At 35.4% G+C, this 144,179-nt stretch overlaps 1 protein-coding gene and 2 long non-coding RNA genes across 6 annotated transcripts; 1 reads left to right on the forward strand and 2 right to left on the reverse strand.

The window, feature by feature from the left end:
- Positions 1–42,702: 42,702 nt before the first annotated feature.
- LOC127870880 (prestin-like) lies at positions 42,703–78,772 on the reverse strand. Of its 2 annotated transcripts, XM_052413468.1 has the most exons (18): positions 78,706–78,772; positions 78,273–78,514; positions 77,311–77,421; positions 71,467–71,669; positions 68,179–68,343; positions 65,986–66,141; positions 62,331–62,413; positions 61,715–61,862; positions 61,465–61,578; positions 61,082–61,159; positions 60,444–60,539; positions 59,941–60,047; positions 59,648–59,717; positions 59,110–59,274; positions 46,149–46,346; positions 45,378–45,432; positions 44,016–44,173; positions 42,703–43,291 (listed from the first exon to the last, which is right to left on the reverse strand). In XM_052413468.1, exons 2-18 carry the CDS (start codon positions 78,511–78,513, stop codon positions 43,271–43,273), a joined length of 2,169 nt encoding a protein of 722 aa, XP_052269428.1. In that variant the 5' UTR covers position 78,514; positions 78,706–78,772; the 3' UTR covers positions 42,703–43,270. The 2 variants fall into 2 exon arrangements, with proteins under 2 accessions (XP_052269428.1, XP_052269419.1); XM_052413459.1 differs by having other exon boundaries at positions 78,273–78,753.
- LOC127870898 (uncharacterized) lies at positions 47,080–52,616 on the forward strand. 3 transcript variants are annotated; one of them, XR_008044973.1, is made up of 4 exons: positions 47,080–47,231; positions 47,947–48,058; positions 50,703–50,783; positions 52,329–52,616. It is a non-coding gene; the product is annotated as an uncharacterized LOC127870898 (long non-coding RNA). The 3 variants fall into 3 exon arrangements; XR_008044990.1 differs by lacking the exon at positions 47,080–47,231 and adding an exon at positions 47,237–47,358; XR_008044982.1 differs by lacking the exon at positions 47,080–47,231 and adding an exon at positions 47,243–47,368.
- LOC127870892 (uncharacterized) lies at positions 64,630–65,845 on the reverse strand. Its single transcript, XR_008044967.1, has 3 exons — positions 65,700–65,845; positions 65,388–65,543; positions 64,630–65,231 (listed from the first exon to the last, which is right to left on the reverse strand). It is a non-coding gene; the product is annotated as an uncharacterized LOC127870892 (long non-coding RNA).
- Positions 78,773–144,179: the final 65,407 nt, after the last annotated feature.

Below are 144,179 nucleotides of genomic sequence, written 5' to 3' on the forward strand. Positions count from 1 at the left end.
AAACTACGACAGAAAAAAGAAAATTCGAGAAAAAGATTATTGAAACTAGTGAATAGAATGGAATGGATTACAGTCTAGGTTAGACAATGGTTCGCCAGACATGTCCTGGGTTATAACGTTCTGCTGATAAACGAACTCAAGAAAAATACGCAAAAGACGTCTTTAATAGCATGCTAATGGGCTTTCAGATATACCAAGAGATCCTGTTACGTAGTGGGGAAAGAATCCAGTTGAAGGAAAAAAAACTGTAGAAAGCATCTTGAAGCTGGCATTAAGTTTGCAAAAACATTGAGGTATCTAACATCGAGGACAGTAACCACTGCCTTATGTATTGCGTTCAGGTCGCACAAAGAGTCGAAGATCATCATTCAGGCCAACGATGCGATCCTTGTGGAATTTGTGGATGAACCAAACCCTGTCCTGAAACGCCCGATGTTTAGAAGAGAATCGCCGAGCAGTTCCGCGACCTATAGCAGTTGCAGAACTGTGTGGTTGCATTGGACTGGAAGCACATCGCCGTACATCGTCCTCGGTTTTGTAGCTCCTTGTACTACAACTATTACCATTCCATAATCATCACGACCTTGGGCGACGCCGACTATAAATTCATGTGGGTGGAATAAGGCAGCATTTTTCTTTGTTTTCAAAAAAAGTGTTCTCATTGAGTCGTTGACCTCCTTTTTCTCTGAAAGGACAAGTGACGTCTTCTTTTTTTCTTGGCGTCAGTTTCTGTGTGTGATGCGGATGGTTGTAGATCTACTTTTAATGTAATGGCAATCTTGATCTGGACCTCGAGCTTGTTTCTGCTCGTTGCTACTGTTATTCATCTGTAGCGGATTCTGCTCGTGACGATCTTTTGGGAACTGGCAGGCCAATTTTCAATACTTTTCATTTAACCCATTTATGCCTATTGGACTCTCCCATCCTTCTAAATTGGATCAATTAATTTCTAAAATTAGGAATGTATAGTATATTTATTTCTATATTTAGAATATTTCTTACAGAAATTCCTTTAAGCAAACAGCGCAGACCATGATGAGACGCCGCATTATGCGGCGTCTCATCTGGGTCTTCGCTGTTTGCCTAGGCCTTTTTCTAGACGCTAGGCATAAATGGGTTAAGGTGGCATTTTTGGAAGTTTCAGCTATGTATACGAGGTTACATCTTCTTTGATTGAAGAAGGATGGAATCACCGAAAATCAACCGTCGTATATACAAGTTATGATCGGTCCGCGGCAGATTGTGTTTGGTCCGTATCGCTGCCGTGTTTGTCCCTTTCGTTGTTGTTTAGTTCTGGAATGGTCCTTGTAGATGCCGTGTTGTCATCGGGGTGATGGTCTTTGAAAGACCTGCGACCGTAAAAAATCCCAAAAGGCCACGGATCGCCCCGGATCTCCCGATTCAAGATCCTGGACTGTCGTATCTATCCGTACTTATATGGGACTGGTGCTTCAGTCAAATGAAGAATGTTGACTACCCAAAATTCCGATTGTTCCGAGTTGTTGAATACGGATAACAAAACGTCAGACACCTGCTAAAGAGGACACGGGATAAGGTGCGAAAATGACTCGGTCATTCAGAAGCCGCCAAATGGCCAATTTAAAGTCGTTGTATCACAATGTTATGTCATGCTTTGAAACAAGTAATTGTAAAATGAATAAACTCAGAGTTTTCATGTTTAAACGTACATCAAACGGGGTTTTGAACCGAAGATAATAAACAAAAAATCGTATTATTGTGTGTAACCGTCGATTCTCATGGTACCAAAATTTAAAACACGTGATAAACTGTGTCTATGGTTCATCAATAATGCCAGTCATTGATATAAATTATAACCAATACAATTACCATAAAAAGGGAGCCAGTAAATCTTCGATTTAATACATTTCTATTGGTTATTTGGTAATGAAAAAGGTAATCTGCATCATTTTTTGTAATTAAACTCAGCCTCAGTTGGGTCTAGTTTTTTAATGTAACATGTATTGTACGAGAACGAGACGCGTGTCATCTTATATCGATAGTCTTAACTTCACATGTGCAGACACGAGGTGTTACAGGCAAACCAACTACCGCCTTTAATCCACGCTATGGCGAGCGGTTCGACGCATAATCCCAAGAAACTAGGTTTCTCATGAGAACCTAGGTTCTCACAATGAGAACCTAGGTTCTCATGAGAACCTAGGTTTTCAAATGAGAACCTTGATTCTCATGAGAACCTAGGTTTTCAAATGAGAACCTAGGTTCTTGTGAAAACCTAGGATACCAAACGAGAACTTAAGTTCTCAGAATGAGAACCTAGGTTCTCATGAGAACCTAGGTTCTCATGAGAACCTAAGTTCTATGTGTCTATGAGAACCTAGGTTCTCATGAGAAACCTGGTTTCTTGAGATTTCATAAACCTTGGTTCTCATGAGAACCTAGGTTCTCATGAGAACCTAGGTTCTCGTGAGAAACCTGGTTTCTTGGGATTTCATAAACCTAGGTTCTCATGAGAACCTAGGTTCTCATGGGAGACCTAGTTTCTTGGTATTATGCGTCGAACCGCTTGCCATAATTAACCTCCAGTTGTCTCCCATTGCTTGGTACACGCTGGCGGCATATGTGTAAAATGAATAGAAATAGGCGTGAAACCGTGAATGTTTCTCCCCAAGAGCATTTTCTGAACAATGTCAGACAATGCTCAGTAATATTCTACGAAACTTATCTGTTGAATATTTGTGACAACAGGCATTAGCCGTCGGTGACCGCTTCTTGTTCATGTTTCCGTGCATGGGTGTTCTTGAGGAATGAAATTAGTAAAGTAATCGGTCGACATTGGTCTGAACACGTTAATAAAAAATTGAACTGTTTATGAAATACATCTTTAATTGTTAATATTATTTTGAGAATAAAAATTCAGATCAATCGTTACATAATACATTGTTACAGCATTGAATGAGTTTCAAATATTCAGTTCCCTTGTTCGGGCCTCAAACGACTGTACGGTACAGTTTTCTATTTTAAGTATGTCTGTGACCTACATGTAGGAAGCAATCATTATGGTATAAAGTTTTATCTCTATTGATTATGTGTAATAATGTATTATTCAATCGTAAGATATCGGCAACATTGCAAGAAAAACTTATGCGCTAAAGACTTTGCAAACATATTTCAATAACTTGAGATATCTGCAAAAATAAAGTTCTTAACGGCGTGTTTTCATTCTGTCCAGCCCGTGTGTAATTATATGTGAACCCCATTGATCCTGCGCCCTGAATAATGTGTCCCGTATTCCAAACGAGAAAGTTTACGCCGTCCGACGCGTAATTCTGAAAACCTAGGGATCTGAAAACCTAGGTTCTCAGAGAACCTAGGTTCTCATGGAACCTAGGTTCTCTGAGAACCTAGGTTTTCAGAGAACCTAGGTTTTCAGAGAACCTAGGTTCTCAGAGAACCTAGGTTTTCAAAGAACCTAGGTTCTCATGAGAACCTAGGTTCTATCAGAACCTTGGTTCTCATAATGAGAACCTAGGTTCTCAAGAGAACCTAGGTTCTCTGAAAACCTAGGTTCTCAGAGAACCTATGGTTCCCAAATGAAAACCACGGATATGGCAAGCAGTTAGACGCATAATCCCAAGAAACTAGGTTTCTCATTAGAACCTAGGTTCTCATTCTGAGAACCTAGGTTCTCATGAAAACCTAGGTTTTCAAATGAGAACCTAGGTTCTCATAAGAACCTAGGTTTTCAAATAAGAACCGAGGTTCTCATGAAAACCTAGGTTCTCATTTGAAAACTTGGGTTCTTGACGCCATGTGCAATCTTCAAGCGAGAACCTAGGTTCTCATTCTGAGAACCTAGGTTCTCATTGTGAGAACCTAGGTTCTCATGAGAAACCTAGTTTCTTGGGATTATGCGTCGAACCGCTTGCCATATAGGTTCTCATTCTGAGAACCTAGGTTCTCATGAAAACCTAGGTTTTCAAATGAGAACCTAGGTTCTCATGAGAACCTAGGTGTTCAAATAAGAACCTAGGTTCTCATGAAAACCTAGGTTCTCATTTGAAAACTTGGGTTCTTGACGCCATGTGCAATCTTCAAGCGAGAACCTAGGTTCTCATTCTGAGAACCTAGGTTCTCATTTTGAGAACCTAGGTTCTCATGAGAAACCTAGTTTCTTGGGATTATGCGTCGAACCGCTTGCCATACCTTCGTAACGACAGATAACGGAGGGCCGTGATATAAGACGAGATCTTACATTGGTGCTTACAATCGGAGTTGATGATATTTCTTTCTTACGTAAAACAAAACGTAATTTTTAGTGAATACAATCGGTACCATTGTATCTTATTTACTGATACTGAATTCAGTACTTGACCTTTGCGTGAAATCTAGATCAGAAGTGAATTAAGACAGCTACACTGAAAACTATGGAACGCCAATGCCGCCTTCTGATGGCACTGGTCTTTATGTTCTGTGCATTTACTAAGTTGCTTTGTGTAAACTACATTTTGTCCTGTAGAAACATCATTTTGTTATGTATATTTTTCATTATGCTATGTGCATTTGCAATATCGTTTTGTACTAACGACATTTTGTAAGGTGCATACATCATTTTGTTCTGTGCATTTGTCATTATGTTGTGTGCATTTACCAACCCGTTTTGTACTAACGACATTTTGTTAGGTGCATACATCATTTCGTTCTGTGCATTTGTAATTATGTTATGTGCATTTACTAACTCGTTCTGTATTAACGACATTTCATTTAGTGCATACATCATTTCGTTCTGTGCACTTGTCATTATGTTGTGTGCATTTGTCAGTCATTATGTTGAGTGCATTTGTCATTATGTTGTGTGCATTTGTCATTATGTTGTGTGCATTTGTCATTATGTTGTGTGCATTTGTCATTATGCTGTGTGCATTTGTCATTATGTTGTGTGCATTTGTCATTTTGTTATGTGCATTTACTAACTCGTTCTGTATAAACGACATTTCATTTAATGCATACATCATTTCGTTCTGTGCACTTGTCATTATGTTGTGTGCATTTGTCAGTCATTATGTTGAGTACATTTGTCATTATGTTGTGTGCATTTGTCATTATGTTGTGTGCATTGTCATTATGTTGTGTGCATTTGTCATTATGTTGTGTGCATTTGTCATTGTGTGGTGTGCAGTTGTCATTATGTTGTGTGCATTTGTCATTATGCTGTGTGCATTTGTCATTATGTTGTGTGCATTTGTCATTATGTTGTGTGCATTTGTCATTATGCTGTGTGCATTTGTCATTATGTCGTGTGCATTTGTCATTATGTTGTGTGCATCTGTCATTATGTTGTGTGCATTTGTTATTATGTTATGTGAATTTGTCATTATGCTGTGTAAATTTGTCATTATGTTGTGTGCTTTTTTCATTATGTTGTGTGCATTTGTTATTATGTTGTGTGTGTCGTAGGGTGTAAATATAATTGTATTAGATCGATAGTACAGAAGTAGTAAAAGAAATTAAGGTTATTTAGTGTAGGGTATATGTGGGTTTTTAGTTGAATCTAACATAGTTGAATGTAACCTATCTTCCCACTTTTTCTGCACGAGCACGGCAGAACTCACACAGCATTGAACAAGGCTGATCGATGTTTATTGCACATTGAATACTATCCATATTTGTAGGCTTTAATTTATAACCTACAGGTAAATACAATACTTTACATATGTCATTGCTATGTTATCTGGATTTAACGTTTTTATCGTATTTTAGATATTTGTTATTTGGTATTTGAGTATTTGTGAAATGTCGCGCTCATCATACCGCCACTTCAATTGATTGTATTTCGTGTATTATTATTGTTATTATTCTAATTATTCTTCTTCTTCTTCTTCTTATTATTAATATATATATATATATATATATATATATATATATATATATATATATATATATATATATATATATATATATATATATATATATATATATATATATATATATATTATCATTATTATTATTATTATTATTATTATTATTATTATTATTATTAATATTATTATTATTATTATTTACATATTTGTTACAGGGATTTATTCCTATCCAAATCTATCAGACAAAAGATCCACGACTTGTTGTCTATTTATCCGAGAGCGCATAGGCGTAGCTAGGTCGGACGACAATGGCGCCCAACGTGTTCTGATGTTTGGCCAAATGGAATGCAGTGCAGATTGGTAGACCGGTTCTTCTAGACGGTACCATTGATATTCGGGAACCCGCGGGTACGAAACGTTTAAAAGGCCTCCTCCTTCTTCTTGACAGTTACATCACAAGACCAGAGAATTCTACGCTGGAGTTTTGACATTAAGTGTATTTGTGACAGTGTGTGAACATTGTGTTTCGTTGTTGACGATTCATTTATACGGTGGTGTGGTGAGCGTTTTAATTTTCGTTGTACTTTTGATAATAATTGTTGACACCATTTTTTATATTTCATTTTTTTTAAACAATACATTTAGGAATCACAACACTAACATTTAAGTTGCATGCAATCTAACCTAAGCCCCTGCATTTGAGCAAAACACTTCTATACATTGACAACTAATCCTTTAAACAATAGATTGCTATGTAGATTTGTCAGTTATAAAAACACATTACTGTATTTAGAGCTAGTAAAAGCCAGTTTGTATTTTTAGTCACTAGCAGTATTAGTTAACCCCCCAATCTGTACTTATTTTTTAACAGTTAGCTCGATATACCCGTGCTTTTTATGATTGCAGCGGTATATGGTGAACGTGACCGTTTTGTTGAAAGTTATTTTTCAATGAAATTAGTATAAACCAATTTCATTGCAAAATAAAGAAGGTGAATAAAGAAAATCCTTGCAAGGTAGCGTGATTCGAATCGTTCGCGGTCGTGCGTTAATTTAATTCGGAATATTGTAAAGGTTTACAGTATAAACCTGTAAATTTTACATATATTGCGGATAGAAGAGTTTATCGAGTTTATCGATATCGGTTCGTTGCTGCTAGCGTTAAGAGCGCACGCTTAAGTTTATGATTGGATAATTATTGACTAGTACTGATAGTTATTATAAATTTCGCGTCAGCGCAGCAGTTAAACTTTAAACTGGAACCGGATATCGATGTAACGGAAGTCGATTTACCGGAAATAAATTGCGCACTGTGACGTATTACAACTGTTAGTGTGTTAAAGTAGCTTTATCAAATTGTATTTGTGTTTTGTATTTGTTTTAATTTTAGGAACACACTTTTGTTTGTGTTTATTGTACAATAACTACACTTATAATTTGAATTAATTAATTAATTATTAATTATTATTTAAAATTTAAATACCATTTATTTATTTTGTTGAAAATAAAAATAAAATAATGAATTGCTTATTCAAATTGAAATTTAGCATTCGAATGAATAAGTATTATGGCTTTAATCATTTAATTAAATGATATTATACTTTTAAATAACTCGAATAATTACAACAGTTTTGCATAGTGTAATAACATCTAGTTTAATTGAAAGAATACTTACGTGAAGCGTGTTCACACGTTAATACAATTAATGTACATTGTGATGTTGTTGTTACTGTTTTTTTTAAGTGAATTGTGAATTTTAATGTTGTTTAGAGCGTGAACAATGAGATATTTTATATGATATAGTGATAGTTTAATCGCTGATTATTGACAGTTGTGTGACTCTCATTTGAAGTGAAATACATATTTGAATATATTTGCAATCATTGTGCTGTTCATTTATGAATTGTCATTCTCCAAACATGGAAGGTGATATAACAGATAGGGAAAAGAGACCTCGAAGGAGAGGAGTGCTGAGAGATGAAGTTAATAGGATTGCAAATGAAAGAGAACTTGAAAGGATTAAACAGAGGGATAGACATATTGAAATGAAACAGCTTAGTGAATTAGAGAGACAGAGAATTAAACAAATTGAAATACGAAGAAAGGCTAGACATGACAAGGATGAAGTAAATAGACTTAAAGAAGAGGAAAAACTTAGGCAGAAACAAGATGATGATCAAATAAGAGAACTAAAGGAACGAAGGAAAGCGTTAGAATTAGAGGTACATAGAATGAGAGAAACTGGCATTGGTATTGAATTTGAAAATGATGATGAACAGGGAGCTTGTGGATATGAATACAGAAGTGGCAAGAGGATAACCGAATACCAGAGAGCTTTTGACATATACGAGCGGAATACAGATAGAGGACACACACTTATAACAGTTGATGAATACGACAAATTAGATAAATTAAGTAACAGATTTGAAGGATTGAGTATGTGGTCAAACGCAAGCGAAGATACTGTAGACAAAGAACTTAAGTGGTTAGACGATAAGGCGTTGCAAGAAAATTGTCTGAATAAGGTTAATTCTGGGGACATAATTAAAACCGAGAGAGAGAAAGTAAGAGAACATGATGATTATGGTACTCGGGACAAGGATCAGTGTGATGATGAACTTGAAGATATAACAAATTTAGAAGAGCAGATTGAAATGATGAAATTGAGAGAGATGGAAATGGTCAAAACTATTCAGATGAAGACTCAATTAAAAGAAATGAAGGAAAACGAAAGATTGAGAGAAGAAAGAAAGAGAATACAAACTCTAAGAAAACAGAGATCAGAATTAGAACAAAGTTTGTTTGACAAAGAGACCATAATAAGTCAATTTGATAATGAAGAGAGATTGAGAGAAGAAAGGAAGAGAATACAGACTCTAATGAAACAGAGATCAGAATTAGAACAAAGTTTGTTTGACAAAGAGACCATCATAAGTCAATTTGATAATCAACCTACTAGAAAGCAATACCACCACGTCAATAAAGAGGAAGCAAAGGATTCAGTAGACAATAATCACAAAACGTTTATGATCAAACCGAATATTCCAAAATTTTCTGACCCAAACCAATTTAACGAGTGGAAAGTTGAAATTGAAAGTATCCTCGAGTCGAACATTTATCATAAGGAAATATTAAGACAAGCGATACGAAATGCCATAAGTGGAAAACCTAGAAAAGTATTGACAACACTTAGACCCACAGCAACTAGCGAAGAAATCTTACAAACCTAAGAAAGCAATTATGGAGATATTAAAAGTGGAGAAAAGCTAATGGAAGAATATTACAACGCACAGCAGGAAAAAGACGAAGACATTTCGGCATGGGGCATCCGACTTGAAGAAATAATTCAGAAAGCCATAAACAGAGGGGAAATCCCGACATGCAGAAAAGAAAGAATGTTGAAAACACGATTCTGGAAACATCTCAGAAATGTTGAATTGAAAAATGCGACGCGATTGTTTTTTAAATCATCAATAACATTTGAAAAACTGAAAAGAAAAGTGAGAAGAAAGAGAAGAACTAGAGATGAAGGTGAACAAAGAACCAGAAATCAAGAAACAAATACATGTTCAACAATTCGACCCTCATATAAAATTGTTGGATGAATTAAAAGAGCGAATTAAGTCAATGGAAGAAAAATTAAACAGCTTGTCAGAAGAACGACAAAGGCCACCCATGGTAGCAGAAACCGGAAATAGATGTTACAACAGGGGTCAGTCATATAGAGGCTTTAGGAACAATTCAACATTTAGGGGCCGAGGTGGATACCGCCCACGAAACAATAGATTTTTCCGTGGGAATCAAACCTATGAACAGAGAAGTAGTAACCCAGAGACAGGTTGCCAAAATAATGACAAACACAAGACACATTTAAACTAGATGAAGCTCTTATCGCAGGGTTAAATGAGAGTGGAAACGAGAAAAGAACAATAAACCCTGAAACATGGACAAATAAAGAAATATTACAGCGCATGATTGGTGATGCCAACTTAGATCAAATCAAATTGAACGGAATACATACTACAGCACTGATTGATAGCGGGTCACAAGTAAGCACCATCACTGAAGTATATTATGAAGGCATGTCACCAAAGCCAGAATTGTACACTTTGGAGGACTTTGGACTTGAATTAAAATGTGCAAATGGCAGTACAATTCCATACCCTGGATATATATTTGCAGATATTGAAACGGAGTTTACTGATAAGCCAATTCAAACTATTTTGCTTATAGTTCCAGTGAAAGAATACCATGGTACTGCTCATGTTTTGCTCGGCAAAAATGTATTGAGAGAATTAAAATGTAATGCTGACACTTCCACAATAAATGATGTATGGGCAGCTGGATTAATGTCTGTTAATGCAGATATTGGAATAGTTACCGCTACTAAGCCTATAACATTACATCCTGGTGAAAGCAGAACCGTGACCGGCTTTTACAGAAAACAAGGCATTCTGAATGAAGCTGTAACCGAGCCAATAGAAGACATACAATGCTACAGCGCCATCATATGCCCAAGAGTTGTACGTATCGACACAATTGGAAAGACAGCTCGGATACCTGTACGCATATGCAACGTGACAGCTAGACCGATTAAAATAAAAGCCAAACAGACTTTATGTCAGTTGAATGAGGTAAAAGTACTGCGTGAAGCACCTATATTCCAACCGCTGAATGCACCTATAAATCATGTCGAAGCATCTGAAAAAGAAAACAAAAGAACAAATGAACATTTAGAACAGAAATATAAAGTAGACCTTGATGACTCCGAATTAACAGAAGAACAAAAGACCAAAGTTTACAACTTGTTTGAAAAATGGGATGCTATATTTCCGAAATCCAGTTTAGATATGGGTCACACTCAAGCCGTTAAACATAAGATACAACTTCTCAATGAAGAACCATTCAAGGAGCCGTACAGAAGAATCCCACCAGCACTCTTTAATGAAGTTAGAGAACATCTGAAAGATATGTTAGAAGCCGGTGCCATTAGTGAGTCAACATCTCCGTGGTCTTCAAACTGTGTGATAGTGAGGAAGAAAGATGGCAGCATACGATTTTGCATAGACTTTCGGCGTCTTAATCAACGAACAAAGAAAGATAGTTACGCTTTACCGAGGGTCGAAGACACATTACACCTTTTATCCGGATCGAAGTATTTCTCTAAATTAGATTTAAAATCCGGGTATTGGCAAGTAGAGTTAGAAGAGTCGGACAAAGAGAAGACAGCATTTCAGTGTGGCGGGCTAGGATTTTTTCAATGCAACAGGCTTCCATTCGGGTTGTGTAATGCCCCTGCAACATTTCAACGCCTTATGGAGCGATGTATGGGTGATTTGAATCTTCGTGATTGCCTAATATATTTAGATGACATCATCATTTTTTCTTCCGATATCAGTTCCCATATCAATAGACTAGACCAGTGTTTTTCAAGATTAGCTTCATACAACCTTAAAATTAACCCTTCGAAGTGCCAATTCTTCCAGACTAAGATAACTTATCTTGGTCACGTGGTCTCCGCAGATGGGATTCAAGCAGACCCAAAGAAAGTCGAAGCCATCGCCAACTGGCCAGTTCCTTCTACGGTCAAAGAAGTCAGACAGTTTTTGGGCTTCGTTGGTTACTATAGACGTTTTATTAAAGGATTTGCACAACTAGCTCGACCACTGAACAATTTACTTGTTGGTCAGCCCACGAAGAATAAGAAAACTGACAAAAGTACAAAGAAACCAAAATTTAAATGGGAAGCTGCACAACAGGAAGCGTTCGAAGCTTTGGTTGAGACATTGGTAAATCCACCAATATTGGCATATGCAAACTATGAATTGCCATTTAGCTTACACACAGATGCATCAGGGTCAGGTTTGGGTGCTGTTCTTTACCAGCATCAAGATGGAAAGGACCGAGTCATCGCATATGCCAGTAGATCTCTTAAACCATCGGAGAAAAATTATCCAGCGCACAAACTCGAATTTCTAGCACTGAAATAGGCAGTCGTTGAGAAATTTCATGACTATTTATATGGTGCAAATTTTGAAGTGATCACGGATAATAACCCGCTTACTTACGTTACCACCACTGCAAAACTCGATGCCACAGGTCAACGTTGGATGGCAGCTTTAGCGAATTACAACTTCACTGCTCGCTATCGTCCCGGAAAGAGCAACGCGGATGCTGATGGTTTAAGTCGCATGCAGATTGACCCACAGACCATACAAGCCTTGACGACGTCAGTCACAGCTACAGTCGAAACATTGCCATTAGTTGTCAGCACCGTTGCTCCAGACAGTATTTTAGACGTGGAGGCTGAAGCGAGTACAACAGTTCCTAATGATGTTTTGTTAGCATACGCACTGAGTTCCAAGGACTGGAGACAAGCTCAGGTGAAAGATCCCGTAATATCCATACTTATTGACCACGTTCGGAAAGGCACCAGGCCGTCAGCTACGCGGGCTTCGGGCAACATATCTGAGGTAGATAAGTATCGGCGCGATTGGGATAAGCTGGAACTTAGGGATGGCGTGTTGTACCGTAACGGTGTGCTTTGTGGACAGCAATACCATCAACTTGTTTTGCCTTCTACGTTAAGAAACGAGGTATTTCAAGCTTTGCATGATGATCTTGGACACCAAGGAAGGGATCGAACAACGTCTCTATTCAAACAGAGGTTTTATTGGCCGGGAATGGACACATTTGTTCGCGATAAGGTGGCTGTTTGTCCCAGGTGTATCCGACGCAAGGCAGCACCACAGTCTGCGTCTCTTGTGAACATATCCTCGTCTGCCCCGCTAGAGATGATTTGTATAGACTACCTTAGTCTTGAAAGGTCGAAAGGTGGTTTCGCACATATACTAGTTGTAACTGACCACTTTACAAGATATGCCCAAGCATACCCAACTACAAATCAAACTGCGAGGACAACTGCTCGAGTTTTGTTTGAAAAGTTCATTGTAAATTACGGTTTTCCGGAGCGAATTCATAGCGACAAGGGAGCAAATTTTATGTCCACCTTGATAACGGAACTATGTCGTCTCGGAGGTGTCAACCAGTCCCGTACTACCCCATATCATGCTATGGGTAATGGCATGGTAGAACGGTTCAACCAAACCCTGTTGAAGATGCTAGGGACAATGGACGAAGATAAAAAGAGCAACTGGAAAGATCACGTTGGACCAATGGTTCATGCATATAATGCAACAATACATGACAGTACTGGTTATTCACCGTACTATCTAATGTTTGGTCGCCACCCTCGACTGGCAATAGATGCTCTACTTGGTTTGAACACCGACGACATCCATGCGAAGTTTACAAACGAGTATGCACGAAAACTTCGTGAACGCCTTATAGACGCCTACAAGAAAGCCAAGGAGACAGCTACTAAGACAGCAGAGGTTAACAAACGTCTGTACGACCAAAAGCCACACGCAGCGAAAATTGTACCAGGTGATCTTGTATTCGTACGAAACGTCACCGTGCGCGGAAAACACAAGATCTGTGACAAATGGGAAAACGAACCGTACCTTGTTGTGGATCAACCTAACCCGGACATTCCTGTCTATGACGTCCGGAGAGATGATCCACGAGCAAGACGTGTTCGTAGGCTCCATCGCAACCTCCTGTTACCACTAGGACTGCCAAACGACAAATCAACAAAGTCGGTTGGGGAGGATATCGTACCAAAGAACAAGAAGTATGTTATTCCTCAACGACGTGGAATGGGAAGTCGAATCGACGGTGTTGTTCCATCGGACATACATCCGGGACCACGAAGGTCGGCGAGAAATAGACGTGTGCCGATGTGGCAAACAAGCGGACAATACGAAATGTGAAGAGTAGTAAACGTACAGTGTAAAAATGCACGAGGACACAACATATGTGTTAAAAATGGGTACAGTCTATCGCTTTTGTGTATTAAGGTGCATTAGTTTTATTTTATGTATTGTTTCTGGTTATGTGAATTTAAATTCAGTGTAAATTTCTTACTTCATGTACTTTTGTTACTTAAATGTACTGTATCTGGTAATGTGCAATTTTTATAGTTAAAATGTACATTATAATAGAAATATGTTTATATTTCGTTTATACGCCTATGTAATCATACATGCGTTTGCGACATGTCATTGAGTATATGACATTAACTTTGTTGCGCATAATTTATTAATTCACCGTTTTGTTCTTTTAAACGCGCGTACACATTCGCGTATGTCGCGCGCGTTCGTCTTACAATTGTTGTAAAATGTCGGGACGTCATTTTTTAAAGAGGGGGGAATATGTCGTAGGGTGTAAATATAATTGTATTAGATCGATAGTACAGAAGTAGTAAAAGAAATTAAGGTTATTTAGTGTAGGGTATATGTGGGTTTTTAGTTGAATCTAACATAGTTGAATGTAACCTATCTTCCCGCTTTTTCTGCACGAGCACGGCAGAACTCACACAGCATTGAACAAGGCTGATCGATGTTTATTGCACATTGAATACTATCCATATTTGTAGGCTTTAATTTATAACCTACAGGTAAATACAATACTTTACATATGTCATTGTTATGTTATCTGGATTTAACGTTTTTATCGTATTTTAGATATTTGTTATTTGGTATTTGAGTATTTGTGAAATGTCGCGCTCATCATACCGCCACTTCAATTGATTGTATTTCGTGTATTATTATTGTTATTATTCTAATTATTCTTCTTCTTATTATTATTATTATTAATTATTATTATTATATTATTAATATTATCATTATCATTATTATTATTATTATTATTATTATTATTATTATTATTATTATTTACATATTTGTTACAGGGATTTATTCCTATCCAAATCTATCAGACAAAAGATCCACGACTTCTTGTCTATTTATCCGAGAGCGCATAGGCGTAGCTAGGTCGGACGACATGTGCATTGGTCATTATGTTGTGTGCATTTGTCATTATGTTGTGTGCATTTGTCAGTATGTTGTGTACATTTGTCATTATGTTGTGTGCATTTGTCATTATGTTGTGTGCATTTTTCATTATGTTGTGTGCATTTGTCAATATGTTGAGTGCATTTGTCATTATGTTGTGTGCATTTGTCATTATGTTGTGTGCCAACGTCGTAATCATGTTCGGATACAGTACACTGTGAAATAAAAGAGATAACACCGATGCGAAAAAAGGTTAAATTCCACAAAGAAACGGCCGAAAAAAAGTTGCAAAAACAGTCGATTTTGATTCGTGTCAAGTTCTTTCTTGGTTTGAACATTACATATATTTTTTATTGCATTAATCGATTCCGCTAAGAATGGCCTTTAAGAAAAGTATGGTTATGGGGGTCTCTATGTGCAAAATGTTGCATTTATTTTCGCTTAAAGTTGTCACTTTTACATTGTATTATATAGGGAAACTATTTAGTATATTAAGACCTGGAAGGCGCTTTCGCAGCTGTTGGCCTTAGCGGCATTTAACCGAGATTGATAAGCGAAAAGATTGATTTCAAGATAATGAAAGAAATGTCTGATCGTGAATTTAGAAGAATCGGAGTGGAGGCCATTGGGGATCGCTTAAAGGGGCCGTCCAAATGATTGGTATATTGACAAAATTAAAAAAAGTTGTTTCAGATTCGCAAATTTTCGTTTGTGTTATGATATTTTTTAGGAAATAGTAATACTGATCATTTACCATGCTCTGAAATATCCATTTTATGCATCTTTTGATGATTTGAAAACCTGTAAATTATAAAGCGACGTGCGACGCGAAACGATTGAATAATTTGGAAAGTTCTGTTGTTGTATTTATATTTTGGGAAACTACGAGGATTGCTTATAAAGTTAAAAAAATACACCCGCTCTAAGCATGAGCATGGATGGTCGAGTGGTCTAGGCGGGAGACTTTTTACTCCAGGACTCCAGGGGTCAGTGGTTCGGGCCCTGTTGAAGGTTAATTTTTTTTCTTTTTTAAAATTGTATTCTCTTTATTTTACTGGAGATTTTGGGGTCAAATGTTTAAATTTATCAATATAAAGCATTTAATGACATGCTTCAATACATGCCAAAATCTGTTTGAAGGCCCCTTTAAGGTTGCGACAAATAGCAACTGACGGTAGTGATACAGCATACAAGCCACAGTTGCACGTCAGAACCACCAGCAACAGGCAATCGTAATAAAGATAATTTTAAGAAGAAAATTTAAATTTGATTTTAAGAAGTTTTTTTTTTAAATAATTATAATATATAAAAGTTACATCCCTTGTTTGCGTCTAATACTGCCATAATTTGTTACATCGTTTTGTTCTAGTCATTCTCAAGGGCGTAAAAATGTGGTGTGTACACCTAAATACAGTAATGTATACATTTCTACGTAATGTGGCGAAATGAGGCGTGATGCTGTATGAAGAATGCGGGGAATTAGTGAAAGGAATGTATCTGTCAGTTACTGGCCGAGAAACGAAACTTCTGTCAGTTACTGGCCGAGAAACGAAACTAAAGTGATTTCCAACAAATTAATTCAAAATTAACGTGTTCATTTCGGTCTCAGATTTTACAACTCATTCTTATATTAAAGAGCATAGAGCTACTAGATCTACGTAATGTACAAGAGAAAATAACGGATGACAATAATTAATTGTTATAAGTTTGGGTTTATTTATTCAAAATTTTAATAGTCAAAATAGATTCATACCTAAATGTTTTTCAATTCATTTTAATTTAGTTTTTTTCTTTCAAATTTAGATAAGTCCGAGGATAATTATAGTTATAGCTACAGCTCCCGCGAGAGCTATCTAAATATATTCATAGAAATATAAAATATATATCACTTGTCAGTAAAAATCTAGTAATTCCCTATTAGTATTACACATTTATCGCATCGTAATATATTTTACTATTTCTACTTTTTCTTGATGAATTGCTTTCACTTTAATTACCTCGATTATAGGCACAGATGATCAAAATAGACTGTTTTGCAACTTTTTTTTCGGCCGTTTTTTAGTGGAATGTAACCTTTTTTTGCACCGGTGTTATCTCTTTTATTGCCCAGTGTAATGTATCCGAACATGATAACGACGTTGGCACACAACATAATGACAAATGCACGCAACATAATGACAAATGCACACAACATAATGACAAATGCACACAACATAATGAAAAATTCACACAACATAATAACAAATGCACACAACATAATGACAAATGCTTACAACGCAATGACAAATGCACACAACATAATGACAAATGCACACAACATAATGACAAATGCACACACCATTATGACAAATGCACTAAATGAAATGTCGTTAATACAGAACGAGTTAGTAAATGCACACAACATAATGACAAATGCACCTAACAAAATGTCGTTAGTAAAAAACGATATTGCAAATGCACATAGCATAATGAAAAATGTACAAAACAAAATGATGTTTCTACAGGACAAAACGTAGTCTACGCAAAACAACTAAGTAAATGCACAGAACATAAAGACCAGTGCCATCAGAAGGCAGCATTGGCGTTCCATAGAAAACCTTACAAAATAATTGCTATCTTCTCCTGTCGTCGCATCCGTGACAGCCATGTTTTAACTGCGTTAGAGTGTATGAACTTCGTCACGAATATTCGGGACAGTCCATGACACTTTTAATAATAACATCTTTAATTCTTACTTACGATGACCCTTAAAGGGGCCTTTTCGCAGATTTTGGCATGTATTGAAGCTTGTCATTAAATGCTTTATATTGATAATTTAAACATTGGACCTAAAAATCTCCAGTAAAATAAAACAAGAATACAATTTTAAAAAGGAAAAAAGTAGCCCTCAACTGGGCTCGAACCACTGACCCCTGGAGTCCTGGAGTAAAAAGTATCCCGCTTACACCACTCGACCATCCATGCTCATGCTCTGAGCGGATGTATCTTTTAGTAATATAAGCAATCCTCGTAGTTTCCCAAAATATAACGACAACAACAGAACTTTCCAAATTATTCAAGCGTTTCGCGTTGCAACGCTTTATAATTTTCAGGTTTTCAAATCGTTAAAAGATGCATATAACGGATATTTTATAGCATTGTAAATGTTCAGTATTACTTTTTTCTCACAAATATCATAACTAAAACGAAAATTTGCGAATCTGGATTTTTTTTTATTGTGTTCAATTTACCAAAAGTGAAAAGGCCCCTTTAAACATACACTGAAACTTATGTGTCACCTTAGTGAACATAACGTTTACCGAAATTCTAAAAGGCTTAATACGTAACTTGAAAATGACTTTTGTTACATAGCATTTCAACTAAATATTATGCATATGCGACCTTTCTGTTGCTTCATACACCATGAACACTTGCATCTTCAACCGTTTTAAGACAACGCACCAACAAAAGGATGGTCCTTGTTGTTTTCAGAGCAACCAATCGTGACTTAAAAAACACGTGGTTTTAAGCAATGACGCGTATATACTATTTTTATATCAACATTTTATGTCCGCAATCATCGCTTAAACAAATCCATGACAAAAACTTGAAATATTATATAAACTTAATAAGCTATATTTTATTTAACTATACATCAAATGGTGTTTTAATTAAATGTGTATTGTTCTGAGAAATTTGGGCTTAATGCATGTGCGTAAAGTGTCGTCCCGGATTAGCCTGTGCAGTCCGCACAGGCTAATCAGGGACGACACTTTCCGCTTTTATGGCATTTTTAGTTTCAAGGAATTCCCTCCATACCGAAAATCAAGTTGAGGCGGAAAGTGTCGTCCCTGATTAGCCTGTGCGGACTGCACAGGCTAATCTGGGACGACACTTTACGCACATGCATTATGCCCAGTTTTCTCAGAACATGACTCGAATGCATCTTCAACAAGTTAACGCCGACACCAACACGTTAACCAATTTTTTTGTGACTGTACTGTTTGAACAAATGTGACGGACGTCTGGAGATTGCTCAACAGTGTGCATGTCTTTTGAACATGACAGAGTTTTCTACTGTAAATCTGAAATTATTTGCATCTGTGTAAAACTCTTTATTAGCCCACATTCTGGTACACCTTCATTTGTACTTTTATTCTAAGTCGTTAGTATACCTTTTTTATCAGTGTTAATTGCTAAGATCGTAATACCGTAAATACACGGTACTCGCTTGAGGATAAGTTGCGTTCAACCGAGGATATCTAATAAGATCGAACTCATTAACATATTTTACATTTAAGTGACACGCTTCAAATACGACATCAGCGTCAAAATCTTTCTGAAAACATTGCATTAATGCGTTTACTTAAATACATATCATCATTGAACCCCTAGTTTATCGTGCTTGCGTCCTATCAAATGTATTTTGCATAAGGAATACATGTACATAGGTACACTCATCTTTAAATATTTAATATGCTATTTATTTCATGATAAAATTCAGAAAAAAAGAAGAAACTGGAGATAATTATTTTTGTTATCTTCGTCTTTGATTTAATAAGATGTTCTATTTAGTTAATATCGCGCACAATATCGTGTGCCGTGCGTCGACCAAATTACAGTAAAAAAGAAAGCAATTATCGCGAGGTATCAAAGGGACGCCGCGGAGTAAATATTTGAAGCGAATAGTTAAGTTTTAGTTTACAAATAACTATTCAAGCAGATTTAACAAATGTATAGTTTAAATTTAAACAAAGTACCTAAACCTGGGTGCAGAATCAACAAGGTTTTTTGGGGTTTACACACGGGCTGGACAAAATGTAAACACACCGTTAAGATGTTTATTTTTCAATATCTCAAGTTATTGAAATACTTTTATAAAAATCTTAAGTGCATAAAAGAATGTTTTCTTGCCGGTATCTTAAGGTATAAAAATAAATTCTTAAATACGTCTGAAATCGGTGCCAATCTTTCACGTTGCGTGAAGCATAACCGTGCAGTACATAAGGAATTTTAAACAAGAACACAGGCTTATTAAATAAAGCAATTCTGATGTATTTCACATTGCCATAAGCAGCACACAATTATGTAGTGTATGCACTAGCTGAAATTCTTAAGAAACATTGTTTTAAACGTTATTTAAAAAAAGCACCGGTGCGTTTACATCAATTAACGTTTAATTGGGTATGGCAAGCGGTTCGACGCATAATCCCAAGAAACTAGGTTTCTCATGAGAACCTAGGTTCTCAGAATGAGAACCTAGGTTCTCGCTTGAAGATTGCACATGGCTTCAAGAACCCAAGTTTTCAAATGAGAACCTAGGTTTTTATGAGGACCTAGGTTCTCATTTGAAAACCTAGGTTCTTATGAGAACCTAGGTTCTCAGAATGAGAACCTAGGTTCTCATGAAAAACCTAGTTACTTGGGATTATGCGTCGAACTGCTTGCCATATCCGTGGTTTTATTTGGGAACCATAGGTTTTCATTAGAACCTAGGTTTCAAGAATTACGCGTCTTTAATACTTAATCCGTGGTTTTCTTTTGAGAACCATAGGTTCTCATGAGAACCTAGGTTCTCATGAGAACCTAGGTTTCCCGAATTACGCGTCGGACGGCGTAAACTTGCTTGTTTGGAATACGGGACACATATTTTTCCGGGCGCAGGATCAATGGGGTTCATATATGATTACACACGGGCTGGACAGAATGAAAACACGCCGTTAAGGACTTTATTTTTGCAGATATCTCAAGTTATTGAAATATGTTTTCAAAGTCTTTAGTGCATAAGTTTTTCTTGCAGTGTGGGCCGATATCTTACGATTGAATAAGGCATTATTACAAATTATCAATAGAGATTAAGCTTCTATTTATACCATAATGATTGCTTACTATATCACAGACATACTTTAAATAGAAAACTGTACCGTACAGTCGTTTGAGGCCCGAACAAGGGAACTGAATATCTGAAACTCATTTATTGTTGTAACAATGAATTAATTATGTAACGATTGATCTGAATTTGTTTCAATTGTTAGTCTCAAAATAATATTTATAATTAAAGATGTATTTCATAAACAGTTAAAATTTTTATTAACGTGTTCAGACCAATGTCGACCGATTACTTTATTAATTTCATTCCTCAAAAAGTTTACTCTAAGTTTCGTTGAATTATACTTAGCATTGTCTGAACACTGTTCAAAAATGTTCTTGGGGAGTAACATTCACTGTTTCACGTCTATTTCTTATCATTCTACACATATGCCGCCAGCGTGTACCAAGCAATGGGAGACAACTGGATGTCAATTATGGCTCGCGGTTCGACGCATAATCCCAAGAAACTAGGTTTCTCATGAGAACCTAGGTTCTCATGAGAACCTAGGTTTTCATGAGAACCTAGGTTTTCATGAGAAACTAGGTTTATGAAACCCCAAGAAACCAGGTTTTTCATGGGAACCTAGGTTCTCATAAAAACCTAGGTTTTCATGAGAACCTAGGTTCTCATGAGAAACTAGGTTTATGAAATCCCACGAAACCAGGTTCTCATGAGAACCTAGGTTCTCATGAGAACCTAGGTTTTTATGAGAACCTAGGTTCTCATAAGAAACTAGGTTTATGAAATCCCAAGAAACCAGGTTTTTCATGAGAACCTAGGTTTTCATGAAAAACTAGGTTTATGAATTCCCAAGAAACCAGGTTTCTCATGAGAACCTAGGTTCTCATGAGAACCTAGGTTCTCATTTGAAAACCTTGGTTTACGCTAGAGAACCTAGGTTCTCATGAGAAACTAGGTTTTCATGAGTACCTAGGTTCTCATAGACACATGGAACTTAGGTTCTCATGAGAAACTAGGTTTTCATGAGAACCTAGGTTCTCATTCTTAGAACTTAAGTTCTCGTTTGATATCCAAGGTTTTCACAAGAACCTAGGTTCTCGACAGCTTTTCGCGTCGTTCTCTCTGATAACCTAGGTTCTCATGAGAACCCAGGATTTCATTTGGGAACCATAGTTCTCATGAGAACCTAGGTTCTCATTCTGAGAACCTAGGTTCTCATGAGAAACCTAGTTTCTTGGGATTATGCGTCGAACCGCTTGTCATAATTCGGAACCCACAAAGTCACATGATCCTGCAACCATAACATGTGTATACAAATTATACGAGTTTAATTTGTGACATGTTTGACTTGCTTCCATATATTAGTTGTGTGGTTTCCGAGGATGGGTTTCTTTACTCAGATTACTGTTACGAGCGATGTACTATTTACAATACAATCGGAAGCAACAGTTTTAATAAGTTGCAGTTCTGCAAAAGAAACCATGCGCGAAGAAAACAACGGCATGTGCATTAAATTATTAAATAACAACCCCGTCAACTAATAGACGATCAGAAAAACGCTTCAATTACAGCCTTTAGTGAATACAATTTTTACGACAACACATATATTATATTGCTCTTGTTTATAAAAAAAATAATTGTACGGATATATTATATATTCTGATATTGATAGAGAAATCTTTGGTTTGCACACACAGCCTCATCACTACATAACATGGAAATTTAAAGTGCTTCTTTTCGAACTAGGAGGATAACAGTTATTGGCATCAAATGTCTCACTAAGTGCCATGTTTTATAATTGGGTCGCGCTCTGTGAAAAGGGGGTTTAATGCATTTGCGTAGTGTCGTTTCACATTAGCCTGTGAAGTCCCTACAGGCTAATCAGGGATGACACTTTCCACCTAAACTGGACTTTTGCTAAGAAGAAACTTTCCAGACACAAAAATATCATAGCCTTTGCGGACCTGGGTTGACACTTAAAACACATGCATTAAACCCCTATTTACAGTGCGCGACCTAATTATATTTTGTATTCATCAATCAACAGTTTAGTAAATTGCCTTCAATATGCATAAAAATATAGTTGATTTTCATTGTTTACTGATGGATGTCTTTGATGGTTTGTGTGCGATTGCTGTTTGTTATCATAACAAATGTACATACCACATTTGAGCAAAAACAAGATATTCAGAACTAAAGAAACCCTAATCGAGATCATTTGGTCCTATGAACTGATTTCCTTTGTATCAGATATACTATTCGGACAATTAATGCGATATAAGTATTGTGTACCTATTTGAATCTCTTACAAAACACGTGTTAAATGTGTTTTGTAGTACATGCAGTTCGATAAAAACTGCCATCAAGTTTCATAAGGGTATGCTTAATAATTGACAAAACCTAACAGAGCCATACTTGAAAACTGAAATGTAATCTTCTGATTTAATCGTTAAAAACTCATGATGTTTATGATACTGAGCCCTACCAATATACTTTGGAAATCAGACACTTAAATCACACAACACTTTATCTGTTTATCGTACACGCTACCAACTTAATATTAAAATGTTAAAATAGGCAATTACATCTTAAAGATCGCCTGTCTCGTTCTCTATTTGTTTTATAAATGGAGGAAGCTCGTATAGAACTCGATGTCGGAAATGCACATACACCGGTACATGTACATTCGATGAACGATATCTGGCTCAATAAATGCTCGGTGAAATGTCGTGTGTCGTTTAAAATGTCACGCGTCGCTGTGAATATCGGTTTTCGTGCTCCATATGTTAAATCGACAGCCAACAATTATAAGATATTATATAACTATTAATGTATTATGTTGTATGCAGATTGTCGTTTGAAATGTTGCGTTTAGTAACGTATCTTCGAATTTCGCCAATTGGCGGCTACGCACGATAAGCATAGCGACGATACGACAGGCGCCAGTAAACAACTATATACATCATTTTTTTACGACAAGTAAATTTCGATGCAGCTTTTCCATAGGCGAGTCCAAGGGGGGAGGGGGTGGACGCGGCGTACGCTCCCCCCCCCCCCTTAAATCGCCAAAGTAAAGTCAATTCATTTGATGTTTCAAACTTAACTAGATCTAAATCAAATATGTAAACTAACTGTTCTTCTTTTTTGTACACAACAATTCCCACTAATCACAGACAATCGCGAAATGTTTTAACTTTAGACTCTCTGTCGCCCGGTTTTTCAAGTAGAACTTTGCGATCCTGATGTATCCCCCTTTTTTGCATTATAAGAACGTACTTTGATGAAAGGCGTGACATGCTTGAGAAGTGGTTGTCACAGCCGCCTTTAAAATCACTAAAATCGTGGAGCTTCGCTCCCCCCGCTAGCAGGGGCCCTAGCGGCCTACTGAACCCCAGCAAATCGTTCAATATCCCGCCCCCCGCCCCCCAACCAGAAATCCTGGAACCGCCCCTGGCTTTTCTTTGCTTATATTAACACCGTGTACGATGCGACAAATAAATGTTTCCATGTCGTGTGTCGTCTTTACTTGACGATTGCCGTTTGAATTTGTCGAGTATCGTGATTGTTATGCGTCTATTTGAAAGGTCGACAAACGCCATTCAATTTAGCGCTTACCGATTGCACCTCTTTGCGAATAATTGTACAGGTTACCAACTACTTCTCAGATATTTTCTCAGATATTTTCTGTGAGTACTTCTTGTACACGCACGTCAGACAAGACTCTGATATGAGATCTATGACAACTTAACCGAAAACGATACAGATTATCAAAGTTCCACTCATTTAACATATCTGAGCAGTATTTTGTTGAACTACATACATAGTAAATGAACACGAGAACTAAAGATTGAATAAATGAATGAGTGTATCTCTCTTAAATGTAAAGTTAATAATGTTATTCGTGTATCTAACAAAGTTCTGTTGTTCAATTTGCAAGAATTTCATAAACAAATAAGAAGATAACACTTTTAAAGTTGTAGCGAAAAGCAGACAGTGGCTGCAAACTGATTGAGGGGTGTCGCATTTGTTGTTCATGGACAGATCGCTAATTTCTAAGTTAATCGCCAGTTTGGCCTATATAATATTTTTTGCATCCATTGCATACTAATACATAAATCACATTTTGTATATCACATGACATTTTAGTTTTTATTTCGAACACTTTGCCATTAGAATAAAAGAATTCCCTTCAATAATATAACCACAAAGGGCGCATCTAGGGTCATTACATTTGCATACTCTTGGTTCTTGAGATGAAAAGTAAGATTTGGATAACAGACGTTTTAAATTAGGTGGCTGTTTACATTGTATTATATTCTGATCTGAAATTATTTTATTCATGGGTTTTGGGTGGGTGGGTGGGTGGATGGATGGATGGATGGATGGATGGATGGATGGATGGATGGATGGATGGATGGATGGAGGATGGATGATGGAATGGATGGATAGAAAAAGATAGATAGAAACGATAGATGAAAGATAGCTCGCATAGCATAGCATATATAGATAAGATAGATAGATAGATAGATAGCTAGATAGATAGATAGATCATGATAGATAGATAGATTAAGCTCGATCGCTCGCTCTCTCGCTCGCTCGCTCGCTCTCGCTCGCTCGCTCGCGTCGCTCGCTCGCTAGGTCCTCGCTCGCTCGCTCAGCTCGCTTCAGCTCGCCTCGCTAGATAGATAGATAGATAGATAGATAGATAGATAGATAGATAGATAGATAGATAGATAGATAGATAGATAGATAGATAGATAGATAGATAGATAGATAGATAGATAGATAGATAGATAGATAGATAGATAGATAGATAGATAGATAGATAGATAGATAGATAGATAGATAGATAGATAGATAGCTAGATAGATAGATAGATAGATAGATAGATAGATAGATAGATAGCTAGATAGATAGATCGATAGATAGATAGATAGATAGATAGATAGATAGATAGATAGATAGATAGATAGATAGATAGATAGATAGATAGATAGATAGATAGATAGATAGATAGATAGATAGATAGATAGATAGATAGATAGATAGATAGATAGATAGATAGATAGATAGATAGATAGATAGATAGATATGTGTTGGACTTAACATCGTCGTTACACCAATTCAATTTTTTTTATTGTAACTCTTCCCCACTAGACGCCAGAGATATTTCGAAAGGTGCACGATTCATCCACAACAAAGTTACTAATGAAGGGGAAAAAACTCGTGTTGCGCTAGTACGGTAGTCCACAACTCCCGTTAACAATTCGCAGATCGGAATTTAAGCATAAATTGATTAAATTATTCCCAAACGAATTCACGAATGTGTCTTTGCAGAAACGCTCAGGTAAATAATTCGTAAAAATGCTATCTTAAGTGTTAATACATAAAGGTAACTGTTCATCCGCCTGTAAATAACCGGATTTATTATCGCATCGTGCGTTTCAGTCACTGATAATAAAAGTAAGGCCTAATGACGAATAGTGACAAACGGTTCGTTCAAAATATTCGAAAAATCCCTCGCTATGTAAATTAAAATAAATTAAGTTATTCGAAGGAATATACATAAAACATATAGAAACATCAAAAAAGATATGAACCAAAGAGCTAACTAATTTAATCCAGATAGCATCTTGATTGACAGTTTCTATTATTGAAATCAGAGACGTAGTCATCTACGTCTCTGTTGAAATGCCTTCTTTCAAAAAAGATTTATAAAACAGACCAATGCCACCATGCCCGCGTTTACAGTACGTGCTGCAATCTATATAACAGAACAAATATTTTATTCACTTAAGCATATAACAGCTCACCGTGACCAATATAAACATTCATACATGCGTGAAAAAATACCGTAAATAAAGATAATAATAAATTACTCGTGAGAGTGTTGTGTGTTAATGTACACACTGAATTGAGTATTCATACTCAACTATATATAAACAACAACAGAGGAAACAGCAAAAATACATAGATAAATTACATAATACACTGAAAATGTCAACAAAATTTGGCGTCAACAGATCAAAACACAGTATATTCATTTCATATCAAACGGTTAAAAAATAACCATTATAAAAGAAGAGTTAAACAAAAATAACATTATTTCTTTTCTTAAAACATGTTATACAGTAAATTGCTAAATTCCGAAGGGTACCTTTATTATTACTATTTAAGAGTTTCAAAAATGTATGCATACTTGGTCTTATTGAATAGTATTTTGATATATATTTTGATCTTTCTTCTAAATAAAATGGACATCTAAGTAAAAAGTGATATACGTCTTCTAAATCGTTCAGATTACATAAAGTTCACATTCTTTCATTTCTGATAATGTTATAATGTCTACCAGTTTCAATTAACAGATTATGTGACGATCGACGTATTTTAGCAATAATGTTTCTATGTTTTTTATTGTCAATGACATCTAAATACACAGATCTTTCAAATACAGGTTTAAGTTCCTTATAAAAAAGTATGAAGTGGATGAATTAACATTAACTCTCCACTCAGATACATACTGATCTCTGAGTCTAGTCTTTAACAATGGAATAAAACTTTCAATTATAACTGACTCAGGAAACAACCGTACATCTGTAAATCCTGTTTGGTTTAAAATTTTGCGAACTTTAAAGGACCAATTAACAGTGTTATTTTGTGTTTCAATTTCTAATCTTTGCGTATTAATGACCGTTGTAAGAATACAATATCCTTGTTTCTTTTTGTGAAGTTTAAAAAAATATTTAACAATTCGTATGTATCTACAAAGGAAATCGACCAAGTTCGGCATAGACTGACATTGAATTTGTTGACAGTTTTACATTTAACAGTCTTTACAGAACTTTCTGTGAAGACGTTCAATATCAGTTTCCGCAATAAATCCCCATACTTCGCAAATATAATTAAGGATTGATAAAACATATGAATCAAAAAGCTTGAACATAACATTTATTGGCACTTCCATATTTTTTATAATACAAAAAAGTGAATTCATAGCCCTTGTAGCTTTACCATAAAGTGTATTAGTGGCAGGTATAAATGAGCACCCACTTGACATAACAATACCAAGGTAGTTAAAATTGCTAACTATTTCAATAACTTTTCCTTTGTAGGTCCATTTGTAGTTTTTGCTTAGCGGTTCCCCTTTTCTAAATACCATTATTTTTGTTTTTTCAATATTTACAGTTAAATTCCATTTGTTGCAATATAATTCTAGATTGTTCAACGATTCCTGAAGTCCTTCTTTGGTTTCTGAGAAAATGACAGCATCATCCGCAAATAGGAGGAGATAAATAGACAATTGATCTAACTTTATTCCTGCGTTTATTCCGTTTTGCAAATTAAATTCTATACCATTAATAAATAGAGAAAACATTATCGGCGAAGTTATTTCTCCTTGTCATAGTCCGACATTATTACTAAAATGGTCCGAAAGTGACCCCATGTGTTTAACTTGCAGTTAAAAAAACCATTATCGGCGAAGTTATTTCTCCTTGTCATAGTCCGACATTATTACTAAAAAGGTCCGAAAGTGACCCCATGTGTTAAACTTGCAGTTTGATCTCGCTATACATAGAGCGGATAAGTGAAATTAACTTGACGTCGATTCCCGATAAAATCATTTTATGCCATAGCTGTCCGCGATTTATAAGATCAAACGCCTTCCGGTAATCGACATAACAGCAGAAAAGTGTGTTTTTACTATGTATTTTCTTTTCTATTAAATGGTTAAGAATGAAAATTGCATCAACGGTACTGCATTTGGTTTAAATCCGAACTGCGCGTCTGTAAGAATGTCATGGGTTTTCTGCCCAAGATTTTAAGCGTTCGTTTAACACATGTGTAAATAGTTACGCAAAACAGCTTTACAAACGAGGTACATTTATACATTCATAGCCTTTTAAATCAAGCTCGTCGATGTGTCATCTATTGTTTCATCTTTCGGTAACAAAAGCTGGTGTGCAACCAAGCGTGTAGGTATTAACTGGTATTAACCAATACCCGACAGCAATACAAACACTTAGAAAGCGCGACAAACGTTGCGTAATTATGTACTATATTCCAATCACCCCGGTACTGTTGTTTTTAAAGGTTTGACCTGTTGCATAGTTTTGCACAAGTATACGTATTAACGCAGACGAAAGGCTTTGTAGTTAAGCGCATTTCGATAACATTATTATATTTTGTTACCCGAGGCTATTGTTGTCTGCACAGTTTCTAAATATTTTAAATCTTTTATTGTAAGAGGTCCGACTTCAATTTTAATAATATTAACATTGCAGGAAGAGAAAATCTTTCCGGAATTATATTTCAAGTGAGGTTTGGTTAGTGAAGAAGCATTCCTGCCCTGAAGGCTTTTACTCGAGAGGTGAGCTTATATTTCATAGTTATATTAATGTGTCAATATTATATTGCGTTAAGATAGATATTTGTAAACTAAAATGTTATAAATAACGATTTGTGAGGGGACATGTTGTTGTTGTTGTTTTGTACCAAAAAACTTGTTTAAAATGTACAATTTATTACAAGTTGTTGTGGCTATTGACAATATATGTTCTTATTTGATGTATAAACAAGTCGTACTTGTAGCTTGAGGCCTATTAAAATTTAATCAAGTCAATAGAAAAAAGGATGGCAATTGGTCAATCAAATTGACAAAAGGCATAAAGAACTGCAAATTTACAATTTATAATGGTGTATTTGCACATATTGCTTAAATGAGTCGTTAAGTATTAAGGGCGAACAGTTACTTGTATGTTTTTTGCATAAAAGTTGTTTAACCACATATGACATTAAATAAAAAAAAACTAAGTTTTATCTCATTATTGAGGGGCGACACGAATTACCCAAATCTACCCAAATCTACCCAAATCTTCCCAAATTGACCCAAATCTACCCAAATCTACATAAATCTTTGTAAAAATAATTATTTTACATCATGTTTGTGTGATGGGCACTATTGTTTTGTTTAATGCTTCATCTTTACGCGTGACAATATTTTATTTCCAAATAAAATTACTTTTAATAAATATAGGTTATACACCACTTACAAATTGATTTCTGTTCTGGCCACTAGGACCCAATATCCGATACCCATTTTGTTGTCGAACTCGGCTGATATATCTTAGTAAGAATCTACTTTCAATGAGAGAGAGAGAGATTTATTTCGATAATGAGCAACATAACATAATACAACAACACATACATACATTAAAATTTAACAACATTTAAAAAAATGTTATTAATGAAATGCTGTGTGATGAACCATGTCAGTAAGCATCAATATCAAGGATGACAAAAAAAAGAGATGATAATGTGACTTCTAAAGAATTTTAAAAGCTTTTACTTAAATATGAACAAGTGACCTATTAGTTTACCTCATATAGCCCTTTAAATGAGGAAGTTTAAAACTCGGCCGATATATCATTACGTACAAATTTAAAGTGTTGGCACAGTTTCATGAAGACTAGACTAAAGATGTAACATTTGGAGCGTTCACAAGCCTTGCAGGGAAACTTGCACCACTCACTGACTGCCTTATTTTTAAAGGAGCAGACACCATTTTCGAAATCATCTCAGATATCTGAACAAAGGATCTTGACCTGTTTTAATGCAGAATTGACAACACATTTACATTACCATGGTGTTCACAAGCTTTAAGTTAATCCAGTATACCTACTTTCACTTTGTAACGGAATCTTAAAGAAAGTAGAAGGGCATATACTTTGTGTAGTAGTAGTAGTAGTAGTAGTAGTAGTAGTAGTAGTAGTAGTAGTAGTAGTAGTAGTAGTAGTAGTAGTAGTAGTAGTAGTAGTAGTAGTAGTAGAAGTAGTATTAGCAGTTGTTGTAGTAGTTTTAGTAGCAGTTGTATAAGTAGTAGTAGTTGTTGTAGTAGTAGAAGCAGTTGTAATACTAGTAGCAGAAGAAATAATAGTAGTAGTAGTAGTAGTAGTAGTAGTAAAGGTAGTAGTAAAAGTAGAAGTAGTAGGAGGAGTAGCAGTTGTAGCAGTTGTAGCAGTAATATTAGTAGTAGCAGTAGTAGTAGTAGTAGTAGTAGTAGTAGTAGTAGTAGTAGTAGTAGTATTAGTAGCAGTAGTAGTAGTAGTAGTAGTAGTAGTAGTAGTAGTAGTAGTAGTAGTAGTAGAAGTAGTAGTAGTAGTAGTAGTAGAAGTAATTGTTGTAGTAGCTGTTGTAGTAGTAGTAGCAGCAGCAGCAGTAGTAGTAGTAGTAGTAGTAGTAGTAGTTTTAGACGTAGTAAAAGTAGTAGTTATAGTAGAAATAGTTGTTGCAGTAGTAGTAGTAGTAGTAGTAGTAGTAGTAGTAGTAGTAGTAGTAGTAGTAGTAGTAGTAGTCGTAGTAGTAGTAGTAGTAGTAGTAGTAGTAGTAGTAGTAGTAGAAGTAGTAGTAGTAGTAGTAGTAGTAGTAGTAGTAGTAGTAGTAGTAGTAGTAGTAGTAGTAGTAGTAGTAATAATAATAGTAGTAGTAGTAGTAGTGGTAGTAGTAGTAGTAGTAGTAGTAGTAGTAGTAGTAGTAGTAGTAGTAGTAGTAGTAGTAGTAGTACTAGTAGTAGTAGTAGTAGTAGTAGTAGTAGTAGTAGTAGTAGTAGTAGTAGTAGTAGTAGTACTTTTCTTTCTTGAACAGAGGTCGAACGTCTTGTGAATATTTAAATACTTTACTTCTTTGATGGCTTTATATAATAGTCGATTATGGACTTGACCCATGTACATATATAACGAGCAATACAAACTACTGCTGATACTTTTAAGGGTTACAGTATTTCATCATAAAAAGACTCATGTATTGCAAGAACATTTGTAAATCGTCTTGTTTAAATGAAACATGTGTTTTTCGGAAATTGTTCAAGTATGGAATAAATGCACATAACATAAACCATATTTAAAGTGTATTTTTCCAATAGCTACAAACGCAAACATGTGAGTGTTCGATTTTTCATAAGTTACGCCACTGGAACATTCCGCGTATATTTTTTCTACATCTTATTCAAATAACATTTTCTTATTACCGCTAAATATGCTTTTCTTCAAATAGTGGGGATCGAGTAGAATAAGTTTAATTTTTCGATTAATGTGACTAAAGCTGTCGGTTAAATTAGACCTTCAAATGACAAATTTCGTGCACCGCAATCACATGTAACTGTTTAATTTTGTTGTTAACAGTTAACAGTCAATGTGTTTAGTAAACCGAAAACGTACCTATATCGCGGGCTGATTCTATCCCTTTAGATAATTGTAATACTTGGTAAGGTTGTCAATGACATATGTTCAGATCGTCTGTGCCGAAAACGGAGACCTTCATGATATATAAAGTTAACCCACGGATGTAAATATGAAAATTGTAATGGGTACTTAGTATTTATTCATATACTTAAAACTATCAAGCACTGAGATCTTATAAAGCAACGCGCGCTCATGTAAGTATACCTCTTATGACAAATCAATACCGAAAAACAAAAAAAGAAGTATGATTGCTAAATGCCCACCGTTATGATTGAGTTTATTTCAATCATAGTTTGTTTATTAGTCCACTACCGGTGAAACCGGGGGGGGGGGGGGGCTTATGGTTTGCGCTCTGTGAAGCAATCCGTCACACTTTTCTGTTTTAATAAATGTGCCATTTCGGTCTACGCTAAACGCCCCTACCCGCCTGATCTCAAGTTAAATTTGTACGACTTCAACATACGAATGTTACCAATTATCGAAACTTAACCCCTGTCTGTAACAACAATTGTGCTCGTTCGTTGTTAATGTTTTAATTGTCAGGCAATTGATTCCCGGCATCATTATGTCATGTTGTTTTATTGGCCGACATCGTTAATTTACATTATATTGCGCGTTTAAGATCGAAGTTGTAAGATAAAGTCCTTGAACAATTAATTCATAAAAAAAGTTTCATGTTATTCTTTTTTTGAAATTTTACTGGTCATCTGATTTTTTTCAGTACTTACATTTTACAGTTCGCTTTTGATAATGGCACTGCGCTTTCGGTACGCGGTTATTGGCTTTTCTGTGTTCTTTACGTACCTTGATTTAGCTCTATCTTACTTCTTTTTAGACATTAGTTGGTCTTTTCGACACAATTCTATAGCAAACACAGGAAGCAATATATATTTGTCTCCAAATTTATTACACAAGTAGCTTTGATTAGTTTTAATTGGTGTAGATTTGGAGAGATTTGGGAAGATTAATTAGTAAGTGGTGTGTAATCTACACTTGGAGACACTTCTAACGCATCACTTTACAATTTTGAATATCTCAGTTACGAGTAAAGATATTGATTTAAAATTTTACATGCGATCATTTAACTATATTCTATGCAAGCTCACGATAAAATCATTCATCCGTGACGATTGGACGCTTTAGCACGTGGGGTAGGTGTGGTTCCATATTTTTGCACGTGGAAATGGTAAAACGCGATATTATTGTAATGTTTTTTTTTCAGTTCAATCCTTCTGGAAGGGTTTTTACACCAGAAAAACATAAAATTAATTTAAATTAGCAATATGGCTCGGATAAATATAGAGGCGCGCAACCGCGCAATAGGCATGTTGCAGGCCGGTCAGTCATTAAGACGTGTAAGTTAATGCGGTTTATTGATAATTTGTAAAATATTAAGTTTAATGTTTATGCATCCTAACTGTATTAAATATAACTATTTAAAATTGTCGTTATGTTAAATTAAGAAAGTTGTGGATTTTTTTTGTTGCACGTGTCTTTGGTAGAAATATGTCCTCCATAGTTAGGCTTTGGCAGAAATTCCAAAATACCGGCAGAGTTGCAGATGTACCAAGGCAACCTCGCAGGAAGGTTACAACGGTGTATCAAGATGCCCAGATTATTGCAAATCACATTGAAAACTGCTACAGGACTGCAGCAGATACAGCGAGGGCAACTATTGGAACGCATGGTAGACCCGTATGTTCTAAAACAGTTGTAAGGCGGCTCTGAGCTAAGGGACTGCGAGCTTGGCGGCCTTTTCGGGGACTCATTCTGACACCACGCCTCGGTCAGCTGCGTTACCGATGGGCTCGTAAGCACCAGCGTATGACACGAGCAGACTGGACACACGTCCTGTTCACTTACGAGAGTCGCTTCAACCTGTATCACAACGATGGACGGATGCGCGTATACAGACGTCGTGGTGAACGCCTAAACGATGATTGTGTGTTTCAGCGTGATCCCTATGGAGGTGGCTCCGTTATGGTGTGGGCTGGAGTGTCGTTACACACCAAGACAGATTTGGTGATAATCCACGACAATCTAAACGCTGTTAGATATCAGCAGGAAGTTTTGCTCCCAGTTGCAATTCCGCACCTACGGGCCGGCGAACGCGGCATGGTTTTGTTGCAGGACGGAGCACCTGCTCATACAGCACGCACGACGCAGGCGTTACTACAACAACAGAACCTTTTTCTGCTTCCTTACCCCCCAAAGTCACCCAATCTAAATGTAATCGAACACCTTTGGGATGAATTGGATAGGCGGGTACGCAGAAGACCAGTGGCACCACTGACTTTACGTGAATTAGAACATGCCCTTGTGGAAGAGTGGCGTAATATCCCTCAACGTTTAATTATTAACTACGTTGCTTCCATGAGAAATAGATGTGTACACGTTGTAAGAGCCATGGGAGGACACACAAAGTATTAGTTACTCAAATGCGTGATATTCGTGCTTTTCACATTGTTATTATTTTACGGTTTACGAGTTTGCGAATTTGACTTTTGAAGTGACGTTTTTAATTTGTTAGTTTTATATTTTGTTGTTTTTCAATTTCAATTTAATTTTCAGGAAATATCAGATATGTGTTGAATTATTCTTAGTCCAAATTTCAACACAATCCGATCAAAAATAAGGGAGCTATATTGATATGATTAAGTGATGCGTTAGAAGTGTCTCCAAGTGTATATTTGATTTTAAGTATTTTTATTGGGAAATTACATATTGTCACGAAAAGAATGAAGCATTAAACAAAACAATAGTGCCCATCACACAAACATGAGGTAAAATAATTATTTTTATGTAGATTTGGGTAGATTTGGGGTAGATTTGAGTAGATTTGAGTAGATTTGGGAAGATTTGGGTAGATTTGGGTAGATTTGGGTAATTCGTGCCGCCATTATGGTGAGTGGGCTAACATAACATAGGCTAAGTAATGGGAGTCTGTTCATATTTTCATTTAAAGACAAGACAATACATGTATTTAATCAGCGTCGCTCGTACAAAGAATTCATGTATCATGTACAAAATTAAATATCTTTTCGGCGGATATATAAGCTTGTTATGGAAACGTGCCATCTCATAGTGATTTACAATAACATCTTGTACGCAAAGTACACGTGCGATTGTTAATAGGTATATTACAGCCCTATTTTAACCACATTTTAACACCGATTGTAAAAGCCTGACGTGAATATCCACGTGTCGGTCCTTCCGCCCGAATCTGATTTCTGCGTTAACTAAAAAATACAGAAGACGGGTTGATGAAACTGGGTAAGGGTATCGAGGAAATTATTGGGAATATGCATTTTATTTCTGTTTCTTTTACAAGAACAAAATGAAGTTGCTGTGGTTACAGAAATATTTCATTTGTAAAATCTTTTTACCAAAGTTCACCAAATGATCAGGTCGATCCGCTCCGTTGATTTTCACGGAGGATAGCCATTTTTAGTTTTCAGGTGTATATTTCCATTTATTGCTAGTTCGTTTACAGGCAAGACCGTGCACACTAATGATCTTAAATTGAACATATTTTACATGCATCATCTCTGGGGAGGGGGGGGGGGGGTGGAGGGGCGAATACAGGGTGCATGGTCACGTGACTTTGTGGGTTTCACAGTTAAACGTTAATGGATGTAAACGCAGCTTTTTATTTCAAATAACTTTTTAAACATATTTTCCTAAGAATTTAAATTTGTGTGTAACAAAGTATTTTTGCTGCTTATGGCAATATAACGTTCATAACAGTAACTTTATTTAACAAGCATGTCTTATTTGCCAAAATGTTGATGTGTACCGCATTGAATTACGCGTATATGCTGCACGTAACGTGAAATGTTGGCACCGATTTCAGACGTATTCAAGGATTTATTTTTAAATCTGAAGATATCGGCACAAACTGCAAGAAAAACTGTCTTAAATGCACTCAAGATTTTTGCAAATGTTTTCCAATAACTTCAGATATTTTCAAAGTATTTTTCTTAACATTTTAACATTAAATGTTTTTTTCTGTTAACACATTTTTCCTGGTTTTCTTTATAGTACAAAGCATCTATAAACAATATTGTTGATTTGGGTAAAATATGTTTACAACAGTGTCCAAAAAATAAAAAGAGTTTATGTTGCTTTCAGGTAGGTGTATCAATTCTATACAGTATATTTAAGACTGTTTTCTAGGGTTGGTATACTAATAAAACATAAAAGGCGCCCAGCGAGTATGTAATATATGTAGTTGATTGTGTGTGGTCGCGATTAATTCTTCAAGTTTTATTATATTAGTAAAAAAGGACACACAGGCATGTATTTGTGGTGTTTTTTTCCTGTTTGCATTTAAAGATAAAATATTTAGCCAATAATACTACAGAGTTTATAATATGTGCAGTGTTGGAAATAGCTGTGGTCAAAGTGCAGTATGATATAATCGCAAAATTTAGTTCGATTGTGAAATTGAAGATGCAAAAGCAGTTGAAATCGATTCTAGAGGTCTTTGTATGTAACAAAATATACAACAGTATTGAAATCGGTTAAATTATTACATTTTGTTTACACGTTTTGCATGTGGAGTAAAATAGAACAGACCAAAGTAATTTCTAAATAAATGATTCGCGTTATGCAAAAATGGTCGACCAGCAAAGCTCCAGATCCGCCTGCGCAATCGCTTAAGACCCATTTTCACATGACGAGGCTTATAATCCATTATCACTTTCTAACATAACTTCCAATAAAAGCATATTTTCAGTTAAAGACGAAATAACTGTAACATCGTTAAAATGAGAAGTGAGTAATTATGCAATAATAAAAAACAACAACACTGAATTCTTCGCGGGAGACGGTTTTCTTTTAAATCATAGGCGTCAGATATGGTGGAAATGGGATTGGCAGATGATTAATTAAACTCACTTGCCGAAAAACCGCAGTTTGTATTGAAGAAAACAGTATTATGCGCGGGGTACACGAACTTGCATCACGCTTCATTTTTATACCTTCAATGAACGAGCGTATATTTATATTATATTCGACATATCCGTGATGTAAATAATATTTTATAAAGCAATTCTAAATTGAATTTAATGTTTTAAACATCACAAACTTGCCATTCATGTATGTGATGATGTCGCGTAACCAAAACGGTAACTATGTAGTTGTTACCGGCTTAAACTCGAAACGGCATAGGATCATACCGCATTTGACTTTCCTGAAGTATATGTGTTCTTTAAGTGTCACAATTATAAACCAAATATGTTCATGTTTCGCCAAATTGCATTGTCGTGGAACTACTAAGACATTCATTATGTAATTGTTCTGTTCGTTAAACGTATCAAAAACATCAGTTCGCAGAGTGAACCTACGCTTTCCAGCAGTTAACGTGCGTAAGAGTAAGTAAACTGCAGATATATTTACATATGACTATGATAATACATACTTCTATGCAATATACCTGCTTAAAAAAGGAGCACAACTGTTTTGAAGTCATTTCAATGGTGAGTGCCGGTTTAGCTTGAAGGAAAACGAGTATTTTATGTGCCGCATTCTGGCGCCAGATGATAAATGACACAGCCACCCGATGATCAAAACTTTTGCATCTACGGATAGTGCAGTTATAGGGGAACAGGTTTTGGTAAATTGACAAAAAAAAAAATGTTTCAGATTCGAAAATTTTCGTTGTAGTTATATTTAAGAAATAATATTTTTCTATGATGGTTTGTTGTCGAATAATCCACAGTAAGGAGTATAGATGCGTAGTAATTAAATCACGAGTGCGAAGCACGAGTGATTTGATAACACGCATCTTTGATCCTTACTGTGGGTTATTCGACAAAAACCATCATAGAAAAATATTATTTCGATTCTAACACGATTCTGAATGATTTGGTTCCGCTCTAAGACGTGAACTATATTTTTCAATACTCCGCCGTTCTTAGTACAAAGTTCACTATTTAGTGACGTCATTGAATTGTACAAACATATGACGTCGTTTTCATTCATAAATATTTTGAAAATGACGTCACTTTCATAGAAAACAATAATCATAGGAACTAAATGACGTCACGTTTATTGATGCTACTAAAAAGCTGGCATGCTATAAATGTTTTCTTAAGTACGTTTCCTAACAAATAACATTCTTTGTAGGCGTCGTTATGCCACTTATCACCATTTATACAATTTGTTGTTTCATTACATTTATATACATGCTACATTTATTAGATTTCTTTACGTGCGGGTTTTAGCACGTCCATTTTACTGCAATATGTTATTTGCTTATTCGGAACTATTTTCGAAACATTAAGCTCCGCCCATAAGTTATTGTAGAATAACCCACACTTGATTTCCTTCTTTGTCTATAGAAAACAAGTCGCGTGCCGTGTTAGAATTGTGAGTAAACAGTAAAACTGAATATTTACCATGCTCTCAAGTATCCAATATATGCATCTTTTGACGATGTCGAATACTGAAAATTATAAAGAGTTTCAAACGCGAAAGAATTGAATAATTTGGGGAGTTCTGTTGTTGTCGTTATATTTTGTGATACTAAGACCATTGCTTACATAAATCATAGCATACATCGTTGATGGTATCAGCGCGAATGACTTTTACTCCAGGGGCAGTAGTTCGAGCCCAGTTGCGGCTTACTTTTTTCTTTATTTAATTTTATTATTGTTGTTTTTTACTTGAGCTTTTTACATCCATTGCTTACATTTATCACTATATTTAAAAGTATTTAATGACAAACTTCAATACATGCCAAAATCTGTGAAAAAGAGCTGACAAAAACAAAGCCAATTAATCAAACATGGGAACATACTAAATAAACCAAAGTTTATCAAAATAACAGCCAGCAAGCTTTGGTTAACAGATTCGCATTTCGCAATACATTACCGTGACTTTCTCGCTTTTGTAAATAAAATGATCGGATCAATCTTTGCAATCAAAATGCACTAATAAGCATAACATTAAATGATTATCTATAAAGAGGAATGGGTCTATTGCATATTTTTATAGATTTTAATACAAATACCATATGCAAATAAACATTTGACAATTAAAACTGCATAAATAAGCGTTACATTTTAGTAAAATTGAAGCTGTTAATTCAGAAAATCAAAGAATCAACGAATCAAAGGACTGAGCGGTATTTATAACAAAATGACCTTGTACATGCAGTTTTAAGGTCATTCTGACTTTGAAAAGATGCATTGATAACTTAAATTTATCCTACACACTATATTTAGTTAGTATATATATTTATTATAAATGTATATTGTTGTTACGGTAAGTAAAAATTGTATTATGTCAATGGCGGCCATCTTTGAATCGATAATAGCTAAAACGTAGCATGATGCCAGACAAGCACCTCGGTTTTTTTGCATGTCTACAAACCCATAAACTCAATTCCACTGAGAAACGCCCTCAACTACATTTTACAAAATTTTACATACCAAGTACAGGACTACATCACCAAATACTTGAGTTATGTCTCCTTAATAACCTCGTTCGACTGGCATTTAAAGGGGCCTTTTCACAGATTTTGGCATTTTTTTTAACTTATTCATTAAATGCTTTATATTGATAATTGTAAACATTGGATCGTAAAAGCTCCAGTAAAAAATCAAGAATAAAATTGAAAAAAGGAAAAGAACATTGCCCGGAGCAGGTTTCGAACCAGTGACCCCTGGAGTCCTGCCAGAGTCCTGAAGTAAAAACGCATTAGCCTACTGAGCTATTCCGCCGAGTACACATACTTGACGTATTTTATACGTTATATAAGCAATCTTCGTAGTTTCACAAAATTTAACGACAAAAACAGAACTCTCCAAATTATTCAATCGTTTCGCGTTGCAACGCTTTATAATTTTTAGGTTTTAAAATCGTCAAAAGATGCATATAATGGCTATATTAGACCATGGTAAATGTTCAGTATTACTGTTTCCTCACAAATAGCATAACTAATACGAAAATTTGCGAATCTGAAACAACTTTTTTCAATTTTGTCAATTTACCAAAGCGTGAAAAGATCCCTTAAATATGTCAATTAACTACTATTTGTACTATTATTTGAACAGTGATTACGATTGCAACAAAAAATTCAAAGTATATTGAGAATTTTAATTTTTAACACAGTCACAAATATCAACACACGCTTCTATTTATGTCATTAATAAAACACCTACTGTGTGCCTCGTATAATTATCCCATTTATGCCTAGCGTCCTGAAAAAGGCCTTTGCAAACAGCGTAGACCCAGATGCGGCGTCTCATCAGGGTCTGCGCTGTTTGCTTAAAGGAATTTCTGTAAGACATATTCTAAAAATAGATATAAATTTATTAGACATCCCTAATTTTGGAAATAAATTGATCCAATTTAGAAGAATGGGAGAGTCCACTAGGCATAAATGGGATAAATGCCACGCTGCAAATGGTACGAGGGCCGTCTGTCAATAATTTTCTTCCGATTTAACTCCATCGAAGAGATTTGACTGGTTCCAAGCAAAACTGATATCAAATACCTATGCTGACAAACCACTTGATGATGGTCAGTTAAGATATAAATATTACTTTTCTTGTAAATCATGATTATTGTTATGACTTCAACGAATGTATATAAAGATCGGATCGCGCAGGTCATGCCCTCGGATTAGGAAAGCTGAACAGATCCGGCTTTGTTACAGTACCATCTCACCACAATTGTCTAGCACAGTCAAAGCTCTGACGCTGGTAATGCTAAAAGGTACCGTGGAAGCATGGATAATGCCCTAAACAGTTAATTCAGCAATAACTGCAGTCAAAGAATAGAGAGCGTATTGCAGTACCAAGACGAACAGTGACAGACAGAGGCATTATCAAAAGGTCCCCACTGACTTAAGATGGGATCAAATCCTTAATCCATTTGGTAAATATCATCAGCAGAAAAGTAGACCAAGACGTCCTTTCATATGTTTTGTCAGTAAATTTACTTCAAGTTTCAACATCCAATAACTGACTCGCCTTACATCAACACTTCAAAACATCAAGTGCTTAAGAAATGTACGCGAGTGGATGCACTTTCACAGCGATATACACGGTAATAATATGGCAGTGAGAATGGGAACGCTAGAAGAAAACATTAGAAACAGGACAAAATAGCTATTCTAGAAAACATGAAAATCATCATCAGTGCTTGTTCAGAATTAAACATCCTGATGACGGCTACCATCGCCTGTCCCGACTAGAACAAGTGATCATCTTAAAATTTCGTACAGGGCACAATAGACAAATAAAACACATGTACAAGACGTTCCGCCTTGCGCCATCTCACAAATGCCCCGTGTAGGGAAGCCGACCAAACGACGGAACGTATTCCCCAGAAATGCAGGGACCACTTACACATACGAGAAAATGTATGGCCAAAACCTGTGAGTCTGTAGGACAAGCTGTACGGAATGATGGAGGCTATTTAGAAGACGACAAATTGCATAATTATCTCCAGACTTTAAGAAAAGCGGCGATCGAGAAGAAATGCCTTTTCGTTGAACATTATACTTGTCTGTGTTAAAAGGGCAAACGTAACAAACCTTAAGTCCGGCTGTAGGTGTCGTTTACCGGAATGGGATGTGTGTGCAGGAATGTGGCATTCTGCTTAACTATTTTTGAATACAATTTATGTCAACAATATCATTCTTCGTGTGCTTTTACTGAGCTTTTTCATATTTTAAAACGTGTGGCTAATTTAAATCTCAGGCGTAAGTTGCTGTTTTTTGCTTTATAATTTGGCACATGGTCGACCTTTAACGTCTATTGAATGACTCTATGTTTTACGATCTGTTGAAACCTTGAACTCACTCAATGTTTTACTGTTTTAGTAGTATCTCATGCAAAAACTGCTGCATAAACGCTTAAAAGACTTAATTAAATGAAGTGCTGTTTTCAACCGGTTTGTAAAAAAAATAAACGAACGTTTTATTGATAGATTTAAAATAGATTAATTAATATCATTAATAATCACACTTCAACAGTATAACTAAGTTTTTTGTTCATTCAAGCCCGTTTTACTTGCAGTACAATGAGTTTCTTTATACGCATGTCTCGTGAATACCTATTAACCTATTTATGCCTAGTGGACTCTCCCATCTTTCTAAATTGGATCAATTTATTTCCAAAATTAGGGATGTGTAGTATATTTATTTCTATATTTAGAATATTTCTAAAAGAAATTCCTTTAAGCAAACAGAGCAGACCCTGATGAGACGCCGCATCATGCGGCGTCTCATCTGGGTCTACGCTGTTTCTTAAGGTCTTTTTTTCTAGACGCTAGGATTAAATTGGTGAATTACTACATTACGTATTGCCTGTCGGCGGCATATTAAGACAGTATTCCTTCGCATGTGAACGTATTTCCGCTTGGAAACGACGCCCTTGGACAGATAAAAGAAGCATTGTCTAGTTAACGTCTATAAATATCATGGTATCCGTAAAATGCTTTAACTTTTAATAGCCATCTAGTAAGACCGACTAGCTCAGTTCATAGAGTGCTTGGCTACAAATCAGAAACTCATTGTTAGGTTTATATTTATTTCTAAGACCGTTCTCCCACCTAACATCTGATGCAAGGAGGGCAGTTGTCGCTAACTGGCATGAGTATGTGAACTAAGTACTGGTAAACCGCCAAGCTCAGGAAAAGTGTGAGTTTGGTAATATTCCACCGTAAATTGGCAGAAATATTGTTGAAAACGGAAATACAATACAACAACAAGTAAATTAAGAAAAAACGATTCTGATTATAATATATTTCGGGATATATAAAACGCAATTGAAATTTTAATTCCATTGTATTTCTTATGTGTACGAACTTCTTTCTTGGACGTTATTCAGAATGCAGTTGTTAACAGGATAGTTTTTGTTTCCAGACATTTCAACCATGAACATAATAAGCTTCATCAATTAACACCTTAAAGGTCAAACAAGAATTGTCTTCTTGCATATTATTTCTTATAAATAAAATCGTATAAATGAAGCGCTAAAATGCATAATTGTCATGCACTGGACATTTCTATATCATTTTCGGACTTCAAAGTTTATGTAGCTGTGACCGTTCTCGTCCAAGCTCATTCAGCTACAAGCAGTGTGCGTGTCTTGTAAGTATACAGGCATGAACATATAACAAATGGGTAAACTAGATACATTTAGGTTTTGTAGTATACAATACGTCGATGAAAAAAATACAAAATTGTAAAAGATAATATACAAATGCGTGTACATAATTTTGACTACATTTAAAATGGCTTAAACAATATGTTTATACAGTCTTCATAAAATGTACAGCACAAATACACTTTGGATACTGTCCACTGCTTTGTATAACATCTCGTATAGAAATCTAGTCCTTTTCCTTTCATGTACCGGGCCAGAGAAAACTCACTCCTGTTAACGTATAACACAACGAGATCTTCTCCTTCTGTTTGTATGTTGCCACAAAGTTCTCTGTAAGCGTGTCATCAAACGCGCATATCTGATATCTGCAATGAACAAACAAAGGAGCCGTGCTCTGTGAAACGGATTTTTTTTAAATAAATGTGCGATAAGTGTCGCAGTACGCGCAGGCTAATCTGGGACACTTTCCGCCTGAACTAGATTTTTGCTAAGAAGAGACTGTATGTAAACGAAACAAACCAAAAACGCGGAAAGTTTCGTCCCTGATTAGCCTGTGCGGACTGTACAGGCTAATCAAGGACGACACTTTACGCACATGCATTACAACCCCTTTTCACAGAGCACAGTTCAAATGCTATATGAAATACATAAGGTAAAAGCCACGACATTAAGTGTCGCTTAAAAAAATCATAACTGCAATTGGGTTGCAATGCTAAACCAATCCGTTATATACGATAAAAAATGGCGTGTTTATTTAAAATAGTGTAAACATGCAAGATCTTAGTTTATCTGAAGAGGTAGAGCACCAAAAGCGAACTGAACTACACTAATACGTGGCATTCGGTATGCATCAGCAGTACTGGAAATAATAACAAACTTTGTGTCTTTTATTTAATTTTGATAATATTCGTTATAACGTGCTTTAAATTAATAAGTGACTTACACCGTAAGTTATGAGTCATTATATTCGCTAATATCGTTTAAAGCAACCTTTAAACATTTAAGTGCGTATCGAAAGTGCTTCGAAAATACATTTGCTAGAAAGCAATACAGCATTTGTTATTCGAATGCTACACATAGATCACTTACAATTGCCACGCCGTTTTCACCGTCGCACTTCACGTTGCAGTTCTTTTCGTTGTCCACCTCGTCTTTGGCCGCTTTATAGGCGTCATCTACGGTGAGGTAGATGCTCTCCTTGTGCTTGCCAATCACGTCAGTGACGTCAAAGATGTTCCAAATGTCGTCTGAGATTATATAAATTTTGTTTAAACCAATTTATTCTAGCTCGATTGCATTTAAAGTACTTGCTACTTATTGGAAACTGTATCGAGTCTGTTTTCTGGGCCTAGAATCAGTACGTTGTGTCTATGAGGGAGATCTAAAACAATCGCTCCAATAGTGGGGATAGAACCCGTTACCTCCCGGTCGATAGGCGGACACCATATCAGTGGGGATAGAACCCGTTACCTCCCGGTCGATAGGCGGACACCATATCAGTGGGGATAGAACCCGTTACCTCCCGGTCGATAGGCGGACACCATATCGGGGATAGAACCCGTTACCTCCCGGTCGATAGGCGGACACCATATCGGGGATAGAACCCGTTACCTCCCGGTCGATAGGCGGACACCATATCGGGGATAGAACCCGTTACCTCCCGGTCGATAGGCGGACACCATATCAGTGGGGATAGAACCCGTTACCTCCCGGTCGATAGGCGGACACCATATCAGTGGGGATAGAACCCGTTACCTCCCGGTCGATAGGCGGACACCATATCGGGGATAGAACCCGTTACCTCCCGGTCGATAGGCGGACGCCATATCGGGGATAGAACCCGTTACCTCCCGGTCGATAGGCGGACACCATATCGGGGATAGAACCCGTTACCTCCCGGTCGATAGGCGGACACCATATCAGTGGGGATAGAACCCGTTACCTCCCGTCGATAGGCGGACACCATATTGGGGATAGAACCCGTTACCTCCCGGTCGATAGGCGGACACCATATCGGGGATAGAACCCGTTACCTCCCGGTCGATAGGCGGACACCATATCCATAACACCACGGCGACCCCAATTTATAGATAATAGAAATGAATCGCGCTCTGAGAAAACGGCGTTTAATGCATTTGTGTAAAGTGAAAAATGTTCGGGACAATTTACTAACATGATATTAAGGAAGAGGTACAATTTAATGAAATCCATTTGAAGAAATTATACAACGAATATAAGTCAAACTATGACGATTGCATACACAAATACTTGTTCAAAGATAAATGTTTTATTTTGTACATAGTTTGCACGATTATGTTGTGTTAAATATAATGTGTTATTATATTACATGTTTATGATGCATTAATACATATTTATTGATGTGCAAATTTCATTTCACAGGCAATTGGTCTAGTATGTTTATTCATATTAGCATTAGCTTTGTTTACTCACCAGAGATGTTAGCAATCCATACTTTCACGTCCACGCTAGCATACTCTTGAATAATCTGTTGAACATTAACGAAAATAATTATGTTGAATCTAAAACAATTTTATTTTATTTTGAATTTTAAAACACATAATTCGGCAACGCATTCAATGCTGACAAAAACTCTGCTAACCAGTTTCGCAATATCAAGAGTAAACACAAACGGTAACAAATGCAGTTTTGTAAGATGCACAATTAGGTATAAAATCACGATTTTGTACGTTCCTGATAAGGGATATCAGGAACGTACAAAATCGTGATTTTATTATGTATAATAATACATTGTATAAGTGATATTTCGGATGATGCAGTCAGTAATAATATGATTTCTTCATGAGATATAACCCACGAGATATATCACTTTGTATTATTACGTAACAGATTTATACAAGCATTAAAACGAGTTTGTTGTCTTACCTTCCGTTTATATTTAACCCATTTATGCCTAGCGTCTAGAAAAAAGGCCTTGGCCAACAGGCTAGACCCTGATGAGACGCCGCATGATGCGGCGTCTCATCTGGGTCTGCGCTGTTTCCCTTAAGGAATTTCCGTAAGAAATATTCTAAATATAGAAATAAATATACTAGACACCCCTAATTATGGAAATAAATGGATCCAATTTAGAAGGATGGGAGAATCCACTAGACATAAATGGGTTCAAATGTTAATTTCCTAAATATATCTGCACAAATCATATTGCTGCACCAAAAAAGAAGACGAGATAACAGTACGTACATTTTTGAGGACCTTGCAACCGACAGAATCGACGAAAGCGACAGCGGATAAGTCGAGGATGATGTGAGAGAGTGGGTACTTGAACTCCATTGTGGGGATTTCCTTGGGGTCCGCAATTGGAAAGGCGTGGTCTACCGTAATTTTACTCTCCGAGTGGGACAGTGGTAACGCTGAATTGCCGTTGACATGAGTTGAACTCTGGAATACCCAAAATTATATTTTAAAAAGAGTGAACGATTACTTAAAAGGTACGTTTTTTACCAACGATTTCGCAAACAATACCAACACCATCAATAAATAAAAATCGCTCAAATGTGATTTAATATCATAAAACGAAGCGAACATATCAAATAAGCGCTTTGTTACATTGTACGATTGTTCTTGGATATATTTGCGGAAACGTTTTATGATTATTGCTACGCTTTGGTTTATAACAGTGTTGATTCCGTCAAAAAGTTCAGTTTCGCATAATGTCAATAGCACACAAATATTAAAGAAGAAATTGATTGTAAAACATAGGTTACGATCCGCGTACCATAATTAAGTTTCTACGTTATTTAAGATCAAACCTATGGAAAGCCAAAGGGGACCCCCGCTAAAATACATATACTTATATAGTAAATATCGGGATTGTCATTTTTCGCGGAACTTTCACTTTCCGCGAAAAACCAATGCTAGCATGGCCATAAAACAGTACATACAAATCGAAATCTAAAAAGCGCGGAACTTTAATATATTTTCCGTCGGAGCAATTATTTTTCAACCCTGTAGAAAAAGCGGGCTCAATTAATCGCGCGGAACCTTATTTATCTACTCTGTACAAATAGTAGTGTTTAAAATCGCGCGGAGATTGTAGAATGCTATTTTAAGGTTTCTATTAAAGAGAGAAAATCCAGTAAATACCAGATCCAAAAAGCGCGGAAGACAAATATCGTCCGCGAAAATTAAGCATTGAATTACTGTACAAATCTCGGGTTGTTAGGTGTTAGAATCCCTAGTTACCCGAAAAATTTGATTGGATCCGATACTTAGAAATAACCAATCAGATACTTTGTAACAAATGCAACACAATCAGTGCGTTCAGTAAGTATAACGTTTCAAGATGGCGGAGCGAATTTCATGGTTATAGTTTCTACTCGATGGATTCGCAGATAATTCGGAAATAGATCAGATTGGGATCAATAACTTTATTGCATACGATCATTTACATGTATTACCAGGTTTTTATTTGTACTTTTTAATATTGTGTAAAACTATCCGATAATATGCATAATGTTGACAATTGTTAATTAAATGAGCCGCGTTCTGAGAAAACTGGGCTTAATGCATGTGCGTAAAGTGTCATCGCAGATTAGCCTGTGCAGTCCGCACATGCTAATCAGGGATTACACTTTCCGCTTTTATGGTATTTTTAATTTCAAGGAAGTCCCTCCTTACCGAAAATCAAGTTTATGTGGAAAGTGTTGTCCCTGATTAGCCTGTGCGAACTGCACAGGCTAATCTGGGATGACACTTTACGCACATGCACTAAGCCCAGTTTTCTCCGAATGCGACTGAAATAATAACTTATTGTAATGTAATGTACTTGTGTCTTGTATTCGTTCAGTTGAACGTCAATATATTAATACATTTATTTTTGTTTTCAACCTATTAATTAAAATAAGGAATTAAGGTATTGTTTTTAATCCGTTTTTAGTTTCGTTATAGCTGACCTAGATTAAAACATTTCGTCATAAATTAATAAATAAAATTATTAATAAATTTATGTTTTAATATAATTTATATATAAATTTTGTAGGTGTGTGTTGCCAGTAATGGTTGAAGATATGCCAAACAAATTGTGCCTCTCTATACAGACAGATTTCAGGTCTCAATTTCAACTTCAAAGGTCAACATATCACTGATATCAGGTTTGTCAGCTATTGGTTTGTATTATTCTTATCCACATTGCAGCAAGAATAACTGGATAACTTAACTTTTCAATAGCTATTACTTATAATTTTAATTAATCATGTTTCTAAATCATCCACTAAATGCGGCTAATTCTCCACTTGAAAGTGTTGTATGTTGGAAGTTTTTTGTGACAAAAACTTGGAGTAGATCTATTTTACTCCCAAACTTCCTTTAAGAAAGTGCAGCTGCTGTAGTGATGGAAAATCTACTTCTTTAAAATATTTATAAGTGAATAGACCCTTTTCACAATAAGCAAATAGCGTGTAGTCAAATGATTTGCAGAATTCGAGAATGAGGCTTAATGTGTAGAGATTTCTAATAGTGCGTCGCAATATCGCTCTGCTTTTGATCATTCAGCGATTTAATGATATTGCCAACACAAGTTGACTTCGTCAGAATCAGCCGTTGATTACTTAATATATACTTTCCATTTTAAGTGCCAATATATGAAATACATTTTCTTGATTAAAGTACTTGTTTGTATTCAATTTTTTTGCACAAATTCTGACACTCCAAGTATGGCTTTCAATTCTTAGTGTGTGTAAATTGACAGTCTAACACTTATTGGATTATCTGACACTCTTTGTTTGCGCATTATTTGGGCGATCAATCAATTATTTTGTTTATTGATAGATCTTGCGTTTAAATGCCCCTGTATTCACCACAAACCCATAACCTCGTTATGATCAGATACTGTGCAGACAAATACTAAATAACAACGTGATGTCATAATCCACAGGTTGCAGATATCTGGTCATTTAACACAATTAATGACACCTCCATGTGACCATGCCTTCTCGTGGTTGTAGCATTGCGTAGCTGTTTTTTGGAATAATTTAACGCCAAATTCTCAATTGTTGCTTTCATTGAACATAAAAGATATTGTCAACATTGAAAGTCATCTGTCCAAACAGATTGTCAGAAACTAAATACTTTATAGATATTAGCCAGTTTTATCATAATTATAAAGTGCTTTATACCTATATATTTTAAATATAAACATTAGTGTCATTTTCTTCTATTTTATAGGACTTTGTCTTATGCTTGATTCAACTCTTACATGTTCTATGATTTATGAAATAGTTCACACACTAATACATCCATACCTTTGAGAATTGTAGTCTTATAATACTTTGTATTGTATACTGCTAATTTATGACTTCGATTTGTGCAATAATCGATGTTTAGTCTTCAGACCACATTTACTCTGATGCTTATGGGTAACTCGTATTTTTATGCCCCCGGTAGGGTGGCATATAGCAGTTGAACTGTCAGTCAGTCAGTATGTCAGTCTGTCCGTCCGACCGAAAAAAACCTTTAACGTTGGCCATTACTTTTGCAATATTGAAGATAGCAACTTGATATTTGGCATGCATGTGTATCTCATAAAGCTGCACATTTTGAGTGGTGGAAGTTCAAGGTCAAGGTCATCCTTCAAGGTCAAAGGTCAAAAAAAAAAAAACTTTTTTTTTTAAGCAGCGCAGTAGGGGGGCATTGTGTTTCTGATGAACACATCTCGTGTTATTTATAAAGATTAAATATAATTTATTAATATACACTAATAGTATTAAATATTATGTCCTTGAATTATTATTTAGGTATTATAATTTTTATATAAGAATTACTTATTAATTTATTGACTTAACACAGCATGACATGTGATGGTTGTCTGTATGCATATGTTTGACTTAATTGTAACCAGTGTCAGTTCGCATTAAAATCTTGATATTCAACGCAATTTGCATAGCAAAAGAAAATGCTGTTACACGTTCAGCCTCGTTCTGCAATTCGACGCGTCAGGTGATATGATTGATATCTTAAAATAGTATCGGTGTTCATATTGTGAAACTGGTCTATTATTCGATTATGATTAATTTGATGAATCAAGTTAATTTTTGTTAAATGTCTGTTTAAATATTAAGAAATTTATTTTATAACAATAAAGTAATATATAGGGAATTGAGTTACCTACACATTCTTTTAAAAGAAATTTGAGTTGTAAATGTATACTTCATTTATTATGCCCCCCTTCGAAGAAGAGGGGGTATATTGCTTTGCACATGTTGGTCTGTCTGTCTGTCGGTCGGTCCGTCCACCAGGTGGTTTACGGATGATAACGCTTGGGGCTGGGATCATGAAACTTCATAGGTACATTGATCATGACTCGCAAATGACCCCTATTGATTTTGAGGTCACTAGGTCAAAGGTCAAGGTCACAGTGATCCTAAATAGTAAAATGGTTTCCGGATGAGAACTCAAGAATGCTTAGGCCTAGGATCATGAAACTTCGTAGGTAGATTGATAATGGCTGGCAGATGACCCCTAATGATTTTCAGGTCACTAGGTCAAAGGTCAAGGTCACAGTGATCCGAAATAGTAAAATGGTTTCCCGATGAGAACTCAAGAACGCTTAGGCCTAGGATCATGAAACTTTGTAGGTAGATTGATAATGGCTGGCAGATGACCCCTATTGATTTTCAGGTCACTAGGTCAAAGGTCAAGGTCACAGTGACAAAAAACATATTCACACAATGGCTGTCACTACAACGGAGAACCCATATGGGGGGCATGCATGTTTTACAAACAGCCCTTGTTTTGTAGGAATTCTGTGAAACTGTGGCACCATGTATGGTACGTGAGCGCACAATGTCTGTTGGAAAAAGGATATTGGAATAAGCAAAGGTAAATTTTATGTGAAGGAGGCTTGACAATTGCAAATATGGTTAGTTTTTTTGTAAGGCTCGCAGAAAGTGGCCCTAGCCTTCATATGTAAATAAAAAGCCAAAGGAGTATTAATGAAAAATCGTGTAATCAAGTGTGCAATCTGTTACATTTTATTTATTAGCTCATCTATTTTTTTGAAAAAAAATTATGAGCTATTGTCATCACCTTGGCGTCGGCGTCCGGTTAAATTTTGTGTTTAGGTCCACTTTTCTCATAAAGTATCAAGTATAAAACTTAGTACATTTACTTACTACCATGAGGGGACTGGGCAGGCAAAGTTAGATAACTCTGGCGTGCATTTTGACATAATTATGTGCCCTTTTTATACTTAGAAAAGTGAAAATTTGGTTAAGTTTTGTGTTTAGGTCCATTTTAATCCTTTAGTATCATAGCTATTGCTTTCATACTTGCAACACTTACTATCATAAAGGGACTGTGCAGACAAAGTTATGTAACTCTGACTGGCATTTTGAAAGTATTATGTGCCCTTTTTATTATTAGAAAATTGACACTTTGGTTAAGTTTTGTGTTTTGGTCCACTTTACTCCTAAAGTATCATAGATATTGCTTTCATACTTGGAACACTCGCAAATTATCATAAGGGGACAGTACAGGACAAGTTGAATAACTCTGGTTGTCATTTTGACAGAATTATGGTCCTTTTCTTACTTAGTAACTTTGAATATATGGTTAAATTTTGTGTTTTGATCTACTTTACTTCTCAAGTATCAAGGCTATTGCTTTCAAACTTCAAATACTGTCATGCTATCATAAGTTACTGTAGCTGGCAAGTTGAATTTTACCTTGACCTTTGAATGACCATGACTCTCAAGGTGAAATTATTAAATTTTGCTAAAATTTCCATTACTTCTTTACAAGCGTTACAAAGCAACTCTTATCTGACATACCACAATAGACTCCACCCAAACCATCCCCCACGCCCCCCCCCCCAAAAGAAAAAAGTACTTTTTTTTCATTTTGAAAGATCATCTAATAAATGACCAAACCCTCACACTATACCCCCCGCCCATTTTATTTAAACATGGCTAAAAAACACAAATATTTATTGTTATCATTTTTTCATTTTTGAAAGATAGTGTTATAAATGACCACACCACCACACTATACACCCTTCTCCACCCCACCTCTCCCTCCTTTGTGATTGAAGTATTGAGATAGGTCCCTTCAACTTAAAAAAAAAATGATGAGAGGTCTGAACCCGCAGGGCGGTGCTCTTGTTAACAATCAAATGAGACATAACTTAGAAGCTTCACTTCATTTACTTTGTCAGGCTGGCGTAGTGGATATGGTGTTCACCTAGTGATGGGAACATTTTGGGTTCAACCCTGTTTATTAGTGGTCTCTTTATCTTCATATATACAAAGTACTGATTACTCCCAGAAAACGGACTCTAGAATTTCTTAATAAGCCTAAAGCTTTAAATGCAATCAAGCATAATTAATATGGCTTAACTCTAGCATGAATTATACTTTTGTATTTCAGGGACTCAACATTACACAGTTATTTCAACATGTAGAGTCTTGTCAGCAATGATGGAGCAGTACATCAGATTTCCAGAATCTCGTCATGAGCTGAAGATCATTGCCTATGGATTTCATGAATGATGTAGAATGATTGGACTGTTGATGGAACCCACAGTGCATGTCCTGCTTCAACATCTGAGCATAGGTCCTTGTTTATCAGCAGTTTAGTTCTTCAAGCAGTCTGTGACAGTAACTTGAAATGTTTGGACATATGACCTGGTTGGCCAAGTTCTGTGCATGATGCCCATTTAAAGGGATCTTTTCACGCTTTGGTAAATTGACAAAATTGAAAAAAGTTGTTTCAGATTCGTAAGTTTTCGTTTTAGTTATGATATTTGTGAGGAAACAGTAATACTGAACATTAACCATGCTCTAATATAGCCATTATATGCATCTTTTGACGATTTTAAAACCTAAAAATTATAAAGCGTTGCAACGCGAAACGATTGAATAATTTGGAGAGTTCTGTTTTTGTCGTTAAATTTTGTGAAACTACGAAGATTGCTTATATAAGGTATAAAATAAATCAAGAATGTGTACTCGGCGGAATAGCTCAGTAGGCTAAAGCGTTTTTACTTCAGGACTCTGGCAGGACTACAGGGGTGACTGGTTCGAAACCTGCTCCAGGCAATGTTCTTTTCCTTTTTTTAATTTTTTTCTTGATTTTTTTCTGGAGCTTTTATGATCCAATGTTTACATTTATCAATATAAAGCGTTTAATGAATAAGTTAAAAAAATGCCAAAATCTGTGAAAAGGCCCCTTTAAATAGGAACGGCCCAGTGGCGCATTAAATGGACATTTTTTGAATGTTCTTGAGGATTCAGCTTACCGCCTGACAAGAAATCTTGCTTTTTGTTCCGTATCGAGGCCATGGACATTTGTATCATTTGCAAAAGATACTGCAATATTTGTGCCTTTGTTCATGCTTTATAGTCGATTAACAATTGGAAGCCATAACCTGTTTTATAGGATGGTGTTAGTGGGACAATGAATTTTGTAAAGATTTAAAGACTGGAAAAGATAATTAAAAGTCAAAAGAGTTCTGCTATTGTTAAGCATGCTTTATTGATTTGTAATGTTAGAAAGATAGCATTATTAACAGAATAAAATGTCCATACTTTGAATATTCTACTGTTTTCAGCAACATTTAATTTGATATAGTACAAAATGCTGCATCATGTTATATCATGATCTGTTTTGTGAACAATGACCTTTCAATGTATATTTAATAATGTGTCAATGGGTGTTACACGCATAAGCCCTAATATTAGCCCAAAAAGGAATTGCTTAGGAGTTTTGCAACCTTCTAGAGAAAAATACTTCTCAGAAACAATTGCATTTTGGAAAGTCTATGGCTAGTAAAATTTGGATTCCTTTTGGATACCCAAGGTTACCAATTTATGTTTAATGAATTTGCAATAAAAAGCTTAATCAAAAACAAAATGAGACATTTAACCCTGTTCCACTCAAAAACGCACTAAGACACATTCGAGAATAAATTTAATTTAAGACCTTTCTTACTATATTAAAGTTTTAAAGGCTTTGTTTCCAACCCATGGATACTGATGAGCAGCAAACAGCATAAAACCTGAACAGATTGTGAGTTACTTGCAGGCTGTTCTGGTTTTATGATGTTTGCATTTAGAAAATTTAAAATTTCCTCAGAGCAGGAAAAGGTTAATAATAACACAACAGCAATTATACTTAAGTTATTTTAAGACTTCATACTTATGCAAGTAACTTGCAACTGTCTAACCAAAATCGGAGATGGTGGATGGCAAAATTAATGGCTGTGCACCTTGAATTATCTATTCATACTCAAACAATATAATGTTGATCTACAGTATCTTGTACAGCATGCATCTAATACTACAGCCAAATTTGCTTACAAATAATATTACAAGAAACACAAGTCATTAAAGACTTAACTTTATTGCATCAACCATTTAGCAGGAATAAAATATAAAGAGAAAAATTATGGCAATTTTTTCATCTGAACATACAAGTCTTGATATACAATCCCATTGCATATAAAAACGACAGTTTACTATTTCTCCGTTCTATATGTCAGCATTAAGACAAGATGGTATTCACTGTGCAATAAAACACAAGCAATCATATTACAATTGCTTTTAATTATATGAACTGTACCTTCACTAACATTCAAGAATTTTAATATAAATACATGATGAAAGATGAGCTTTTTATGTCCCCCACTATAGTAGTGAGGGACATATTGTTTTTGCCCTGTCTGTTGGTCTGTTGGTTGGTTGGTTGGTTTGCGCCAACTTTAACATTTGCAATAACTTTTGCAATATTGAAGATAGCAACTTGATATTTGGCATGCATATGTATCTCATGGAGCTGCACATTTTGAGTGGTGAAAGGTCAAGGTCATCCTTGAAGGTCAAATATATGGGTCAAAATCGCTCATTTAATGTACACTTTTGCAGTATTTCAATATTCAAGATAGCAACTTGATATTTGGCATGCATGTGTATCTCATAGAGCTGCACATTTTGAGTGGTGAAAGGTCAAGGTCATCCTTCAAGGTCAGATGTCAAATATATGTGGCCAAAATCGCTCATTTTATGAGTACTTTTTCAATATTGAAGATAGCAACTTGATATTTGGCATGCATGTGTATCTGATGGAGCTGCACATTTTGAGTGGTGAAAGGTCAAGGTCATCCTTCAAGGTCAGAGGTCAAATATATGTGGCCCAAATTGCTAATTTTATGAATACTTTTGCAATATTGAAGATAGCAACTTGATATTTGGCATGCATGTGTATCTCATGGAGCTGCACATTTTTAGTGGTGAAAGGTCAAGGTCAAGGTCATCCTTCAAGGTCAAATATATGGGTCAAAATTGCTCATGTAATGTCACTTCTGCAATATTGAAGCTAGCAATTTTATATTTGAAATGCATGTGTATCTCATGGAGCTGCACATTTTGAGTGGTGAAGGGTCAAGGTTAAGGTCATTCTACAAGGTCAAACGTCATATAGGGGGACATTGTGTTTCACAAACACATCTTGTTCTTGTTTTAAAATAACTTGATACTTTGCAATGACCAAACAATACAACTCAACATACAAATTATCCAACAAAATATATTTTAATGACACAATATTTTTATTCAACAATAGGAATAGCTTAAGGTTGTAACATATTACACTAAAGTCACAGTGTCAATCTAAGCAAAGAGTAGAATCATAAAGAGATGTCCACAACGGATGATGTGCAAGCTGGCTCTGACTCAGATTTCCACATCAGTTGATGTGCAAGCTGGTTATTACAAGGATGTGAACATCCGATGACGTGCAAGCTCTAAGACAGATATCCACAACAGAGATTGTCCTTGCTGGCTCTGACTAATGTCCACAAGTAAATAACATGCAAGCTATCTCTGACTGATGTCCTAAACATATGACGTGCAAGCTGGCTCTAACACAGATGTCCACAACAGATTACGTGCAAGCTAGCACTTACACGGATGTCCACAACAGAGGATGTGCAAGCTGGCTCTAACACTGATGTCCAAAAGAGATGACGTGCAAGCTGGCTCTTACACGGATGTTCACAACAGATGACGTGCAAGCTAGCACTAACACCGATGTCCACAATAGAGGACGTGCAAGCTGGCTCTAACACGGATGTCCACAACAGATGACGTGCAAGCTGGCTCTGACTCGGTTGTCCACAACAGATGTCAGATGGGCAAGCTGGTTCTGCTCCAGATATGTACACAGAAGATGATGTTCAAGTTGGGAACACTGCTACAGCTATAAAATACAAAAACCATGTTTCATACTATCATATTATTTTACTACATGTATTTCTTCTACAATACAGGACATTATACTTATTATTTGCATTCTGCTATTAATATCTGAAGGTTTACCAGATGCTTTGTGTGAAGATAGTTCATAACAGAAATTAGCCGAAAAACACTTTTTAGACATAATGTGCATTCTGCTTTAAGAAATATAGCTCAGAATTCACTGGTTGAATCAAAATTTTTGGACTAAATTGGCGTGGCATGCAGACAAAATGTTAAGTTTTGAAAATGTGTCGTATCTGGTGTGAATCTTGAGTTATTTAATTTGGTCAGTATATCAGATGTGTACACCTGTTATATGTTAACTGTAAGAGTTTAGAATGTCTTGACAGTCATTGTGTTTGTAATACATTGTTATCTTTCAGATTTGTGTGACAGTTAAATATAATAATCAATAATCTTGTTCTGCATGCCGGTCAAATTGTTCCGTGGTAAACACCTACCCATTGTGGTCAACTCGTACCTGTTTTTTAGTCAACTTGTACCTACCCAAACAATTTTTATTTTCCTCTTGATGTTTCAACTTAAATTATCTAAGCATTGCTCACGCAAGTTGTCTGCTGCAGATATGTATAAGCAGCGAAAGTGTTGATGAAAATTGACACTTGTGGTTGATGTCTTTCAAGAATTTTACAATTGTGACAAAATAAGACAAATGAAACAAGTTGAATAGTTTGAATGAAGAACGAGTTGACAACAAGAGCACCACATAACGGATGCCACGCTCTGCTACAGGTGCTTGTCAGATTTTTTTTTTTAGAGGTCACAATGACCTTGACCTAGTGACCCCAAAATGGGTGTGGCGTGTAGAACAAATCAACATGCATCTACATATGAAGTTTCAAAGTTGTAGGTGGAAGCACTTTATTTTAGAGCCAATGTTAAAGTTTTATAGTAGAGGTCACAGTGACCTTGACCTTTGACCTAATGACCCAAAAATGGGTGTGGCGTGTAGAACTCATCAAGGTGCATCTACATATGAAGTTTCAAAGTTGTAGGTGGAAGCACTTTGATTTTAGAGCCTATGTTAAAGTTTTATATTAGAGGTCACAGTGACTTTGACCTAGTGATCCAAAAATGGGTGTGGCGTGTAGAACTCATCAAGGTGCATCTACATATGAAATTTCAAAGTTGTAGGAGGAGCACTTTGATTTTAGAGCCAATGCTAAGGTTTTAGCACGACGCCTACGGCGGACGACGAGCTGGCTATGACAATACCTCGGGTTTTCTCCGAAAACGCCGAGCTAAAAATGGGTACGAGTTGACCAAGGTACGAGTTGCCTTTGGGATGAATTGCCTGTAAAGCCTTGTTCTTTTTCTTTTTAATTGAAGATGTATACGGCGCTGGACTAGAGTATACGACTGCCATAACAATAACTTGGCTCTCTACTAACTGAGCTTAAGGGAAGATGTTTCTTACACACAAACACTATACATTGTATTTCATTATTTGCCGACATATGATTATGACGTGTTTTTGCGGGTGTTTATGTTTAATCAGAGACGTTTGCATATAGACAAACCGTGAAAACAACACTCGATACTCTTGAGCTGTTTTAATTGCATTAAAATTCATGTATGTTAAATACTAACCTCATTGCTAATGTCATCAAAATTGATCACTCTTTCGCCCTTAAAATTTTTTGTGTTAATGTGAAACAACCGTCATCATGATGACTGCATGAATGCTGGATAAGACGCGAGTTTTGATAGGTTCTTTCTAGGTGTCGGAACCAATCAAATTTTATCGCGTAACCACATAGCAACCCGAATTTCGTGCAGTAATTCAATGCTATTGAAAATCGCGCGGAGTAATTATTAGTCATTAGCAACCCGCAATTTACATAGCAACCCGAGATTTGTACAGTTATTCAATGCTTAATTTTCGCGGAAGATATTTGTGTTCCGCGCTTTGTGGATAAGGTCCGCGCGATTTTATACACTACTATTTGTACAGAGTAGATAATATTTAGGTTCCGCGCGATTATTTGAGCCCGCATTCTCTCCAGGGTTGAAAGATAATTGTTCCGACGGAAAATATATGAAAGTTTCGCGCTTTTTAGATTTCGATTTGTATGTAGTATTTTATGGCTATGCTGGCCTCGGTTTTTCGCGGAAAGTGAAAGTTCCGCGAAAAATGAAAATCCCGATATTTACTATATAAGTATAAGTATTTTAGCGGGGGTCCCCTTTGGCTTTCCATACAAACCGACTAAGTCAGTCACGTGTGTTTGTTGGAGATTGTGCGTGTCTTATGAACACTAATTGATTTCCAACTGAACTACGAAGCATGTTTATCTTTTACAGAGTGAGTAATCACGTGAAAGTCAAGATGGCGACGTCAACGCCAGGACAGTTATTTTTCGCCGTTTTATACCTTTTATTACTTTAATTAATTTTTTAATGACGCTCACTTTCCAGCCATATAAGTAAAAAGGGGATAAGCGTTTATTTTTTTCGGTTAATATATAGACTTTACTCTCCGCGAATTTTCTAAGTGAAATTGTAATTAGGTCATCCCGCTAATAAATTTCGCAGCGAGTAAAGTCGAGATATAGAGCGAATTTTTATACGAAATAAACGCCAGTGACTTTCTTGCTGATATGGCTGGAAAGTGAGCGGCATTGAAACATTGAATACAAGTAATAAAGGGTATAAAACGGCGACAAATACCTGCCTCGGCATGGACGTCGCCATCTTGGCTATCACGTGATTACCCCCTCTGTTTTACAAAACTCTAATTCAGATTATTTTCAAATAGGTATTGAAAACTTATTCCGGTTTGATAGTCGCAGGCGATTTATGTTTTTATATATGTATAAAAAAGAAGTTCCTATAGCCATGTTACATTCATTATTTGATGATTTCATATATTGGTGAATGTATCAGGTACTTACGTTAAGGCTGGCTTTGCTTGTCATGTTTGCCCGCCGGATGTGTTTTCGGAGAGCTTCTGGCTTTATGGTAGCTAGACGGTACACTTCGCTAGCGAACAGGTCGCCATTGGCGTAGTAGATCGGGCAGTGGTAGCCGACGACCTTGATTGTGCTGTGCACAATGGTCTTTGGACAATCAACAAAGACAATGTGCATGGATAGGAAATAAGCACGGGGACAGTTGATATACATAACAGGGTATACGTTATGTAAATCCCTAGAAACCTGCTTATTGGTATTGCAATAAATATGGAACATTGACAAAGAACATTTCTGGAAGTATACATGTTTTGTAACTGTGAAACATACACATATAACATGGGTGTCGTCGATTATATGAAGTGTAGACAAGAAATATCGACATGGCGAAGCCAATTCAAGACAAATTTCGTAAGAAAGGTTTAAAGCAAACAAGATACTACTCTTTGTGGCGGAGAGTAGACAATGACCATGTAATTAATGTGTTTACATTCAATTATAATATGAAGTGTATCAATACCTGAATGTAGTACTTTGGATCTTTGAAGATCTTTTCGTCTGACACTTTTGCAAGATGTGTAGGTTTAGCTCTGGGAAATCAAACACAAAAAAGAATTTAAAATCGTGTTGTTGTTTTTAAAATATGTGTGCCCCAGGATCACAAACTTAGTCCTAATTTACGGGTTATTCAAAGAGATAATATTGTTAATTCTAAGGTATTTACCGTGAAGTCGTGCATCTAATATTTCGGGACATTTTATACATCTGGAAACAATATTGACGTGAACAAATAGATTTGTTCAAATCGCTTACACTTGTGTCCTTAACACCACTGTGAAGAAGGAAAACACTATTCCGATGAGGAGTCCAAAGTCAACGTGAAGTAGCGTGGTAAAGACAAAAGTCACCACCCAGATAAACTGGAAGAAAATGCATTTAAATATTAAAAATAAAAGATTAAACGTTCTTCTCTTAGCGTGCACGAAGGTCGTTGAAAGCATCCATTAACCTAGGTTAAACGGCAAAAAAAAACATCAAGAACAAAGAACAAAATAATCTAAAGTACTGTGGAACAGCTTGGAGGCAAGGTAAATCTCAAAGTTGTCAAATCAATCAAATAAATGCGCCTTTTTAAAACCCATTTACACAAAAAATGCTTACATACTATTATGGTGGCATCGGAACAAAAGTTAAAATGTAAAAGCACAATATTAGCAATGTTAAATCTGAATGATTGAGAAGCAAATAGAAACCTTAAAGGAGACAGCTTTTTAAATTCCAAGATATAATTGTATTCCTTTGTGTCCCGTACTTACGCAGTCATACTTCGATGTTTTCCAGACGTTTGGAATTTCAAAGAGTTGAAAAATCAGACCTTTCAAGGCAACGATAATGATCGCTGAGAGCGCGCACTAAAACATAAGCAAGGGTAAAACATAACAAATACGAGGACTGTTTGTTTGAAAACGTATACGTTGTGTTATATACATATTGATAAAACACACGATGAGACTTAGCAACAATACATATGGGCCGTGTTCTGTGAAAATGGGGCGTAAGGAATGTGCATAAAGTATCGTCCCAGATAAGCCTGTGCAGTCCGCACAGGCTAATCAGGGACGACACTTTCCGCCTTAACTTGATTTTCGGTAAGGAGGGACTTTCTTGAAACCAAAAATACCATAAAAGCGGAATGTGTCGTCCCTGATTAGCCTGTGTGGACTTCACAGGCTAATCTGGGACGACATTTTGCGCACATGCATTATACCCATTTTTTCTCAGAACGCGGCTCATTTAATCAAATGAAACATAAACATGTCTTATTTAAGCATGTATAATTACGTTAAACATAGGCTAGATCAACACTGGTAATAGTAAGACGGATAATTTATATTAAGAATAACTTTCCAAAGCTATCAATGATTTTTCAATAGCATTTCAAACGAATACTTACGCTGGGCAATGATTTGAACAATGGTCCGAGCCAAAGAATGACAATCAACACCATCCCTGCTGAGAAAAGGCTAGCAACCTAAATCGAATATAAAGGTTCAAATAATGATTATGATTAGCAAGCATATACGTTTTTTGTTGCAGCACATTAAAAAATGTATTTTATAAATTGCATATTGTTACTAGATATTTATTTTTAAAATGTGTTTGTTGTGATGACACGTTAAATTGTGAAATTTAATATTGGGTATATTTTTTGTAATATTGGTCAAGTATAAGGCAGAAAAAACATACCCACCAAAACAGATGAATTAATATACGTCATGTGGAGTAACGGACAATAAAATTGTAAGCAAATACAACGCAGCCCTCCATCATTATTACCTGAGTTTTACCACCCGCTGATTCTTGTACGGAGCTTCTTGACACGGAGGCCGCGAATGGATAACACGAGAAAAACGATCCGAATATGTTACCAATACCATACGCCATCAACTCCTGAAAAATAGGTTGATTATACAACAATCTTAGCAAAGATTAGAATTTAAAAAAAAAATAACAAGAGGAAAATAATTGTTATACACGCATATGCGAAATAATGTCAAAACGCCCTCTTATTACATGTATTACGTACCTGATTTGAGTCGATTGTGTATTTGTTCTTCTTGGCCATGATGGCGGCTAGGGAGACGGACTGAGCGAATGAAATAATGGCAATGATGAACACATCGGTAATGTACTTGTCCGGGCTCACAAAGGTAGGAAATGAAGGCTGTGGTAAGCTGAAAATTAATAAGATTACAAAACAATTAAAAATTAATAAGATGACAAAACAATTAAATGGTTGTTGTTGTTTTTTCTTTATGACAGTGTTGTCTTTTGCGAATTGCGCGATTGAATATGTACATCAAGCTGTGAACTTGGTAATGTATTATTATGTCGATGTTTTCTGCTTCTGCAAGTGGTACTTCGGATATTTTTATATTCATCTCACGTAGAAAGTGACAACTTCTAAAAAGGTCATATATTGTTAAAAAGAGAAATAATGTATGTATGTTAATTATTGCAAGAACGATTTTTAGTTTATAAAATACGTTTTACCCATCTTACTTGGGATGTCTTGTTAGCCCGTTAGACGATTAAATAACGTTTTATTAATGCTAATGTGCATGCAGGATAATTGTTTTTAAAAAGTCAGCAAATCATCCCCAAAAAAGGAAGTGATAAATACACATTTTTTCTTAACTTACCCTCGAGGTATATCGCCTACTATTTTAACACCGTACGTTTTGTAGAAATTCCCATAATGAGTCGCAAGTGTGGCGCCAACGACCTGAAAGAAACACGACGCTGACAGTTTCTTGTACAATAGATTGTCATGACATTGGCATGTACCCGGTTCATACCTTATTGTTGCAATACATTTACATATGAACGCTTATATGGTGTAAGTTTCGAACCTCCTTTTAATTAATACAGTAAGTGTGATAGTATGTAAATGTTTACGTACGTTATGTAATAAAATGGCATTTACATATAAAACAGGTGTGATTTCGTTGTTAACCTCTTATGAGAATACTATATTATTGTTATTTGTCCATAAAATAAGTCGTATTCTCTTGTGAAAATCATCGTGTATCAAAAACAAGCAATAACATTCGAGATCATGGGTGATTTAAAGTAAAACTTGGACAATCTTAAGAATGCGCGTCGTTTAATGTTGGAATTGACATTGTATTAGTGTACATCGAATTTTATTGCGTAGAGACTGTATTCAGTTTCATTTAATTTGCAAATGGAGCCATCATGACATCAGTAGCAGGTTTAAGCAGCACGTGTATGCAAAATTAGACAAGAACATGTAAACAAGGTGATGCCAAAAACTAGTCGAGATAGTTAGATACGAGCATAGAGACTGTATTCAGTTTCATTGAATTTGTTAACGGGGTCGTCATGACATCAGAAGCACGTGTAAGCAGCACGTGTATGAAAATTAGACAAGTACATGTAAAGTAGGTGATGCTTAAAAAGTAGTCTAGTTAGTGTTATACGACATCCGTATGCAAATGTAATTCACTGATATACAAAGCAATTAAGCAAATGCATTTGACACTATGTTGAAAACCTTGTTACAACGAGCAAAAAAGATATACTCGACAAACATGACTAAAACTTATTAAAAGAAAATTGACCCAATTCTGATTTACATTGACATTTATCATGTGTACTATGTGGTCTAAGTGAAACAAAAAGAGATATTTCGATCAAAAAGAATGATTCCCAATTACATGTATGTTTCTAAAAAGTAATGGGGCGAGAATATACATGGTGGGGAATTTTAGAAAACTAATCAACTATATACCAAATTATGCACAGATAGTTTTACTAAAACAAAAGATAACTTAGTTATCATGTAGGCACATGTATATACCGTCTTTTCGTTTTTAAGTGCGACAAAACGAAATAAGCAAAACAACATATATTACTTGGTTATACGAGTTTCAGTAACCAAAACAAAACAAAATACAGAAAACAAAAATGTTTTTTTATTTGCAGCGTTTATCGGTATACAAATTATCAAACAAAATAAGGTACTTATATATTTCCCTATTCATATTTAGTTTAACGAAAACCAATGTTAGAAAACTTGAATAAAGTGCGTATTCTCGTTGTTCGTGTTGTGTATTAAATAGAAAACGAGTGGCGCTGCTGTTTGGGGAGATAAATCATGATTGACCTTCTTGGGCACTTCACTCCCTTTGATAGGAACTAGCAATGAGCTGAATAGTCAACTCGGTTATTCAGTTTAAAAAGTGTTCGACGTTCCTTAAACCACATGTATTGAAGTTTGTCATTAAATGCTTTATATTGATAAATATAAACATTGGAACTGAATGCCTCAGTAAACACCAAGAATAAAATTTAAAAAAATAATCATCAACATGGCTCGAACAACTGACTCTTGGAGTCTTGGAGTAAAAGGCTACCATTTATACCACTCGGCAATCCATGTTCATACAATAAAGGATGCATTTTATGCTTTATATAAGCAATCCTCGTAGTTTTACAAAATATAACGACAACAAAAGAACTCTCCGAATTATTCAATCGTTTCTCGTTGCAACGCTTTATAATATTCAGGTTTTAAAATCTTCAGAAGATGCATATAATGGCTATTTTAGAGCATGGTAAATGTTCAGTATTACTGTTTCCTCACAAATATCATAACTAAAACGAAAATTTGCAAATCTGAAAAAACTTTTTTTAAATTTGTTAATTTACCAAAACGTGAAAAGGCCCCTTTAAAGAAGACAGTTATTATACATACAACAAGAGTGCCAAACTGTCACAAGATACGCCCGTTTGAAGGTTTTGGACAACTTGATAACTTTACCATGACCCATATTTGAACTTGACCTACATATCATCTAGACACAACTTCTGACCAAATTTGGTGAAGATCAGATGAAAACTACTTCAATTAGAGAGCGGACACCATGCTTAATGCTTGAAATGCACTAAGTGACCTCGTGATCTAGTTTTTGACCCGACATGACCCATATTTGAACTTGACCTAGATATTGTCTAGACACAACTTCTGACCAAATGTGGTGAAGATCGGATGAAAACTACTTCAATTAGAGAGCCGACACCATGCTAAATGCTTGAAATGCACTAAGTGACCCCGTTACCTAGTTTTTGACCCGGCATGACCCATATTCGAACTTGACCTAGACATTGTCCAGATACAACTTCTGACCAAGTTTGGTGAAGATTGGAAAAAAACTAATTCAATTAGAGAGCGGACACCATGCTTAATGCTTGAAATGCACTAAGTGACCCTGTGACCTAGTTTTTGACCCGGCATAACCCATATTCGAACTTGGCCTAGATATCAACTAGATGCAACTGCTGACCAAGTTTGGTGAAGATCGGATGAATACAATTTGAATTAGAGTCCGGACAAAGTAAAATGCACTAATTGACCCTTTGACCTAGTTTTTGACCCAGCATGACCCATATTCGGACTTGACCTAGATATCAACTAGATGCAACTACTGACCAAGTTTGGTGAAGATCGGATGAATACAATTTGAATTAGAGTCCGGACAAAGTGGCGCCGTTGAAAATGCACTAATTGACCCTATGACCTAGTTTTTGACCCGGCATGACCCATATTCGAACTTGGCCTAGATATCAACTAGATGCAACTGCTGACCAAGTTTGGTGAAGATCGGATGAATACAATTTGAAATAGAGTCCGGACAAAGTGGCCCCTTTGAAAATGCACTTATTGACCCTATGACCTAGTTTTTGACCCGGCATGACCCATATTCGAACTTGGCCTAGATATCAACTAGATGCAACTGCTGACCAAGTTTGGTGAAGATCGGATGAATACAATTTGAATTAGAGTCCGGACAAAGTGGCGCCGTTGAAAATGCACTTATTGACCCTATGACCTAGTTTTTGACCCGGCATGACCCATATTCGAACTTGGCCTATATATCAACTAGATGCAACTGCTGACCAAGTTTGGTGAAGATCGGATGAATACAATTTGAAATAGAGTCCGGACAAAGTGGCCCCTTTGAAAATGCACTTATTGACCCTATGACCTAGTTTTTGACCCGGCATGACCCATATTCGAACTTGGCCTAGATATCAACTAGATGCAACTGCTGACCAAGTTTGGTGAAGATCGGATGAATACAATTTGAATTAGAGTCCGGACAAAGTGATGCCTTCCGCCCGCCGCCCGCCGCCCGCCGCCCGCCGCCCGCCGCCAAGGGGTTTCACATAATACGTCCCGTATTTTATACGGGCGTATAAAAATGAGGAAACACAATAAAAGGGTATCTACAATGTATAAGTGTTGAGATTATGCATTTATAGGCGACATACCACTATAAGTTCGATAGGGACGGGCACCCTGAGCTTCTTCTTGAATCTCTGGTTGATTTGCTCCTTGACCAAGTAGAGAGCTACCACGCAGATGATCGAGATGATGAGGGTAGCGATGTTCGTCTTGTGAATGTTCGAAAAGATGTGTATGTACGTCTGAAATGAACCGCACATACATTTACATATCACCCCTTAAGCAATGCCGGCGTGATATCAACCATTTATAGTATTTAGAGGTTTAAGATATGTGTGCCCTTCCAGTAGATGTATCGTTCTGCCTTAACATTGGTCTCCCAATATGAAATACGTCGTTTTCGTTCTTGATTTAGAAAAAAGGATTTAAAAGTTTGTTTTAATACAGATATACATGTATTGTGCCGCACAAGACCTTGATGAATACAGAACTTATCCTTTGACATGGAGTGCGAATTGAATTCGCACAAGTACTTAGGTAAACACTATGTGTTTTTTCTAATTATCTAAAACAGGAGAATAACAAATCTCTTGTCTCGAAAATTAAACTCAATTAATAACATGGTGAGAGGTGTGCTTTAAGACAATTTGTGATACGAACATATAGGGTATGTAAGCATATTCTTCTGGTAATTCATTTGTATGAAAAGACATGCGTTACTACTAGTATTATAACATAGACGTACATAGTATAAGTTTTGTTACGAATTATTGCATGTTTACATTGGCCCCTAGTGAGAACCATCAAATACTCTAAACAGTGTACTCTTTACAGGCCGATGGAAAAAAAACATATGTTCGATTGTTTTGTCCTCCACACACGATAGATGCATTCACATAATAACAGTTGATAAGCTTAACTAAATTTTACGCGTGCTCCCCCCCCCCCCCCCACCCCCAGGACATTTGTCTGAGCATACTGTTTTATTAGCATCTATATACATTTAAAGCAATTATTATTTATGGGCGTTACAGCTCTTTAATAATCGTGGTGTTATTTATTTTCTCTATTATTACGTAACAACATTATAAGGTACAAGAATGGAAACGTGTTTGAAAGAGACAGTATCGCAATCAACGGTACATTTTGTTGTTTGTGTCAAAATTTCATTTATCTACTTGAAACTGGCCATTTGCACCTGTTAACAACAATGATTAAATGTCTTTTTGTTGGTGTACAAATTACAATTATCTACTTTAAATTGGCCCGATGCACATGTAACCAACAATTATGCTGCGTTAACGAATTTTGTTATTCCAGCACAACCCGTGCGTTTTGTTTACCTCAAGGATAATAGTCGTTTAGTAGTATGAACTTGAACTTTAAGAAATACATGAAAAGGGTATAGAAACGTTCAAGTACCCGCTGTTATATGCGTCTGATGAGGATCAGGTCACACTATGAAAAAATGGAAGATATTGCGAACTTAACATGAATATTTTAGCGCATACATGCCCAATGGTGTAATAATTTAACAAACCTCAGAAAATGTTTACAAAAACATATATAGTATATCATGAGTAAATCATGTGCGGACGTAAGGAAAACTTACGACATATCTCACTGGTTAAGCTAATATTACTTTTCGCAAACTTAAGTTTTCAGCTAAAAACACATTATAATAAACTTCGAACGTTCTAATGTTTGTTAATCGGTTATCCGGTATATTCGTACAATTTAAATGAGGCATATATGTAGTATCTAAACATCGCAATGCTCAATGGAATGGAAACATTTTTTAACTGAAGAGACTCAAAAGTTTTTGTTCCAAATATAAGCTATTACAACAGCGACTAAGTGGTAACTGATAGAAATCGTGTGTACCCATTTGAGTTTATTAACATATTAGCCAGGCAATTTAACCCATTTATGCATAGTGGACTCTCCCATTCTTCTAAATTCGATCGATTTATTTCCAAAATTAGGGATGTCTAGTATATTTATTTTTATATTTAGAGTATTTCTTACAGAAATTCCTAAAGCAAATAGCGCAGACCCTGATGAGACGCCGCATCATGCGGCGTCTCATCTGGGTCTACGCTGTTTGCCAAGGCCTTTTTTCTAGACGCTAGGCATATATGGGTTAACGTAAACAAAAAACGGATGCACGCATAAGTGCCCAGACTAATATATTTTCCCTTATATAAATAATGTTAGTCATAAACGATGAGTAATCAAAACAATGGAGTTCATTTCAAAATATCTTAACGAATACTGACATTGACAACTTGGAACATCCCGTCCGTGCGTGGAATATTGAGCCCGAAGACGTATTTGACCTGACTGGTGCCCACGTGGATTGCGACACCAGTAGTGAAGCCGGCAATCAGTGGGTCCGACATGTACGTGGTAACGAACCCGAGACGGCAAATGCCCATGGTGATCTAGACAATGTAAACAAAGGAAATTGCATAATTGATATACGTTCTGGGTAAACAGAACTTCATGCACATGCATAAAGTGTCATCCCAGAAAAGCATGTGTAGTCCGCACAGGCTATTCAGGGACGACATTTTCGTTTTGATGAGACTTCCTTTAAACATAACATTTCATACACTGCACAGGCTAATCTGGACGTTATTTTTTGCAAAATGCACTAAACCAAGTTTTTCAGAAGCGATTATTTGTTTTGGGGGGAATATTTGCTAAAATCCCTATCTTACGGACATTGGACCAGAAGCAAGTATTTTAAGAACTAAATATTGTTTCAAAATACGCGGATAGGAATGGGATGCGACATGAAAGAAGACTTGTACTGATATACTGATAGAGAGGCTGAGTCGCAAATCTTATCTTCAGACAGTGTTAGGATACTTAGGAGAATTTCGTTCGCAATTTGCCACAATTTGTCGCCGCCTATTATGAAACGGGTCTAAATCGTAAAATGCTGACGATTTTATCCAGTTTTGACCGCCCATCATTATTTTATTTTGTTTTTGTAGTTATCTTTCATTTGCGCCAACTTCGCTATTTCGAAACTACAAAAAGTGCAAACAAAACCATAAATTGTGTAATACAACATGTAGTAAACACTCAAGCAGGTTGAATGATGGTAAACAAAACATCAGCAAGCAGCGGGAGCAGTTATATCATCCTTAAATCGGTTAACTTGGACATGTACATAATTGCTTTTCAAGACAACTTCACATGTGTTAAGGTTCATGTAGAGGCTTCAATTTCAAAATGTGGGACCCCTAGCATTGAACTCAAATTTGACTAAAGGAAGAGTGCCACATTGAAAATGTATACATATATGCTTTAAAGGATGTTTTCCTTCAAACTGCTACAAATTTTGTACATCAACGTATCATAACATCCACAATATCAATCAAAATACAAAGCGATTTTAACAATAAAATATACATTATTTTCAAAAATCTGAATCATGTTTATTCCACGTATTTCGGCGGAAAATTATATAACTAGTGATTAATATCGACATTGAGCAAGTTACGCTTCAATAGTAAAAAAAGTTTACATATCTAGAAATATCGAAACTCGAACACATGTCATTTCATCACCATGGGGCAGCCATTTTTAAATTAATAAAATAGAAAGAAACATGCTAAAAACTCACTCATCGCCTAACTGACATTCCAAACAGTTGACGATGACAAATGCATTGGATTGTAATCTTTCCGTTGATGTTTGCAAACTGCACGATCAGACCTCATAAACACTCAAAAGAATAACTATGTAAGAAGCATTTCACCAATGTTTACAATCGTTGTCGAATCACATTACTTATATTATTGCGCATAAAATAGTACGCTTACAGACTGACAGAAAGATCGATACGTAACTCCGTTCAATTCATCACGGTATACTATTATAATGATCATATATAATAATACATCGCTTTAACAATCTAAAAGTAGAAATAATTCTTTTAAACGGAGTTTTTAATAACGAAAGTGAAAACAACGGAAGTTGGATGGATATTCTGTGAGATGCACTTCGGCTCCAGAAAAACAATACAAATTAACTAAAAAGACGTGTGGGGGACAATTTTCAGCTGGAAAATATTTGAAATAGGGTAAGTGATGATATCTCTACGTGGTCATTTCTGTTATTAAGTGCGATCTCTTGCTGATTAATGTTAATAGTTGTTTTACTAGTTGCCACCCAACTGTCAAAATAAGATATGTGTTTTCTCAGGTATGTGTATACACATACCCGGTTTTCTCACCACTGCACGTGGTTTCGACCTATTTGTTTTGCACGTTTTTCTACGGAGCACAGCGATGGTCACGCTTTCAAAATGTGTAGAAGGAATCGAAATATAAAATCAATCGGTTTGCCAATTTCTTTATATTCCTTTACAATTTTATATGTCGTCTGCAATCTATTTCAATTTGAGATGGTTTAAAATTTGCAATTTGGTTGAGAGGTAAATAACAAAATTGTTAAGCCTTTGAAATAGAATTGTGACTCTTATTATCCACCATACCTGGATTTTTAAAAAGTAGTTACGTTTTAGTTATTTTTAGAACTTTGTTTAGGAAATTTATCCAAAAAAGGCAGTTGAATAAAAACTCATTTGTTGTGATATGACAATAATTTTCTGTGAAATGTTGCTAACTTGACCTTGTATATGTATATAGCTTTGTATTTATTCAACTTAAGGTAGTGCATATCCTTCCTAACTTTAGATTGAGATTTTGTAAATTAGTGTAAAAATGTAATGGTTTTAAACCAAAATATGAATAAAGCACACAAATATTGAATGTCAAAAATGTGTTTATGTTATTCCATCCGTCTTAAGCCTTAAAATGATATATAGTTTGACCATATTGTACCAATTAAAAGCGAAGTTTTAATGAATTTTATCCCCCCCCCCCATGAACCTTAACGTACCTAAAGTGCATTGCTGTGACAGGCACGTTGTAATTAAACACCTTGCACGGATCTGATTGTACATATTTGATGGGACAATTTAATCTCATTAATAATTAATACAGTGACTCGTGTTTAACAACTATAAAGGTACAGGTTAAACTTCGTTGAAATTTTCAGTAAGCTGAAATAAACGCATTGATTTGTGAATTTACAATTAATTACATGTTTCGTAAACATTGTTTGTATTACACTGCTTGGAGTCTCCGTTATTTTAACAACTGATTTTCAAAACAATTTAAGATTTCATATCTGCATAAAAGTAAACTATAACGTATATGTAGACGTAAAATTGAATATCTTGTTCTTCTGTAACTAAATCTACCTGCACAAGTCCAACAAGAAAGCCATTAACCCATTTAAGCCTAGCGTCTAGAAAAAAAGGCCTTGGCAAACAGCGTAGACCCAGATGAGACACCGCACGATGCGGCGTCTCATCAGGGTCTGCGCTGTTTGCTTAGATGAATTTCTGTAAGAAATATTCTAAATATAGAAATAAATATACTAGACATCCCAATATTTAGAAATAAATTGATCCAATTTCGAAGGATGGGAGAGTCCACTAGGCATAAATGGGTTAAATATAGTGCTCTTTTGTAACTTAAATTTACCTGCACAAGTCCAACAAGAAAGCACACGGACATGCCGATAGCAATCTTCTGCTCATCGCTAAGCCCAGAAGATGCCACCGTGGCGACCGTAACGTTCACGTCTTCGGTGGCATTACCGGGCACTGTTGACGTTGACTTGCCAGCAGTATCGTAAAATCGAGCGACAACTGAGCCAGTCAGCAAGCTTACCACCGCAACGGTGCCTATAAATGAAAGCCGATTTATTGAGTCGTGTTCTGAGAAAACGGGGCATAATGCATGTGCGGACTAAATTTATTCGAAAAAACAACAACAATAAAACGGAAAGTGTCGTCCCTGATTAGCCTGTGCGGACTGCACAGGCAAATCTGGGACGACACTTTACGCATTTGCATTATACCCAGTTTTCACAGAACAAGACACTATTTTTCATGCGCATAGAATATAAATTATTTTATCCCATCATCAGACGTGCATTGTCGAAATAAACCACTGTGGAATAAATTTTCCTGTATTTCGGCAGTGCTGAAATATAGCTGTCACGCTTGGCGGAGAATGGTCATATTACTCGGAATCAACTATAAAGTAATCATTTTAAGTAAAATCAAATCAGATTCAACAAAACAAACAATTTGATACCAAGATGTAATATATTTTTAACAAATAATGCAACTCAAAAAGTAAAAAAACATTATTTACAAATATTAAGTACGCGTACTCGTGACGTCATTATTAACACCTCATACGACACAATGCATGTTCTTTCCCGGTCCTTTCACGCTTAAGCTGCAGTTGTTTAGTGTTTTTTTTTCATTATTTCTTAAAAAAAATGGGGACGTAGAGTCGTAGAGGTATGATAAACAGAAAAACAGGTTAGTTACTGATCTTTTTGTAATGTATTAGGCTCGGCACAATTAAAATAATAAAACAATGTTTGCTTAAAATAACTTTGGGATTGTCCGTGTAGTTCGATTTTCCTATTCTATTTTTAAAGAAATAATTTACGACTAAGGAAATTGATGGGATAAATCAAATACTAGGTCGGTGCCGAATAAAGCAAAGTTTATTTTGCTCGGCACGAAAATCTGAACCACTCGCCAAGGCTCGTGGTTAAGATTTTCTAAGCCTCACAAAATAAACTTTGCTTTATTCGGCACCGACCTTGTATTCTCTATCTATCCCATCATCAGACGTGCATTGTCGAAATAAACCACTGTGGAATAAATTTCCCTCTATTTCGGCAGTGCTGAAATATATCTTTCAAGCGCGGCGGAGAATGGTCATATAACTCGGAATCAACTATAAGTAATCATTTTTAAAAAATCGAATCAATGCAACTCAAAAAGCAAAAAAAAACATTATTTACAAATATTAAGTGCGCGTACTTCTGACGTCATTATTAACACGTCATACGACACAATGCATGTTCTTTCACGCTAAAGCTGCAGTTGTTTGGTGTTTTTTTTTCATTATTTCTTAAAAATCGGGGACATAGAGGTATGATAAACAGAAAAACAGGTTAGTACCTGATCTTTTTGTAATGTATTAGACTCGGCACGATTAAAATAATGAAACAATGTTTGCTTAAAATAACTTTGGGATTGTCCGTGTAGTTCGATTTTCCTATTCTATTTTTAAAGAAAAAATTTACGACTAAGAAAATTGATGGGATAAATCGAATACTAGGTCGGTGCCGAATAAAGCAAAGTTTATTTTGCTCGGCACGAAAATCTGAACCACTCGCCAAGGCTCGTGGTACAGATTTTCTAAGCCTCGCAAAATAAACCTTGCTTTATTCGGCGCCGACCTAGTATTCTCTATATATTTTTATCGGAAGAGAAAAATAACAACATTTGTTAACATGCCTTTGAACACTGTCTAACTAGACTACAAGAAAGATGTAAATCGATCACACAGTTTGTATCACTCAGTTTGTTATTTCAAACAGAATAATCGCAACTTGTTCAGCATTAATAACAGACACATTGACATAATATTGATGAATTTCTTTATATATGTATATATATATATATATATATATATATATATATATATATATATATATACTTGCTTTGAATATGGCAAAACATTTACATTACCAATGTAATGTACAGTAGACTCTCTGTAAACCGGAAGGTCTCGGGACCGGCCTGATCGTCCGGTTTTCAGAGAGTTCCGGTTTACCAAGAGTTTGCATATTGCCGAAATATACATGGTATGCATTGTGTACAGAATCACATAAAAATAAAACAAACCATATACATTTACATGTATCATGTGATAACTGTACGCAGGTACTGATGATGTTAATTGCATTCTTAAAAAAGTGTTTTTAATCGATTAAAAGCCAAAAAAAATCCATACCGACTTGTTTTGATTAATCCCAAAGTGAGCGTGGTGCTTTATACATGTACGTACGTGGCATTTGTCATATAGGCGAGTGACGACACAAATAATATTGTTGTAGATACACGATTTATTATCATAAAACATACACACAAGCAAAAAACAGCGTCATAATTATTTTTTAAGATATTTTTTAAGATATTCATAATCTCAAAACCTACTAATTCTTGAAGTTTACGATTTCACGAAAAAGTCCAAGATCACTCTCTGCTTGAAAGCTCATTTCTCCCTTATGTTAAAAACATGGCTATAAGATCTTTTAAAATAACCGAGAAGATCACAAGAAAATGATCGTCGCAACGGCATGCATTATTTTTTTAATTAAATTGTTTATCATAGGCGATAATAAATAATTAATAAAACGATCGAGTCAATCACTTTTTGGTGTTACCGCACGTCTATTATAGACATTCACATTTTGTTTTACATTACTTTATCGGACTCCCATAGCGCGGTAACGACTTGACACCTTTATGGTATCATTATGTTTAATCCGATTATCGATAATTGCGCGAGCAAAATGTGTGACACCGCACTCGCTGTGCTGACTAGGTATTGTTATTTTCACGCCTCGGGCATCTTGAGAATTTAGACCGTCCGGTATACTCAATGTATTTTACGATGAAAATGACAAAATTTACGGAGATACCCGTCCGGTTTCCGGTTTTCAGAGAGTTCGGTTTATTCAACATTTTTTAACAAATAAATAGAAGGAAAAAATACGAGACTGGCCCGACCGTCCGGAATCAGGAGAGTTCCGGTATTCAGAGAGTCCGGTATTGGCAGAGTCTACTGTAGTTATATTTCCTTTTAATTTGATTTGTACTCTTTCTATATTGGCATTTGTTAATAAACAAGTATTATGTAGTGGTTTTTAGATTTATAAACTAGTTGTAAAATAAGATTTACAATAATACATGTGCAAATCGTTCGTATCGACCGAGTCGACTCAGACATCAGTAATATATCACAAAGTTTACTTAATGGGTGAATTCATGTCAAGCAAATAAAACGCATGAAATATGTGCTACGATATGATAAAATGAATCAACAAGAGTTCCGCGGTCGGAGATGACCGCATTGAAGCCGGATTTTTGATTTAAATGAAAGGAAAGTACCTTTCGTGTTTTTGTCAATGCAATACTTAAATTACTGAAATATTGTTCAAAGGTCAAAATGAAATGTAAGTACTGGCCAATCTTTATTTCAAGTTTGAAGACTCTAGGTACAAGCATACCAAAGTTATAACATGAAATAAGAACTTTAACATTTTTACATTCAAGGTCACAGTGACCTTGACCTTCAAATGAATGACCTTGAAATGTCCAGTGGTTACTTTCTAGTTCTGGCCAACCTTCATGTCAAGTTTCAAGACTCTAGGTCCAAGCATACCAAAGTTATAACAACTTTAACATTTTTACATTCAAGGTCACAGTGACCTTGACCTTCAAATGAATGACCTTGAAATGTCCAGTGGTTACTTACTAGTTCTGGCCAACCTTCATGTCAAGTTTCAAGACTCTAGGTCCAAGCATACCAAAGTTATAACAACTTTAACATTTTTATATTGAAGGTCACAGTGACCTTCACCTTCAAATGAATGACCTTGAAATGACCAGTGGTCATCTGTTAATCCTGGCCAACCTTCATGTCAAGTTTGAAGACTCTAGGTCCAAGCATACCAAAGTTATACCATGAAATAAGAACTTTAACATTTTTACATTCAAGGTCACAGTGACCTTGACCTTCAAATGAATGACCTTGAAATGACCAGTGGTTACTAACTAGTTATGGCCAACCTTCATGTCAAGTTTCAAGACTCTAGGTCCAAGCATACCAAAGTTATAACAACTTTAACATTTTTTATATTGAAGGTCACAGTGACCTTGACCTTCAAATGAATGACCTTGAAATGACCAGTGGTCATCTGTTAATCCTGGCCAACCTTCATGTCAAGTTTGAAGACTCTAGGTCCAAGCATACCAAAGTTATACCATGAAATAAGAACTTTAACATTTTTACATTCAAGGTCACAGTGACCTTGACCTTCAAATGAATGACCTTGAAATGACCAGTGGTTACTAACTAGTTATGGCCAACCTTCATGTCAAGTTTCAAGACTCTAGGTCCAAGCATACCAAAGTTATAACAACTTTAACATTTTTTATATTGAAGGTCACAGTGACCTTGACCTTCAAATGAATGACCTTGAAATGACCAGTGGTCATCTGTTAATCCTGGCCAACTTTCATGTCAAGTTTGAAGATTCTAGGTCCAAGCATACCAAAGTTATACCATGAAATAAGAACTTTAACATTTTCGAGCACGCCGCCCGCCCCCCCGCCCCGCCCCCCCCGCCCGCCCGCCCGACAACATCAATCTATAAGCCGAGATTTTTTCGAAAAAAATCCGGCTAAAAAGTAAACATTTGATTTGTTGCAAATGACGTTAATGTTAAAGGTATGACAGCATACATATTCTTTTTAACTGTAATAGTTTGTGAGATTAAAACTATTTTGGCATGTCTAACTTACACTGATTTATGCATTTATAAAATGAATAAAGTAATCCATTTCGTCATGACATTTAACCATAAGAAACCTTAGAGAATGCCGTAATAACTGTTTAATTTTCGGACGGCCAATTTTTTAGCCCAAATAATTGTTTCCTTTTCCTTTATATCAATCATTCATTTTTTTTCGGGCAGTTGCATTTTTATCAAAATTCTTCTTGCGTTGATCCGTTGACACATCGCACGAGTTTTTTTTACCGGACAATCGTCAAGCACCTAGCAGATTATTGCAAAAAGTGGGTGTTTCAGCGTCCTAAAAATAATAACTACGGTAAAACCTTTACTAAACACACGTGACACATCGCACGCGTTTTTTAAGACTGAACAATCGTCAAGCACCAAGCAGATTATTGCAAAAAGTGGATGTTTCAGCGTCCGAAAAAAAGTAACTACGGTAAAACCTTTACAAAACACACGTGACAATTCGCACGAGGTTTTTTAACCGGACAATGGTCAAGCACCTGGCAGAATATTGCAAAAAAGTGAGTGGACCGTTAAATTAGCTTCATTTGGGTACAAAGGCATGAATACATTTTATACGATATACCGGTACCATAGATTATCTTTCACTCAAAAACTTAAACCTTGCTTTCAATTGAAAGTTTCGGTCGCGAAACAATTAAATTGTGTTTAAAATATTTACTAAACACACGATTTTTTTTCAGTATAACAATATGTCGCTTGGTCATCAAACTGGCTACAATGTGATGTAATACTATTCCATAGAAACATATGTTGCTCTGTATTATTGTTACCATTACATGTTGATCTGACCAACATTTTAAGTTCGTCACAACTATCGTCAGCCTTGTAAGTTGAATTGCTGAAATTCCCTGAATTTTAGTAAACACAGTTCTACCACAAAAAATGACATAACGACAGCTTACCCATGGAAACGTGTTTGGATGTACCGAAGATGTAGTAAATGATGACTGGAAAGAACGACAGGTAGAGGCCGACCACCGGTGGCATTTCAGCCAACATTGCGTACGCCATACCTGTAAAAAACAAATGTCTAGGTCCAACGGTTGAGTCGATTTACAAGGGTCAATTGATTTTTTTTAAAGGGAAACACATGTATTAGGAACGAACGCATATCTGTAAGCAACTTAAATATACGAAAGGAGTGTAAATTACCATTTTCGTTTTTGCATACCAACATTTTCAACTTTTTAGAAATTATCGTTAAAAACACATAAAAACAGCACATATTTCCAGCAAATGAGTTTAAAGATTCAGCATGCCCACAAGTCAGTGTTAAGTAAGACATTCAGTTGTTTCTCTTATAATACGTCACATGGACAAGCATATTTACATACCTAATATAAATTATATTAAGTATGGCATCCTCTCGAACAATCATATGCACATAAACAAATATCAATGTTGCATAACACAAACACATATTCAATTATAAACATATCTTTCTTATAATTTGCAGACACCCTCGTATTTAATAAATAATCCCAAAAACTTCACACCGAAAAATAATGATTATGATGTATGTATTTCGATGATCTGATATATATATGTTTGCTATTCAGTGCATTGTTTTCCTTCGTTTGAAAGTACTATAATATTATATAATATAGGTCCCTTCCTCAATAGATTTTTCTTTAATCGATGCAATTTTCACAAAATGTCAACTTAACCTTTGCCGATACTTATAATCCCCCTACAGAAATAATATGCCTCTTTCCCACACCAAGAAAAAAGCCATGCATAAGAAATATATCATATATTCATTTGATAACATTATTTTCGTGTAGTTTTGTGTAAAGATTCGCAACGATTTTATCGGACCTTATTGAACTATACCGAGCGCCATATGAGAAACAAAGGCCCTCACCTTGCGGCAACTGCATGATCCCTACTGTGATCCCGCAGATTAGATCCGACAGGAAATCCGTCTTCCACTGGTACTTCCTCATGATCCGCCACACCGGAAACAGGCTTAGCGCCATGTTGGTCAGGCGCTTTCGACTGCACGTGAACAGACTCTGCAATGGCGAACGGTCGGAGGGCTGGTTTTTCCGGTAGGTCTCCCGGAAATTTCCCGTTTTCCGCGGCTCGGAAAGAGTCGACGGCATTCTGTGTATGACAATTGCATAAACTACTTACCGTAATTACTCTATGTTTTCGGACACTCTAAGTTTTCGGACACCCCCTTTTTTAGCAAAAATAATTATATTTCGTGACTCTTAATTTTCGGACACACAAGTTTTCGTCCATAATTAATGTCTCTAAGTTTTCGGACAGTATATTTTACAGCGCTATTTTACCAAATTTCGGTCCTGTTTTCGATATCTTCTGACGATTCGATCATCGGGTTTTACTACCAGATTAACATCATAAAACACTTCAAGTGCATGCCTGAGGGCAACGGACCATTACATTTGCGTTATTGGGTAAATAATCTTGTAAACCGGTGTTAAACAATGGTTTCGCCCGATAGCATACCGGTAAGCGTTATGACAATTACCAGCACCCGATTGTATAAACAGTTAAACCGGCGGTTAACCACATACCGGCGGTTAAAAGTCGGTAACATGTTGGTTACTAGTCGGTAAGCGTTTGTATAAAATTTGGTTAGTTATACCGATCGGTTTAAACCCAGTTAAAACATACCCTGCTTCCCTAGGTGGGTAAGTACAAGTAACCGAGAGGTCACTTACACAAAATGGCCGCGGCGCGCGACATTATAAAAGCTAACCATCGACGACCTTCACAATTTCGACGAGTAAACAACAAATTGCAGCAACTGACACTTTATTTGACTTAATTTACAGGGCAATACGATTTCCGACTTCGGACGACGAATTTAAGGACGCACAGAACGTGTTTCTTATATTCTGTTATGGGTATGCCGTGTGTGATCCGATGCATCAATGGCGCCCATGTTAAAATCATTTCTCCGAGAACAGGGAACAACAAAAGTACAAACAAAAAACAAAACACGTTCGAACTAGTATCTTACCTTTAATAATCCTTTAAAATCCATAAATAATCCATTTAATTCAATAATTGACGAGTTTGCATCTAGGGTCTTTGATAATTATTTTAGCATAGTTAAATAAAGACCCTAATGCCATCATATCGTTATATTCAAATGAGAACTCAATAAACTTTCTTCTTCGTCACACGCTACGTCATGTACTCTATGTACATTACTGCTGTTAAAATTAACCGGAGAAGTTTATCAAATGTGTCGTGTTCTGAGAAAAATGGACATAATGCATGTGCTTAAAGTGTCGTCCCATATTAGCCTGTGCAGTTCGCACAGGCTAATCAGGGACGCCACTTCCGGCTTTTATGATTTTTTTTTAAAAATGAAGTCCCTTCTTAGCAAAAATCATTTTTTTTTGCGGAAAGTGTCGTCCCTGATTATCCTTTGCGAACTTAACAAGCTAATCTGTGACGACACTTTACGCACATGCATTATGCCCAGTTTTCTCAGAACACGACACAAATAATAGCCGTTGGTGAACTCGGTTGCATTTGCAGATTTCTGCATACAAAGATATATTTAAACTTGAACAATGTTTTATTTGTCTATGGTAAATTCCCTTATTGTACAATAAAGTTAGTAAGTTTATTGTAAACATAAGCCAAATTAGAAGAAAAGTCTAGCATGTTACGACGACCATGTATAATTTTTATGTTACATCTAGAACATCTTACTAGAAGAATAGACGTCTTTGTAAGCACTCTCTTGCAGTTTGGAAGCACCAGGGATTCCGCTAAATGATGCAAAAACCGACATCATTATCAATTTGTCCCTGGTCATTTTGATGAACGCATAGTTAAAATTTACACTTTATTTTATTGTGAATTCATTTGTAAATGAATTTGATAAAAAAAAATACATGTCGTTGTTTATAAGCGTGACACTTCGCGCGAAAATTACGTCATTAGAAAATGCATTGTGGGAATGTTTTGGTTAAAGTTACCGGTGGTTAAATTCCACTATGCGCGGTTAGGTTACTTTGCGGTATATCGTGTTTATACAATCGAGTTACCTTGAAGGTTACTATACCCGAATAACCGCAAACTTATCAAGGTTTGAATTCTACCGAGCGGTAACTTTAACCAGCGTTTATACAATCGGGTGCAGGGGTATTGTCCACTAACAGTTCAATTATCTACCGCAATGGTACTACCCCTTCTCAATAAAATAACTGTGACAAATACTAAACGCTTCAAAGTGTGATGCACCCAATTGCATGTTTTACGAACAATGGAAGGTGTTAGACTACAACTATCGGAAATGAACAAACAAAGAATTCTCATTTGCTTTTTTATTGCGTTTTAATTATAGGTTCATACTAGCGAGTATCGGTACATCACATGCTCATCTTTGAACTCGTTGGTCAAAGTAAAACCTTGTAGTAATTTTCTGTCAAATAAATAGAGTAATTCCGGGGTATAGGTTTCTGATAACTAGTATAATTTATTTAGTCTTTTAATCAGAAGTGCGGATAATGCAATACTATTTTATACTGGACTAAATTCGTGATAAAAATATTGTCCAACGTTGTTACAAATCGAGCTAAAAAATAACAGTTGAGTTAAGGTAATCATGAAAATTGAGTCACTCCAAAATTGCACCAGTCGCGTACTATCACGCGGATTTGTCTCGGAACCCTTCCCGATTCAACAGGGCACCCGACAGGGCAGCATATGTGCACCATTCTTTTACATCGTTTACATAAACGACCTGCTTAACGAACTCATGACATCCCCATACGGCTTTAAAATCGGCGACCAGTCATTATGTTCCCCAACCCAAGCTGATGACGTGGTACTCCTGTCGCTTTCGCGCCGCGGCTTAAACGAACTAGCGGAGAAGTGCAACTCATACGCTAACAAGTGGCGTTTCACTTACAACGCTTCCAAATGTGCCGTTATTACCATGGGCCGACAACGATCCAAAGCAATACCCGCCCGCCAGATCGCTTATGATTCAACACCAATACCCGAAGCGGTAAATTACAAACATTTAGGTATAATACAGTCGATCAGTGGAAAATACCCTTACGACATTGACGCTGTGAAACAGACAATAAGAGGCACGTTCCTTTCCCTCTCGCAGAAAGTGTCCGGAAGGTCCGGAGCAAACCCAAACACTGCGATTAAACTGTACAAGACCGCAGTCATTCCCAAAGCGCTGTTTGGCTGCGAGCTGTGGAACAGTATCTCCATTGCCGACATGCAACAACTCGAGGTAGCCCACCACTTTTGTTTGAAACGTGCCCAAGGTCTCCCCCATCTCACGCGCTCAGACATGGTGCTCGGCCTTGCGGGAATGACTTCCATCGAAGCGCTTATCGACCTGCAAAAATTAGCATTCCTTGGCTCACTATGCCACGCTCCTACAGGCGAACCGTGCCATACGCTTTTCATTTTAAGACTGTGTCAGTTTGACTTGTGCGAAAACCGGAAAATTGGCTTTATTCCAGATATTGTGAAAATTCTGCAAAAATACAACCTTGAAGACTACTTAACGACCTTTAAGACCAACAGCTTATTCCCGTCAAAAGAGAAATGGAAATCTGTCTGCAAAAAAGCAGTGCGCCAACACGAAACCAGTCACTGGCGTACGAGGCTCGAACAACATAAAGATTTTTCGCTTTTCAAAGAAGTACACAAGAGCCTGGAACCGGCTACCACATGGAGAGTCGCGAAGATCCGCCCAGACAGCTTATCGCTCATGAAGTTCCTGTCTCGGTTATGCTGCAAAAAACCTCCTGAACAACCCGTCCTATGCTCAAAGTGCACACACCAGCATATGCACATCGAAGTGGTACACGCACTTTTTGAGTGCCCCTTTACCGACTCGCCGGCTCGTCTACAAACGTTCATAGAAACCGTTCGGCCACTAAGCGCACCACTGCACGAACACTTGAAAAACGTAGAGCCTGCAACACTGGTGTTGTACCTTATGGGTATGATCGATGACGTCATAGCAGACTTGATGCCTATAGCACTCTACCCAGAGTTTCTGATTAACTGCGCGAATTTTCTACAATCGGTACTCTCGGGTTAGTCATCAAGAGAACTCCCCGCATTTCGTCGAACCCTAAACCTGGCACTTCCAAATTTCGCTTTCTTTATTAGTGAAGTGCTTTGGACGCTGATTAGGGTATAAATATGACGCGTTCAAAGAACTGAGAAATAAAGTACACCCTTGCGACCTTCAATGTCATTCTTGGAAACAAATTTTGTATTCACATGCATATATACATGTATATAACAATTTGACTTAATCTCTATTTATTTACATTGATTGTCTTTTGTATTTGTGCTATGTTTGTATCGTTTGTTTGTATCATGTACATCTTCAGAAAATGGAGGCAATAAAGATATATATATATATATATATATATTTAATAATCGACTTTTTGAACCCGGTCTCACCACCAATTATTATGTATATTTAATTATTTATTAAGTGTTAATACGAGCAATCGATTCTGTGTTGTTTTGTTTATGTTTCCTTTACCCATGGCAACTTATGTTGTAACTTGATTTAAAATTACTCACGCCTGTACTAAAAAAATAATATTATACATGTTTGTGCAATTCATCTGTACCTTAGGCTTGTATAAAATTGACAGTTTATTAATATGCGGAAATGAAAATTAATTTATGTGCAATTTAAACACCGCTTGTCATCTGATCATTACGGTGGCATAGAGGTGACATCCACTTCTCTTTTTTTTTTAAATTGCACTCCTCTTTTTTCTATCTCGTGGCCACGAGTTAGCTAAGTCGGGATCTCGAGATCTCGAAATAGAAAAAAGCACTCCTCTTTCTTCTATCTCGTGGCCACGACAAAGCTAACTCGTGGCCACGAGTAAGCTATGTCGTGGCCACGAGATAGAAAAAAGAGGAGTGCAAAACTAAATAAAAGAGGAGTGCAATTAAAAAAAGAGCGGTGCAGTAAAAAAGGCAGGGTGCTTTAAATAAAAGAGGAGAGAATGTTTGCTATCTCGAGATCCCGAGTGAGTCAGCCAATCAAATTGTGCGTTACATGTGTAAATATTCTGTACGCATATATTCTGGTTCCCAGCTTCAAATGTAAACAAATAGAAGCCTGGCATTGGCGGAAATTTTCAGTGTTCATTCTAGACCGCGCGATTGCGCGATTCGCGCTATTTTTCCAAAGATCGCGCACATCTGCAGCATGTGTGCGAGAAAATTCGCGCACTCGATATCCGTTACGGGTTTTTTAAACTGTTAAATTCTGCTTCGCGTATTTATTGAGAAAAACACCGGAAATCAAAGGGAATTAACTCTTCGATTCACGGGTTAATAAACTTTAAAGAATTTTCGTTTAAAATGATACTTGGGTTAATTAAAAAATAAGAAATTTCGTTTAAAAAATAAAGGGATGCGACTCGTGAATGATTAAGGAAGAAAAGCAGACGATTGTTTTTGTATACGTCATATATATAATGTCGAAGAAGCGGATAACAGATTTTTTTACAAAACCGGCATCGGCGAAGGAGGTTGGTGTCGATTCCCAATCCATTACGCCAGAATCCGAAACAAATGAGAAACAAAACAGCGAATCCGAGCCAAGTTCGTCGAAAAAATTAAAACTATCCCATTTCCAAAGTTCATGGAAAAATGACTGGCCCTGGCTAACTCAAAATGAAAAGGGTGAAATGCTTTGCAGTTTCTGCATTGAAAACAAACTTTCTAACACATTCACGACTGGTTGCACAAATTTCCGAACATCAACGCTGGCAAGACACGTCGATACAGCCGATCATAAACGTTCTGTTATTGCCCGATCCCAGAGAAAACATGCGCTAGAACAGACTGTTATGAATATTATTTCACACCAAGATGCAGCAGTTACATCGGCAATTGACACAGTGTACTGGTTAGCCAAAGAGAAAATAGCTACAGACAAGTATGCATCCTTATTAGAGCTCTTAGAGAAAGAAGGGTGTAGTAATGTATCAAAATTGAATGTTAGTGGGAATGCATCATACAGGTCATATTCCATCGCTCAGGAAATACAACAATCCATAGCAGATACACTCATGGCTGATATCCTTGATGAGATGAAAGACGCATTATGTGTTGCCATATTAAGTGATGAGTCTACAGACATTTCTGTCACTGGTAAACTCATCCTGTATGTGAGATTTATTTCTAAAGATTTTGATGTTAAATCCCATTTTCTTGGTAACTTTAGCATAAGTGAAAAAGATGCCACTACCATTACCAACAAATTGACAACTGCATTGGCAGAAAGGGGAATTCCTGCTAACAAAATTCTTTGCCTGGGCTCGGACGGAGCCAGTGTGATGACTGGCGTGAACAATGGTGTAGCAGCCCAGTTGAAACGAATGTCTCCATTTCTCATTAATATACACTGCGTTGCACACAGGTTAGCCCTATGCACCAGCCAGGCAGCCTCAAAAGTAGATGTAATGCAACAGTACAAGTCCATTCTTACAAGCCTGTACTACTACTTCAAGAGTTCTCCAGTTCGTAGCAGCAGGCTAGCTGAAAAACAGAATTTATTTGACCAACCCCAGATCAAGATGAAAGAGATGCATGATATCAGATGGTTTTCCTTTTATAATGTACTAGAAGGTATATACAAGTCCTGGTCTGCACTCATTATTTATTTTGATTCCACTGAATTGTCTAAGGACCCAAAGGCAACTGGTCTTCGAAAGTCTCTGCTGCAGTATAAGTTTCCAGCAATGACATGGTATCTTATGGATATCATACCAGTCATCACAACCCTCAATCTGGTGTTTCAGAAGGATTCTCTAGACGTTTCTGTCATTAAGCCTATTGTAGATACTACAATTTCAAAACTAGAGTACCTGAAATCAAATGATGGACATTACAAGCAAGAATTCAAACGTCTGTTGAAGGGTGATACATTGTTTGATCATGGGTTAAGCTACAAAACACAACAGGAACAACTGGTTGAATCAGCAATGCAGACATTTATTAATAACTTAATAGAAAACATGAAAAAGAGGTTTCCAGATGACAGCATTTCTGTTGTTTCCGCGTTTGATGCTCTGGCTATGAGAGACCTATCATTTGTTCCTACATCACAGATAGATGCCTATGGATCCGACAAACTGGACGTCTTACTGGACTATTACAGCAAACCAAGAGGTGTTCCTGAGGTCCCTAAAATTGTAGATGCGAAAGCAACCAGAGCTGAGTATTCTTTACTCAAGCCACTAGTACTTCAGCAAAGGTACCCAAGGGATAAGCTTGCTGTCCTGTGGAAAATAATCTTTGAATGTCACAAGGAACAATTCCAAAATTTACTCAAACTTGCCTCCATTGCTTTGACTTTGCCTGTGCAGACAGCCATTTGTGAACGTGGCTTTTCATGCCAAAACAACATCAAAACTGCCCATAGAAACAGGCTGAATGAATCATCCCTGCAGACACTGATGACTATTAGCATTGAGGGACCCCCTTTGAGAAGTTTTGATGCTGCAAAGGTCCTCCAAGAATTCAAAACAAAAAAGCAGAGGAGAATTTTCAGAAAATTGTCTTTTGATACTGGAATGTAAAAACTTAATTCTATACATTAATTAAGACACTTACATGACTTAGGTTTTAATATCATATCATCATTCATATCATATCATGATAGACAATCAGTATTTTTTTTTAATTGTTTTAAATGATACAGAAATATTACGTGAACAATTATTTTCATAATCCTTTGTTTTTATTTAAGTTAGCAATACACTATGGAAAGTGCAGTTATATTTAACAACAGTTACAATGGTATTTCACTGACTTGACTGTTTTAAGTAATGTATAAGTTAAAACAAATAAACATTAAAACGAAAATGAAAACATATAAATGGTACTTGATCAATTCCCCCCCATTTGTAAAAAATCCCCCCTATTTTTCAAAGTGAGGGGGGAAATTCCCCCCTAGTTTTCGATTTCTAGAATGAACACTGCGGAATCAAGGTCGACGCGATGATAATGGTGAGTTAACCAAATATTTAAAAATGTTGTTCGTCGGGGTATCATTTATTTTTCAATCGAAATGCATATATTTCATTCTGTAAACGTTCTTCCTTTTTTTCGAGTTCTTCCGCATATGAGAGTTAATCAATGTTCCATAACCTGAGTATGTTTCGGACAAGTACACAGATAGTGTAATTTCGGATGTTTGAGTAAATTTGTAACATACTGTATTTGTGATGTATTTTTGAGTAATTTGACAAATATGAAATCATTGCGGTGTGGTTAACTTTAATTATTTTAGTAATGCATTTTTATGTATTCAGGCCTTTTTCCAGGTTCAACACAGTCAGAATTTCAGACCTGCTTTTCCCAGATTAGCAAAATGCTTCTAAATATCTTTTCTAAACTCCATTAAAAATGGTTTGTGGTTTTCAAGACAAAGTTATTCATAATTCATAATTCAAATCATAAATCATATTTCAGATGGATCATACTTGGTTCCAAGTAATTGAGAGTAGGTCTGGCTCAGATCACACATACAGTGCCTGTGCCCAAAAAACTCAAGTACCCCTCATAAACGAGGAAGCAAGAGGGCAATATCAACTCCCACAGGAAAAACACCTAAACATGAACATAAAAGGATTAAACTGGTGATTATTTTTCACTTTCTAGTACTACTTTCTTTTCTATAATAATTCAATTGTATTTTTATAATTGTGAAATCTCTTCAACCAATTTTAAAATTTGTTGAAAACACAATATATCACTTATTAAGTACCAACATTTGGTATATATCACTTATTAAGTACCAACATTTGATATATTAACCATTGATTTAATATTTGTTTAACATAGGCTTGCTTAATAGAACACTGTCTTTTTGTTTGTATATTTTATTTTTGCCATTAATATTAAGGTCTTTGCATTAGGACATGGGCTAAAATTTGAATTCAAAGATCAAATAAACCACTCTTCATTCATATAAACTATTTTGGCACAAGCCCATCAATCCTTTTTTAAGCTTTGCCATTAAACACTAAAATTTTCATGTTTCATCACTGATCTAGGATGAAAAAACCAGACACAACAAATGGTCCATCGAAGAGAAATCCTTTCTGAAAGAATACAATCAGAAATTACGAAAAGATGGCGAGTCAGAAAACAGTTTCTTGAACAACTGTGTAATTGCCATGAACAACATGTTTGGTGGAAAAAACAGCACAGGTACATAATGATTCTTAAACAGTGAAAACAATAGTATATTCAGGTATGTGTATAAGAGGTATCCGCAATTCGATTTTAAGACAAACATGCTGTCGCGCAATGCTCGCGCATGCGCACTCGTCTGAAGCCGAAAACGAAAATAGTGCACCAGACGGGGGAGGTATAAAACCCGGAACTATCCGGAAATCTTTATGGTAAAACCCGGATCCGATATAAATGGTTATAACTTCATTATTATTCGTCCGATATTAATTATAATGGTACCGTTGTAAAGAAGATCCTCTACAGATTCTAACCATATCAAAATATTTTATGGCAGGGTCGTAGTCGGCCTGTAAATCGCGGACAAAGTCGGCCTGTTTTAACGTTTTTTTTTACACACGCAAATGCCGAAAAGAAAACCCGGATCCGATATAAATGGTTATAACTTCATTATTATTCGTCCGATATTAATTATAATGGTACCGTTGTAAAGAAGATCCTCTACAGATTCTAACCATATCAAAATATTTTATGGCAGGGTCGTAGTCGGCCTGTAAATCGCGGACAAAGTCGGCCTGTTTTAACGTTTTTTTTTACACACGCAAATGCCGAAAAGAAAACCCGGATCCGATATAAATGGTTATAACTTCATTATTATTCGTCCGATATTAATTATAATGGTACCGTTGTAAAGAAGATCCTCTACAGATTCTAACCATATCAAAATATTTTATGGCAGGGTCGTAGTCGGCCTGTAAATCGCGGACAAAGTCGGCCTGTTTTAACGTTTTTTTTTACACACGCAAATGCCGAAAAGAAAACCCGGAACCGATATAAATGGTTATAACTTCATTATTATTCGTCCGATATTAATTATAATGGTACCGTTGTAAAGAAGATCCTCTACAAATTCTAACCATATCAAAATATTTTATGGCAGGGTCGTAGTCGGCCTGTAAATCGCGGACAAAGTCGGCCTGTTTTAACGTTTTTTTTTACACACGCAAATGCCGAGAAGAAAACCCGGAACCGATATAAATGGTTATGACTTCATTATTATTCGTCCGATATTAATTATAATGGTACCGTTGTAAAGAAGATCCTCTACAGATTCTAACCATATCAAAATATTGTATGGCAGGGTCGTAGTCGGCCTGTAAATCGCGGACAAAGTCGGCCTGTTTTAACGGTTTTTTTACACACGCAAATGCCGTAAAGAAAACCCGGAACCGATATAAATGGTTATAAATGCATTATTATTCGTCCGATATTAATTATAATGGTACCGTTGTAAAGAAGATCCTCTACATTTTCTAACCATATGAAAATATTTTATGGCAGGATCGTAGTCGGCCTGTAAATCGCGGACAAAGTCGGCCTGTTTTAACGGTTTTTTTTTACACACGCTAATGCCGTAAAGAAAACCAGGAACCGATATAAATGGTTATAAATGCATTATTATTCGTCCGATATTAATTGTAATGGTACCGTTGTAAAGAAGATCCTCTACAGTTTCTAATAATGTTAAAATATTTTATGGCAGGGACAGTGTTAACCTGTAAATCGCTGTGCGGTAAAAGTTGACCGAAAAATACCGTGTTTTTTTTAACACAGAACAATGTCTTGAGGAAAACACGGAAAAGCTAAAAGGGGTTATAAAAGCATCCTTTTCCCAACCGACCATACATTTTTGGTACCGTTGTTACGGTATTGTTCCACTGTTTCTAAATATGTAAAAAATATTGTGAGAAAGCATAATATGAAATAAGGCGAAGCATCAAAGCGAAAATGGTTATAAATGCATTATTATTCGTCCGATATTAATTATAATGGTACCGTTGTAAAGAAGATACTCCACAGTTATTAACCATGTCAAAATAATTTATGGCAGGGTCAGAGTCCGCCTGTAAATCCCGGTCAAAGTCAGCCTGTTTTAACGGTTTTTTTTACACACGGAAATGCCTTAAGGAAAACCCGGAGAAGGTAAACGGGGTTATAAAACAGTATTATTGACTCGATATTAATTATAATGGTATTGTAGTACAGGAGAACCTCCACAGTTTCTAACCATCTAAAAATATTTTAAGGCAGGTTCAGATTCAGCCTGTAAATCGCGGTCAAAGTCGGCCTATTTTAACGTTTTGTACACGCGCAAATGCCTATAGGACTACCCGGAAAAGGTGATAAAATCATCACTTTCCCAACCGACCATACATTATTTGATACCATTGTAATGTAAACAATGGACCTATTCCTACGGCCGTGTTAATACCAATATGAAAAGATGCCATATCAATCCACAACCCCTGGGTAGGTAGATGGGCACCTTAGACCACTAAGTCACGGTAACTATGTCTGTTACTGCTACTTTTGACATTGATATTACCAGTTAAATGTCAATTTCGTGACATGGTTCATGCAATACCCTGAAATTTTCCGGGGACACAGTAACAACAACTGCCAATTAAGGATACAATGGTCGCGATCACAGGTTAGTGCCACCCTTGTATATCTGCTCTTGGCATGTTGTTCTTACTTACTGTCAATCGAAGATTTGGGTCTTGGGTAGATATACAGCTTGTTGTCAAACCGTTCCGATCCGAATACTTAAATAAGAAGTTTTTTGTTAAGAAAAAAATCATAACTGCAATACAAGTCTAGCTTTGATCACGATATAAATCATATAAACATTTTATGAATCGGTGTTGATATAAAGTGTGTTAATTGACCTTGTGCTCGAATTGTTGTGTTTGATTTTATTTACTTACAATGCCTTTAGTAGTGGGACATAGCCAGACAAAGTACTTGTCTGATTATTTGTGTAAGGGATCGTACACAGTGTTCTCGTATTCTGGATATAAAACGCTCCAGTTTATGTACGAGAGGGACGTTTTTGAAGTTGCGCCTTTCTTTTCGGTAAGTACCGTGCACAGTACATATATATATATATATATATATATTATGATATGATTATATATTGTATATATGGGTAGATTGCTCACTATGTATTGTTCACGATGTCTATACATAGTTATTTACGGGTGCATACAATCACCGCAAAGTACAGAAAAGCATCGAATAGCACCGAAAAGCACCGAAAATACACTCAATTTCTCGCTATATATATGCAATATATCGTTTCTAGTGTGTGTTAACGGGTTTAATTAGTTAATTAATGGTTATATGATTGTATGTCTATACTACAAAATTGGATAAATATCGGCAATATACCGACCGAAATGCTTTTCCTGTGAAGACCGAAAAGCACTCAATTTCTCGCTATATATATATATATAGAGTTCCTATAAACGGATTTAAATTAAATAAAAGTTAAGAAAAACATGTGTGGAAAAATACCAAATAAGCCAGATACTTCATTCTGATTTCGTCAATACTGTACAGATCTTAAATTTACGGATCATTGTAATTTCCTGCAACGATATCTATTCATACGACACACGAACACTAACACGGATCTTAATTAAGCAGACAAATGCTTCTGCTATTCACAAATTCACACGAGCCGCACTTTTATAAAGGATAATAACTGAATATACACTTATTGACAGAGATCAACGCAAATGTATATTATGTAACCTAAATGACATCGAGGATGAATTTCACTTTGTTCTTAAATGTCCTTATTATAATGATGTTAGGAATGCATTAATTCCGAAATATTATAGAATCCGACCGAATATGTTCATGTTTATTAAACTACTTAATAGCACAAACAAAACTGTATTAAGAAAGCTAGCCATGTATTGTTTAACATGCTTTAAAATAAGAGAAAATGTCATATATATGTAGTGTTAAATAGAAGTACATTTTTCACAAAAAAAAATAAGGTCAGAAATATGTAACTGTATCTATATTTTTGTAAACCTATATGCATAACATTGTGTGACCACTGTGTATTAAACCCATCCATGTACCATTCTCACGAAATATATGTTCACGAAATATATTTCGTGTTTATTTAGATTATTTATTCTTTAAAATTATGTGTGTTTTTGGGTGTACTTCAACGCATGCTGTTATTTATATGTATGTTAATAACGATGAGCTTCACATGCTTAAGTCAAAAATAAACTATTCTGTTATATTTGCAAAGGCAGCAGCATCATACTAAAACAATCCCAGAAAAATAATGAATATCAACCGACATGACCGACAGAAATGATTCGATGCACGATGTGAATCAAAATTTAGTTTAAGTAATACGACACAAAGAAACTTTTTTAGTTTACGGATCATTTCGGCTTAGAGGACTAAGACAGTCATGTAAAATATCAAATAAAATATATAGTTATAATCAACTGGTAGCAAGTTATAAATATATCGGCAATGTACCAACCGAAAAGCACTTCATGCTGTTTATCATCTTATACGTAAATTGATGTAAATGTTTTAAGTTTTTCTAATTGACGTGAAACTCTTAAATAGAAATTGCAGCATGAATTTTAGTTCATGTGCTTTGTATTAATAATAGCGATTTTAATGGTTCCATTAAAACCATTTATTGCGCGAGCATCGAGACACTTTTGAGTTATTGATGTTAGCACAATGCAAGGTGACACAATATTATCAGTTTTTAATTATGTGTAATTTCATTCGCACCTCTCGCTTAACTCAACGTTCAAAGGCACGCGCACTTTCACACTTTATTAGCGCCGTCTTTAATCTGTTCTATCTCTTTTTACAGAACAGATTGATGTGAACTTAATGAACACAATTATTTTAACTAATGCAAGTTTAGCTAGAATTAATATATGACTTCTTGCTATACAATCATTATCATTCGAAAATGGATCTTATTTAATTGTGGTTCCTTCTTTGAACTTATGCTGTCCGCCAACATATAGAAAAGGTAGTGTCAGTAATAAATGTATTGCTTTAGATTCACATGTTTGTTTTTTTTAAGATATGTAAGATGCAAATGTGTCTAACTTATATTGTTTTCTGGTCTTTAAGCTATCTGATATATGTGACTACGTGCTATTTTGTTGGAGAAATGAAAGATTCAAATGTGTCTTATTTATATTTTATCCATGTATCGTGTGTATTCAGTGTCATGCGAAAATATATCTTATTTCTTAATTTCCACCTTCACACTTTATTAGCGCCGCCTTTAATTAGTTCATTAAATTAATTAATTTAATATAATGTGCAACGGTGAGGTGGATCAATGCTCGTTGTTAATTTAAATACACACCACTTCAGCAATAAATGAAATCAGTTATTTTGGCTGTAAATCCATTTTTTTCCGTACAGTAGCCATGTTCCTGTGTATTGAGCTGATAAGATCACCACAGCAAGTTGCTAATACACAGTGTAGACTTAAACGAAATTGGTTATTTTGACTGTAAATCCAATTTTTCCAGTACAGTAGCCATTATGACCATGTTCCTGTGTATTGAGCTGATACGATACCCACAGCAGGTTGCTTATACACAGTGTAGACTTCCCCTGTTTTATTATAGTATTTGTTATTTACCTGCTTGGAATAAATGACGTGTATTCATTCGGGTCTGATGGCGTTTTGTTAAAGGTCATTTAATGCAGCAAAGCTGGTTTTCTGACTTAATTTTTTAATCATTTCAATGTAAAAAAGAAATAATGAAACAATGAATGTGTAATTTAATTCTCAACTCTCGCTTAACTCAACGTTCAATGGGACGCGCATAGTTCTTTTTATAAATTATGTACAAATATAATATGCTGTACATTGTTGTTTATTTACTCAAGAAGTACCAGAAAGAAGCATTGTTATGTATAAAGCGCTTTACTTTTTCAAAATTCTACATTAAATAAAGAAATATCGTATTTTTTGGTTAAGTGTACGTGCTTGATATATATTCATAAAATAGCAGTTTTTTTTTAAACATTCGGTCTTTAACCTTTAATTTGATGCAAATGAAAAGAAGAACTGCCTTTTTTTTTTTTATACTTAAATCAACATTTAACGAAGTCATTATTGACTAAATAAATATGTACATTTTTTCACTCCATTAAAATCGGCCCTTATAGTTTACTTTCATGTATATAGAATAATTGAGTGCTTTTCGGTGATTCTATGCTGGCGCGATAGTGCTTTTCGGTTGCAAATAAAAATACTTTTGTGCGTGATCTTTACACTTAAATCAATATTTAACGAAGTGATTAATTACTTAATTAATACGTACATGTTTTCAATCCATTATAAACGGCACTTATGGCTTACTTTCATGAAAATATGAAGAAATTGAGTGCTTTTCGGTGATTCTGTGCTGTCGCGGGAGTGCTTTTCGGTCGTCACATGAAGTGCTTTTCGGTCGGTATATTGCCGATATTTATCCAATATGGGGCATTAATACATCATAATAAACACAAGGTAGTATAAATATGCATGAAATATAACCATTTTTATCTAATTTAGTCCATTAACACACAATAGAAACGCATTTTTGCATATATATTGCGAGAAATCGAGTGCTTTTCGGTCTTCACATGAAGTGCTTTTCGGTCGGTATATTGCCGATATTTATCCAATTTTGGGCATTAATACATCATAATAAACACAAGGTAGTATAAATATGCATGAAATATAACCATTTATAACTAATTTAGTCCGTTTACACACAATAGAAACGCAAGTTTTCATATATATAGCGAGAAATTGAGTGCTGTTCGGTCGTCACATGAAGTGCTTTTCGGGCGGTATATTGCCGATATTTATCCAATTTTGGGCATTAATACATCATAATAAACAAAAGGTAGTATAAGTATGCATAAAATATAACCATTTATAACTCATTTAATCCGTTACTCACACAATAGAAACGCAATTTTTCATTTATATACAAGAAATTGATTGCTTTTCGGTCTTGACATGAATTGCTATTCGGTCGGTATATTGCCGATATTAATCCAATTTTGGGCAAAATGTAGTATAGACATACATTCATATAACCATTAATAACTAATTAAACCCGTTAACACACGCTAGAAACGATATATTGCATATATAGAGAGAGAAATTGAGTGCCTTTCGGTGCTTTTCGGTGATTGTATGGACGGACTTAAATACCAATAGAGCGTGACACAAACACAGCACAATTGTTTATTTCGGCAAACATTTTGATATTATTTGCTTTTAAACATAGCTTTTAATGACTATTGATAGATGAATAATGTTATACTATTATTTGTAATTTCAAAACATGTTACTTGGTGATTTTATTCACGTTCTATAAATACATCAGTTATTCTTATTAACCTGATGCCTGTTGTCTGCTACTGTTACAATACGACGCTTAAAAATGTGGATTGCATAAAGTTAAAGGTCACATTCCGTGTGCACTATATTACTTGTAATAATGCATTATAAATATGTCAAGCATGTTCACTTTAACAAATACGATACTTCTTTATGTAATGTAGAATTTTGCAAAGGTAAAGCGCTATATATATGACAATGTTTTATTTTTTCTTGTTGATTAAAAACAAAAACAAAATATAACAATACATATCATATGTGTACATACTTTTTTAAACCAATATAATGAATCACGTGATGTTTTTATAATTTTGTTAAGCGTGCGTGATATTGAACGTAGATTTAAGCGAGTTATGCGATTTAAAAACTGATACCACTCAGCTTGATTTACAATTCATGTTCCAACGCGCCAATGTATTTAATTAAATGGTTTCATGAAATTGTGTTTAAAAGCATAACGATTGAAAGTCAGTAAGAAACACAGTTTTGCACATAAAATGATCGCCAACAGACCCGAATTAATACACTTCATAAATGCCAATCAGATAAAAAACAATTCCAATAATACAACAGGGGAAGTCTACACTGTGTATTAGCCACCTGCTGTGGTTATCCCTATTTATCAGCTCTATCTCAGGCACCTGGCTACTGTTATGAACAAATTGGATTTACTGAAAATAACTGATGTCATTTATTGCCAAATTGTTATGTACATATAAAATAAACAACGAGAGTGGACCCACATCATTGTTGCACATTAGTATAAACTTCACTGTAATCTAGGCGCCCCGTAATCTGTTCTTAAAATAGACATAGCCTTAATAAAGACGGCGCTAATTAAGTTGGATATTAAAGAAGCTACATTAAGCGCACTGAAAAAGATGAATTGGACACATTTGCATCTTTCATTTATTACAAAGCATGTGAATATGTACAATACTTTTATTACTGACACATTATTCTTAAAGTCGACGGACAACATAAGAGGGAACCACAATTAAATAAGATCCATTTTCGCAGGATAGTGGTTTTTTTAGAAAATATTCACATATTATTTTTAGCTTGCATTAGTTACAATAATAAGTTCGCGTGCCATTGAACGTTGAGTTAAGCGAACGGTGCGAATTAAAATCTGAAACTATTATGTCATCTGTACTAACAGCATTAACTCAATGGTGTCAAATCCTCTATAGTCAATTAAAGGGGCATTTTCATTTTTTGAAGTAGTTAAAAACCAACTTGTAGTGAGTGATATTTTGATGCAACCAATTGAAACTTTTGACTTTAAATGACGAAAAATCGGATATGGGTGCATTGTGTGTGCTATGTATAAAACATGACAGTCACTACAAAATCGTATATATAATATACTCTGTAAGAGACGTTACATATTATGACATTTCAAATTTAAACCACAAAATTGACAATTATCCAAAGATATATCATTCATTTTAGTGAAGGAATGATATATTATAATAACCATGAAAAGTATTTCCGTTTGACTATGCCTTTAACGAAATAATTTTTCATAATAATATATATAAAATAAACGAGAGTAATGATACCTTCCTTTCATGTATAGTGTACATGTAAGACAAACAGATTCTTTAAATTCATCGCTGTCATTACATCAGTCTATTAGCATCTCATTCGCAATGAAATAATTTGCATTTCACGTGTGCAGAAAATGATTCATATTTTGGTAATAGGAATTGTACTTCTCTTTAGCGTATCTTACAAAAGTATAAGCACGCATTGCAGAAAGCACTTTTTAGAACAAAAAAATCAACGAAAGACTGACTTGCCTTTCGCTAGTAGTAAAATCGTTTTAAACGTCTTATGTAAACAAGACCACAAGCTGAAATAACTGCACAAAAATATGAGATTGTAAACGTATATTGCATTTAACACCAGAGAGAGAGAGAGAGAGACTTGAACGCTCCAAGGCTGCGGGTAAAAACTTGTACGAATTGGTCCAAAATCAACGAATTAGTATGCATTCATAGTGCAATGTTCTCGTTTAAAGTAAAATTCACTAACAAACTCAAATTCGTATATTCGAGCTCTCATCATGATTTTGATTTCAGTCTTCATGAAACGAGTCTTAATTTATACAGATTTTTTGTTATTGTACGAATGAGTAAGTGCTAATTATTAGATCTAGTTGATTAAGTGCACACTAATTTTGAAACATGAAATAATAATGTAAATAGCATTCATTTCTGTGAACTCAGGTTTATTCGCGAATATTAGTATGTTCAGTAGTCAGGCTAGAGACCGACCGGAATGAAAATAATGAGCTATGTAACAGAACTTGTTTTCATTGTACAGATAAGATCGAGGATGAAATACATGTACTCGTTCACTGTCCGTTGTATGTTGATGTTCAGGAGGGTTGACATAATTTATAACTGATATAGTCTTTAATTGTAAGCTATGTAAATATTGTCGTTGTTTTTAGGGTCTGTTAGTTATAAATCAAGCGTGGGTAACCATTGCTAATGAGTTAATTTCCGACCTGGTCATAATATACTTGATTTCTTAAACCATTTTATATTATGCGCGTTAGTGCATCTTATCGCAGTGTCATTGTTTTACGTAAATATATTTATATATCTATCAACGGTTACTAGATTTACCGAAAGCGCGGGTACAAATTAATGCTCGTGTAAACACGTTCATAAAAACATAAATTGCATCAAGATTATGACTTTGTTGAAATTATGATCTGTTTACGTCGTATTTGCTCAATCAGCATTTAGTAGTATAAGTCTTATAATCTAAGTAATTTACGTCATCAACAATGCCACCAAAACCGTTTATGCGATTCTAATTAAGAGCGCAGTATTTAGCAGATTTGAATAGAAACCAACACTCGTTAAAGCGGGTATATACGATCTTGTCAAATATTTAGTAATAAATATAAAATGTGTAAAAAACTTATTATACATATATTTCAATATAAACTAAAATAAAAGTTAAGAAGAACATGTGTCGAAAAATGCTAAATAAGCCAGATAGTTAATTCTGAAATCGAAAAAGGCTGTACAGCCGAATTCGCCAGCATATAGATCATGCATGTACGATGTGAATCTAAATTTAGTTTAACGGTTCATTTGAAATTTCTGCAACGATATCGATTCATACGACACATGAACACTTACAAAAAAGACGAATGCGTCGGTTATTGTAGGAAAATAATTACGAATTATCTTCGTCACAATCGGCTCGGGGCGCTAATTTGTACTTGCTGTATTTTATGAAATTCGTCTTAAATGTATCATTTTACTTGCATAGTGTGTGTTATTATAACATATTTGTATCAATATTTTACAATTCAGCACATATAAAAATCGTATATACCCGCTTTAAGTCATGTAACGCGCTAAAGAAAGTATATAATGGCCATTGAAGAAACATGCCTAATTTGTGAAATTTCTGAAGTCGCGAATTCTTCAGAATTGTGAAAATGAGTCGCGAACTTGCAATATTTGCGAAAACACGTGAGTTTTCCAAATTGTGATTTTTTAAAGATTAAATGTAGTAAATAGTTAGTATTCAATAATTTCATTTTTTTTACACTTCATTTATTCGGAAATTTAAACATCGCATGCCATTAAACTGAAATAATGACCCTATGATTATATCTTCAATATACTTAGTATAAGAATAATTTTTGTGTGAACGCATCTCCTTGCAATTTCAATTGATTTTCTTTCAACTCATGGACATTATTCAGGGCGACATGCAGTTGTGCGTAATTGCGGAAAGTTATGTACTGTCTATTATGTAGAAAGTTATGGCCATTGGAATATCTGATTCTATTAACCCCAATTGTTCCTGAATCTGAATACCTAATTCCCCCATACAAAGGTTAATATTTATGTGTAAATTGTTATTCATGATAACAATTCACTGTCTCAGTAAAACGGCTATTACCGTCAAACACAGTATTTATATAGTATTCCGTATCTGAAAAAGTGTTCATTTCATAAAGCATGTATGTTTCCTTGGTTTCCTTGGTTAAGAAAAAAAAATATTCATATGTTGAATAAGGTTGAGCATTTTGATCGAGGCAATGTAAATACAAACACGCTTGTATGTGTTAGTGTTATTCTATTATATCATTAAAACACCCTTGTAAATGTTTGGTCATATCTTCTGACCACATCTAGAATATCAGAACCATACTACGGAATTTCAATAACATCTTTTGCAAAAATTGATTGTGTATATTTGTAAGTATTATACTGAATAATACAAATAAATCCGTATCAACTCGCTTTCAACTGTGTTTCTGTTTTTGAAGTTTTTAATATGCATTGTTTATTCGTACACAGTACGGTGTGCCAAACCTGTAATAGTGAGAATTGAGCCATGAATACATTGTATCCTAAATGAATACACAAGATCCTTATCAGTGAATTCATTATATGATTTTCTCCAGAAATGAGATACACAGTAAATTCGCTGCTGCCTAATACACAACTCATAGTGAAACATTTGTAATTGAAAAATACAGTGATGTTCTATCAGGTCAGGGCGTAACGTCACATGGTGGTGGTGGTGGTGGTAGTAGGGGTGGTGGTGGTAGTGGTGGTGGTTGTTGTGGTGTTGGCGGTGGTGGTAGTGGTAGTGGTGGTGGTGGCGGTGGTGGTGGTAGGGGTGGTGGTGGTGGTGGTGGCGTTGGTGGTGGTGGTGGTGGTGTTGGTAGTAGGGATGGTTGTAGTAGGGGTGGTGGTGGTGGTGGTGTAGTAGGGTGGTGGTGTTGGTAGTAGGGTTGGTGGTAGTAGGGGTGGTATTGGTTGGTGGTGGTGGTGGTGGTGTGGTGGTGGTGTTGGTATAGGGATGGTGTGGTAGGGGTGGTGGTTGTGGTAGAAGGGGTGGTGGTAGTGGTGGTGGTGGCGGTGGTGGTGGTAGTAGGGGTGGTGGTGGTGGTAGTGGTGGTGGTGGTAGTGGTGGTGGTGGCGGTGGTGGTGGTAGAGGTGGCGGTGTGTTGATTGGTGGTGGGTGGTTGGTAATAGGAGTGGTGGTAGTAGGGGTGGTATTGGTGGTGGTGGTGGTGGTAGTAGGATGGTGGTGGTAGTAAGGGTGGTTGGTAGGTTGGTGGTAGTGGTAGTGGCGGTGGTGGTGGTAGGGGTGGTGGGTGTTGGTAGTAGGGATGGTGGTAGTAGGGGTGGTATGATGGTGGTGGTGGTGGTAGTGTTGGTAGTAGGGATGGTGGTGGTAGAAGGGGTGTGGTGGTTGGTAGTGGGTGGTGGTGGCGGTGGTGGTGGTAGTAGGGGTGGTGGTGGTGGTAGTTCGCCAGGTAAAAAATCATTTATACAAAAGTAGAAGTGAAAAACGTTATAGCAACGACGAAATATATAATCTCTGTGAAATTTCAATAGATTTAGAAAATTTTAACAAACAAATTGACGTCTTTCCATCCCTGGTGTGCATATCGGGGTTGGAAGAAATACTGACAGAATTCAATGAATTACTAATGTTCGACTCCGATACACCCCTAAAAATGTTTTATGACACAACTTATAAAATGGGGCACTTGTTTGTTAGTGTTCTGTCATATCAACATATTTTGTTTGAAGGCAATAAAATAGTGCCCGTAGCATTCATGATGCACGAACGGCGAGACGCAAAATTCCATGAAAGGTTTTTCAGTGTTTTAAAGGAACATATTCCAAATTTAAAAAGAACACATTTTCCGCTAATTTGTGATCGCGAGGCCGGAATAAAATTAGCAATTCAGAATTCGCTACCCAACATACAAATTATTCACTGCTGGAATCACATACGAACAGACGTAACTACTTGGCTTAAGAAAACTAATGCAAAAAGTGATGATTTCTCCGTGTACACTAAACATGTGCAAGACTTAATGAAATGTGCAACTGAAGACGATTACACTGACCATAAATCTAAAATAGAACAAGAGTGGAGCCAGGAATTTAAGAACTATTTTGACAGACATTTGCATCAAACCATTTTGAATAATTCTGGTCGTTGGGTGTTAGAAAAATTAGGCATATACAATCCCTACTCAGGAATAACCAGTAACCCCGCCGAATCAATTAATAATATGATAAAAGCAATACAACACAGGAAAGAGCTACCGGTAGATTTAATATGTTTAAACTTACTAATGTGTCAAAAATCAGTTTATGCAGACATACAATGTGGTCGAGCAGGATTTGGTAATTGTAAATTAAGAAAAGACTGTGAATACGCCAGATTAGACAGAAGTGAAATTAATGTACCCCACATATCCGGTACACCGGATGATATTTTAAGACAAGCGAAAGAAGCACTAGAGCATTTCCAAAAATCAGGTGAAATTACTGATAAACCGATTGAAACCAATTTAATAACAAGAGAAAATGTCATCGACGGAGAAAAAAATAATTTGGAAATATTTAAAGATAAAAACATTACTTGTATTGACGATAAGGAATTAGGGGAAAGGAAGGGTATTGAAAAGAATATGTCCCAAAAAGCTTTGGCGGAATTTATTATAAATAATGATAAAATAAAATTAATCCCATCCATGAAAACCTTTATTGTTGAGGGAATACATGGCTCCAAACGTTTGGTGACAATCATGCCAAAAGAAACATGTAGTTGTCCGTCAACTGGACTTTGTTATCACCTACTAGCGGTTAAAATGACTCTGAATATTGATGGAATCTGTGATAAACGCACGGTTAAAAATCTCACGCTTCTTCGAAAAAATAGCAAACCGCGTGTTGCCAAAAAAACGGGACAAAAGAAACCGAAAAAAGCCGACTTCGAAATTAACCCAGCACCCGATTCAATACTCATGACACCAACTGGAAAATCATGCGACACATCGCTGAAACAAAAGCTCGCCAATTTAATAGCATCAACCCCAAAAACACCAACGTCTAAAAAAAGAAGCCGGAACACCAACAATTCATTCACTTCTTGTAAACAAATAAAGTTTGACAACAATTTAAGTTCAATTGCAGAAGACGTTCTCGAAGAAGAAAACCATTTAAATATAAGCAGCGATGATTCATTTACCAGTGAACAGACGTGTTTTAATCAAATGATCATTGATGACGCGGAAGACGATAATGTAGAAATTGCAAATATATCTACAATAGATTTAGAGCTAGTTAAAAATCCATCCGGGTGGCTGAACGACCCAATAATAAACAAATGTCAGCAAATGCTAAAAGAACAATTCGCGCTTGACAGTGGGATGCAGAACACACTTCTTGCTCCGTACTTTAATCATGATTTAGGTACCTGGGATATAAATAAACGTTTAACGAAACAAAATCCCCCGTCCGCCCAAATACATTACAACGCCAGTAATCACTGGGTATTATCATACCAATCACAGAAAGATCGACATGTTATTGTGGTGGACAGTTTAAAATCTCCAAGAACTCTAAACAGTAGTATTTCAATTCAAATCGCTCAAATCTATGAAAATGGAGAGCGCAGTGTACAAGTACAAATACCCGACGTACAACGTCAACCTAATTACACAGATTGTGGTGTTTTTGCTATTGCCAATCTTACTGAGGTGTTACACAACAATTATGATGTAGATTTTTCAATTATCAGATATGATATACCAAGAATGAGAGCACATTTATTAGAATGTATTACTAAACAACAGTTTACAACATTTCCAAAAATAGAAAAAATGCCAAAAATGCCGTGTAAAGTAGCAAAAAGTTGTTCTATTAAGATTTTTTGCGCTTGTAAGTTGCCTGATATAGTTGGCGATATGGTGGAATGTGACAATAAAAGATGCAAAATGAATAGATGGTTTCACAAAAGATGTGTTGGGTACACAATGACAAACCAAGATGAAAAATGGTTGTGTCCATACTGCACATGGTAATTTGAGATGAACAAGCACTGAGATAAAGGTATGTGATTATGGTACAACAATTATATCTTAATGTTTATAAATATGATATCTATTTAGATATAATGTAATGATATCCTCCAGTACAGTTACTTTTATGGTGTCATTTCCATTATAACAAATTAATCTATCTCGTCCAATAAAATGCAATTTATGCCTTCGACATCCAGCCCCGGAAAAAGGGGGGGGGGGATAACTTCCTATATACGGGTATATAGGGATGTGCCGAAAATACGGGGTGAGTTTTTCGACTAAAATTACTGATATGGGTATGGTTTTGAGAATCTAAGTATAGATATGTGTATTGAAATCCGAACTTTGCTTGTATTTAAATGCATATATATTTGAAAGTATTTTAAGTATCAAAATGGGTTTGATAAATTTCATACTGGATTTACAAATAGACAGATAATTCAATAAGTATACTGGACAAATCGTCATTGATTGCATTGGACTCCGAATATACAACGAAAAAAAGTCTAAAGGTATATTTACAATGATATGCACAACCATTTTTGTACTTCAGTCACTTTTTCGCAATTTAATTTAAACCACACCATTATTGATAACGTTTGTTTCGAACGCTAACCATTCTGACCATTTTTTTACAAACCCGCGATCACGTAGAAGCGAGTTATTTTATGCCTATGGAAGTTTTCTAGTATGCATGACAAACACAAGATCCAAAATGCGTTTTGGGCTCGTTCGAATTTTTAACAAATATTTTACTGTTAACTAACATGCCACGTCCGACTTGTCATTAAAATCCAGAGAGTCAAACGAAATGCACATCCACATTATGCTCTCTTTCAATTTATCTTACATTTTTTTAACCACATACACATGTCTGCTCTTTTTTTAATCTTATCGAAGTTTACAATAATGCATGACAAACAAACAATCCTAAATACGTTTTGCATTTGATGATGCTTTGAATAAATAATTAACTGTTAAAAACAAACCACGTTCATATGTCGTCGCTAATTCTATCGAAAATGCGTTTAAACTATGTGTCGTATTCTGAGAAAACTGGGCATAATGCATGTGCGTACAGTGTCGTCCCAGATTAGCCTGTGCAGTTCGCACAGGCTTATGAGGGACGACACTTTCCGCCTTAATGGTATCTTTGCTAAGAAGAGACTTCATTTAAACGAAAAATGTCATAACAGCGAAGAGTGTCGACCCTGTTTAGCCTGTGTGGACTGTATGTTAAATATTTTGAGGTTAAACTAGTTTTTTTCGTCACTGAAATGACCACACACGATATACGTCACAAATCTCCTAATTTAAATGTAAAGCTACAAGGCAATGCAAAATTAATAAAACATTATCTTATGAAAATGAATGAAGATGTTTCGATTAAAGATTTATAAATTTACGGAAAAAGATTTTATGTTAGTCAATTGTGTTTTGCTATGAGCAGGGATGTGCGAATAACTGTAAACTTTTGCTGAGCAAGTCATTCATGCTATAATACAGAATTGCAGTTTACCTACATATTTTTCAAAAGGTCAGATAGCTTAATTGGTAGAGCAACCCAGGCCGGTATCATTAGATGGCTCATGGGTGGGTTCGGGTTCGAATCCCGATCTGAACTTCGTAGGTAAACTTGTGGTTGCAAGGCTGGAAACGGATAGTGTGACAATTTGTTTTCGGCGGGGTTTTGGGCTAACCGTTCAGTTCATCAGTTCGTCTAGTCACATGAAACCGTTTAATATGGCCTGTTTGTTGTTTAATTGCTGATTAACATATTTGACACAAATCGTGCAGTCCCGCTTTAACTCCTTATTTATGTTGGCTATATTGCACTTTACCGGTACGCTGCCATCATGGATTCCGAAATTTGCGCAACTTAACACTAATTATAAGGGCTTGGGTTATAGTGCGTACCGGTAAAGTGCAATTGCCCCGGACTGTTTAGTTGCTCTTATCCGCAGATGGTATTCGAACCATATATACTTCAGATGAGTGCAGACATAAGGTGATTTTATCTATTTTACAAACAGCAGCTTTTGTGCGATTTTAAAACAAAAAAGTTACTTAGTTACAAGGACTGTTATGTTGCTCTTATCTGCAGTTGGTTTTCGATCCATAAATGTTTCTTCCCGATTTGTGCAAAATAAGGGTTTATATGAACTACACGGTCGGCAAATTATCACCATTTTACAAACGGAAGCTTTTGTGGGCTTTTCAAACATTGCCTCGTGTGACCTTTTAAACTGCAAATATATCGTTCTAAATCATAAAACAATTTCAATGAAATGTACATGTAATTCTTTGGAAACGTTTTTCTAAGCAAGTTAATCATGCTATTCAACAGCATTGCAGTTTACCCATATATTTTTCAAAAGGTCAGAATAGCTTAATTGGTAGAGCAACCCAGGCCGGAATCATATCTTATTTAGATGGCTAATGGGTGGTTTCGGGTTCGAATCCCGATCTGACCTTCGTAGGTAAATTGTGGTTGCAAGGATGGCAACGAATAGGATGACAATCTGTTTTGGGCGGGGTTTTTGGGCTAACAGTTCAGTTCATTAGGTCACATGAAACCCTTTAATATGGCCCGTTTGTTGTTGAATTGCTGATTAAAGTAATAATTGAAAGTTCATTTCCTTACTTTTTAATAAAAGTCTTTACGAACTCCAGGTTCTTCTGCTAGAAGTGCCTTTAATGATTTAATTCAAATATTTTCTGTATATAAGTTGTGAGTTAGTTTCTTCACGGTGCGTATATTGTATATTGTCATCTAGATTTGCGTGTGTAAAAAAAACCGTTAAAACAGGCCGACTTTGTCCGCGATTTACAGGCCGACTACGACCCTGCCATACAATATTTTGATATGGTTAGAATCTGTAGAGGATCTTCTTTACAACGGTACCATTACAATTAATATCGGACGAATAATAATGCATTTATAACCATTTATATCGGTTCCTGGTTTTCTTTACGGCATTAGCGTGTGTAAAAAAAAACGTTAAAACAGGCCGACTTTGTCCGCGATTTACAGGCCGACTACGACCCTGCCATAAAATATTTTGATATGGTTAGAATCTGTAGAGGATCTTTTTTACAACGGTACCATTATAATTAATATCGGACGAATAATAATGCATTTATAACCATTTATATCGGTTCCGGGTTTTCTTTACGGCATTTGCGTGTGTAAAAAAACCGTTAAAACAGGCCGACTTTGTCCGCGATTTACAGGCCGACTACGACCCTGCCATAAAATATTTTGATATGGTTAGAATCTGTAGAGGATCTTCTTTACAACGGTACCATTATAATTAATATCGGACGAATAATAATGAAGTTATAACCATTTATATCGGTTCCGGGTTTTCTTCTCGGCATTTGCGTGTGTAAAAAAAAACGTTAAAACAGGCCGACTTTGTCCGCGATTTACAGGCCGACTACGACCCTGCCATACAATATTTTGATATGGTTAGAATCTGTAGAGGATCTTCTTTACAACGGTACCATTATAATTAATATCGGACGAATAATAATGCATTTATAACCATTTATATCGGTTCCGGGTTTTCTTCTCGGCATTTGCGTGTGTAAAAAAAACCGTTAAAACAGGCCGACTTTGTCCGCGATTTACAGGCCGACTACGACCCTGCCATACAATATTTTGATATGGTTAGAATCTGTAGAGGATCTTCTTTACAACGGTACCATTATAATTAATATCGGACGAATAATAATGAAGTCATAACCATTTATATCGGTTCCGGGTTTTCTTCTCGGCATTTGCGTGTGTAAAAAAAAACGTTAAAACAGGCCGACTTTGTCCGCGATTTACAGGCCGACTACGACCCTGCCATAAAATATTTTGATATGGTTAGAATTTGTAGAGGATCTTCTTTACAACGGTACCATTATAATTAATATCGGACGAATAATAATGAAGTTATAACCATTTATATCGGTTCCGGGTTTTCTTTTCGGCATTTGCGTGTGTAAAAAAAAACGTTAAAACAGGCCGACTTTGTCCGCGATTTACAGGCCGACTACGACCCTGCCATAAAATATTTTGATATGGTTAGAATCTGTAGAGGATCTTCTTTACAACGGTACCATTATAATTAATATCGGACGAATAATAATGAAGTTATAACCATTTATATCGGATCCGGGTTTTCTTTTCGGCATTTGCGTGTGTAAAAAAAAACGTTAAAACAGGCCGACTTTGTCCGCGATTTACAGGCCGACTACGACCCTGCCATAAAATATTTTGATATGGTTAGAATCTGTAGAGGATCTTCTTTACAACGGTACCATTATAATTAATATCGGACGAATAATAATGAAGTTATAACCATTTATATCGGATCCGGGTTTTCTTTTCGGCATTTGCGTGTGTAAAAAAAAACGTTAAAACAGGCCGACTTTGTCCGCGATTTACAGGCCGACTACGACCCTGCCATAAAATATTTTGATATGGTTAGAATCTGTAGAGGATCTTCTTTACAACGGTACCATTATAATTAATATCGGACGAATAATAATGAAGTTATAACCATTTATATCGGATCCGGGTTTTCTTTTCGGCATTTGCGTGTGTAAAAAAAAACGTTAAAACAGGCCGACTTTGTCCGCGATTTACAGGCCGACTACGACCCTGCCATAAAATATTTTGATATGGTTAGAATCTGTAGAGGATCTTCTTTACAACGGTACCATTATAATTAATATCGGACGAATAATAATGAAGTTATAACCATTTATATCGGATCCGGGTTTTCTTTTCGGCATTTGCGTGTGTAAAAAAAAACGTTAAAACAGGCCGACTTTGTCCGCGATTTACAGGCCGACTACGACCCTGCCATAAAATATTTTGATATGGTTAGAATCTGTAGAGGATCTTCTTTACAACGGTACCATTATAATTAATATCGGACGAATAATAATGAAGTTATAACCATTTATATCGGATCCGGGTTTTCTTTTCGGCATTTGCGTGTGTAAAAAAAAACGTTAAAACAGGCCGACTTTGTCCGCGATTTACAGGCCGACTACGACCCTGCCATAAAATATTTTGATATGGTTAGAATCTGTAGAGGATCTTCTTTACAACGGTACCATTATAATTAATATCGGACGAATAATAATGAAGTTATAACCATTTATATCGGATCCGGGTTTTCTTTTCGGCATTTGCGTGTGTAAAAAAAAACGTTAAAACAGGCCGACTTTGTCCGCGATTTACAGGCCGACTACGACCCTGCCATAAAATATTTTGATATGGTTAGAATCTGTAGAGGATCTTCTTTACAACGGTACCATTATAATTAATATCGGACGAATAATAATGAAGTTATAACCATTTATATCGGATCCGGGTTTTCTTTTCGGCATTTGCGTGTGTAAAAAAAAACGTTAAAACAGGCCGACTTTGTCCGCGATTTACAGGCCGACTACGACCCTGCCATAAAATATTTTGATATGGTTAGAATCTGTAGAGGATCTTCTTTACAACGGTACCATTATAATTAATATCGGACGAATAATAATGAAGTTATAACCATTTATATCGGATCCGGGTTTTCTTTTCGGCATTTGCGTGTGTAAAAAAAAACGTTAAAACAGGCCGACTTTGTCCGCGATTTACAGGCCGACTACGACCCTGCCATAAAATATTTTGATATGGTTAGAATCTGTAGAGGATCTTCTTTACAACGGTACCATTATAATTAATATCGGACGAATAATAATGAAGTTATAACCATTTATATCGGATCCGGGTTTTCTTTTCGGCATTTGCGTGTGTAAAAAAAAACGTTAAAACAGGCCGACTTTGTCCGCGATTTACAGGCCGACTACGACCCTGCCATAAAATATTTTGATATGGTTAGAATCTGTAGAGGATCTTCTTTACAACGGTACCATTATAATTAATATCGGACGAATAATAATGAAGTTATAACCATTTATATCGGATCCGGGTTTTCTTTTCGGCATTTGCGTGTGTAAAAAAAAACGTTAAAACAGGCCGACTTTGTCCGCGATTTACAGGCCGACTACGACCCTGCCATAAAATATTTTGATATGGTTAGAATCTGTAGAGGATCTTCTTTACAACGGTACCATTATAATTAATATCGGACGAATAATAATGAAGTTATAACCATTTATATCGGATCCGGGTTTTCTTTTCGGCATTTGCGTGTGTAAAAAAAAACGTTAAAACAGGCCGACTTTGTCCGCGATTTACAGGCCGACTACGACCCTGCCATAAAATATTTTGATATGGTTAGAATCTGTAGAGGATCTTCTTTACAACGGTACCATTATAATTAATATCGGACGAATAATAATGAAGTTATAACCATTTATATCGGATCCGGGTTTTACCATAAAGATTTCCGGATAGTTCCGGGTTTTATACCTCGCCCACCAGACGTCTTTCGTTATGTAAAAAAATTGTTTAAATCACCGTTATTAAACGGGCATCGAGACCATATAGACATAGTATAATGACAGGTATGTTTTCAAAATCAGTTACGCATGTTTATTTATGTTAGATTATGCTGATTAAGTCATTAATTCGGGTTGAAAATATTTGCCTTCGGTAGAGGATAGATTTCAAAATGGCGGAAATGTATGTTAAACAAGCCGACATGTACCAATTTATAAGAATCATCACGTTTATATTAGATTATACTGATTGTTAAAATTTATACAAACCGATGGATAATGTATCGTATGTGGTCTTGGAAATATTTGAAAGGCAAATACGATATTAATTATGTTGGTTCTTGATTGGAATTTGAGGGAAAATGGCGGAATTGTAGGGGTAACAATAAGTTTATGGTATATTTTGGACGAAGCATCAAATTTATTTAAACATCTTTAAAGAATAAATGGAAGCTGCAAATTTACTAAACTGATGTAACTTAATGGTTTGCAAAAAAATTGTGAGTTTCTACCTAGTAATTTTATTGCTATTTAAGTTGGAATGAGGGATTTTTTTTATCCAAATGCACATTTTACTATTTAAAACAAAATTATGTTTAAATCTATTAAAAATCCGTTTCATGATTTACTACAATTTTATTCTTTTCAAGTTGCATTTATGGATGTTTTGTAAACCTTTTCACGAGATAGAAGATGATTATGTTACCTTACATTTCAGGTTGATGTTCACTTAACCATGCAGTGTTGAATTTACTGGAAGAATATTCAAAATGCTTTGTGCGAAGATGACCACGCATCAAAGAAATTGAAGCATAAAACCTGTCACATTCATCACATTGATACAATGTCTTCTTATGTGTCTTTGTATCATTTATCTCTGTATTCCTACTAGACTTGATAGATTAAGATTTGGGTTCCTGTTCTACTTCAAAGTCACTATCACTAAAACAGTATTCACTTTCTGTAAAATCACCCAATACCTTTTCAAGCTTCTCAATATCTGAGAAATTAACAAAATCATCTTTACTTTATGCCATACTGAACAACACTGAGATTGAACATTATAATTCAGGTTACATTAACAAGATAATTGTTATTGTTTGAAGTTTTAGTGCAATACCGAAAAATGAATACGGCGTGAAAAACAGTCAATGTCGGAACAATTTAAAGGACGCATGCTAATTATCATGATTAAAGCAAATTCTAAATTTGTTGCAAAGATCTATTGTGATTGTTCTTGTTTGTCAAATAAAGCGGCCTATCAAAGTTCAATATGTGAGAAGTTGTTCATGTGTGTTTGATGTTTGACAAATTTATGTTGAGAATATTCCTGTACTGATTGAATAATGTAGGCTAAAGACTTGTTATTACAGTAGACGCAAGTGTATTTTTTTATACACTTTAATATAATTAATCTTTTAAACAATTTAATTGATGTTTGTATTACATAATTCATTTATATAAATAAACGTCTCTTTGTGAATAGTTTTTAGCAACTGATGGGAAATCACAGATGCAATATCTGACGCGATTGAGAACACAACAAATCGGTATCGCAATTTCCGTATTATTTTTCATCTGTTTTCTAATTAAATTTCTTAATATAAACAATCAATTTTCAAGCTTTCGTACGATGGTTACTTCTTTAATATTTAAATAAAAAAGGTAAATATTTAATGATCTCAAATTGAAGATCGCGTCTCGCAGCCGCTTAAATCGACCGCGGCTGCTAGTACTGTTGGTTTTAACTCGGCGCAATAAATTGAATAGTTCAAATAAACAATTGAAAATAACAGAAAAAACGCCAATGTATAAGCTTTCTAATGAATGTTATTTGTTAAATTTCTGACTAAAAATGACAGAGCAATAATATATATTTACAGTGAAGGTGACACTATTTTTTACCCGAAACTCAGCCGCAGTTGGAAGACAAACCGTAATTACGTTGTGTTTAACTCGTCATATCTTTTTTAATATGTTATGCATTGACATATAAATTAGTATTTAGAAAGAGCAACATTTCAGCTTTCTATAATGGGTAAAATTTAAATATTGAATAACAAATGACGTGACCATCGGGATTTAAATTACCAAGATAAACTATCATCTCGGTTAACAACGTGAAGCTATTACGCGTTATCGATAAAATCAATAATTATCGGCTTATCTGACTGGATATCAGCCACGACAGCATATTTTCGCCGTTATTGGATTTATGCTTGGAGTTGCGGATACCGTTAATACACATACCTGGTATATTTTCCTTAATTTGCTGGCAGAGCACTCAATTTTATATTTAGGTATGATACAATGTCATATGAACCATGCTTATTAAATTGGATTTAGAAAACAGTCATCACCATATGTCATAAGCTGTAGATATGTACACAACAGAAACAGTGAGAGATGATTTTTAGTAAATTTAAACAAATAAATTTTTTGAAATGACTACTAATTATGTATAAAACACTTTTTAAGAAGTCTATGATATAGAAACATAGATTTGCTAAAATAACATTATATTGTCATTTCTTTAAAAGAAAAAAAAGATTTATCAAGCAATATTATCATAAATTATTTTTTCTGTTTTGTTTTTTATTTTACTCTTTTGGCTTCAATAAGGTTCCAGCTCTCCAAGAGAAGTAGCAGGGCATATATTGTCTTCTCCATTGAGAGGAAGTATCGTTGTAGAACTTTTAAATGAAATTGAATATGCAGCAAAAGAATGCTACAACAAGGACAGTGTTTTAGCCCAAAAGGATTTCTGTGACCTGGCTGAATTTAAATGGCATGAACTCATTGATGAACTATTAGATCAACAGCCACTGCTAGCTAATGTTCTCTTGGCTGTGTCTCTACCAACCTCTAAGATAGGGAATACAAAATCTGTTCAGAGACTAATACTGGTCATATCTACTGTGTTTGGAATGTTGATGAATACAGGATACCAGGAGTTGTCGTCACAACTCGTTAGTTCAAAAGATAATCGCAATGACTTTAGCTAATGAACAAACTGCCAAAAATTACATTTTTTTTCAACTGTGTTTCTTTTTTTCTTCAAATGTTATGTTAAAGCACAAAAGCACAAAATATGAACTTAACACCTTGTGTATAGAATGGAATATTGTAAAGTGTGCAATTTATATTTAATCATTTTATGAGTAACTCAAGAGAAAATTTCATTAAAGAGTTGCCAAACTCAGCTGTGAATGAATGTTTGTTTTATAAAATATTCAATGTATGTATTTTAAATATATCTTTATATGTTTTAAATATTTCACAATATCTAAATACATATACAGTAAAAAACATACCAGGTATTTAAAAAAATAATCTTTCTTGGCCAGAAATTAGCAATATACATGTATAGATTCTTGCAATTTGATAAAAAAAAAAACAACAGTATTAAACATTAAATTGTGTACTATTTTCTTAACCTCAAGTTTGTGAAATTGGGCATTTGAATGTTTTTGTTACTGTTCATGACACATGTTTTGTTTGGGAATTAAATAAATCTTTTGGAACATCTATTTAATAGCGCTGACCCAGGCTCTTAAGGTCCTTGATGTTTTAGCTCACCTGAGCTCAGATGAGCTCATAGGATCGATGAATGTCTGTTGTCCGTCCTTCTTCTTTTAACTCCCCTTTGGTGTTTTTTTCTGCTCATAGATCGAGAAACTTGGTCAGGATGATTGTTTGGAGGAATTGTAGGTCAAGTTCAAAGACGGGTCATCAGGGGTCAAAAACTAGTTCACTATTTCATTGACAAATATTGGCTACCTGTACTTAGGTGAGCAATATAGGGCCATTATGGCCCTTTTGTTTTAATTCTACCCTTAACACAATCAGGAATAAGTTTACAAATCTTGCAAAAAAATAATCTTATTTCTTGTCCATTTCGTTTCAATTTTTGAAAGTGAATTTCCCAGCAGGATTCTCAGGGTTTGTAATTCTTAACTAATAAATCATTTTTAGCCTTATATAGAAGCAAAAAAAAAAATGGTCCTGTCAATTTCATGAGTCAGTCAGGGATCTCCAAACAATAGAAATTTTAAAAGGGCCTTTTCACAGATTTTGACATGTATTGAAGCTTGTCATTAAATGCTCTATATTGATAAATTTAAACATTGGACCTAAAAATCTCCAGTAAAAATCATCAAGAATACAATTAAAAAAAGGAAAAAAAGTAAGCATCAACTGACCCCTGGAGTCCTGGAGTAATAAGTATCCCGTCTAGACTACTCGACCATCCATGTTCATGCTATGAGCGGATGTATTTTTTAATGATATAAGCAATCCTCTTAGTTTCCCTTAACTATAACGACAACAACAGAACTTTCCAAATTATTCAATCGTTTCGCGTTGCAACGTTTTATAATTTTAAGGCTTTCAAATCGTCAAAAGATGCATATAATGAATATTTTAGAGCATGGTAAATGTTCAGTATTACTATTTCCTCACAAATATCATTGCTAAAACGAAAATTTGCGAATATGAAACCTTTTTTTTTTAATTTTTCAATTTACCAAAACGTGAAAAGGCCCCTTTAAGGTCAGCCTTATAAAAGATAAATTGCGCTGCTACACAGTAGATGTCATAAATAAGAAATAAAAAAATGTACCTCGTGACTGTTAGTTTGTTGTTATTTGTTTATACTTTGGTAATGATTATTTGTTATTTATCCTTATAGTATTATAGAACTTCAAAAACCAAACACACTGAATTAGTTAAAGCTGAAAGTTATTGCTTCAATCTTGTTCTAATATTTCTTACATTTAATGACAATCACCTTTTGACCAAATTGAAGAGAAAAACCAATGAAATTTTTCTAAAATGAAGCAAAACCAAGTATAAGATTTTTCATTGGCTTATTCATTCTTCAATTTTCTGAAATGTGATGTTCCTATGAGCATTTAAACTAATTGTTCATATAGTAAGTTAAGCGCACCGACTTGAAACAGGTGTTGTAAATTATGAATTATTCACTAAATACATTTGTATATAATGTATCCTTATATAATTTCACTAAATATAATGCCTTTCAGGTAAATGGAAATATATAAAGTATTACTTAAATGTGTTTGATTTAGCTTTTAAAACCCATTTTAGTTGATTTATTTAAGGTAATATTTAAAAAAAAATCAAATGAATTATAGACAAAAATGTTTGATCATTGGAGATGCATGACAGACTTCAACCTTTGGGTGTCACTCTGAGCCATTCAGGCATGTTGTATACAATGTATAAGATATCGGGACATTTTAATACTGAATTAATTGATTCCATTGCCAGTGGAAAGAAATTCAGAATTGTTGGGGACAACATTAACTTTCATTTAGGTTTAAGCACTGTCCCAACAAGAGCTGTCAGAGGACAGCGCGCTCCACTATTCGAGTGCTTGACAGTATAACGTAAGCCATCATGGGGTAATATTCATATAAATTATTCAATAAGGTCAAGGTAATAGTAAAGTTATATTTTCCACAATCTATTGAACATTTGTAAAGACATAAAACAAACTAATAAGATTTTATTTAAAGTTTCAAAAATAAAAAAGTGTGTGTGGGGGGGGGGGGGGGGGGGCAGGGATTCTGGGTTAGGGCATGGGGTATTGTTTGGGTGGAATCCATTGTGGTATTCATGTTAGTGTTGTTTTGTCAAAGTATTAATAAAATCTGATCATAAATAAAGATGTCATGGCAATTTAACTAAAATTTACTCTTGACCTTCAAAGTCAATGTCATTCAAAGGTCAAGGTCAAATTGAACTTGGCAGGTACAGTACCCTCATGATAGTAAGAAAATATTTGAAGTTTGAAAGCAATAGCTTTGATACTTTAGAAGTCAAGTGGATCTAAACACAAAATTTAATAAAATATTCAGTTACTAAGATAAAAGAGGGCAATAATTCTTACAAAATGCTTGATACAGTTGTCTGCTTTTGTTTATAGATTGGGGTCATGTTGGTAAAGAAGTTTGCAAAATATGAAAGCAATATGTTAAGGGACATTAAAAATATTTGAGGTGGTACGCACACTTTAACATAGTTTTATCAATAATATGCATATTCTAAGTGGAAAAAGTGCCATAATTCTTACAAAATGCTTGATAGAGTTGTCTGCTCTTGTTTATAGGTTGGGGTCATGTTGGTTAAGAAGTATGCAAAATATGAAAGCAATATGTCAAGGGACATTGAAAATATTTTGGGACGTACGCAAACTTTAACATTTGCACGCTAACGGGAACGCCGACGCCGGGGTGAGTAGGATAGCTCCACTATATATATTTCATATATAATAGTTCAGCTAAAAATCCGGTTAAGAAGATTAACACGGAAGAACTGCACACATGGATTTCTCAGAACCAAATTAAGTGTTATTATGAAATTGGACGTTAAAAAATAGGGTTACATTATTATGCTTAATAGTTCTGAACTCTTTATTCAAATTACATAGAATGTTTGAATCTTAAAAACATTGTTATAGACAATATATTTGTATTACTAAACTGTTTCCCATAAGGCCAAAAAAAATCTTGTTTCTGGTCACCAGATTGACCCTCTTTTTTGTATCCCCACCCATTTTTTTTTATTGACACTTTCTTTAAATATGTCAAAAGTCAATTATTTGTAAGTAAGTTCTTTTTAATGAAGATTTAATCATTTTTCAACCAAAATAAGCATAGCAGCACAATTAAGAACAGAACAGAAAAGAACTTTATTAGGTAACTTATACTACATGGTATATCGTTACAAACAAATGTTAATTTATAAACATAAATCACGCAACTCCCGTACCATTCTCACACATTTCCACCCATACGCACTATCCTCAGAAACACACAAACATACACACACACTCACACTAACATATGCATTAATTCAACATAGAATATACATTTTCATCAAATATAAGTAATAAATAAATCAACCCAATAAAATATATTTAAGATATTTAAAATATTCGAGGATAGACTTTCCTAAAAAGATGTGAAAATTCAATTAATCAAGGAATCTTGTAATAATAATATGTATGCTTTTAGTAAGGTGACAGTTTACTAAAATCATATTCTATCCCCAGTTCATTATTACACAAATCACAACAAATTGAAAACTGTTAGACTTCCTTAGTTTCAAAACCAAAATACTGGTTAACTAAAGTTCTTCGGCAGAATGTTGAGTTTCCACAATAGTCCTTCATTTCTCTGGTCATATTTGCAGATGCAATGACTGATTTGTTAAAGAAGAGAATGACCAGGGCATCAACATGGCTTCTTCCTGCTCTGCCGATCTCTTGTATGTAAGCTGCAAATATAATGTGTGTATATATATAAATAAATGAAGATGTTCAAGATATTCATTGGTTAACAATTGTACATTTTGCTAATAATATTAAGAAAATTGTTTCTAGTTTTAGGAAAACTTTGTTACTAGGTAATAAACAGCTCCAGAAAAAAATAGGATTATTTGTGTCATGTTTGAGCTGAGATCACAGATTAGAACTAAAAGCACAAAATAAAATTGTATAAGCTCAGGTCAGTTTTTTTGCATCAGCAGATCAAAACTTCATTATCTATTATCTTGTTTGTGCTCAATGCTCAATTATGTGCTCATTGCTCAAACTGCAAATAGTTTTGTTGACTTTTATATCTAATAATGGAGCTTAATTATGCTTACATTATGACCAATGTTGTTTAATTCTGTGTTCGCAATCAGAGACGTAGATAATGTCTCCGTCGCAATGCATCTGTAACTGACTGGCTGTTGATAACCTGAAAAAAAGAAGAAAGCAATGTAGTGTCAGGGCTAGTTTAAATAATTAGACCTTGGTTACACGAATATCATCCCACCAAGGAAAATTACAAGCATCTGGATTTAAGCTTGCTTGGTAGGCATGCTAGAATAATGGTCATCACAGGTTTTAGTCCTGCATGTGTCATAATCTCTTTCTCTTGTGTACTATGGTGGTAGAGTTGATGTTGATATATTTTCCCATTTTTTCCCATGTGTCGCAAAAAAGTGATTGTGAGTCAAAATGTGATGTTATTATGTCAGATGCGCAAAAAAATTTGGTAAAAATCGGTCAAGAAATGCACAAATTCAGTACTATGACTATGTAAATTGCTAAGCAGTTGAAATAAAATATAAAAAAAATACCGATTATTTACAATAATAATTATTTGAACTCAGCTCTCTCAGCCATCATAGCAAAAATTGTAAGTACAATAGGACAATGTTAATGGTTCTATTAGAATGAGCAGTGGATTGTAAAAATTATTATATAGTTGTTTGTTTAAAATGAGCATTGATAAAACAATCAAATTAAATAGATGTACAAATACATTATCGATTTTTAAACAGAATAAATTGTATAATGTAAGCCAAAAATGTACATATCATTGGTGAAAATAAGGATTTTGACGGTACTATTAATCCATATAATTAATGTTATACGAAATTACATTTTCCATTTATTTATCCGAAAACTATTCAACTTATGAAGAACGAAAACTCTCATACAAAATCAAACGTTCCGTGAAAATGAGTCATACCATTGAAATACTTAATTATAATACTGATCAAAGGATAAGTAATTTGCACAACGAACCACCTTTTAAAATTTGCTAGTTTACTTACTATTGCCATCGCCTCCGCTATAACTTCGTCTGTACCTGCTGACTCTTTGTATACAAAGGGGCAGGTAATCCAGACTAAACGTTAAATTGACATAACAAACAATTTGATTGGCTGAGCTAAGTCGGGATCTCGAGATAGCGAAAATTCTCTACTCCTTTGTTTAATGCACTCTGCCTGTTTTAAAGCACCGCTCTTTTTTTAATTGTACGCCGCTTTTATTTAGTTTTGCAATCCTCCTTTTTCTATCTCGTGGCCACGACATAGCTAACTCGTGGCCACGAGATAGAAAAAAGAGGAGAGCAATTTAAAACAAGAGAAGCATCGCTCTTTTTTTAATTGTACGCCGCTTTTATTTAGTTTTGCACTCCTCTTTTTCTAGAGAAAAGAGGAGAGCAATTTAACAAAAGAGAAGTGAATGTCACCTCTATGCCACCGTAGAGCATACACAAATTAACATTCAGATAATATCAAGGTCTAATATACATGCCTCTTCCGTAAATATCTTATTCCGTTTTCTGATTGTTGATGAAACTTTTATGCAAAACTATCACGCACCGCATGCTAAGTAACTGAGAATTGAAATTGGGTACAGGTGGATAAATCCGTAAAAGGCCCGTACTGCCAGGGACCGGTATTTGTTATTCGTCGTACGAGTGGCCTTTATATAGGACAGATGCATATGTCAATAGGACTAAGGTTCAGCCAAAAACAAACTAATGCGGGGTGGCATTAAAGTGATATTGTGGTCATCTAAAAGTTTATAGGTGTTTATCGCAACCGTTGTTTATTTTTGGTGTTTTCACTTCATATACACTTATATTTGTTAATGCAGCATCATAACATACTAACATGTACACCATCAACGCATTTTTGAACTTCGGTCCAATAATAGAAGTGCACTGGCAGAAAACCCCAATAACCAACAACCAATTTTACCGGTCGTTAATGTAATTATCTCATTCATGAAAAAATCTTCCAGTATCATTAGTACACAGTATTATAATGGAAAAGTTGTTTTAATGCCTAGTACACTCCGTTTGAAACAATGGGATAACTTTCATGTTGTTTTCATGATATGTTAGTATCTTGTTTATCCATCTTATGAAAAACTGTTCGTCATTTTACAAATTGATGACAAACAGCAAATAAACGGCGAACGATTAAGTTTTGTAAGATCGTTTGTATGTACCGGGGTATGTTTTTCTCGTTTGGAAAAGACCATGCGAACAAAATCTGTATATGTTCGATACAAGTTTATGCATTTACTCAAATAGCGAAAAAATCTTAGGAAACATGTTTTAAATATCTGTTCGCTTATGGATAATCATAAATCGAAATCGGTCAAATAATAAAGCGTTTTTAGATACCGTATTTGCTTTCAGTTTGTGACCTTCAAATGTTTCGGACACCCGCTTTAAGCAAAATATTTGTTTATAGGATTATTTGTCGGACACCCAGAAGGCCCCTTTTTGTATTACCAAAATTTCAGACGTTTGCATATAATCTGATGTAATCTTACCAGTATTTGCGTAAACCCCGTCACCTTTTATACCAATTTCCGTTTTTAAATTAGGTTACACCTAAGTATTTGAATGATGTGACGATTTCTAATGTTTCACCATATAGGGTATGAAGACGATGTACTTACGTATAAGTCTGAATAAACTATCTGTCTGTCTGTCTGTCTGTCTGTCTGTCTGTCTGTCTGTCTGTCTGTCTGTCTGTCTGTCTGTCTGTCTGTCTGTCTGTCTGTCTGTCTGTCTGTCTGTCTGTCCGTCTGTCCGTCTGTCCGTCTGTCTGTCTGTCTGTCTGGTAAAGTTAAAATTTGTTTATCGGTTACTTTTTTCAAAAATGACAACTTTTGTTTTGCTAATATTGATGTTTAGTTTATATCTATTACAATAGTTTTCAATGTCATTTAACATTAGTTGGGCTGATTTGGGTGAAGTCGAAAATAGGACTTGATCATCGGCATAAGACAATAAAATGAATTTTATATCGTTGATCGAAATGATTCCTTCAATATTAGAATTAGAATTTTCAATGCTTGAGCACGGGTCGGCTTGTTTAACACCAGAGTATGAATTTATGTATTCGGATATGTTATTGTTTAGCCTGACGGCTGATTTGACTGATGAATACATGGCTCTGAGTGCAGAAATCATTTTGTGACATGTGGTGTCATGGGCATACCGATAAACGCTTTTATCCACTCTTGGGACATCGCCTCCAATTTAGCGGATTCGTTCGCTCTTTTATCGCTGATGTGTTTTTTTTCAAGACCTCTATCTCACTGAAATTAATCATCCGTTATAAACGAAGCAAAATCACTTATTTTTTCGTGTTTTTATTTTTTTATCGTAAATTTAGACTTTATTACGAAAATTAAATAAAGACCCAAGTTTAGGAAATCTACAGAACACAATTGGAACCATTCAAGTTTATTTATGGCTCCATATTATACATGTTGAATATGGTTATCGTGAATTTAGATGTTATTTAATTTATAAGAAATAATACATGCTTAAACAAAGGCAGATATCCACCTTTCAATAAATTTTTCTGCCTCGGTCTGAAATCTCTCAAAGTTTCGCCAACTAATATTTTCGGCACTATTTACGCTAAGATCACAACGTTTACTTCAGACTTTAAATATTTCTATAAACTTTATAATTTTAATTGAATAATTTTATTCCATAAATTTTATACAAAGATACTAAAAGGTATGCTTACAAAAGCAAACTTGGCATTAAACATTACGTGTTGTCACTGAATATTGTTGCAGGGAAACATATTTTATAAATCTATCGTGTATATTTCTTATTTAACTTATATTGATTAACGATGTTTAACAAATCGTCACTTGGTTTCATGTTTCAATTGTTTTCAATCCTACTGTGCGAAGTCATTAAGTACTGTTTATTGGAATAAAGCGGGTGTACACTATGATTACGCTGTAATCTGCCAAATTCTTCAGTACAGTTTTCAGTAGCGGGTCACGTGATAGCCAATATGGCGGCGGTCAATTTATCGATTCTGGGAGTGTCTATTATACCTATGTTTTTACAACCGGATGGCGGTTCTAAAGTCAGTGAACCGTTACGTTTGCTCTGTACGGGTGAAAAGTCACTTGTACTTGTTTAAGTGATATTATGGTCATCTAACAGTTTATAGGTGTCTATCGCAACCGTTGTTTATTTTTGGTGTTTTCACTTCATATACACTTACATTTGTTAATGCAGCATCAACATACTTAAACAATATCCCGGAAAGAGAAAAATAATGCATTTGAATATCAACCGTACTTTCGTTGGACAACTGATCACGCATGTACAATGTGAACCTAAATTTAGTTTAAGTGCAGATTCGTTTATACGACACAAAGACACCATTTTGTTTTACGGATCATTTCGGCTTACAGGACTGGGTGGGTCACGTAAGATATATAATATAAAATATATTTTTATAAACAACTGGTAGCAAGATGAGTTGCAGATAATTGGTCAGTAATTAATTAAACTCAGTATGACATGAAAACTTGTATAGTTTTTCATATTATATATATTGTATAAATATATAAGCTATTCATTTATAAACGACTGTCCTGTAAATTATTTTTACCTTGGTTGGGAAAATTTATATCAGTGAAAGCAGTGTGTGTTTTTCATTATATAAAAACAATATTATTGCATAACAATATAAACATGCTAAATTGACTTGATTTCATATGTAGTGTATCATTACTCATGACTATTTCTTTATTTATCAGAACTTAAAGTATCGGGCCATAAATAAAATAATTAAACATCGGTTTTTGTTTAATTTCATGCTGAACATAAAAAAAATCAATAATGTAATTCTACAATTAACATTAGTATCACTGTCTGTTTATTTTAATGGCTTAACGCCAAAACTATTATAAAAGAAGGATAGTTTGACGTGTAGTTGATGTTGCTAACGAAAGGATGACAGCTGATTCCAGATCGGTTGGATGTTGGATGCACTTCCAAGACAGATGTCCTATAATTTCGATATATTTACCGCAGATCGCACATAAGTAAGAGTTGGATATTTGCATTTAAATAGATGTATTAAATAAATAGATTGTTTACGATATTTCGACGTATTATTCATTTTTCGTCTGGAAATTTCTAAGTATGATGTCGATTGTTGTTTTGAAAGACATAAAGGCAATGTTTGTTCTATTAAGTTCATTCTTTGTTAATCTTTTGCGAGTTCATGTGGATACAATTATTATTTATTGCAGTTTGTATACAGTTTCTTCGGTTTTTATTTTGTTGTAATTTTTAGCAGAAATTTCGTAAAATTATAACGGTTGACGTGTTATTTGTGTTAATATCAGACTTTTTATTTATTTATGTGTAATACAAGAGTCTGTTTTCTATAGTTATTTCAAAGAAGTAGAAAATATTCGAAGGATAAGAATCGTGCTAGAATCACGTGGTCTGTGATCATCGTGTTAGAGTTGTGTAGTCGTTAGAACTTTGTATCTCATTTAAGAAAGGAGCATTAAGTAACAGAAGCAAAATATCACTTTGGTCGATTTCAATTATTGTCAAATTTGTTTACGAATTAATGTACTATATTGTGTATATTTCTTACAACGGCATAACGTTGATTTACAAAGAATGGATATGTATAAAAAAGATTCTTAAACGTAGATTTATGTATATAATAATGTCATTTATTATCCTAACTGCACCATGTAAACCTCACTGCTTTATTTAAAAAAAACCAGATAACAACGTCCTTCAAACGGAATATTTAATGCTTTAAATGTTATGTTTATTAACTCTATGCTTTATCAAAAACTATGAAAACATTATGTCAAATGCTTTATAAAAATAATATTGACGAATACATTTGCAATATTTGAAATTTACCACTATATATAATATCATACCCGTAGCCAGGGGGGGGGGGTGCGTTCGCACCCAATCTTTTTTGACGAGTAAAAAAAATGTACTATAAGTTGCAACCAACTTTATTTGACGCAAAAACGGTTATTTATTTTTTCCAGGAACCCAGTGAGTCTTCGTGCTTAAGCGTTAAAATAATGTTGTATTCAATATGCAACCGACAGGTCACCATATAATTAATTTCTCGATTAAGTCATTCCCAAGATAGCGCGTGATTTTTATTTACAATTTTTAACCGTAGATTTGTTGAAATCAACAGCAGTTTTGACAGCAAAATTTGAGAAGATCTAGGAAGCCGGTCCCCGCAAAATGGAATTGGAATCTTTGTTATAAATGGATATTTGTTTTCTGTATAAAGCATAATTATTAACTTGGCACTCTAATCCGTATGAAATCGATACTTATTTATAGATATTTGATACTAAATGATTGTTTTGTAACTTTTGTCATCGTTATTAATGTCTGTTAAAGCCATAACTATAATAGATATCATAACAAAATGATGAAGCCACGACTTATAACAATTACACACTGTGCACAGCATTTTCGACAGACTGCGTTGTATTTTTGTTATATCCCCGTACAACCATTTTCGGATCCCCTAAATGGTTTTCCAGCAACACAAATATCAGCTATGCTCAAGACATGCTAATTCTTGTTGTTGAATGACAAGAAAACAAATCATTTCTACAAAGCAATGTAGCTTTTTTGTAGTTTACCAACACTTAATGGCATCTGTTCTGCTCCACGTACATAATTTTCCACAATGTTTTAATTATGACAAACTTGACACAAGGAATGTCCTACTATCAAACAGCTGTTATAATGAATTTAAAACGTTATAACATATGATCAGGTGGACGTTTACGTTTAATGTTCATCAACAGTGACGGATCTTGAGTACATCATGGGCAAATAAGTGCATCTTTTTTCTTCGAAGTCCTGGTATACATGTACATTGTTAAGGACTTTGAGGCCATAGGGCCAGTAGTTTGTGGTTATAGGGTCTTAATGAAGCCTAAAGTGTATTTTACTTGAATTCGTTTAGAAAAAGATAACTTATTAGTTAAAAATAGTTTAAAACAATTGAAAGTAACCAGTCATGCCATTTTGATTTCTTTTTCGTATTGATGCAGATTAGAGAAAACCCAGTTTTGTTAATCAGTGTTTGTTGTACAATACACTATTGGCACGTTTAGAGCAATGCTAACCCTCTGGTACTATCCATAGTAGCAGACAAACAATTGTTTTGAAAAAGAAGTCAAATATTTCCATTTAATTTGCTCGATTTATGAATGGTAGAATGTTGGAATAGTGATACACACCAATTTTTATCAAGATTCCAAGAAATACTGATATTTTATACCGTTCTTATTGTTTGATTTAACATTCTATACATTTTTTGTTGCAAGTGTAAACAAAGTGTGTGCGCGCATACTAGCGTCGGGCTAAACACCGTATAAAATGGTGTATATCCGTGACTGATAAAAAAAGGTGGTAACAGAAAAACGTGGTGGAGAATACATGTATGTTATATCATATTCATTTCGATCAGTCACTGAGTATAATAAATGAAAGTGAAATTTCATATAAAAATGCTTTTTAACTTAAGGCTCTAAATACAGTTAAAAAATGACCAGAGTGCAGTAGTTTGCGTTTCATTTTCAAAATGTTCTAGGGGGAGGACCTCCAAGGCCCCCGATTGCAGGAGGGGGTCATCCCCTCCCGCACATACCCCCTTCGTCAATTCGTTGCTCAATAACAATCGTCGATGGCAAAAATTCGCACCCCCCTTTTCAAAACCCTGGCTACGGGCCTGAATATAAATAAATATATATATATATATATATATATATATATATAAATATATATATATATATATATAGAGATATATATATAGATATTATATATATATATATATATATATATATATATATATATATATATATAAATATATATATTATATATATATATATATATATATCTCTATATAAATATATATATAATTTACTATATATCTATCTCTCTATCTCTATCATCTCTCTCTCTCTATCTCTATCTCTCTCTCGCTCTCTCTCCTCTCAGTCTCATCTCTTTCTCTATCTCTCTCTCTCTCTATCTCTCTCTCGTCTCTCTCTCTCTCTCTCTCTCTCTCTCTCTCTCTCTATCTCTCTCTCTCATCTCTCTCTCTCTATCCTCTCTATACTACTCCTTGTGTCTATCATAATAAATATGAAAATATTATTTGCAGATTCATGTGATATTTCAAAATTGATTCCAAGTGTTTTTTGCAGTCATGCATCTCAAATCGTTGAATTAAACGCGGAAAAGTAAAACAATAATAATGACAAGCCCCTTAATAGATCGCAAGAACGAAAAGAAATAAGGCTAGACGCGCATCTGTGTATGTCTTTAAGATAATTATAAAGTCTTCAATTAAGAATCGAATGCATGATAATAATTGCATGATGTTAAAAATCAAGTATTCTAATAGTGCTGTCACTTCGACTTGATTTCATAATACATTCATACTTCCAATGTATCTATAGCACATTCCGACAAACACGAAAATGTGCATAATTATGCTACCTTAACAAACAAATATCGGTACCTAAGTAACGAGCTCAATAATCAGTGACTTACAAACATTATGGTCTTTTAAATATATCCGATACGTTTGGGAAATGGGAGGGAAGTTGCCACATTATTCTTCCATCTGGAAGGATCTGCCACTTTGTCTGTTTGTCGATCCGTCAAACTTTATAACCATTATCAAAAAATGGCACTATAATTTACCACGACACTTCAGAAATATTGTGTGTAAAGTGTTATTTATTTGAACCTCTGCTTTTCCTTAAATAATCTGTATTGGTTTATCTGTATCTATCCGTATTTCTTTTCGTTTTGACGACCCATGAAAGGGCAGGTCGTTACATGACCCAAAGTACTATAATTCTTTCACTTGTGGTTTTATTTTAACACGTTTTTATTGAGGTTTTATTTAAATATACATATTTGCAGATTTTCTCATAACTTGCATTTAATATGATTACTTAGACTATTCAGTGTTTTGAATCGTCTCAAATTAAAATAGCAAGGTCAAAAAGTTAAATACAAAATATTGCTATCCCCGAGATTCGAAGATGGGGCATGTTGAAGAAAAAACCCGAGTCCAAGTGACTGCATGGAAAATTAAACAAACGATTTATGCCTTGGTACCATATAAGAATGTGTCACCAGTAAAGTACATGTCCAATATAGCATCACTGAGATATTTGGACGTCAACATGAATTTTAAATGTTTTAATAAGTATTTGCCGATTAAAATAAAGCTAAACTTTAATATTGAAAATCAGCTGCATCAACAGTTGTGAAACATTTTGTAACTCTGTGACAAAGGCATGCACACACTGTTTATGGATTGCCATGACAATGGGCAGAAAGGCAAATCGTTGTAACTTTGTTCGAGTATGAAATAATCATACTGTTTCGCATATTTATGATAAACTGTGATGAATGTGATAAAATGTGATTTGAGAATAAATTGACCCGTTGACTTTTTAGCAGGGGTAACATAGATCATTACATATTGAAAACATTTGCTCACGGACCAACCATTTGAAACTTATTTGTTCAAGTGATTGTCGGCACACATGATTTTTTTATTTTATGTGCGTACTCATAAGACAGCAGAGAAGAGAAGATGCCTTCAAGAAATGATCACTGTGCATATTTTTTTTAATAGAACGTGATCACTTTTGCATGGTATTTTACATTTACAATTATTGCACAGAATATGTTTTAGGAACATTAAGATCAGATGAGAAAAATGTCCATATATTGGGTTTATTTTTAACCTTTTTTTTTAAATAGAATGCGTCAATCCTCAGCAACATTAGTCATTGATCTAAAAGTGTAACCTTAACATTTAAGCAATTCACATAAGCCGTAGCAACACGGGTATTTTGGTAAGTTAAATTGGCATCGTCCTATGAATAAAATCACATCCAAACCAGCTGTTTCATGGTACAATTTCATGTCTGAAGTCTAAATATTGAATGACAACTCTGAATTAACACTACTGAAAATATGTTTAAGCCAAAACTGACCTTTGATGTCTAGGATTGATGATGACCTTTGAGCTAAAGACATATGTTTTATGCGATTCAAATTATATTCTAATTACGAGTTTTCCTAGAGCGTTATGCTATATTTAAATGAATAATGCTAGATGCACATATGCACAAACATATACTAAAGCATTTAAATTGTTAGTGAAATGTAAAGTTTAAAAAAAAAATCCATAACACAAGTAGAATATTAAAAAGGTCAGGAGCACCTGCTTTAAAATATTAAATATTATATTAAATGCCTATTTGTTAATAGTTTTACTGCTCTCGTATTTAAGCTTTATTTGGATGATCGGAATGGGTTGAAATGCTGACATGGCGACTTTTATTTGATTATTTACTGTCCGTTTTCGATGCTTTAGTTATGTATACAAATAAGCATCGAAAACAAGGTTCAATGCACATATTGCTATTTTTATGAAACTGTAAAGAGTTTAAAGGAAAACATCACAGTATATTTTATGAAAAAGTTACTACTAAGTTTACTAAAGCAATAGATATATGTCTGATAATTAAATGATTACATATTCTGTTATTAAATAATATTTAAAAAATGTATTTAGTTCGTGATTATTCTTCCGTTGCAGTTAAAAGCTATACTAGTATCTAAAGAGAAATAGAGGGAAATTAACCCAATTGTATTTAGGTCAAATAATTGAAACATTCTTATTGATAAATATGAAGTATACTTTATATCGGATGTCTTAAAGGCATATGACCAGTCTTTGGGAAACAACGAATTATATATGTAGGTAGCACTGTTACACAGTTTCAGACGAATATTCAAATTGACGAGGGGAAATTTGAAATAAATCAGGTTAAATTGAAATTTTATGACGTACACATACCCAGCTTTGTAAAATAAAGGTTCATGTGGACATGCTGAAATCTACGAAACCTCAGCTGTTGCGTGTCGTCCGAATAACGTTAAGTGCATATTTAACCCTTATAAATAAGCTTTCGACTGACACATAACCACAGATAGTTTTAATCAATCAAAACGTAGCTTTTGCCTTTTTGTCAGACTTGACCATTCACTTTTTTGTAATGGGTTTTTGTCTAGTTTCATGATAAACCACTGCCTAATAATGGTACTGCGAATAACAATTCAGTCGTCTAATTTTATTTGACATGGTTTTACTGACGAATATTCCAAAGTTGTACTTCGAAAACAATTACTATACTTAAATACGAATGTTTATTTTGAACTAAATTTTGTGCAAAATATGAGTTTGTTGTCACGTGAGTAATTGAATTGTAAATTACGAACAAACATCATTTTTCATGAACACTCGTATGCACACTTGTAATAACGGTATGTGTTCACATTCAAAAACTATTTCGCAAAATAGCGTGTTTTCTACTAATAATTGAACTATTTAAAATGCGGTATCGTGTTATGATTTGATTTATATCTCGTTTGTAAATGATTTGCTTTCATAATATCAGTTACAATTATCAATTTATCAAACTTTTACTTAAGGTAGAGGCACGTTGCGCAGTTAGATAGCGACGTCGGTAATTTTTGCTGACAACCAATCACTCCTTGATAACTTGGTCACTGGTCAGATGAACTGTAGTACAGCGAATTAAGTAAGTTTTCTGAAAAATATGTAAAACAAACGGATGTTATCTTTGGGCGCATTCGGCATACATACCCGTGTATTTTTTTTTGCTTACCCTATGTAACCCGAGTAACTCGGGTAACAGATTTAGTCGGAACGCTTATGGAGTAATTCAAGATGGCTGACAAAACTCGAAGAAAGAAAGTTTTGATAACGTTAGCAATTATAAAACTCATGGACGCTAACCGCACCAGATCATTGTGTGTTTCTTTGTTTTTTTGCTGTGTCAACATTTTGTAAAATCTTGCCCCAACGCTCTTGTCAAAACTGTTCTGCCTTTTCATTATTCTCACACGGTTTAGACCCTTTACTAGATGCATCACCTGCAGCTGTAACGTGGAAACTGGTTGATTGGGCCACTTGGTGATCAGATATCACATTTTTGTTGAATGGGTAAACACCACTCTTACGGAAGGCAGCTTGAATGTTGGTAGCTGTGAGTGTTGAACTGAACACTTTACAAGCTAAACTGGCAACATCGTATCTGGATAGTGTACGACCCCCAGATGCTCTAAAGTTACTTTGTAGAGCTGCGTTCCAAGCAACCTCAAAGGGTCCAAAGCAGCTAACATCTAGAGGTTGTAACACATGGCTGCAATGAGGGGGTAGTACAAAAAGGATAATATGTTCCTGTTTAGCAAAATGTATTAGGTCCAGTGAAATGTGACTACTGTGGCCATCATAAAGTATCAGGACTGGTTCATCTTGTGATCGTGGGGGTAAGTATTGTAAGACATGCTCTTTCACATAATCAGAGAACACCTCTGTATTAGACCATCCTGTTGGGGAAACAGTTCCATTTGTACCAGGTGTCACACCATCTAACATACTTGGCTGCATTCTCTGACCTTGAAAAACAAAGTAAGGAGGCACTTGCTGATCTACTCCATTTACACAACCAATGACAGTTACATTTTTACCTCTGCTACCTGTCACAGCAGGAGATTTGCCATGCTTTGACGAGACAATTTTTGGTGGTTTGTGCTCAAGACTGAGCCCCTTCTCATCAATATTGTATAACCTATGGCGTTTTGACAAGAGATCATATTTAACAAGAATTTGTTGTAATTTGTCAAAATATTTATCAATAGCATCTCTTGTAGCACATCTTGCCCGGGCTATATCAAGACTTCTGAGTTTTTTCACTTTGAGTGCTGGCCACCGGTCCAAAAACTTGTACAGCCAACGATCAGTTAGAGGTTTATCTCTTGGTCTCAGGCCTAAGGTGAATGCAAAGTCACTTGCAAGGTTAATAGTCTATTGCCTGGTGTACCCAAGCCTACTTCACCCATAGTTTGGATGTGATTTGCCAGTAACGACTCCTGATCAAGGGTAAATAGTGGGTCAGGGCCTGGTTTTACAGTGTCAATACTGATTCTCCCATGCAATCTGTCAATAAGGGTTGTTTTGGGAACATTGAAGTACAAAGCTGCTTTTTCTTATGGACATTTGATTGTCTTTTACAGCCATAAAGGCCCTTTGTAAATCATCAAGGTCATAGGATGACCTATAGAGGCCACGAACAGGATCAGTTTTCTAAAAAAAGACCAATTATGTTATGTTTTAATATGTTCAATAGAATGAATATATAGCAATTACAATCCAATTAGTTGTTATAAAATGGTTTTCTGATAAGGTTCAGGGGTTATCAAAACACCTTATTTTTTATACGCAGTATACTATTACTACCAAACGACAATCTAGCTTGCCCTGGAGAAATATGTAAAACACCATCGTTACAAGAGATAAAATCGGTCAAGTTTAAAGCGCGTGAAACCGTTCTAGAAGCTATAGATAAATAGGGATTAATAAAAATACGAAAATGCATGATTTTATATTAAAGTAAAACAATTTTACTTGTCGGATCTCCATTTTACGTCATTTAAACCTGGATGACATTTCACCGACACTTGTAAAGAAAACCTGCGCGCGACGTCCGGTAACTCTCTTGTTTTATTTATGCATGAATAATTTATCGGGACCGGTCGAAAGCAGGAAGTGGTCGAATACGGGTTCTATCTATCTTCCATTAAGGTCGAACCCCTTTTGAGGACATAGACCTGTCGCGCGTCGACCGACAAGAGTGTTAGTAAGTCTGAAATAAAAGGATATAAAAGAGAGAATAAGAGTGTGTTAGTTATTAAAAACAGGTTAAAAACAGGTTAAAAACAGATCAGGTATTCTATCGGGAGGTATGTTCCACCCGGCTAACAGCCAGGCTGAACTCAGGTCCAGGGAGGTTTACAATGTCAGAAGGTAGAGCATTCCAGTGGATGATTTTTCTGGGAAAGAAGGAAAACTTATGGTAATCAGTTGTGGTTTGGATGTTCTGGAATGCTTTTGTATGGGAAGTTCTTGATGGTATAGTGATTGGTTTGAGGTAGTCAGGTATAAGAATGGCTACCTGGTTATGCAGGATGTTGTGAAACATAATCGGGCGCTTGTCAATACGGCGGAGGTCAAGGCGTCGCCAGTTTAATTAAGTTAGCATGTCTGTGACACTGAACAGCCTACTGAAATCATGTTTTGCCCAGCGGGCAGCCCTACGCTGAACTGACTCAAGCTGTTCAAAGCGGGCCGCTGCATGCGGGGACCACACGGAGGAGCTGTACTCCAGCTGGGGTCCGACCAGTGTCTTGTATGCGGTGGATTTGAGTTCTGGGGAATGCACTTTGAGGTTGCGTCTGAGAAAGCCTAGTTTTGCTTTTTGTGTGATGTTGTCGATGTGTGTGTTGAAGGAAAGTTCGTGAGCTATAGTGACGCCGAGATATTTAGCAGAGGGGACAGATTCTAGAATGGTGTTGTGTAAGAGATATTGTGTTGGTATGACTGTTTTGCGTTTTATGATTTGGATGACTTGACATTTTGATGGATTAAATTGCATGTCCCACTTTGTTTCCCATTGTTTAAGTTGATGTAGGTCTTGTAAGAGTAGTCTAAGGTGAGAAGCAACGGTGAGGGAGAGATAGATGGCAGTATCATCAGCAAAGAGTCTGACTTTAGAGGAGCGGACATATTCAGGAAGGTCATTTATATAGATAAGGAATAAGAGAGGTCCGAGGACCGAGCCCTGGGGTACACCGGAACTGACGGGGATGTAAATGGAGGTGTAGCCATTGACAACTACAGATTGTGACCTATTGTCGAGGAAACTTTTTATCCACTTAAGAGTATGACCTCTGATTCCATAGTAGTGCAGCTTATAAAGTAGTTTTTCATGATTGACGATATCGAAAGCCTTTGAGAAGTCAAGTAGTATGAGGTCAACTTGGCTTCTTAGGTTTACAGCCTGAAGAATATCATCAATGAGCATTAGGAGTTGGGATTGACATGACCTCTTTTCTCGAAACCCGTGCTGCAGTTCATAGAACAGATTAGATTTTGTGAAGTGCTTAGTGATGCTTGATTAGACTATGTGTTCCAGGGTTTTACACTGGATACAGGTAAGAGAGATAGGGCGGTAGTTGGCTGGGTCTGACCTTGAGCCTTTTTTGTAGACTGGGGCCACATTTGCCATTTCCCATCATTCAGGGAGGGAGCCATGCTGCAGTGACTTTTTGAATAGCTCTAACAGGGTTGGGGCAAGTTCTTTACTGAGCATTTTAAGAACTATTGGTCTAATTTTGTCAGGCCAAGCAGCTTTGTGAGGATTGAGATTTTTCAGGAGTTTTTCGATACCATTAATGGAGAGTTCAATGTCAGGCATGGGGTTATGAGGACTAAACGTTTCATTTGGAGTCTCTCTTCCTGTATCTGCGTTGTTCTGTACCTTCATTTTGGCCAGGGATTTGAGCGAGGTAGGAGATTTAGAAGTGAATACAGACTGAAATTGTTCATTAAGTGCTGTGGCTTTGTCTTGGTCAGATGTGTGCAGTTTATTGTTTTTCTTGAGTGAATCGATGCCAGTGGAGTCTTGCTTTGCATGTTTTAGTAATGAGTATAGTTTTTTGGTGTTTGGTCTGTTATTGCTGTGTTCATGTTCTGGTGTACTGTTGATGTTGAGAATGTCTGCAAGGTAGTTTTGGTAAGCTTGTCTTGTTTCTTTTTTGGATTTGTGTTTGAGAGCAAGGTAGTGTTCTTTGTGTTTGTCAGTTTTGTGTTGCATGTATTTTTTTGTATGATTTATCCCGTTTCCTGTAAAGACGTAAAGGTTGACCTGTATCCATGGGAGCTTGTTTTTAGAGGATGACTGTTTTGGCGGGATAAAAGTGTTGACCCCTTCTTCTATGGAACTGGAAATAGAATGCCAGATGTGGCAGGATACACATGGTTTGTCGTTTTTGAATTTTTTCAATGTCAACATTCACTCATTCAGAGCTATTATCTGTTTTATTTGTACACACTGTATGTTTAACATACAATAGTTTTCATTTCATAGTTCACTTTACTATATGCTATTTGTTTCAGATACCAGTGCCCTCACATCTGTCATGATCTGACTTCTGAGTTCGGATTTTGAGTTTGACGTTCGAGATAGTCAGATAGAATATGGTGAGTACATAGAATATGGTGAGTACAGTCTCAGATGATAAGATTACTCCATCAATAAGGGCCACTGCTCCATATTTATTTGATTGGATGTAGCAGTGGACGAATTGTAATTATTATGCCCCCTTCGAAGAAGAGGGGGTATATTGTTTTGCTGGATGTCGGTCGGTAGACCAGTTTGTTTCCGATAAATAACATGTGATCTGATTGACCAATTTGCTTGATACATCCCATGTGCATTTTCCTTTGCCAATAGATGACCCCTATTCAAATTGGGGTCACTGTCAAAGGTCAAAGTCATTGAAACATTAAGAGTGAAAATTGTTTCCGATCAATACCTTTTGAACAAATGGACCGATTGGTTTGATATTTCCCATGTGCATTGGCGTTGGACGGTTGATAGCCCTCATTGTTATTAGGATCACTAGGTCAAAGGTTAAGGTCACTGTCACACTAAGTGTGAAATAGTTTCCGATCAATAAACTGTCAACTGATACACCGATTGACCTGATACTTCACATGTGCATTGGCCTTGGACAGTGGAAGACCCCTGTTGAAATTGGGGTCACTAGTTCAAATGTCAAGATCACTGTAGCATTAAGTTTTATTTAAGTGGCTAAGTCACACTTATATGATAAGATTAACTCATGATCATTTTTGTTGCAAAAAATCCTGCGTCAAGGCCCTGTTTAGGGGTGCCTCTTTCTCGGACCGCGGAGCTCTTGTTAACTTTAAAAAAATGGAACAATTTATCCTGCTTTGATCAACTGCTATGCCCATGGCATTTGTAAAGTAACTATGAAAGAAAAGTGTGCCAGTTGAAAGGCTCATGACTTCGGAACAATAGCACATGTCAATTGCTAAAATATGATAATTTATTTCAGGTTTTCAAGAACGATCTAATTTTTTTCGGATTTGCGGAGACTGAACAGGAGCAGGAGAGTTATATATACGCATGTCATTTAACACCTTAGAACATCGTGGCTGTCTGGTTAGCGCATTGGTTGGTACACGCACTTCTCACCTAGGCGAGCCGGGTTCAATCGTCGCTTCCGGTACATGAGAGCTTGATTAGTGGTCGCCATACCGGACTGGCGGGGCTTTACCCCCACTCCAGCACAAGACCACACCAAAATGAAATATCTTTCAGTTGCAAGCAAATAGTTGAGAAATGCAGCCATGCGTCCCAAATTTCGTGGGTCTAGTAAAGTAAATAAGGTAGGAGTGCTGGGACACACTCTGGTTTCTCACATGATGCAGCCTCAGAATCGGATTTACGTCCTAAACTTCGACGCACACACACACCTAGGAACATTGCTAGTATTACACTTACCTCGGTATGATCCTCAAACAACGCTGACCACTTGTGCCTGTTGCGCTCTCAGACTGATCGTGCAGTTATTCAGGAGGCAGAAGGTTGGTCTGCGGATAGACGGACCTCCTCGTTGTCTTAATATGAAATGATCTAAAACAGGTAAACGTAAGGTGGTTGACTAAATTGATTTTGAAAAGTGTAATCAGCAAATATTTTCAAAACATAACACGAAAGCATTACTATATCCGTGGCACTAACTTCCATTTGTTTCATTGAAAGTTTAAAGGCGCACAAGCATGACTTTTTATGTGTGCCTTTGCATGATCTTTTACGCACTGATTATATCCGAGTATAAACTGTTAAAACAGATAGTATTCTTTGTTGAGTTAAAAATAGGTGCATTTAGGTAAAAACCTCTCTGGACGATTACGAACATGAGTGTTATCGTTTAATGAGCGCCTAGGAAAGCTGTGTTAGAAGTGGAAAAACATGAATTTAGTTTTTTGTTGTTGATGTAACCACAGAGACGATTTTCTCTTTCGTTTCAGTCTGAAATATATATACAATGAAAATGACGTCATATTATTTGCGTTTCCATACAGTATTAACGCATAGTAGCTTTGCATGCCTTTTCATATATACAACATACCCTGAATTGTATATTGTGGACACTTGTGGTAATTTATTTTTAAATTTCATGATAAATGACAATTTGCCAGTCCGGTCAAGCTTGATTGAACGCACGCACGCACATATACTAGACAATTACTACAGCTATATCGAGATTGCCGCAAGGGGGCGCGACACACATATTATACGTTTCTTCATGTTTCTCTTAGTAGGCATTACTTCTTTTAGGTGGGAGAATTTAACTGAAAAGTGCGAATTTACATCGATACAATCCGTATCGTCAACATATATCCATTTTTGAAACCAACTTTAAGTACTATATTAAAAGTTTCACATAAGATGTGAACATGTTGTTTATAAAACCTGCTGAAAAGCACGTAATCATCTGTATATGTATCAATTGATTTCGTGTATTATCCTGTGTCGTGTTTCCGGACATTATCCGGTGCCAGTATTTTATGGTTTCGTCTGTTACCCGGTGCCAGTGAAATCAATATGCGACCCTTTTAAAACGCAAATGCTTTCGTTTTTGATGTTGCCTGTAATTTCCTACGATTTTATTATAAATCTGAATGATTCTTACAACATTGCAAAGTAGTAGTAGCATATATTTTTTCTCGCCAGTTACAAAAATGCAAGTTTTTTTAAACTATTTCATGACTACGAGAAAGGTATGGTTCATTTGTTTTCGTTCGTTTTGATAAAATATTTAATTTTCATGTCGAATTTTGAATTCAACCATAAGCTGAAATACCATAATGTTCCGTGAGCAATAGTATTTGACATACTTACGCAGTCTTGTTGACTTTTTCGCTCACAGTATTAGGCACATCCATCATTTCGCCTTGTTTATCTTCTGATATGATCCGGTGCCGTTTCGCGTATTATCCGGAATCGTTCAAAAAGTTTTCGCTATTATTCGTATTGGTTAGGCACCTTGATATTAGTAGTAAATTATTTAATATGAATAGATACATAACATAACGCGAACTTGTTCTAGTGGTTCCAAGGTCAAAAGTTGTTCAGTCGCAAATACAGTAGCTTCCGCTCGTTACGAAATGGATGGTATTGGTATATGACTATGTACGTTTTATTTTTAAGTAGCTTTACAATATTAAAGTTTGAAATGCTTTTGACAGATAACGACCTCGACAATGGACGATACTCATTTTGTTATTCAAAGGATGATGATGATGAAAATTAAGGTAAAATATTAAATATTGTACAAACACATATTTATTTCTTGAAATCTTGTACAACTTTCTTTATATTTTACAACTGACCATTTGCGCATCTTCTTACTGCGTTTGTGATCTTTTGAGTGCTGTTTAGTTTGTAAATCGAAATTAAAGTAGCTCCTTCAAAACAGAGTATCCGACGGCCTTCGTTTTAGTATTGAACAACGGAAAGCACAATTAAAAAAAAAACGGTTTCCAGATAACAAATCTTTTTATCGGGATATCCGAATTGTAAACTTATTAATCAATCGGTCTCAATTTATTCGATGATAAAATCTGAGCGTTCGGTTTTACATGTATATTCTGTTGTCTGACATCCTTTACATATTCTTAATTGTAAAATTCAGTGTCTAATTGGCGCATTGTCCCGAAATTATTACTGGAGAAATATTACATAACGTGGAAAATTATGTGAATAAATAGAGTGGTTGTCAAGTTTTTTCGACTGTTGAAAGTCAAATGCAGTTTTTTGAAGCAATTTAGCCGTAATAGTAATACTATATCTTCGTCACTTAAAACGATTTTAATCTTAAAGTCCCTATAACGCTCAAAATCAACGAAAATTTGTGAAATATTTCGTAAAATAAAGTTAACACCTAAACGATCAGTGTTCCTTATAGCATTAGCCACAATTTCAAAACTAGATGTGGTATGATTACATAGATTTTTGTAGATACCAAATGCTCGTTTTTATTTATTACCACAATAAATTCCATGTTAATTTCCTGCGATTATATCTATTAATACGACACACGAACACTAAAAAAAAATCATAATAAAAACGAGAATTTTGTATCCACAAACATCTATTTTATCAGACCACATCTGGCGTTAAAATTTCGACAATGGCCATAAAGAACAATGATTTTTAATTGTTTAGTTTTTTTACGAAATATTGTACGAAATTTTCGTAGATTTTTTGTAGTAATGTTACTTTAACCATTAAGAAGTATGTGCGCATGCTGAGTGTAAAAATACCTAATAGTATACTGTACTCTGCCTTGAGATTTGTTTTGACGATAGACTTAAATTCGCTTGCCTTGTTCCAATATAATTTTGTCCTCTGCGTATCGTATTGAATTATTATAATTACGTCAATAGCATTTTATATATTTGTCATAAAAATATATTTTAAAATTCAACCAGAATACTTCATTTCAATTTCCTATATTTATTAAAGATGGTATAACTAGAGCAAATCGAGTTATACGAATATGGCTCCTTAATGACCGAGTGCATTGAGATAAAGTGTAGTACATTTATATTTGTATAAAGTAATCTACTCGCCCTATAGTTATCGATTTACCCCGCATCGCACCACGCTTGTCAAATAGGCGATCTATTAAGTGAAAAGTTCATATATTTTTGTATTGAAGAAAACAATTCGCACAACGTATTTACTCACAAATATAACGTAATCATAGAATCAAGAACAATGCTCAATAGGTATAAAATAGCTAGTAGCTTCTGTAGAAGCGAAATCTTGGTCGCTCGCTGCCAATACAGCATTCCGACTTTTGATTAACACCTCGTATGTTTAACATATTTTAGTGGAAGCGTGAATTTGAAAACTATTGATGAAAATTGTTACTTAATTAATGTTTATTTTGTACAAATTTTATCACAATTCATAAGCAACATCGACATTTAATAACGATAAACTGATTTGGGTTATTTCAGTTGTTTGGAGATAATGTAAATGCTATGTTTGGAATGTATTGCATTTTAGTTGTTTGCATGAATACCTAAGGTTACAAGCAAGTTTTGCTAGCCAGTTTTGGTAATCACACCCAAACACTATTTTTTAGCTATACGGGTTGCAGAAGAGTAAGTTTATGAATGATTAGAATAGCCCACTACGTTCTACATCTAGAAGTGGTATTTTTCCGCAGCACTGTTTATTCCAAATATGCGGCTATTAAAAGACGACTGCTGAAATACAATGTGATGTGGAAATTGCAAAACGCGATCACGCTTCTTTTGCATAACACCTTTGATAGCGCTTGACTGATTTCTGATAGAACAGCGGGAGGGGGGGGGTCTGATATGGCTGGATAATTTTCGGAGTCTCGCAAAAGGCTGATCGCGGAATTCCCTCAAATCAGCCTATAAATTATTCGAATGTATTATTCGTGCTTGTTGGCGTTATGTAGAGGTCATTAAAGGTGAAATGTTGGGTAAAACAGCTATGCCGAAAAGGCGCGTGAGTGTTCGATACCGATGTTAAAACCAGAGACTGGCTGACACCGTGTGAACTACTAGAGTAACAAGAAATGCATACACAACAAAGTACGGGTCAACAGAGCTGTTTTTTGATGACCACCTTATTTGTGAGTAAAAAATACCGCTCGCGGATTGATTTATGTTTTATTTGCATCAATTGTCTTATTGCTTATTTTGAATTGTATATGGTGTCAAAACAAAGTTTGGAAAAGGGAATTTCCATCATGAAATTATATTCTTAGTGTGTTAGGTTATCGATATTCCCACAATATTTATTTAATATGATGGAGATTGCATATTTTATTTTATATAAACTGGTTCTCATTATACCATTTTCAACAAAAGAGACATTTGTTGTTATTCTTTTTAAGTTATTTCTATAACATAAAATGATGACAAATATTGCACACACATCTCGACCTGTGCGTTAAGACACATTTTTTATAAATGTGAATGGGTTGTGTTATTTTCAAACTGTCTTGCGATTTAAAAAGCTATAAGATAATTTTGAAAAATGAGTTGCGTCTTATATTATGCAATATTGAGCAAAATGAGTGCCTTCAGCGCTTTGATTTGAATTGCAATCGACCAAAATGTGAAAACGTACTAATTTGTACTAATTTTCTGTCTTTACAAACTTCGTACAGAAACAATTATTAAAATTGCTTATATCTGTCTTCTGAATTTGTTGGATTTTGAACATAAACTATTTCAAAAATAGAAGAATTGTCATTAACGTACTATTAAATTATAGTTTTCCCCGAGGAGCATTTTAAATGTGTTAACTAACAAAATGATATTTTGACATGTGTTAACAATGACGCATAATGTAATGACTTATTTACATAATGCTATGTTTCATAGGCTTACTATAGTGTCCCTATGAATCAATATAATTGTGGTCACACTTAATATATGGATAAATACACGTAATATAATTACAGACATACTATCATATAATGACTTTATAGAAGGTTACACCGCTATGATATAATGTTCGCTCTTAATATGCCCATAAATGAAAATCGTATAATGACAAAGTTACTTAATGTTTTTACCAAGTGACTAAATATATTGCTATTTTGAAAAAATAATGGTCATTTTGTACGTAAAATAAACTCCAGACTTTCCAAACATATATTATTATATTTAGCATCAGACATCTATTTTAAAACTGAAACTCAACGTCGACGTGGGAGCGGTAAATATCACAATATGGTTATATGTTTGACCGTTTTGATCACAATATGTGTATATTGTTCAAAGTAAATATGAAAGACACATTTAACGTAGGTGCCTTTGCGAAATTGTGTGCACTCGATGTGCACTCAAAATACGCAATACACAGTAAAGTTCAACAACCTTACCTTCCATAATATCGTTTGATATTACTTGCGATATTGAACGTCATCGTGTCACCAGCATGTCTTTAGGTCTTTTTTGATTATTACAACAATACAAAGTAAAATGACATGTACACACTAACACACAAATTTCAAAACAAATCGTAGCTTATACGTAAGATCAGCTCAGCTCAGTCAAAAACCGTTATTAAATATCTCACGCGCAAAACTGAAGAGAAAAAATAATAATCAATCCGTCCACAACGTGTTCCGAAGTTAGAATAAATGTGACCTTAACGCTACGAGCTAAGGACACGTGTGTCTGCTTCGATAAGTTTTCTACACATGCACGGCTAAGGCTGTCGTTCAGCATGTCATCCATTTAATCAAAATCTTATTCGCAAAAATGCTAAAATCTCCAACAATTTTCGTAGTCAACTTCCGCAGTTTTAACCCTGGCTGTACGGAAACCCGTTAGTATCATCGTGGTTACACAATAAAATCCAGAGGGAGAGAACGCGATAGTACGATGGCGACAATGCGACAATACGATTTAATTAATGTTGAATGTTACCCTGGTATATATAATGAAAGATTAAAGGGTAGTGTTGTTTGTTATCCATGGAGTTTTTCCAGCAAGTGTGTGTACTCAGATCAAATATTTACATATAGAAGTTAATATGTAAGGATATAAATTGCACATGCCAACCCATACTGTGTACAAATAAAACTTTGCTTGCATAGCAAATCAATCTTCAAAAATGTAAGTTAAATAAAAGAGTGAAATAATCAACTTCTTAACTAAAGTATAACTGTTCCAAGTGTTACTTATTAGTGTTTGCTAAGTCCTTTAGGTTAATGAGATATCTGTTTATAATTAATAAACATGGTTTATAAAAACATGAAAAGATACTACTGCAACAGTTATTCCACATTTTATTATAGTTTGCCTTTACAGAGATATGTTGACAATTGTTCGCAATTTCAAATTTATAACGTGTTGTCTCAGCTTCAAAAAGAAAAGAACATTGTACAAACGGAGAAGTATAACATGAATTACATATACCAAAAGTATATAGTCATTCATTAGTTATCATCATGTGGCATAGGTAAAATTGTAAAGCGTTACAATGCGAAACGGAAAAAGAGTTTTTCTGTTTTTGTTAAATTGTGTTACAGTACGTGGATCGCATATATTAAGTTTGCCTTTTAATCAGAAGGATGCCGGTTCAAGCCCCGTTGGTATTAATAGGTTCTCAAAACAACCATTGTGCCTATAGGGAGTGTTGTTAAATAAGTTGGAGATATACTGTAATATATTAACTATTAAATTTACACTAAATTACAGGAAAACATTTATGCACTCTTATTTTAAATCGAATGTAGCGCCGTTAAATGTCGCAACGCCGTTATATGTCGCAAGCTACGAGATTTGTCGCAACGTTGACGATAAATGTCGCAAGGAACGATACATGTCGCAAATCCGACTGACGATATATGTCGCAACTTTAACGATAAATGTCGCAAACACGCGAACTGCCGATATATGTCGCAACATTAACGATAAATGTCGCACGCCTTTTTAAGTCATGTAAAAAATGAATAGTTGAAGTATAATGACACACACTTTAAGGTTAGCTCTAGATTACCCGACGAGGTTCCACCAGAATGGTCAGAAGTTAATAAGTATTATCCGAAATGGTCAGTTGTGGTCAGTATTTTCCATAAATGTCAGATGAGGTCAGAGTGAATGTTTGACCACCTACATTGGGTGTGGGACCTGTATCTAAATAATTAAAATTGGTATTTTAGCAAAATATGGTCAATCCGCCGAATCAGTTGAACATTTTCCCGATTAAAAGAGACATGCTTCAATAAAGGTATATTTCCTCAATCGGGGGTAACTTCACTTACATACAAGCGTCACTTTTCCATACCAAGCTAATTTGCGTTACTATGTGTGTGGCGCTCAAAAAAGCGAAAGTTACATGAAAATCCACCTATCAAACAAAATATAAAACAACGTTTAAGTGCAGCGCCAGTTAAAAAACAATACAATCAAATTGACGTGCAATAAAGGTGTAATGAAAAAGGTGCGTGAAGTTGGCACTGACATCGGCAATCGACATTCCGGTATCGAGCTGGGACGAATGTCGAGTCAGCTCTGACAGCGGCATTCGACAAAAAAACGAATATCGAGCTGGGGCGAATGTCGAACAAGCTATGACATCGACATTCGGCAAATGTCCCGAATATCAAGCTGGGGCGAAGGTCGAGCAAGCTCTGACATCGACATTCGGCAAAAGTCTTGAATATCGAGCTGGGGCGAATGTCGAGCCAGCTCTGACATTGACACTCGGCAAAAGTCCCGAAAATCGAGCTGGGACGAATGTCGAGCCAGCTCTGACATCAACATTCGGCAAATGTCCCGAATATCGAGCTGGGACGAATGTAGAGCCAGCTCTGACATCGACATTCGGCAAATGTCCCGAATATCGAGCTGGGGCAAATGTCGAGCCAGCTCTGACATCGACATTCGGCAAAAGTCCCGAGATGCATATAACTACATAGGCTAACGTGTGGTGTTTATTTATTGAATTTCTTTGTAAAACTTGTATTGTACGTTCTCAAAAACTCGGATTTTGTAAATTAAGTAGTTAAGATTTCTATAAATAGCGCATGGTAACGATTTTATAATACGTGTATCATGTCCCATGCGTTTGTTCACGCATAAATAATCGAACAAAAAATCATAGACTTTATATCTATATATATAGCACAACATTGGAAGTTATTTTCTTTTTTTTATTTAGCAAAATATATTGTATACCAGTTTTTATAAAATTAAACAAATCTGATCCTGGTAAGCTAAATATTGCGACTTGGTTATAAGATTTAATTTTGTGAAAACTCATAACAAATCTATATTTCCTAAAGATATAAAGATAATTTCCAAAACCACTTTAAATCTCGGTTTAATAACTAAACGCCAATGAATGAGCAACCATGAATATTAAAATGACACTACATCAAATTTAATGGTTAACTTTATGTATACAAGTAAAATATGTAAATTCTCTTGCAACCCTGGGCATTAGACTTAATGGAAATTATTTAAATACTAACTAAAAACTGACGATTGTGATGGAAGTCGACCCAAAGAATCTCGTCTGGTAATCTAGATCTAACCATAAATTTTAGTAATTTTTACTTCCACTTTTCATTTTTAACATGACTTACAAAGGTGTGCGACATTTAACGTTAATGTTGCGACATATATCGGCAGTTGAAATTTTGCGACATTTATCGTTAAACTTGCGACATATATCGTCAGTAGGATTTGCGACATGTATCGTTCCTTGCGACATTTATCGTCAAGGTTGCGACATTTCTCGTAGCTTGCGACACATAACGGCGCTACATCGAAATAACAGTATTCATAATATCAAGGGTTTAATGTGTTGTTCTTAACGTTATAATTTTTAAGTTTTACAATAAAAAAGCTAGTTTTATTTAATATATTTCTTTTGTTGTGTCTGCACATACTACAAAGGTTCTAAATCTTAGTGACGAACATTGTTAGTTGCCATCTAAAAATCACCGTAAAATCGTACATTTACGGTAAAATCATTTTGTCATCTACGCAATAAACAGCATAAATTAAGAAATTACATGTGTATCATGATACGAATGTTCAGTATTATCACTGTTCGTACATTTATTGATATATTTACATCGGCATTTTGCACTTTTTAGGCCAGATGTTGTGATCATATTGCGCATGCGCACTTTCTTATTTTAAGGGTCTTTCACAGTTTACGATAAAGCGTTTTAGATACAAAGTCTATCAAAATAAAATAAAAACTGACGGGACAGCGTATGAGTGTACATGTATCGAACATTTCCGAACTGTTCATGGAGATTACGTAAACGATCAAACAAATGTAATTGAAAATCGTTTGCAATACGAATGCGGAATATAAAGTAAACATTAATATTGTTCTCCAGCAGTATCTTACAATGCTTGGACGTTGTTTACGTTATTCATCTTCTAATATGAATGCCAAAATCAGCCATTTCACAAAAGTTTTGCTTTTTTAATTCCTTGTTTGACCTTGCGTGTGACGTAATGGGGACGTGCTTTACATTATTTTCTTCATTACGTATGATTTCTTTCTTGTTTTTTTTTATATTATGGTTAGTCAAATCAAACTATGAAGAAACCATTTTAAACTCTATCAAGCTAATAAGGTTGAGTCCTCTTTATTATAATATGCTACAGTCAGTAAACATTGTATACCCATTTAAACGAAATTCGAATGCAACGAAGCGAACAGTTTTTTCGCTTCACGAAAGAACCATCTTTTGGTCGATTGGTTAACACACATTTGGTAATTGATCGGCAAAAGTACTTCAACGATA

This window comes from Dreissena polymorpha, chromosome 1 (genome assembly GCF_020536995.1).
Source record: "Dreissena polymorpha isolate Duluth1 chromosome 1, UMN_Dpol_1.0, whole genome shotgun sequence".
Lineage (NCBI taxonomy): Eukaryota > Metazoa > Mollusca > Bivalvia > Myida > Dreissenidae > Dreissena > Dreissena polymorpha.

What these genes read in the sequence shown, in the direction of transcription:
- LOC127870880 (XM_052413468.1), bottom strand. Translation starts at nt 78,513, where the DNA reads ATGCCGTCGACTCTTTCCGAGCCGCGGAAAACGGGAAATTTCCGGGAG. An exon ending in ACACAATCGACTCAAATCAG is followed by an intron (nt 61,579 to 61,714) that starts GTACGTAATACA and finishes CCTATTTTTCAG; the next exon opens with GAGTTGATGGCGTATGGTAT. An exon ending in AAACATCGAAGTATGACTGC is followed by an intron (nt 60,048 to 60,443) that starts GTAAGTACGGGA and finishes ATTTTCTTCCAG; the next exon opens with TTTATCTGGGTGGTGACTTT.